Genomic DNA, 144179 nt, shown 5'->3' with positions numbered 1-144179 from the left:
AGGATGAAATAAATTAGAGCGAAAATGCAAGTATTTGATAACTGGCTTACCACTTCAACTCTTAAAGTGTTATTTATCCCTCAAAGAAGAGAGCATAAATTCAGAGGTTTAGTTTGTCAAGCGGAGCGTGCGAGGGCTGTGTGCCGCCAGCTCCCAAACCTGAAGAAATGCGCTCTGCTCCCACGTAGATCGTCCCTGTCTCGCTCTGTCGACAATGACAGAAAAGGAAGAAATGTGCGTCTCCAACAGCTAAAAATTCTGGCTTCCTGTTCATTCTCCTATGTATGGAGGAAACACTAAAAGTGCTTTCCTATTGCACACTCTGGTCCATAGTGTTTAACCTCTTTATACTCGACTGATACGTTTGGGGGCAGAATATTCTGAAAGCCACACATCACTCACAGATTCTTTCTTCCGCCTAAATGGCTGCCCCTCAGCAAACTGCATCTACTTCCGCCCGAGTGGCGGTCAAAATCATAGCCGCGCTCGTTTCTCCAGTAAAGCTGATTAGCAAACACATTCCACACAGACAGCGCTCAAGGAAGGACTCTTTCTTATTACTTTAATTTTAATAAAAGTAAATAAATAAAAGGTCTCTGGGATCAGTTCCTTTTGTGTCTGAGATGTCCCTGAAGAGCTGCTTGGTCTCACCAGTGTCCACGGGAAGAAAATAGATGCCATGTGCGAATGGGCCCACAGGCCCATGGCCTCTCTGGAGGTCTGACCTTGACCTGGGGGTGGGGGTGTGTGGCTTACCCAGTTCTCCAGAATGCCCAGATAAGATGCTGGCATAATCTGAGCCACATGTACACAGCTGTCACCCTCCCTCCCCTGAGTGATTGTTGCGTCTGGTGAGGATGTGTTGGAATTCATGAAAGGAAAGACCCAAAGTGCTTGAAAATTTTCCGGGTAAAAATCATTGCACGTAAAAGCCAGGTTAACCTGACAGTGTTCTCCGACTTAGCGTGGGAGGCTGGGACCCCACCTCGGTGGTTGCTGTCTGTTTTCCACCTCCCACCACGGACTTACGGGCTCTACACGTGGCTGCAGAGCCGTGAGTTTCCTGTTTGCTGGAAGCCCAAGGCGTTTGCGTGTGTTCCGACCTTTCCTCTACTGTGCACCGGTGTTCAAAGTTCCTCGTCTGTGCACACGAAATCGGAGGTTAAGGTAAGAAAACTGAAGCAAGACACTGAGAGGCAGCTGACTAAAATAAATGAGCTCTTTATTCTCTAAGAATATTACCTTTTGTTTGACTTTGTTTGTTTTTGTCTTGATTTTGTTATGGGAACTTGGTATTTAATTCTATTTTCAGTCTTTGAATCAGTCGAAACTGCGCTACAAACCCAGACCAGGGCAAGCAACCGCACTGGTTTTAAAAACTAATAAAATAATGATGTTTCTGGTTTAATGTCACAAGTTATGTATGATTCTATTAAATTTCCATAGGGCGTTATTGCAGCGTAAACCCAGGTCATCGAAAAGACTCATACCTGGGCCAGCCGGAGAACTCTGGTGGCCTGTCCAGGGTCCACAGGAGGCGACAAAGTGCCCGAAGGGTGTCTGGGGGCTCGGGGATGGAAGCACAATGTATCATTCAGGGCCTGACATGTAGTAGGTGTTCAATAAATACTTGCTTGAATGATTGGGGGTAGGTAACCTCACTAGGCATTTAGTTCTTCTAGTGCATCTGAAGCTCTGAGATGCCTTTGCTAAGTCTCTTTGACAAAGATATTCAAGGGAAACCACAGTGTTTTTCAATATCCCATGAGGATTTTCCTTTTACACTCTAAGTGTTTGGTCAGTGATCAATTTGGCTGAAATATGTTGGCCTCATGTCCTCTTCTTGGATGCTCTACTGTGACCCTTCCAGTTGTCCACCCGGCGGGTCCCTTCTTGCCTCCCAGCTCCCTGCTTTCTCCATCCCCTGCCCCCACTCTGCTTAAATATGCCTGTCTGAATCCCCATCCAACATGGCCCAGGCAGGGTCCGCGGTCGGTCAGAGACGTGACTGTGAATCAATGTGGGTGAACGGTAACTCCCTGTCAGACACTGGAACAGCTGGGAGCCATGCCTCCCCCCCACCAGTCAACTGAGACTGTGAAACCACATCCAGCCCGGGCCCCACCCAGGGTGGAAATGCGCCTGCCCTCTCTGCTGAGAGGCTCTGGGGACTCCCCCACCCGCCTGTGTCCATCAGATGTGCTGATGGGCATGAATGGGGTGGAGGGGGAGTCCCTTGCCTGCTTGCACCTGTCAGCAGAGCTGATGGGCAGGGAAAGGTGGGGGAGGCCCCCTCCCATGCTGTCAACCCAGCTGACAGACAAGTGTAAGTGGGCAAGGCCCCTGGCCTCTCCTAGTCAGATGGGGGAGTTGCTTGATTGGGGAGTGGATGGGGGTTCCGCTTGCCTGGCAGACTGAGGGGCTGTAAGCGTTGGAGGCAGAAGGGTCTACATACACTAGACTGAAAGGCAGGGCTGGTGCGCGTGTGTGCGCGTGTATGCGTGAACATTTCTTTTTAATGTGAAAATGTGGCCCCACATGCGCACCGTGGTGCATTCGCTGAGCCATAGCATTTGTCTTACAGCGATTGGGGCAATGGCAACCTTTTGTCCAAGGAGTATGCTATAGAGTGACTTTCACGTAAATATGCTTTCAGAAATGAAGGAGGGATGCAAAGACCACATCTGTTAAGTTTGAGCTTCAAATTTGTGAGAAAAATACTAGAATGTATTTTTTTTTCATATTTATAACCCAAACTAGTCAACTTGTCCCTTATCTCTTGTTAGGAAAAAATGTGGTTTCTAAATCCTTCACCAAGTGGCTTCAGTGTTTTTTCTTTCTTAGGTTGTAATCCCTTCACCCCAGTGACGTTCAATGCAAGGATCTGGATGCAGGTCTCAGGCATAAAAATTTGTTTTCGATGAGAAATGTTATGTAATGTTCACTTAATGGGCATTTTTTTTTATCACGTTGATAGGTTGAAACTTCCATGTGACTCCAGCTTTAGCCACATTTTCTTGGAAGCTGAGGCCTTTCAGGAAGCGAGCCCCATGGAGAAGGTTGGCAATGGAGCCACTCCCATTGGAAAAGAGCTAGCGTAGAGTGTTTTGTTTCTTAGTATCTGGTTGGCTCCCTACAACCTGCAAAAACATCAACATGTTTTAGTGATCTATTGGCAAACAAAAAATGTATTTCATAGAAACTCCAAAACAAAAAAGGGGGAGGGCAAAGAGAAATCTTCAATTTGCAGGAAGGGATTTGTGCATTTACTCCAATCCCATTTTGTTTCCGTGTAATAAACAACAAAATGCCTAATTTTGCATAGCTGGAGAGTTGGCTGTCAACAAAGTCTTACTTAAGACAAAACTCTGTTGTTCTGAAGTTTAATTTAGGGGAAGGACTCTTAAAAAAAAAAAAAAGTAAGATCACTTTCAAAATTTCCTGATTATGATCGTATGGAATAGTTCAGTAAAAACAATCGACCATCCATGGGATCACAAAATCTTGAAAATGTGTCTGGGAAGATCTTACAGTCAACCGCTTGAAGCCAAAGTCAACCCACTACTCCAGAGTAGGTACGTTCTCTCATCAAAGAGTGACACTAGGAAAAGCAGACACAAGCAGTTGAACCTGAGGGAGAGTAAATGTGTGCACTGCACATCTTGAAATACACCTGTTATTCCCACATTCATAAACCCTGATTTCATCACTTTGACTCATTAACGAATAAGGTATCAAACCAGACTTTAAAAAGACAGAGGGTTTGTTGTCCTACAGCTTCTTCTTTCTTAGTTTGAGGCATCTGTGCTTTTCTTGACTCATCGGTACGCATCCTGTTTGTATGTGCAGACCTGCTTCGGTGGCAGGGAGCATTGTCTGTGGTTCTTCGTGATCAATTTGGTCATTCATGGTTGAGTTGAAAAAAAACCAAACAACCACACACATGTCTCAACTGGACCAGGAAAGAGAGGCTTTTATTTCTGTTTTGTCTCCTTTTATTCCTGGGAAACTTGAATGTGTGATCCATACTAATGTGACAGGTATACATTGCAGGACAGCTCTGTCTTTTCATTGGGAGCCGTGGATTTATCCTTGCTCCCTAGGTTGGCCTTCGCTTCAAGCATAGAATCCAGATAGAAGTGAGAGTCGTTCTGTGAGTCTCGCGACTAGTTTCCTTTTAGGCTCCACACTGGTCACTTTTCACTTGGAGTAGCACATCCTGTTTGAGAAGCCACACTTAGAAAAGAAGGCTGAAGAGGGGAATATCCAGGGGGTGGTCTGGTAAAGGTCTTCGATGACATGCTAGGAGAATACCGAAGATTGTTAAAGCTGAAGAAATTTAAACCAGACAGTAGGACACTTAGTTGTGGCATTAAAGCATTTGTGAAATATACATGAAAGAGACATTGCAGGATGGTTTTGGTCGTGTTGAAGACCTGAGCTAGGATCTACCAAAGAGTCAAGTCACAGTGAATGAGGCATGTGGCAAATTAAACAATGGTCTGAGAGTCTTTACACACAATGTTGAATAGGTGGCTGGGAGACACATCTGAGGAATGCCGGAGAGAATATTCCTTCCTCTGAGTGGGAGTTTGAAGTGAAAGAGTCTAAATGTTTCCTCCAAGGGTGCGTGATTCAATCACAAAACTATTTAGATTACTTGGGTCAGGATGGAGCCAGGACTTCCCTCTTTATTATAGATCATTTGAGCTTTTCAGACTGAACACTATGAGGCTTTGTCTTTAAACATAATAGAATAGATTTATCAAGTTTTCTCATATTAAGTCACAAGTTGATTGCATATTCAGTTTTGGTGGTTATATGTCACCTTGCAGACAACCAGCTAATATGAGAGAAAAATGGAATGAGCTTTAAAATGGCAAATTTTGACTGCCTGATAAATAAATATACCCTAAAGATTCAATAATTCAGCACTCTGAGTTATTTATCTCTCTCAAAAGATTTCTGAAATCATTCTTTACTGTTTCGCTTGATTAATTCTTTCATCTCTACGATGAAGATCACTTTATCCATGGCCACCGCACAGACTGAGTGATTAAACAAACAGCAAGGTGATAAACAGGTTGATGTTAATCAGTAAAAACTGTAAAGGGCCTTGGCGAACAGGCTGGGACTGATGGCTTTAATACTAATCATGATTTTGAGAGCTATATAGCTGCTGGGTGTCTGTATATTCATAAAGCATAAGTGGCTAATTTGTAAGCACACTAGTCACTTGGTGCAAAGCTCTCTGCATGGCAAAGAGCACGCCTGAGTTACTTGTGTGAAGTACCTACTTGAATTTCCTTGGGGCAATTGGTTGCCAGTCTTTCTACTGTGAGAAGAAAACAGTAGCGATGGCTGGAGTTTTACCACGGCACCTACGTAAAAACCTGAGAATCACGTAGACTTCCAAAAAAATCACCAAGTGGAGAATGTAATCTCCCACTGCAGAGGGAGCGTTTGTGTATATTTGCAAGGACTGAATTAAACGTCAATGGCTTATGATTATATTATCATCAGTAGACTGTTACAGGAAACCTGGACATAAGTTATTACACCTTTTTGTTCCTGATGCACTGCAGACATTGTGAATCAGGTCAGGACCCAAAACTTTATTGTGGCTCGTTGATGATAATGAAGGTGGCCACGGGCTCGATCTGCATGAGCAAAGATCTGAGTCATAATCCACACCCCCCCAAAGCTGTCTTTTCTCATAAATGGACACAATAAGCTGCAGAAAGAATTTCTAGGTAGAAGATGGGCTTCCTTTGATAAAAAGATCAAAATGGTACATGGTTAGTATTTAAATATCTGAGCACGTGGTTAGTTCTTGAAATGGCGTAGCTGTGCAGAGTGGATCCACAGGAGGGTTGGGGGCATCCAGAACAGGCAGCAGTGAAGGGCTGAGAGTCTCCATACTGGATTATATGGAGAGGTTCATGCCCCCCTTGAACGATAAAGCAACACAAAGTACCTGAAGTAGGAGAATAGGGCTAAGAAATCAGATTTCTCTTTGACGTTCACCCTCTTCCTTCCTTTCACTGTATCTCATGTTGACTCTAAAAGTTGTACATCATGGTTGTAGATGGAACACTCAGCCTTATTTATAACAGTACTTCCCAAACTATAGTAGATTATTTTTTCTGGAAAGAAGGAAAGAGGAGTACAGGGATGTCTCCATTAGTAGTTGCTCCTGGGCAATCCTGAAATGAACCAAGTCCAGTAAGCTTCTAGGGTTTTCAGGAGACTTTGGTTCACCAATGTTGTTGGTCTCCAAGATGGACAGCACAGAGGGCTTCCTGAACTTATTTGCTCATAAAATCCTTTTTCATGGAATACCTATTAATATCTCAGAACACAGTATGGAAAACTCCAGTTTACTCTATTAATTTGCTCACTAAACCCTTTCTCCATGGATATGGAAGCGGCAAACACAGTCCTCGGTCAGGTCTGAATTTATAACAAGTTCTAAATCGGCAAAGACAAATTGGTGACATTTTACCCTTGTGACATCTCTTTTCCATTAGCAGCAGCAAAGTGTGCCGAGGTTTGCCTGTTCTGTGAGATGTCTCCAGAAAAAAGGTGTCATTTGCTGTACCTGCCACAAACTCATGTCACGGAAATTCCCCCTAGTAATTTAATGATGATGATGATGGTGATGATGATAATAATAGTAATAACTGGAGATATGATTTCATGACCTTCGTTTTAAACTGAGCTGCTATGAAGCTGTGCTTTGTAACCATTTGTTTTATGCCCCCGCTAGAGGGGTGGTCATAGCTCAGAGACAGCCGGTTCTAATTGAGCTCATTAACACTTGCCCACCTCTGTATGTAAGAAGACACTAGATATGCTATGGATAGTTCTAGAGTGTAGCTGTTCTGCTTTACAATACAAATAAATCTGATCTTGGCATATTGCAGCAAATCGACAGATAAGTAACAGCACTGCCATGGATGTATTCTGGCTTTGTTACTCTATTTAGACTTTTAGAATTATGAGTAAAATAGTAAAAATTATTTGTAATTTCATAGCAGGGTTAAGATTCCCTGAAAGTAATCTCAAAATTAACTGGACAGTGTGGCACAATCTCTCCTTGCTTTAGTATACTGTACAGGGTTTGTAGAGAACACACAAGTCAAGTCTTCCTTCAGTCTGAGATCTTTCTTTAGATCATGGCCCTGCAAGGTCCACAGCTTTGTTTTTCTTCTCTTAGAGTCAGCCTTCTATCACCTTTGATAAGATGTAATAATTCCAAATGTCAATATACTCTTCATGGTATGATTAAGTTTAATAGATAATGACAGTATGATGTATCTATCTGGCAGCTAGAATTCTTTTATGATATCAAAATTATTATTGATATCACCACCATTAGTAATAAAAAAAAGCCAATAAGGCAACAACTCAATAATTCCAACTGTATCAATGTAAATATTTTTAAACTAATTAATTACAATTAGAAACAAGCAGCTTTTCTTTAATTTATTGAAAGCTAAAGCAATTTGCAATAATTTATAATCCCCATTCATTTAATTGTGCTCCTAGAAAAAAAAAATATATATATAACTACCAAGAAAATAAGCTTTACAAAATGAACATCAAAACCAAGCACTGACCATGTATTAGGAAATGTCCAGCTGTTATTTCTAACACATATAAAGTATGAAGGTTTTTACATACGAGGAAACTGAGGCTTAGTGTATAAAGCAGCTAGTAAGCATGAAGCCAGAATTACAGATTTTACAATTCCTTTCTGTAGTATTGGGCTCCTTCATTGGAAGTCTTTCGGGTGACAAAGCTTTACATATGCCTAAAAGAATCACAATAACCAACATAGCCACGATGGGTAATATTTAAGACATTCACTTCATGATACCGTTTTATTTTGTTCACTTACAAAAAAATACTGTTATTCCTATTTGTTGTGAGTATAAAGTTGCACAGAGAATGTTTAATGTAATTATCAGGCTACCTGCTTTTGCTGGTGAACAGAAATTTGATCAGTTTTGCTAAGAAATCATTAGGTAAGACATCAGTGCACATAGACCCATGTTACAAAATCTTGTGACCAGTCATGTCGCCTCCATTGACCAATTGTCAGGCTCACAACCTAGAAACATGATTCCAGCACCAAGTGGAATATCAATATTGTCAGTATATATAGCATTTTGGTGCTGTTTATCTTGAGTATGTATCTTCTGCCTTACCTGAAACACACTTGTGTTTTCAGAGCACTGGCATGTCCATCCTATTAGGTCTCCTCCCTGCAGGTTCCTAAAGGTGACAAACAAGAGGACTATATCCATTGCCCCTAAGACCCCAGCCTTTCAAACCTGATGGACTTTTCATCTACTCAATGATTTTTCTTGTTTAAATCCTATTTACTAATTTGAAAAGCAAATATACACTTATTCTTACTAATAAAAAAGCACAGGGGCACCTGGGTGGCTCAGTCGGTTGAGCGTCCAACTTCGGCTCAGGTCATGATCTCCCGGTTTGTGGGTTCAAGCGTCAGGCTCTGTGCTGAAGGCTCGGAGCCTGGAGCCTGCTTCCGATTTTGTGCCTCCCTCTCTCTCTGCCCCTACCCCACTCGCATTGTGTCTCTGTCTCTCTCAAAAATAAATACTAAAATTTTTTTTTTAAAAAGCACAGAATGGTAATATTTGTGAGATAAGTATCTTTCCTCATCTTCTACCCATGCATTTATTTTGGAGATTAGCCTAATATTTGTGGTAGCTGTCCTTTCCTTGGTATGACCAAGAGGTGTAGGAATTCAACAGTGCACAGAAGGAGGGTTATCTTGTCATTTTAGCAGTCCTAGAGAAAAGATCATATCAAACCCAGACACTATAATTGAGTTTTCCCAGTACTGAATCATGGACTTTTCTGCCAATCAATGGCTCATTCTTGTCAATATACAACCCATTCTTGTTAATAGCTGTATAATATTTCAACATAGGGGTAGCTACAAGTTATTCCCACATTAGTGAATATTAAAGGATGTCCCTGTTGATCTTGAGTTTTTATACCATATGCAGAATAATATTTAGATATCGTTACATATTACTGATTTTCCTATTTGTGTATTTTATGTTCCCAAAAGAAAGACTGCTAGAACTGAATAAGTACATCTTGATTTAATAAATGACTCTCCAATAGACTGCAAGAATTTAAATTCCTAACAATAATTTTTGCATGTGAGTATTTTCAATACTATCATTCATACTGGCTATTATCACACTTTCACAATTTTGTTAAATCAGTGGGGTTAAAAAAAAGGGGGTTCTCACTATTGCCTTAGTTTGCATTTCTCAGACAGTGGTGCTCAGCACCTTTTCTCACGTGTATCGGTCATAGGGACAACCTTTTCTGTCAATTGGCTCACCATTCACTCTTGTTTGTCTCTTCCTTATTAATTTGTAGAATCCTGATGATATTCACCCTTTGCCATTTGCATATGTTGCAAGTATATGTCCAGTACATTGTCTTTGGCTCTGTTACCTTTCACCATTCTTTAAAAATATGATTAAATATTGGAACTGGAGAGTGTGATGCTAAGTGAAATAAGCCATACAGAGAAAGACAGATACCATATGGTTTCACTCTTATGTGGATCCTGAGAAACTTAACAGGAACCCATGGGGGAGGGGGAGGAAAAAAGAAAAAAAAAAAAAAAAGAGGTTAGAGTGGGAGAGAGCCAAAGCATAAGAGACTGTTAAAAACTGAGAACAAACTGAGGGTTGATGGGGGGTGGGAGGGAGGAGAGGGTGGGTGATGGGTATTGAGGAGGGCACCTTTTGGGATGAGCACTGGGTGTTTTATGGAAACCAATTTGACAATAAATTTCATATATTATAAAAAAAATATATGATTAAATAGGCCTATCTTTCATTTCTGGCTCTTTGTTTTTTAGTAACACAAATATCTTCCAAAGTGTTCTCAAATTTTCCATGCATTTTTAAAGGCTTTTTAAAAAATATTTTCTTTTGTGTATGGTACAAGTAGGTTTTGTTTTCCTCTAATAAATGGCTAATTATGTTTAAACCATTTATGCAGTACCCTTATATTACCCCCCTGAATTGAAATTCACTTTTGTTGTACATTGTTTCTGTATGCACTCACTTTCCATACACATTTCCTAGTATGTTCTCTCATGCCAGTGTAATATTCATTTTCATGATAATGACCTTGTGTACACTTTAAAATAGGTTAAGCAAGTGTCTACTCATTATTCTGATATTTAAAATTCTAACATCCATTCTAAATCATTTTCTGGGGGCGCCTGGGTGACTTAGTTGGTTAAGCATCTGACTTTGGCTCACATCATGATCTCATGGTTCGTGGGTTTGAGCCCTGTGTCAGGCTCTATGCTGACAGCTCAGAGCCTGGAGTCTGCTTCAGATTCTGTGTCTCCCTATCTCCCTCTTCCTCTGCCTCTTGTTCACTTGCACTCTTTCTGTCTCTCAAAAACAATAAACATTTAAAAAGTCATTAAAAAGAAAAAAATAAAATGCTTACTTTACATATTGCCTCAATCAGATTAGGCTAGGCAAAGAGGAAATAAATAATCTTGAAGTTTTAATGCACAATTCAACACAGGTGTGTCTTTTCCAAATCCCATGTGGGAATGGGTTAATGCAGCTCTGCTCCTGTTGATGACTCCGGTTGGATCCAAGTCCTTCAACTTGTGGCACCACCATCTCAAAGTGAAGCTTCTAAATTTGTCTTCACAAAAGAAAAGCTAGTAGAAAAACCACACTCACTCTCAAGTACTCCATTGGCCAGACCAGTCATGTGGTCTCAACATAAGAATAGAGCAGATTGTGCTATGCAGATAAGCATGTGGAATTTTGGTGAGCAGGATTGTCTCTGCCTCATACCTGGCCTTTTAAGCAATTTAATTCAGTTCAAAATAAAGTTTTATTCTGATTAAAATTATATCACATGTGCATATTACTTGGGAAAAAATAAAATTTTTTATGAGCTTAAGTTTTCTTATTCAAGAAAATGACATTTATAGTTAAATGTCTACCTGAGCTGTTTTATGTTCTTCAATAAAATGTATGGTACAGATCTTTTACCTTTCTTATTAATCTTTTTCCTAATTATTTTATAGTTCTGGTACATTTGGAAAAATGAAATAATGTGTTTCCATTTTTATTTCTAATGACTCATTGAAAGTATAGAGGAAAACTATGGTTTTGTATATTTAGCTTATATCTAGCCACCTTACCAAATTTTATTATATATTCTAGTAATTTTTATTAGTTTCTTTTCCTTTTTTCTGGAAATACAACATCTTCCACAGAGTTTATGTGTTTCCTGTTCTCCACTATATAAGCAAGTTATTTGACATTTCTTATTATATGATCTAGATTTTCAAAAACAATATTGTATAATAGTGACGTTCTTTTTCTTTCCGCAATATCCCCCAAACAACCATAGTAGAAAACATTGTACTCATTTCTACCTTCCTTTGAAGCTCATACATGAACTTTTGAGCTCTATTTCCTTAATATTTTCCTGTCTCTTCTTCCTCTACACTCTTACAGACACAGGTCATATTTCCGTCATGGTAACCAGATTATTAGAAAAACTTTCTCATTGTCCTCTGGCTGAAATTTAGTCCACCTCTAGAGTTGCATTTCCATACCAAAATCTAATAACGACCTGCCTTTTGTTAAAACATCCAACTGCCTACAGTCTAAAGACCAGAATTCTTAACATTTAACCTCCATTCATTTCCCTTCACAACCTGGCACTTGTCCAGTTTTTTGGTCATTATGCACTGTGAGCTCTGTTGGCGTGTTACTGTGGGCATGCTTTCTCCTCAGCATAGAAGCACCTGACTTTTCCTGTATTCATTTTAGATCATATGGGTAACTCCTTCTTTGTCATTACACTGACCTCTTTCTTGCAGAATCTTGACTTTTTAACTGAAGTTAGACTTTCAGACACCAGTACAAAACCTTCTCCTCAGATTATTAATGTTCATCTCCTTTCTGCCAACGCACCTGTTTAACCACTAGAGAACACTTTTGTGAAGCACTGAATTACTTGATGCAACAGAATAATGTTTCTACAGGTAGGAAGATATTGAAACAGCTACTCTATTGAAAAGAGTAAGAATATGACATATTACATTATAAAAGATTGTAGACTTTGTGGGAAAAGAGCAAATTAAGTTGATCTTTTCAAAATAGTTATTATTATTATTATTTATAAAGGAGATAGAAATGGAGAAAAAAAACCTCACAGGCCTAGCATTGCTAAGAACATGTATACAAAAACACATAGGCTTAACTTTTATCATTTAAAGCATTATTAACCCAGAAGCATTGGAAAATTTTACCAGTAAGTTTTATGAATTCAAATTTCTGTGTCTTTTTTACCTATGTACTGCTAAGAGCTGTCTGCCTGCCCAGAATATTGAGACAAAAATTCTCTTCTTTTTCAGCACTTTCATTTTTGGTCAGAGGAAGAAATGTCTAGTCTTAAGCCAGTTTCCAACGTAGCTACCATCCAATCAGCGTTGTTTAACTCATCCATCATCCCCTGTGCTGTGTTTCTTTCAGCCATCTGATGCTGTGCTTTGTCTGTAAGTTTTGAGTAAATATTTCAATATTGCTTTAATTCCATCTTACAACAGGGCTATGAAGTCTTGGCTACAGATCTGTATCACCCAGTTTTTCATACAAAAAGCCTCTGTGAGGATTCAAGTTCAGGGATGTCTTTCAGGAATGTGCTTAACGGGCACCACGAGATTAAAGATACTATAAACATGACCTTACCCTTATTCTTATCTTGAGAAGGAACCACCAAAACTAGTCTAGTAAGTCCCTCCTAGAGCAAACAGTGGTATAGGTTGTCAATTATCACTTACTCTTTGTTTTTAGAACTTCAAAGTCACTAGAACAACACTGATCCCTGGACAGCTGTGCTCACTGTGTTCCTCAGGAACTTGAAGTTTGGATCCTTTAGTAGCAGCTGGCTGAAAACCGGTTTTCAAGACATTCCCCTGCCTGATTTGCCTCCCCTGTCTTTCCTCTTCTGTTTTCTTTCTTTATGTCCTTGCGTTTAGTTCCCACAGAAGCCCCAAATGATGGGCCAACTCGCAAGCATGACCAAGAACGTAGTGCCTAAGTGTAAAGAGTGGGGCAGCCTAGCCAGGCCTGTGTTTCTCCAGTGCGGCTCCAGGCTCTGCATGGACAGTGAGCACCAAACCTCCAACAAGGATGATCACCTGCCTGAGTTCTGGGAGGTCCAGCCCCCCTCCCCCAGAAAATCCACTAGCTTAAATAGGATACTTTGTCGCTTTATTGCTCAATTGTATGTCTTCAGATTCCTTGATCTTCCCTCGAAGGGCAGGTCGACCGCAGTGGGAAGGTCTGACTTGGCACATATTCCATCCTTCTGACTGTGGTCAAAGTATCTAGTGTTTCCAATCAATTTCCATAGCTCCTCGCTTATGGCTACACGAACAATCAGAGACATAATGTGCTCATACTGATCTTGTTCTTATCTAAAGCGATGCTTTGTTCATCATGAATTTTTTTGTGTGTTAATCTTATTATTTTTTAAAAAATATTGCACTGCGATATTATTTATCTTGCTTACACTCTTTGGTCTCCCTCCCCTGTTCATGCTCGCTCTCTGTCTCAAAAATAAATAAACGTTAAAAATAATTTAAAAGAATAGAGTACAAATGCACTTCTTTTTGCGCAGGTAATATTTTCTTGAAATGTAATGTGGCTTGACCCAGCAATTGCACTACTAGATATTTATCCAAAGGATACAAAAATGCTGATTCGACAGGGTACATGCACCCCAATGTTTATAGCAGTGGTGTCAACAATAGCCAAATTATGGAAACAGCCCAACTGTCCATCGACTGATGAATGGATTAAGAAGATGTGGTATCTATATACAATGGAATACTACTTGGTGATGAAAAAGAATGAAATCTTGCCATTTGCAACAATGTGGGCAGAACTAGAGTGTATTATGCTAAGCAAAATAAGTCAGTCAGAGAAAGATAAATATCATGATTTCACTCATATGTGGAATTTAAGAAACCAAACGAACATAGGGGAAGGGAAGGAAAAATAAGATAAAAACAGAGAGGGAGGCAAACTATAAGAGACTCTTAAGTGTACAGAACAAACTGAGGGTTGATGGAAAGGGAGGTGGGTGGGGTATGGGCTAAATGGGTGATGGGCATTAAGGAGGGCCCTTGTTGGGATGAGCACTGATGTCATATTTAAGAGATGAATCACTGGGTTCTACTCCTGAAACCAAAACTACACTTTATGTTAACTAACTTGAATTTAAATTAAAAAAATTATATTGTACAATGACTATGAAAAAGTAATTCTAGAGCTATCTTATACAGAAAATGTTTTAATCATCTTTCATCTACTAAGAAATATTAAAGTATAGATTTTTTTGTATTGGGCAAGATTTTAGAAAGCATCTAGTGCCAATCCATAACTTTATTTTTTTATTTTATTTTATTTCTTTTTAACGTTTATTTATTTTTGAGACAGAGAGAGACAGAGCATGAACGGGGGAGGATCAGAGAGAGGGAGACACAGAATCTGAAACAGGCTCCAGGCTCGGAGCTGTCAGCACAGAGCCCGACGTGGGGCTCGAACTCACGGACTGTGAGATCATGACCTGAGCCGAAGTCGGCCGCTCAACCGACTGAGCCACCCAGGCGCCCCCCCAATCCATAACTTTAAAGATGAGGACACTGGGGCTAAAAAATGACCGTTTTTACTTCCGGAATTTTTAAAATTTCATGAAGCAATCCTAATTTATTCACAGAGTATCTAAATGTCCAGTGTTTTATGCCTTAAATAATGAAATCCTATTTAAGGATTTAATCCAGTTGAATGCTGGGAGCTACCAAATATTTTTCTTCTAATAGTAACTTTTCCCATGACAAACCATGATGCTGGTCCTTCTCCATGAATACGTGTCCCACCCACAGAAGGGAGTGCCCCCTGACTTCATTTTCCCATTCACATTAGATCCCGTCGTCTCCTAGTAATGAAGGCTTCATAACATTATGGAAACAGATGAAGGATTCCATTATGTTTTGTTGGTTTATTATTAATTTTTTTAGCGCACCAAAGTATTAGGTAATGTACCACAGTAATACATTTATAGATGAGAAATGGAGTGAGTCTAGCTCATTACCAGATATTTACATTTGATCTCTGCCTTAGCAATGTAACCAAAGAGATACAAATGAATGGACTAGAAGTAGGAAAAAGAATTCATAAGACCAGCCACCCTGAAATCCGGTGTTTCTATCACTTACTTTCTCCTTTCCCTAATGTTCTTATGGGTTGCTTGCTGATGAGTATCTTTCAAAATTCCTATTTTCTACATTTTAACACTTTCCCCCACTGGTGCAAGCAGGGGTTTGTGTGTGCAACATATTTCATGCATATTTGAAAAGAGATCTATTAATATAAATATTATTGCTCTACATTGTCTGAACAAACGGTTAGAAAAGCTGCTAAAAACATTCAGAGCTGAATCTTCTAGAGTAGTGTAGGGCTGTACAGGGGTAAGCTGCACGAAGGTAAAATCTGTCTTTTTGTAGAGACCCTCAATACAGTTGCTGGCACATGGTGAGCACTCAAGAAACATTTGATAATAAGTGAATGAATATAGAAATGAATGGATGAATGTCACTAAAATTTCTTATCTCTGTCCTTTCAAGGGAGAGCGTTAGTTATTTATAAAGTTAACAATCACTATAGATTGATAATGGATTGCCATTTTGTGTACCGTATTCCATGGACTTTAAAAGGAAGACGGTTTTAATTTGCATTTAGCTAGAGTGATGTCAGTAAAGAACAATAACATTATAATTAATGTAAGAATTGTTCTTGAAACAATGGATTCAATCAAACATTTGTCTACACACTGAACTTCATCATTTCTCCAGGGTTTATGATGGTAAAACTACCTAAACATCACAGATCTGAATAGCTCATTTTTGCTGATTTATCTTCTAGAATTCTGGAAGGATATTTTAAGGATGTTGGACATAAAGTACAAAAAGGAAGGACATGAATGTGGCGTGCTCTTCAACATCACGGGTCCAAGTTGCTTCACCAACGAGGAGGTGGCTGGACACCACGGACGTAGAGCTGGATCCTAGCCTCGTACCCAAGCCCTGGCACCAGGCCAACTTAGGCGCCTGACCAGCCCTGAGCCGTGCAAACACGTAGCCTTCCTCCCAGCTCTGCACGCTTTGCTCAGAATCAAGGAGGTGCCAACATATTCAGTCATCAAAGTAATTAATATTCCAGTGCAATATTAAACAAAAAACACCTCATTGCCAGAAAATTCCATAATAAAGCATCATGACTCTAAATAAAGACAAGATCAGCATAAAAGCATAAAAGCACTGATACCTCTGATTGCCGGTCTAGCCAGCAGCGAGGATGATGCAAACTGGTCGGAAACACTGGAAAATTTGACCAAAGAGTAAAGGGTGTGATATCCACCCAATCAGACCTCCTACTGGACTAGACTTCCTCCCTGGTTCCAATTCCCCCCACACAGCCTCGATCCCTCGTCCGATCAAAATTTTCCCAGCTGGCACCTCTCATGTGGGGCATCTGTTTATTTAAAATTAATGCACACAGTACTCGTAAGCTTAGTATGACAAATTTTAAAAATGTCATCTGTGGGAAAAGCTGTGTAAAGGGACTTTAATACTTTGGCTTAAAAATGTGGTCTTTATAATATTTACTTATAACTTGAGATACAAATATTAATTTTGTTCTACAGAAGAACTCCATCATGATGCAGCCTGTTATTATGTGACTTTTGGTTAGCCGGGAGTCTAATTAAGCAAATGAAGCCAAGTAGATACGTGTAATAAACTATACACGGCAGGCCCAGCTAGCCTGTCAGTCATGGTTTCCAACCCCGACGTAAGTATCACCACAGTGCCTTGTGGATTATTTCCAACGAATGGTGAAAACCTGGGATTGCGCCTGAGCTGTCCCGGGAGACAATGGGGCTCTGCACTGGTGCAAAGATGCAACGATGCGCGGTGTGTGTTGAGCACAGAGGTCAAGGCAAAGAAGGATGCCCAAGGAGGAAGAACTGTGTATTCATTGCCAACGTTCTGTGCACTTGTGTGCTTTAGACACTTGGTCTCGTCCAGACGTGTCAGACAAAATAAATCCCCGTGAAAATGCTCCTGGGGTTTGCCCAGCACATTTCCAGATTCTTCTGGAACATTCTGCAGTCTCTGCGGGCCTTTGCCAGCTTCACTACTGACTGCGGGGCGTCCTGGCTCCCTGGCCTTTCGGGGGGCAGCCCCAGGAGATGTCTGCATGACTCAGGGGTCTTCTGGAAGAGGTCCACACTCTGACACCACTGTGACCCAACAGGATTTGTCCCCTCCCCCCGCCGCCCGGGCAGTCTGCTCTGGAGCCTGCTCTCAACGCCTGAAGTTGGGGGCCTGGCCGACTAAGCCATTCCCTCCAGCTGTTCCAGGTCAGCGCTAAGAGTATTAAGCAAATTACAGCCCTAGGGGAGGTGAGACAGAGAGATGCACAATCAGTCCTCCTGACGACTTAGGTTAAAAAGAAAATGCTGAGGCAGAAAAGACTTGATCCAAGCAGTCATGCCTCCAGAAAGAAACCTTTTTTTTTTTTTTTTTTTTTTTAAGTCCCCAAGCCTGGGAATTGAACTTGCAAGTGAATGCGGTGTTGGGCCTCAAACACCCCCCGCCCGCCTGTGCGCCACGTGCCCCACGCCCCTTGGGCCCTGCGGTCTCCCCTCGCTGGGCCTGGATAGCAGAGCCGTGCTGGGAGGGTCTCTATCGTCCTCACTCTGCCCGTGGCCAGGAGAGGCCCCACTATGGTGGGCAGCTGCAGCCTGGCCCCACACCCCACCCCGGGCACAGGAGGGCCCTGGGCCAACACTCCTTCCTGGCTGGGCTTTTCTGCTCCCCTGCAGCTGAACGGCCCCCAACTCGGGATGAGTCCCCCATCGTGGCCCTGAGCTGCCGTGTCCTGAGGAATGCCCTCTGCGAACAATCCGGGGGTCAGCTCTTCGCCCCACTAGCCCACCCGCCCCACGTGGGCAGCTCAGGAGCTGTGTGATTCTGCGAGCACGTGGCACAAAAGCTCCACTGAGGCCCCCAGGGCTTCCCTGCAAAGGAGCCATGGCTGAGGGGCGGGCCGTGTGCAGGAGTACGTGGCTTGCTCAGTTTCCCGGCGCCACAGGTACACAAGGCCGCACACTGGGGTCTATTCTGTCAGCCTGGAGTCAGAAGTCCCACATCAAGGTGTCCCGGAGCTGAGGTCTAGGGGAGGAACCTTCCCGCGCCTTCCAGCTGCTGGCGGGTGCTGGTGTTCCCGACTTGTGATCACATCACTTCAAGCCCTGCCTCTATCTTCACGCGGCCTCCTCCTTCTGGGTCTCTGTGCCCATGTTTTCACTTGACCTTGTTACAGGGACACTAGTCACTGGATCTGGGCCTCACCTCCTTGCTCCAGCATGGGGCCCGTCTTAGCTGACCATTTCTGCCCACACACCGATTCCAAACAGGACCTCATTCGGATGCTCCACTTGGGCGTGACTTTTGGGAGGACACTGTTTACCCCAGTCCAGCGCCTCGGAGATGAGAAGGAAACGTGCAGCACACTTTTAAACCAGACCTCGGCCATCAAGAAAGCGGATTATATGTTTACCGGTGAAAATGTGCGACGTTGGCCTTTATGGGAATTGGCTACTGTATGGAGTTTTAAATTCTTACTTAGGTTTTTTTTTTTCCCCCTTTAATGATCAATTAATTAATTTTGCAAGTTCATGTTTTCACAATGCACTTAAAATATCTTGAGGTACAAGGGGCGCCTGGGTGGCTCAGTCAGCTAAGTGTCTGACTTCAGCCTAGGTCATGAGCTCACGGGTCCTGCGTTTGAGCCCCACATTGGGCTCCGTGCTGACAGCTCAGAGCCTGGAGGCTCTCTCACATTCTCTGTCTTCCTCTCTCTCTGCTCCTGCCCCACTCACACTCTGTCTCTCTCAAAACAAATGAACTATTAATTTTTTTAAATTTTTTAAATATTTTGGTGCACAAGTATTTGTTTTATACACAGCACTTTTAAAACTTTTTTTTTTTTTTTAAGAAAGCATTCAGTTGTTGTAACTGATTGGGAGAGGGAGTGGGAGTAAGGTTTCAGGCACCTTGCTTTTCCAGCCCATACATCTTCATCGAAGATGTATTTATTCTCCTTAGAATCTTGAAAACCCAAATAAAATTCCATTACTTTGAAAAGACGAAGCGGGCTTTCTGCGCCCGTCTATTCTCTTACTTCAAAGCAAATCAGAAAGCAATCAGGTGGGGAAAGACCATTAATCCCACCTGATCCCACTGTCCAGAAGCTGTCCTTTCAAAGGACTTGCTAAACCACAGTGTTTTATTTCAGTGATGTGAATCTCCTCACTCAACCAATTCTTGTTGTGTGCCTACTGTGTGCAAAGAACCAGAAGGGGTGGAGAGGCCTGGCATCCAGTGAACACAAATAGAACAGGTGTGAGCATGTGGTCCTGAGGCCGGACACACACGAGCCAGTGGCTGGAGCTGGGGAATAAACCCACTAAATCCGTCCCCTGGTCCTCGGCAATCTGGGGACTGCCAATAAAAATAATCGAAGATGTCTTACTTTTGGACACTTTATAAAACGTATGAACGTGGGCACCGTCTAGGGGGATGGTCCTTGTGCTCAGGGGAGGGCCCACGCTGGCTGGGGGCTTACTTAATTCTCAGAAAGTGTGTCTCAACGCCGGCCTTGAATTCTGACCCCGAGTTATTCTTCGGTACAGCCTCTTGACTCTGAGGTGCCACTGCATTGGCCTCACTCAAAACGCCCAGACAGCTGTCATGACCTTTCCACTAACCACAGGAGCATTCAGCTCAGCACCCCAGCCTGCCCCGTCCAGACAGCCTCTGGCCCCCAAGGTCTGGGAATTGAAGACTCTAGTTGAGGCTCCTCAAAGTGACATGTGGGGCTTTGTTTTGTTAGCAAACCAAAGTAAAAAGAGTTGACAGATGGCAGGAATTCCCTGCAGAGTAATAGAAAGCCAGAGGAGGGTGAGCAAATCTTGAATGAAAATGTGTGGAAGAGCGACTGGAGTCACGAGACGTGAGAACAAGATGGAAACACTGGGAGGGAGACGTTGAGGAGGACCGACGGCCTGGTCCAGGGGTAGGAGCAGGCTCAAAGGTTGGGGACCAGGCCTCAGAGCTGTTGTAATAACAGTCAGGGGGAAGTGAGGAAGGCAGGGCTTGGGCCGTCTTCTCTGGCCACATCCGAGTGCTGAAGATGCAGAGGAGGGTTGTGGAGACCCATGGAGGCCGAGGCCCACCCACACTCCATGCATATCTTCAGGCAGGCACGGGACTCCATTCTCTGAGGGGAGGCACAGGACCTGGCATTGTGTTGCACACAAGACAGGAATGCCCGCATGCCTTTATCTCTTCTAAGCCTGCTGTATGCTAATTGATATTCTACTCCCAGCCTCTAGCCTCTAGTTCCCTTGCAAGAAAGAGTGTTCAAATCTGCTACCCGCTGGATAATTGTTTTGAATCATTTTACGTCTCCCTGACCCAAGACTCAAGGGTATTCCCTTTACCCAATGACCAAGTTCATCTTATCCAAGGTCCACCTGGTTCCCCACCTTCCTCCCTCCCTCTTGCCTGCCTCCCTAACTCCCCTCTTCCTTCTTTGCTTCATACCACATCTTCTCACAGATATTTATTGAGTACCCACTTGGGACTGGGCTTTGTTCCAATAACTTCGAATTTCTGTCGTATGGGCCACATTCACACTCATTAATTTTATGTCCTCCGTGAGGTGAGTTCCATTGTGCCTTGACCGAATGTCCCTCAGCCTTCGTCCCCTGTAAATTGGCAGGTAAACTACACACTCCAGTGGGTTATGGCTGTAAAGTTAAACGTAAATTTCTAATGCCTGTTCTACACACCTCCTGTTCCAGTGCGTGTGATTTTAGGGGCAGAGTGTCCTGAAACCACTGAACAGACCCTCAAGTTTCCCTTTTCAGATGCCATGAACCCTTAGTGAGAGCCTCCATTTTACCTGTTGACTTGACTGGGCCATGGGACACCCAGAAATTTGGCTAAACATTATTTTGAGTGTGTCTGTGAGTAGGTCTCTGGATGAGGTTAATATTTAAATCAGTAGGCTGAGTAAGTGTAGACTATTATCCCCAATGTGGGTAGGCCTCATACCATCTGTTGGACACCTGAAAAGAACAACAAGCTGAATGAGGGAGAACGCTCTCTGCCTGATGATCTTCAAGCTGGGACATCAGTCTTCTCCTGTCTTCAGACTTGGACTCAGACTGGAACTCACACCGTGGGATCTCCTGCTTCTCAGCCCTTCAAACTTGGACTGGAACTAGGCTGCTGGCTCTCCTAGGCTTCCAGCTTACTGGCTGAAGATCTTGGAACTCTCCCATAAGCGTAGGAGCCAATTTATTGGAATAAATATTTTTATACAAGGATAGATAGGTGGATAGATAGATATATAGATAATAAATAGGCAGATAGAAATTCAGATAAATGGATAGAGACAGATGGACAGATGGATGGAAAGATGGATGGATAGATAGATGATAGATAAATAGATGATAGGTAGATAGATAGACAAGTGGATGGATAGATAGATGATAGATGATAGGCAGGTAGACAGAAGGACAGATAGATGGATGGATAGATAGATAGATAGATAGATAGATAATAGATAGATGGATAGATAGATAATAGATGATAGAAAGATAGATAGATAATAGATGGATAGATAGATAAGTGGATGGATAGATAGATGATAGATGATAGGCAGATAGAAAGACAGATAGATAGATAGATAGATAGATAGATAGATAATAGACAGATAGATAGATGATAGATAGGAAGATAGATAGGTAGATAGAACATATATCTCATTGCTTCTCTGGAGAACCCTGACTCACACACTCAAGAAGAACAGTTACCATCCTTTATCATCTTGGTTTGACAGACCCTTTTCCTTTTTTTTTAATTTGTTCATATTTTAAGCCATTTTATAAATAATGTACGATGAGAAGAATTTTCTTTTTTTTTTCAACGTTTTTTTTTATTTTTATTTATTTTTGGGACAGAGAGAGACAGAGCATGAATGGGGGAGGGGCAGAGAGAGAGGGAGACACAGAATCGGAAACAGGCTCCAGGCTCTGAGCCATCAGCCCAGAGCCTGATGCGGGGCTCGAACTCACGGACCGTGAGATCGTGACCTGGCTGAAGTCGGACGCCTAACCGACTGCGCCACCCAGGCGCCCCAAGAGAAGAATTTTCAATCACAAAGGAAGATTTCTTTATGATACACTTTTATATTTCACCTGTGATGTCTATAACCCCCTGCCCCCCCAGTGTGTTCCCAACTCCGTGCTGGCATAAAAGGACAAGACATTATCCTGGTGTGTGTTTCTACCGATTATGTTTTGAAATGTTACTTTCCCAACACAAAAGAGCTTTTTTCTCAATATAACAAAAACTGAAAATCCTATGCGTAATTGAATAGTAAATAGACATGTTTTATTTTTTGATTTGCACTTGAAGAGTTGCATTTCCTATACAAGGTTACAGATAATAGTTTTTACTTTCTTTTTCAGTATAAAAAAATGCCTTGATGGCATATTATGATGCCATGTTGATTGCTTGCAGAATAGTTAAATGTCAGTTTTGAAGCCTGATCTTTAGCTGCTGTCTTGACCATATGAGTGAGTGCTCACTGAGCACGTATTTTGTATTTTGCTGCGTTGCACACTGCAACAATAAACCAAGGAGGTGACATATATCAGATGCGTGCACTGTTTCTAAAAACCACAGACTACAAATGATAAATTATCAATATAGTCTGGTGTTTGCTAATTTCACTACACTCTTATTTATATATAGAGAAGTTGTAGGGATTATATACTCAATTTGAGTCAAGTTTAAAAGCATATACTTTATGATAAAGGACGTTTAACTTAAGATAGCCAAAGCACTGGGCAGCTAGGTGGCTCAGTGGGTTGAGCCTCCAACTTTGGCTCAGGTCATGATCTCGTGGTTTATGAGTTCGAGCCCCATTTCGGGCACTGTGCTGACAGCTCAGAGTCTGGAGCCTACTCAGGATTTTGTCTCTCTCTCTCTCTGCCCCTCCCTCATTCACGCTCTATCTCTCTCTCAAAAATAAACAAACATTAAAAAATATGGCCAAACCACTGATATTTTATATTTGCTGCAAAGAGAATATTAAGAGTTTTATTTTTCTGATATTAAAAGTTACTTAACACTTTTTTTCATTAACCAAAAAAAAAAAAAAATAATTTTCACATAACAAATTCACATTTTGATTCCATGTTTTCCGAGCTTCAAGGTCTAAGTGAGCGAAATGGGTAAAGTCTTACGAACATACTCTCTGCTCAAAGCCTTCTTGTACAAATCCGGAATGAAACCTCCCTGTAAGATCTGACTTCAGATCGTAAATACTCCCTAGATTCTCCCTCGCTTAACAGCGTTCCTTGTTCTGCCCTCTTGTTTGCATCTTGAAAGCACACTTTAAGGGGTGCTTTGATTTTTTTTTTGAAATTTTTGACTGCTCCTCACTTTCTTGGAGAGTGAGACAGCCATCTTCTTTGCCCCATAATTGTAAGTAATTTTCATTTTCAGTTTTATAATCATTAATTAACAGAATAAATCCAATGACTTTTTTTTTCATTTTTACAACATCTATTTCCTTCCAATTGTTTTGTGTGCATGCCTACCTTTCGTCCAGGTAAGAAAAATCCTAAATGAATTGTGGACAAGCATCATTTGAACTGTCACAAAGATTCCATAATGTTTTCATTTTGCAGAACAGGATGCTACAAGTTCTGGTCCCAGTTGGCTGTGCTCTCCTTTGGTGGCTAACCTGGGGAAAGCAGCAGATGTCCTCTTTGTCTGTGGACATACATGAACACACATAGACATACATGGCTCATGTATTGATTCTCAGCTTGAGAAAATGTATTTAGGACACTGAAGAATCAGAGCACGTTCTGAGATCTCAGAGAGCTGACATCTGTGTGTATATATATATGTGTGTGTGTGTGTGTGTGTGTGTGTGTGTGTGTATTGAGCTGGGGAGACAGAGAATCCTAAGCAGGCTCTGAGCCATCAGCACAGAACCCTATGCAGGGTTTGATCTTACAAACCATGAAATCGTGACCTGAGCTGAGATCAAGAGTTGGGAGCTCAACAGACTGAGTCACCCAGCGCCCCGGTGCCTTTATATTAACTCTCTAGTTTGTGTGATTATGAAACATATTCCCTTTAATTGCTTTACTGTCTACTACTTTAGGCAGAATCTGGTAAATTCTGAATCCTTAAACATGTTTAGTGAAACTAAAAACGAACTACAGAGAAAGTATCTTGAGTCAGTTTTATATCTCCTGGAAAAGTGACCCAATATTTTGGACAGCGCACACACATTCGCACACACACACACACACACACACACTCACACGCACACACATGGATGAGGTAATAGTGGTTTATTACATTGTTTTTCAACTTTTCCCAGCTGATCTCATCATTCTTCCATTCTTACTGCTTCAGGGTTTTTTAAGCAGTGTTGGAAACAGTGAAAAAAAGATGAAATTTTTCCTGGAATGTTAAAATAGTGAATTGCTTCAAGATACAGGAAAAAGGTCACTAAGGTCCCAACTGTTATTTTGGACTTCATGAAAGGGACCAAATGATCTAAATGGTACCTGCAAGGTGAAAGGAATCCTTTTCCATTAAAAAAAATAATAGTAGGGGCGCCTGGGTGGCTCAGTCCTTGAGTGTCCAACTCTTGATTTCAGCTCTGGTCATGATCCCAGGGTCCTGGGATTGGCCCTGCATTGGACTCTGTGCTCAGTGTGGAGCCTGCTTTGGATTCTCAGTCTCCCTCTCTCTCTGCCCTTCCATGACTCATACTCACTCTCTCTCTCTCTCTCTCTCTCCCCCCCCCTTAAAAAATAATTGTAAATAATATTAGCACATAACAATGAATATTGTTTTCAAATAAGCACATTTTTCTTTGTTCTTTGAAAAATCCGTAATAAGTAATGAAAGTTATGAACTATTAACCCATACAAATAAACTGCTTGCGAAAACCTGAAAACCAGAAGTGCGTCTGCTGACCGTGATGGAGCCCTGAGGGCCACAGGCTTACTTCCTGACAAGCTGCTTTATTGAGACAAACTGTGTGGGTTCCCACTTGAATTTTAAAATGTGGGAATTTAATAATTTTTTAAAACAAAAAGACTGCTACCCATGGCATGAGATGATTACCAGTGGGCTTTGTACCATGACATAGGAAACCACAATCACCATGGAAAACCTCTCCACTGACACATTGCAGAACTGGGTGCTGCGTCCAGGGGCTAAGTCTTCCACTGCCCGTTTACCTGGCGTCCAAGGGGTTTTCCTGAGACTTGACCCTGTTGTTGCCTGATCTCCAAACCCGTCCATCCACCTGTGTGGGCAAAGCAGCCACACCCTCGCAGGGAGCCGTAGATGGAGACCAGAAAGACCTAACACCTTGGGACATATGTGTTAAATTTTCCACATAATTTAAGAATCTATTTGATTCTTGGCTTAAATCTTGTATATTACTTTGTTGCCTTATTATTGAATCAAACATGAGCAATCTGATAAGAAACTTAATTCTAAGACAAACAACACCAATAACAGCAAAAACCCTTCATTCAATTTCTAAGTAAGTGCAGAAAGAAGGGCGAAAGACATTTTGCTGATGAAAAGTTCCAGGCTCCCACACACGCCCCAGAGAGCCCCACCAGGGACGTGTAAGTGAAGTGGAGCCTGGCAGGCAGGATGTTTGGGACTCTGAGCCAGACAGCGCGGCACCTGCCCTTCCAGCCCAGGGGTCCCAGGCTGCTAGGAGAGGAAGGCAGAGAGGCGACGCACAGCCTTGCGGGTCTGGTGCCTGCACACCGGGCTGCAGGTGCACACATTCGCTCCTGTATGACAAAGGTTTCACAGCTACTTTACACATAAGCGGTTCGGGGCAAGAAAATGGAGAGTTTGACCTAGATGTGCCAAGGAAATATTCTGGATGGTTCTCCTGTCGGCTACCATAGAGCTTTGAATTTTGCCCTGCCCCGTGGGAGAGACGCAGAGCTACTCCAAGCCACAGCGAATTTTGCCGGAAATGTTTTTATGAAATAAGCAGCGAAGACCCGCCCCCCAAAACGAGCTAACATGTTGCTTCTTAAAATGAGTTCAAATGAGCTTCTGTCCAAGGTGTATGTTTACCCACATCATTTGAGGCCCTGAGACCATCCTGCCAATGTGTACCACCCTTGCAAATGAGTATTCCTGGAACAGAGGACCTTAGCATCAGTACATCAGATTTTCTGGCAATGCAGTGCTATTGAGGAGTAAGGATCATTATTCTTTAGGGCAAGATGCAAAGAAAAATGAGGTGGGGCCCATGAGCATCCGCGGCCGGATTTCAAGTACACTTGTACTAATCGTCCTTGAAGCTGCATGCCTGTGCATTATAGATTACCCCAAACATCCCTGGATAATATTTATGCTAGGATAAATATTGGCTTTATGTAGAATGAAATTGTGCTAACATTTTGGGCAATTAAAAGATAAAACATGTATGGCTTACTGAAATGAAAAGAAGACTTTTTTTTTTTTTTTTTTAGAGTATTGAACACAAAAGCCAGTCCCTTCAAAACACAGAAGAATCAAGTGCGGCTCTTGGTTGAAAGATCCTTGCAGAATGTTGAGCCGTCATATTGCAACGTGAACCTTGCAGCACAGCCTTGGCAACCAGGCCCTTGGCCTGTGTGCACCCACACGCCTGACGGTAAACAAAAACTACCCACAAAAACAGTAGTTTGGTTCTGCTTCAGTGAGCAAAAATTTAATTTCAAAGAGATAAACAAGGCATACGTTTGTTTACATAAGTTACATGTAACTTTCCTCTTCTGGTAAGCACGGAACCAGTCACTTATATGTGCATTAAAATAAAATTGTTCTTTACATATGCCTTCAATTAATATTAATAGTTTTCATATCATAAACGTCAACTTAAGAGTAGAGATGCTGAACTTGTATAAAAGCAAATGGAATAGCCATTTATTTCTCTGAGGTTTGGTTGTTTACTTTTGTGTGTGTGTGAACCAGACATTGACCCAAAAAATGGATAAAACAGATCTGCATAATTAAGTCACTCATAATCTTATATAATAAAAACAATCAACAGGTATCAAATAGTTGTACTAATCTTTCATTTCTCCCTACATTTGATAATACATTTAATTTCAATAAAATAACATGAAAAGTTTGGGATTCAGAATAGTAGTATGTTTGTTTCACAAAATGAACTTTGTTTATTTGATGTCTATTTCTCTCCCCCATTCTCTGAGTGTGTATCTACAATCCTATCATATCTATACCTAGACCTCCATCACTTATATGTATAGGTATAGGTACAGGTGTACCTGCAGAGGTATGTATGTGTGTGTGTGTGTGTGTGTGTGTGTGTGTGTGAGTGTGTGTGTATTGATAGATACATATAGATAGATAGATAGATAGATAGATAGATAGATAGATGATAGATAGATAAATAGATACTAGATAGATAGATAGATAGATAGATACTAGATAGATAGATGGTAGATGATAGATAGATGATAGATAGATAGATAGATAGATACATGATAGAGAAAGAAAGAGATAGAGATAGATAGATGATAGAGAAAGAAAGAAAGAAAGAAAGAAAGAAAGAAAGAAAGAAAGAAAGAAAATAAGTAGAAATAGATTGATGATAGATAGATAAATAGATAGATAGATAGATAGATGATAGATAGATAACCTAAGCCTAGACCCATGTCTCTGTTACCATTTCTCTGAGTAGCCTGTTAAAATTTTTCAGTAGCTGCTCAGAATTACTCATTACCAAGCCCCTGCCTTCCGCTCACAGCAGCCATAAACATCCAAATATACTGTGTGTGCCTTTTCCAAGGTTTCAGAAGAGTTGAACTAGGTTCATAATGGAAATCACTGTTTGCTCAGATAAAGCAAATAACTCTGGGGCTTCCCAATGCCTGGACAGGGCCGGGTGCGGACACGCAAAGATAAAAGAAAACGTGGGGCTGTTGGCCGAGCATCTCAAGCATGATGCTATGCAAATAAGGTACCGGTTTTCTAGCAGGTCTGAAGCGAGCCGCGCATGAGGAACCGCAGCCCGCTTCACCATTACGTGCCCCGCGAGCCCCTTCTCTCCAAAGCCTCATGTGGTTGCCAGACAACGTGCTGCACTTCTGGAGAGCTGGCTGCTTTTCCAGGCCCCACAGTTGAACGTTCACCAATCACACACACACACTCAGAAAGCTCCTTCGCTGAATCAACAAAGCCTCCCCAGACCGTATGGCTTCATTTTATTTACGCGGGCTGTCCCTAGGCAGCTCATTTTGGTCCCCATCCTTCCAAGGTTTAGAGTCAGGATTTGAACCAATGAATTCCAAGAGGGACAGAGGAAGCAAGTGAATATTATGCCCAGGTCTCTGTTCCTATGTGGGTCATTGTCACAAGAGTCTATCGTCAAGGGCTCCCTGTCATAACATTCATGAGAGCGGATTCCGCATAAGGTGGCCAGATCTGCTCACATATTACTGAGGCTGCCCAGAGAAGGAATTCTGTGTCAAAACAGTAGAATCAAACTCCTGCCTCACCTTTCAGCCACCTGGCCTGCCTGCCCTATGCAGTATTAACTGTCCACTAACACCAAAATCACCCAACGGAGAAATGTGGTATATACGCATGGCTGCAAATCAAGTCACAACCGGATAATTTACATACAAGGAGACACAATAAAAGTACTGACGTCCAAAAAATAGAAAAAGATCCGTAGACCTACCCTGTGGATTTCAGACGTGCCGGCCCCGTAATCGTGACAGCCATTTTTTTTTTTTAATAAACTTGTGTTTTTAATAAGATGACGCATGGATATACACCATGGACACTGACCGCATATTTTGTATCAAGCAGAGGCCTGTGAGATGAAAAGTGCAAGTGAAACACCAGGTGTTCAGCCTCACAGCCAACCAGGATGGTGCCTGCGGACGCCCCTCCCTCCTGAGTTGGGAAGCATTAGAGATGCCTTCTCGCGGCATAAACTTAGGGTTGACCAAAGGCCGGCTGTCCTCCATCAGGTGTGCTCGCCTGGGCTGCCTCACGACTCCCGGAAAGATGAGTCTTGTGTGAGCCCCGGCGTGGACCTTCCCATGTACTTGGGCCACCCAAGTCAAACGTGTCTGCCATCTCAAGCCTGAGCTGCTTTTATTTCACGCAACTGAGAGGAACCACAAAGACATGGGCGAGCCGTTCATTAAGATCAAAAAAGCCATAGTGGCTCTATTTTCTGTGGCTGCTACAACAAATCAGCACAACCCGAGAGGCTTAAAAGAACGGGAAGTGTATGCTCTCCCAGTTCTGGAGCCTAGCAGTTGGAAATGAAGATGTTGTCAGGGCCATGCTTCATCTGGAGGCTCCAGAGAAGAATCCCTCCTCCCTCCAGCTGCTGGTGGCTGCTGGCCATCCTTGGAACTCCTTGGCTTGTGGACACATCATCCCAATCTCTGCCTGCATCAGCACATGTCTGTCTTTTCCCTGTGTGTCTGTCTCTTCTCATAAGGACAACAGCTCTGGGACGAGGGCCACCCTAATGCAGCACAACATCATCCTAACTGGTTGTATCGGCAAAGACTCTGTTTGTAAATAATGGGACCTTCTAAGTTCCAGGTTGACATGAATTTGAGGGGGCACTGTTCACCGCGGCCCGGTGAGCCACAGGCAAGTTCTTTAATCACTGCAGTGGATGTGTGGCCCAGAAGGAAACATGAGCACTGCGTTTCCCGCTCCATCAGAGTCCTTCTCATTAAGGGAGGGATGAGGGGCAGGTCGGCCTGGTCTACCAGTAGTGAGGGGTTCCCAGAGCAGAGACTTTCAGTGTTAACCCTACAACAGCACTGCAAATCCAGTCACCTTCAAGGCCCTTGCTAAGCACATGGGCCACAGACGAAGTCTCCATCCGGTCCAGCCCGGTTCTGTCGTGTGTGTGCCTCTCAGACCTCTCTGTACACTTCTTGGGTCTCGGCTTTCCTCAGCCTTGGGTTTGCGTCTACTGCCCGAGTCTCTGCCACGCTTTGGTTGTGGGCTTTAGCACCTGATTTCCTCCCCCATGAAATTCTCCACTGCTGCTGGGTTTTCTCTGCCCTTCTATCATCATCCTTCCCTGACATTCTTTTTCTTCACATTTTTTTTATTTCCTACAGGAAACCTAGACCGTAGAGTTTATGAACACAGGGAGCTCAAAGAGAAGCTGGTCTCTCAAATTCTATACTCAGGTTTTTGCCTGTTCTTGTGTAGAGAAAGCTAAGCGAATGTTCCGCAAATTTTGGAGGGAAATCTTTACCTCTGCATCTAATGTTAGGTAACTCTAGCATGGACAGTGATCAAGACACCATCTCACAAGTTCTGGTCTTGGCCTGGAACACGGAAACCTCAATGCGCCCTTCTCATTTGCCAGAAGGCCTTTGGACGTGTCCTAATTTCTGACAGGTACCACTTTCTTATGGAAGGGAGCTCCTACCTACCCCACTCACTATTCCCTGGGGAGTCATTGCTCTGTTTTCTAGACCTAGCAACCATGCATGGCAATTTAGGACACATCCCCTACACTCTGGTCGCCTGACGTGTGCCTGTGACCCCATGGGACTGCAGGGTTCGTACGATGAAATTACAAATTCTGAGCAACTTAATGGGATCTTTGGGTGGTCCGCAGCTTAGTTAGAAGAAGTTCTTGTTGGTTCTTTGACTTCAGCGGGGTCCCACTGAAGGTTAATGTAGTAGCCTCATGGGTCTACGTCAACATCCCCGAGCAGACTCACGAGCTCCAGTCACGTGGAAATCTAGCTTTACATTGTAGGACGTCAATGGCAAGGTGAGGACCTGCTTAGAAAGGCTGTAGCCTGTTCAGAGAAGTCTTTTCAGCTCTAGGGAAATTAAGTATCTGCAATCTGCATAACATGAAGCCAAGAAGCACGAGCAGTGGGATCTTTTTGTCAATGGTGTGCCACCCAGGCAAAACACCTGACTCATCAGGTGTTTCCCACCAGTGAGTCCTAACCCCCACCCCAGTGTCCAGAGGGATGATCTCTCTCCTGTGGGGCCCAGAAGGAGCAGCACGTTGGACAGCTCTCCTACAGGAAGACGGACTCACTTTCCCAAGGAAGTCAGACCTATCAGAAACGAGGTGCCTTCAAACTGCCTTCCAAGCTCCTGGCAAGGGCTGCTGCAACCCATGAAAATTGAGCACAGCTGTCCAAGGATCGAGGTCACCGTTTGGGACTGTTGACTCCCTCCATGTAGTCCCTCTATTGCATCTTGAACATTTATACTTTTTGTCTTTGTGTTTTCATCATTCCTACTAAGATTCTCAGGAGAATTTAGGGTTTGTACAGCTCTTTTATAGGCATTGCTGTCCTTGATTCTCCCGATGGTCCTGTTGTTAGTGACCAAGTCAAGCACGAAGCAGATAACTGGTGTCTGAGACAGGTGATCAGATGGAAGGAGAGCCACTGAGGAAGTCTCTTTGATGGCAGGAGAATGGCAGCCAGGCCCATGAGAACCCACCAGCGACCGCTGTGCAGAATTGGGTAGACACAGCATCCATCCACACTCCCAGGGGTGGACCCGGAAATACTTCAGAGCCAGAGAGGCCTGGGTACCAACTGCTGGGGACAGAGGCCAGCCATAAGCCACCGTGTGGCCAGGCTGCTGTGGACAGCATCAGCTGTGCAGAGCCCTAGGCCCGGCACCTCTCTTCAAACCTCCCGTGGAAGTGCCGACCCAAGCATGGACTATAGCACTGTGGGGGGACACTTGAAGGGAAGAAGCTCAGGAAACCTGCATCAGACCCAGGTTAACTGACGTCCCAGCTGCCAGGCTCCTGGGTGCCTCCACTCTGCTCATGAGCAGTATCCCGGTTCTCCAGGAGGAGGATGGGTGCCATATGCTCTCCAAACACCTGGGCCGATCTCTGCTCCACGGAATGTCCCCAAGGCCAGGGAATCCTGCTGAGGGAGAGACTGTGCCCCAGCTCACAGGAACTTTGGAAAGGACGCTACGGGGGGCAGTGTGAACAAGTATGTACAGAGGCTGGGGGACACAGGGGACAGGGGGACAAGGCTCCAGGGGCTCCCTGAAGAGGGCGTGCCTACCCCCAGACCTCAGTTTACCACATTTTAAAGGGCTACGATTTCCATCTTTCTGCACAAACCACGTTTGAGTGCGATCCATTGTTTTCTGTCTGAATGCGTGTCGGTTTGAGTGTGTGTGCACAACTGTGTGTGCATAGAAACCAAAAGCTGACGCTCAACATAACACAAGACTGACCCTTGAACGTCAAAAAAAATAGTGACAAGAAAGTAGAAATGACAAGGAAATGGTGAGGTTCTTGGCTAACCCCCGCCCCCCCCCCCCACCCCGCACACTTCAGTACAGAAAGTTGGTGGGTATTTTACACTTGACCCCTTGGTCTAAAGGTGGGAGGTTGGCCCTGCCCAGTCTCTGTGCTGGCAGAACTTTCCCCAATTCTGGGGTTTCAGGATCCTAATACTGTCAAAAGAGTTGGCCAAATATATATTTTGTGCCTACTTTTCTGCATATAACTGCATTTTCTAAATTTAGACCAGCCTTCTGAGATTTAAAGACAGCTTTGACATTTTTATCTTACTTTTGTCTCACTTCTACTAAGTTGCGTAAAATATTACAGTGAAACACTGAGTGTAGCCGTTGAAGGGTAGGGTTGAATTGACAGTCATATAAATGAGTTTGTCCTTTTGGGGAAAGTCTAATTATTGAGGATTAAATGCTCTGCTACTTTCTAAAAATACGAAGCTAGAATTCAGAAGGAAGATTCCCAGAATATTGTGACAATAGCTGACAGCAAAGTACAGTTCTCCCTGTTTTCTTCAAGGTGTCTTCTCATTACAGTGGGGACTCACCATTAACCAGGGTGCAGACGCCCCGGAACAGTAATAGATATAACTCAGCAGATCCTAATGAAAACAGAATATTCTATGGAGTTAAAAATCAATAGATTTTAGCCAGTCTTATGCTAATGAACTACTCAGATTTCTTTATCAGTCTCTTGGGGGCTTGAGAAAATTATAACAGCGAACCTCTCCCCGAAGTCTGGGGTCAGCACTTTTCCTCGTGGGTTCTTTCTAATGCCCCCTTTCAAACATATGCTACGGTTGGGTAAAGCTTGAATGCTCGGTTATGCAGTATTGATTTAAAGACATATTTGTTCTCGTCTGTTCAGAAAGAATACCGAATCCAAACTGCGGGATTTCTCATAATTGGATTCAGCATGTTTTGTATTAACTAATTAGGAGTTTTGCCTTTTTGGGCTCGCTCCTTTTTGTCCGCTCAGCTGTTTTAATCCTCTTTAGTCCATGAAGCTACAATGTAAGATTCATTATTTTCTTTTTAAATATTTGACGATGCACTTTCAGCCGGATCGGGGTGACTGGGGAGACGTTGAAAGAAATTCTGATCTAATTCCTTCTACCCTTTTGAGTGTTCTTTCTGTAAACTTTCCTGTAACGTTCCTGCCCCCTCCCTTGCCTGAAACACGCACGTGTGCACACCCACACGTAGCTCCTAGTGACCTCGGGGCTCACGTTTGTGTGTCTACTGGCTCTGATCAGATCTTCAGCGGACCATCTTGTATGCCGTGAATAGTACACCCTGGTTTGCAAGGGAAATGGTGGCTGGAGGTTGGTGCGACGTGCGTGCCACGTCCCTCTGAAATTAAAGCCAGTTACTGGACTTAGCATTCCAGAGGCATTTGATCTGAGAGAAGCAAATCTTCTGCAACTGAGAAATCTTGAGTCTCTCTCTGCAGTTCCTTTGTCCTGGCCGGGCTCCCCGAGCCCAGAGCTTCTATTGAAATCCATGGGAGCCCTGAGCCTGGGCCAGCTCCACAGAGACAGGCGGGGAGGGGGCGAGGCAGGCCTTGGTGGGGGCCACGGCAGAGGAGAAGGACGCGCGGAACGGGCCGACAAGCCCCGGCCAGGGGAGCCATGTGGGGGAAACCAGGCGGAGGCAAAGAGAATAGATGTGAGTGGGGACAGTGGCGGAGGTCAGCGAGCAGTTACCAGCTACTGAATTTTACTCTGCATTTAGGAAAATAAGTCTGAAAACAGGAAAGTTACAAAAGCGTGGCTCCGCGTAGATGCTATCCCTAGGTACTTCCTTATAGTTTTGATACCACGTATTCCTTTCAATTGAACTCTGATGGAATGTTTCACTAGAATTAATATTTAGGTGCCCCCTCAGCCAAGAGCCAAGGCGAGGCTCCTTGGTGGTCCACGGCCGTTCTCCCTCCCGCATCCGGAAGCTGCTTCTTTCCTGGTGGGCTCTATGTTGACAGCATGGCTGAGCCCTTATTTTGGAAGCTCAGGATAATGCGCCTTTGAAAATCCGACAGCTTCAGGGGCACCTGGGCGGCTCCATCGGTTGAGCGTCCGACTTTGGCTCAGGTCACGATCTCGCGGTCCGTGAGTTTGAGACCCGCGTCGGGCTCTGTGCGGACAGCTCGGAACCTGGAGCCTGCTTCGGACCCTGTGTCTCCCTCTCTCTCTGCCCCTCCCCTGCTTAGGCTCTGTCTCTCTCTGTCTCAAAAATAAGTAAAACATTAAAAAAAAAAAAAAAAAGGAAATCCGACAGCTTCAATCGCTGCCCCTCTGCAGATAACAGAGGACGGGGTGGGGGGGGCTGTGGCCAGTCCTGTGGTCCTGGGACATCAGGAGCAGGTTAGGGTTAGGCTCCTGCAGCCCAGGCACCCAGCAGGGACATGCCAGCCAAAAGGAGAAACAGAATGCTGCCTGCACAGGAGTGGTATGAATTGTGGTCACCAAGGCATCACGGCCACCAGGCTTCTCCTCAGCTCATCAGAGGCTTGTATTCAAAACCCTTAGGACCCAACTGAAGCTTCCCAGCTCATCTGGCTGTAAGACACGATGCTGTCCTCTGTCATCTGAGAAAGTGCCCCACCCCCACCCCCCGGTCAGAAGCCCGCATGCCTGGGAGCCTGGACCCACATCTGTGCCCTACTGTCCTCCTCCTCGGATAATAGAAGCTTTAGATATTTCTCTCACACGCCCTCAAATCCACGACCTGAGCATTTAAACGAGTCGAGCGGTGTTTTCTTCGGTACGTGCAAGTGAAATCTCTTAGGTGCGAAACGGGTGCAATCTGCTGACCGTGCTCATCCCTGGGCTTTGACTCCCAGGGATCCATAGATTTTTTCTCTCAGCACAAGGTCAGAAATGGATTCACTCCCACTCCTGTGTGTTGGCCCAGCTTCCCTCCTGGGGTGGAGCTGCTTCGTCTTCCAGAAACGGCCGTGCCGCTCCCCTCCCAGCCCATGCGTGTGGTTCACACCACCCGCCCCGAACCCCGTTCGTCTGGGACCAGCCAGGGTGCCCCTTCAGGAGTTCTGTTCACCCCGAGTCTAAGCAACATGACCCATGGCCCTCCGCGATGTCCCCGAGGTGGGGCTGCTTGAAATCCCGGTGGTGGGAGGAGTTATGTCCGCCTGGATGCAGGTGGCGTCCCGGCGAGGCCGGCTTTGTCTGTCTGTCCGTCTGTATGCGAGGACGTCTGTGGGGCGCTGTGGGCGGGTGTTGGCGATAGCGATGTGGATCCTGGCAGCCCTCTTCAGCCTCTGGTCCTGACAGTGGAGGCCTGGGAAGCATGCCGGCTTTCCTTGTCCCTCCACGCCGCACCCAGAGGCAGGGCACCGAGACCTAGGGATGCGAATTCGAGAAGTCAGCTGCCCGGGCCCCAGGGCGAGAACGAACTCAGGCTGAGTTGCGCAAATTCCTTGTTCTTCCTTGTCCTGAGTCCCCACATGGAGACCACAGTCGCATCTTGTTTACCAGAACCGCTGTGAAGGGTCCGCACGATGACGCGTAGACAAAGCTTCGTGCGGAGTCTCGCTCAGAGCCAACGCTCAGTGTGCTTGGGCTGCTATTGCCACTGTGGCAGAAGCTTCCCTGCTTCCCTCTGCTGTACGGGGGACTTTCTGGGAGGGGACGGGGAGACAGGTGCTACACTGGCCTCCTGTAACTGTTTTCAGTGACACCTCTTTCTTTCATCCGGATCTTCTCTCTTTGTCCTTCAGTGGCCTTGGGAACATATCATAAAGTGTGTACAAAATACAATCACAATTCAGCTTTAAAAAAGAGGAAGTCCCGTCCTTTGCAATAACACGGATCAGCATAGAAGACAGTGCCAAGTGAAATGAGGGAAACAGACAAAGACTGAACGGTCCCACTGATGCGTGGGGTCTGCAGAGGCTGGACTGGGAGGCATGGAGTAGATGGGCTTTCCTGGGGCGGAGGATGGGGACGCGGGCAGGGGTCGGTCAAGGGCACAAGGTTCCGGGCGCGAGATGAGTCAGAGCTCAGGATTGAATGTGCATCGCGGGGAGTGCAGTTAATAAGACTGCTGCATGCTTGAAATTTGCAAAGACAGTGAACCTTTATTATTATTATTATTATTATTATTATTAGAGGGGCAGAGGGAGAAGACAGAGAGAGAGAGAGAGACAGAGATTTCCAGGCAGGCTCACACTCAGGGCAGAGCCTGACACGGGGTTCGATGCCATGACCCTGGGATCATGACCTGAGCCAAAATCAAAAGTCAGACAGTTAACCGACTGAGCCACCCGGGCGCCGCCTAAGAGAGTGAATCTTGAGTGTTCTCACCACACACACACACACACACACACTCTCACACACACCTTAACTAAAGGAGGCAATGGATGTGTCAATCATCTCAATTATGGTAATTATTTCATTATATATATGTGTGTATAAATATACACAAACACGCAAATCATCACATTGTACACGGTAAATATATACAATCTTATTAAAAAAGAAAACAGGGGCTTCTGGGTGGCTTAATCCGTCGAGCAAACGCCTCTTGATTTCGGCTCAGGTCGTGACCTCACAGCTCCCGATTTCAAGCCTCGTGCGGGCTCCACGCTGACAGCACAGAGCCTGCCTGGGATTCTTTCTTTCCCTCTCTCTCTCTGGCCTCCCCTGCTGTGCTCATGCTCTCTCTCTCTCTCTCACCCACAAAGTAAATAAATAAACTTAAAATTTTAAAATAGATAACTAAAAAGAGCCAACCTCATTCCTTATGAAAATCCGGCGTTTCAGCCTCTTTAACAAAATCACAGGCAGGAGGAGAGAAGGAAGGAGCCGGCGGGCGCAGGCGGCTACGCACGGGGCTCCTGCAGGGGGCAAGGGGCATTTGCTCTCCGGGGTCCTTCACTCGAGCGCACCGGCTTTGCCCGTGGAGCCGGATCGCCCGGGCCGGGCCTGGAAAGGTGGCCTGTCTACCCTGCTGTTCAGCTTTGCCTTTGGGAGGTCAGTGGCCGGAGGCAGAACCAGAATCTTTTTATGTACTTGACACGGGGCCGGAAACAGGAGAGAATCAAAACGGAAACAAAAGTACAGGGACGAGGCCAGCCTCCCCACGTAGCTCGTCTGTCTGTCAAGGAGAAAGACACCTGCAAAGCCTCCCGGACGGTCGCGCAGCTGCCCCCCTCAGAGCCCTTCCTGCCCCCATCCTTGGAGGCCCTATGAACCCTCCCTGCATCCCGTAGCCCCCAAGGGGTCACGTGGCCAGGGGTCAGGGCCTTCGTATCCCCCTGCTGCCCTCCTCCTCCTGCTCGTAAACGCCCAGAAGCCAACTCTGGGTACATGGACACCTTTGGTCCCCGCCTCTGAGCCCCCCTCTCCCCGTCTGGTAAGGCCACCGACACAGACCTGTGTTCTCAGGAGGCCGCAGCCTCCAGGTGACCATCCAGATGTGGGCCACGGGAACAGAGGACAGAGATATCAGGGGTGGAAGTTTCCCCAGGTCGCCACAGCGAAGGGCTTCTGACATGACTGCAAAGACTGAACAGAAGTGTGATGCCGGGAGCGCTGGGGAAGGCGTGCGAAACGCCGACGGTGAGCTGGCATGATGCGCCTACGTGTACGTGTGACGAGGGTGTGCGTCTGATACACACAGGAGAGGTGAGCCGGCCACGCGTGCAGAGAAGACAGGGGAAAATGCAGGAAAGGCCCACTTTCTTTCCAACCATTTGACATCCCGAGACATCTCTCCAGGGAAGACCAGTCTGATGCTGTGCGTGGGCTGGCGCGTGCACAAGTGGAAATCTCCATGCCTCTCTGCCGAGAATACGCCTGCCTGAGACCACCCCAGGCAACCTGGCCGCACCTCACAGAGTGAAGGGGCTCGCCCACCAATTTCTCACTGGCGGGTGCATCTCGGAGACTCCAGCGCCAGTGCTCGCCAGGTCACGCAAGGAGGCCGCAGGACTGCGTGAGGGCTGATCCAGGTAAGGGCGTGCAGTTCCAGGAGGCCGGGGAGGTCTTACGACTTGACCCACTACCTTGTCTGGCATAGCTGGCGGTTTTTCGGTGGGGGACGGCCCGGCCGCGTTGTGTTTTAGGAAGACCTACCAGTCAGGTTGTGCTGAGTTCAGGCGTGGTGACAAACATCCCCCAAGTCTCAGAGCTGGGCGGGATGGTGGGGAGCATGGGAACCTGTAAACTTCTTCCAGTAGAGCTTCAGGCCCCCCTGCTTAGCCACGCCACACACCCTGGTCTCTCCTTCTCCTCTGGCGTTCACCCCTCCCTCCCCTCGCCACACAGCCTGTCATGCCCAGAGGCAAAGCCCTTCCCAGGGAATTAACGGAATCCCGGGATTTGGGAGTATGCAAGTACAGGAAAGAGGATGATAAGGATGTCGGGGGCACAGGAGTCACTTAAACCTTCTTGATCCTCACCAGTGAGATCCAGATTCTACTCAAGGTCTGGATAAAATACATCCATTTACTTTTTAACTATAACCGAAGGAGTAATTTCCCGGGGCTTTGAACCCAACCAATATTTCATAATGATGTCCTCTTAGAGCGCGTGCTGCTCTGGGGAGAATCTTTCACATTTGGTAGATGTGTCTGTGATGTAGCTGATGCTGGGGGTAAGCCTCAGTGCAGGTGTGGGAGGGCTGAGATCTGATGCCAGGAAGGGACTACGACACACGTACCTGGAAGACGGGGTGATTCTAACGTGGATCGGAGATCTTGCTTTTGTGAGAAAAAAAAAAAAAAGAGTTCACATTAACGTACATCGAATTAGTATCAGGCAGCAACACAAAGGCATTCCTGCAAAACCAAACAGACCTCTCAAAGGCTCAAGAAAGCGCACACGGTTTAAGCTAAATCGGGATCTGACCTTGTCCTGGGATGTGGCCCGGCGGGGGGGGTGGGGGGGGGTGCGGGGGTGTTTCAAGAGCGCTCTCGGCTGCCATGTGCAACTTGTCACCTGCCGTCTAGGAATTGCTCTTCTCGTGTGTCTGCTCCTTGCTCGCTCATTTCTGGCCTCTTTCTTCACCCAGAGTGTTTATCTGCAAGGTTTATCACGTCCACACCCAAGAGGGGATGTGTGCTGAAACTCCTCGGGTGAGCTGGGAAGGACCGGGTCTGGCAGGAGACGGAACTAATTATGCGACGGGAAGACAGCACTACCAGGTGGAGTATGAAACAGGTGTGTCCGCTGACGTACAGCCAAGATACTTATGCAAATTATTAAAAGGTATGAGATGCGTATCACTTCTAATCCACCAAATGAATCATTCAAATAAGCTCTTCAGCACCTCCGAGAAAGAAATGGCTCAAATGACAGCCAAGATTGAGTAAATTCAACAGATTTCCTCACAGTCAATCAGCCAGAAGGAGAACAATGCATTTTCTCTGATGGAAAGTCGGGAACGGGCTTCTGACCGCGGCGGCTTCCGGCTCCACACTTTTCACACAACGTTCGCGTGGAGGCCTCGATGCTCAGAGAAATCACTATTTCCCCCATTTCGTCAAAAGTGACTATCGACTAGCATCCAGCACAATTCACGAATTTAAAGGCGGCCGCATGTATATGTATTAGCTTCTGTGAATTTAAGTTCAGTTGTACTAAATATGTGTGCACGTACGTAAGCATTAAGCCTCACCATCTTATCATAATAAGGCCGAACAACCTGCATTGTCGTGAAATCCGAGTTAGAGAAGGATTTGGTGAAGACTTTTGTTGCTTTGTTCATAAAAGAAAGTGTTTCTTGGGGACTTTGTTTTCATGCATATGCAAGAACGATTAAGAATGTACAAATTAAGGTGAATGAATTAATATTTCTAAATTAAGGCACTCTAAATTATTTATTTTTACTAAATGCTTCAGAAACTCCCTCTGATCTGATGTGTTTTAATAATTTGTCAAGTAAATCCCTCCCTTCTTGTTGTTGTTGAGTACAGAACACCCGACCCCAGACTGAACTGTGCTTTGGTGGGCTTGCGGGAAGAGGGGAGGCCCGGCAAGCCGGTGGGCCCGTGGGAAGAGGGGAGGCTTGGCGAGCCAGCGGGCCCACGGGAAGAGAGGAGGCTTGTGAGCCGGACTGCCCGGCGGGCACATCCCTGGTGAGTTCCCCAGTGGCCGGCCCCAGTCCTGGGGTAAGGGCACTGCCTGGTGCCCAAAGTCTCAGCTCCCAGGACCGCAAGCCAAGGTCACCGTGCAAGTTCACCTCATCTGTCTACCACAGAATCCGATCGCTTTCCGCCTCAAGTTTCCATTTAACTTCCTAAGGGAAATGGATGCCTATTCAACTCAGGGCAAACTTCTTCAATTTAGTTCTGGATTCCCCTCCTGCCTTCCTTCTCTAGGTGAAGGATCACAGTCCCAAGGCATCTGGGACGCACCTGGTGGTCACCAGTCCTGCATCCTGGCTCCCTCTCGGGGCATGCTCCTGTGTCCCCCCAAGCCCGCCTTCTCGTGCAGGTAAAGGACAACACTCAACACCTCACCACCAGTTGGCCACCACTCAATGTTCAGTGTCCCACCTGGGGCTTCTGTCCTGCCCCTCCGCCCACTCGATCGGGGAGATGCTCAGAGCTCCCCACATCCCCCTTGGCCTGGACCTTCCAGTCTGGGAAGGAGCAACCCGTCTCATCTCCCTTTCTCCTAGTGCACCAGCCCAACCCAGTTTTTGAGGGTTTAGGCTGATAAACTCACAAAGCTCCAGGGACCTAGAGAGCTTTATCTCTCACAGCTGCTATCTCTGTCAGGAATCTCAAAAGCTTAGTTTGGAACTCAACAGCCACAGCTGCGTTATCCCTTTTCCAAAGCAAATGTCTCCCTGTCCATGACTGTTTCTAATGGGGAAAAGAGCCCAGAGGTAAAATAAATTAGAGGGTGTGGAACATCTTAATTCATATACTTATCTCTCACTTAATTTAACAACTTTGGTTTATTTCCGAAAATTCTGTTCTTCAGAGAAGCAATGCATGGGAAGAAAAAAAAAGTTTCATTAATTTCAGGTAGGTGAGTGACAGCGTGTCCCAGCTCAGCCCCAAAGACTCAAACAACAGTCACAAAGAGAAAAAATAATCAGTCGAACAATAAGAGAAAACTTATATAAATGTAAGCGACAATTCCAAAGTAAGTGCATGCAGTTTGCACATAAAGTATAATAAAGTAATTGGACACATTGATTCCTCTCTCTGCCCACCATTCTTCACCAATTTCAAAATCTTCTTGGGCTTATGGTTATCTTGCATTGAAACTGCAGTGAAAGCAAGGTAATAGTGCAAAAAACCACTTTTATGGGGAGAAAAAGGCTCAACCCAAGAGCGCTCAGACGTCCGTGGACGTAGGCAGGTGAGGCATGACCCGTGAACCCAAGAGTGTTCCAGAAAGGCTCATCTCCATCCCTCCCCCTTAAGCAGAGCAGAGGTCCCCGACAGGAGCCGGAAGACTCCCCCAGCACATCTCCATTATGTAGCCACAGCTGGAGAACAGGGCACGCTACGGAACACTTGCTTCTGCAGAACCTCGATGCTTGGGTCACCTTCCACAGTGAGAAATCATCCGGTGCCAAGATTCACCAGCTTTGGATGTCCTGGGCAAGAACACCTATGTCCACCCCATAAAGACAAGCATCTGCTTCCTGAACAAGACAGCCTTTGACTGTCTGGGTGGGGTTCTCTCCTTGCACTTAGTCAATAAAGCCCAGCACGCTTATTTATGCAGTGAGAGCATCTTCACTTCCGGAGAGCTCTCCACAGTTCTGAAAGATATTCTGATTTTTCTTAGGATGTCAAGCAAATTGGTGAGAATTTCTATCTGAAAACATAATGTGAGATGTCACTTTTCATAGAGCACCTATCTTCTGTGTTTTCTGTGGAAGGTGTCACCACGCAAGAGTCATTATCCAGAGCCCCTGTTGTGAAAAGTTGCTCCCTAAACCTCCCTTATGGCAGGGACGTGTGTATGCAGAGGCTCGGGGACTGCCCTGGCAAAGCAGTATCTGTCTATAGCCCAGCTTTTCCTGCTCTAAAACATATCCTTGCCATCCTACTTAGATCAGGCAAAGACCTAGTCTGGCCATCTTCCCCACATATACCATTCTATTAAGTCACAAAAATTAAACTGGGATACAAACGAAGACGCCTCAAATAAATTAATTGACATCATTGCTATTGCTTGAGTATCGAAACCAATATTTCATGAAGTCGATTTTCAGAGCACATCTTCCTGGTCAAGAGATGTCTTCTGAAGGACCAACACTGTAGACACGTCTGCTCACATGGCGGGTGTGGCTACATCAGCCACACCACGTGCTACAGGTGGGCTCTCTCCCCACATAGACACTCTTCTTTTCCAAGCAGGACTGGACACCTTGGAAGGGACAAGGTGCTTTATGCTGAGATGGACACCTCAGGTGGCCACTTAGTCCTAAACTATTCCTAAAGGCACACCTTAGCGACTGAGATATCCATAGACACAGGACAAACTCAATTTGATAATATTATCTAGAAAAACCTCGGACCCCAGGGTCGGATCCGGCCTGTTCCCACCTGATTTCCCAAGAAGGGTCCTCCAGCCTCTCCAATGACATCGTGGGGCAGCTCAGCTCAATCCGAATAGCTTTGGGTGTTTGATTTTAGCTCAGTGTAAAGGAAAACGTCCTGTCTTATCACCTCCTCCCCCTGGAGCTGTCCCACGTGGGGCACATGAAGCAGAATCCCAAGGGACTGTTGGCAGTCTGTGTCAGACCCCCTCCTCCAGCCCAAACACCCAGGGGTAGCTCCGGCTGTAATGGGGAAGGGGTTCTGCACGAGACCCCCGTTCCAGGCCCTCCAGGGAGGACCTGGATTGCCGGGCTTTCTCCTGAAACATGGGCCCTGGGCTCTGGGGGCTTAGCCACAGCCCCGTGGCCAGCAGCCCCCTTGCCCAGATGCAGAAGTTCACCTCATTCTCGAACACACACCTGCCAGAAATGGAGGCAGCAAGCTAAGCTATGAGGAAGCGTCACATTAGAAGCTCCTTTCCGATCGATGTCCTGTGAGTCACAGCCTCCTCTCTCCACACGGGAAGAGGCTAACACACTGGGGACAACAAGGGACTCACGATGGAGAGAGTCTCAGAGCGAGGATGGAACATCTCAGCCCCTTGAGGCCGCTCAACTTACATGGCAGCAATTGGGGGATAAATTTGCTCGTGGCAGACCTAGCTAATCTTGGAATAAAGACCTGCCAACACAGGGAGGAACCTGGGCATCTCCAAGAGATTGGGTTAACTCATCGCAATGCAGAGCTTGGCCTTTATGGAGCGACTCTTCTGAAAAGTTGGAAACGACCCACGGAGACACATGTGATCTCACTCCGGACAGAGCTAGAGAGGGAGGAGGAGGCTGGCATCGTCACCTCTTTGTAATCACAGGGTGGTAGTGAGACAAAACTTCACTAGGAGCCCACACCTTGGCTAAGTCGAAATTGATTGGATCCTGTGAGCAAAATACATGCCCTTTAACTTGCTTGGCTTATCTGATCACGTCATTACAAATAAACTATTTTAAATGATAAATGAATTTTTAAAAATTAGTGTCATACTAGCCTGGAAACGTGATTGGTGATGGTGTTCAGCTGAGTTTCCAGAATGTACCTTGTTGAGGGTGGAATGCAGCTAGGCCCTATGTGATGGCAAGGCTTGAGTGTCCTAATTCCAGGGGCCCATCCTGAGATCTGAAAATAGAAGATGGGCTCATAGGTGCTGAGGGTGAAAAGTTCTGGAGGCTTGGAACATGCTGGGGTGTTGAGATCCGTTCTAGGAACAGGAGAAGTGGGGGAGGGAAGACAAGATGAACATTGTTTCCGGGTGACTCATCGAATTGGGAATTTTAATGACACAAGGGGACCTTCCAGATAGCTCTCTTTGGAGACTCTCAATTTGTGTTTCTGAATCAAAACACAGTGATGGGCCCTCAAGCTGGCTGCTGAGAAGAAAACAATGGATAGATGTGGTTAAGCTCGTTTTAATCTTTGTTAAGCTTGGAGAGGTTGTGGGCAATTAACAATGGTCTCAGGGGCGCCTGGGAGGCTCAGTCAGTTGAGCGTCCGACTTCGGCTCAGGTCATGATCTCGTGGTCTGTGAGTTCGAGCTCCGAGTCGGGCTCTGTGCTGACAGCTCAGAGCCTGGAGCCTGCTTCGGATTCTGTGTCTCCCCCTCTCTCTGCCCCTATTCCACTCACGCTCTCTCTCCCCCTCTCTCTCTCTCACAACAATAAATAAACATTAAACAATGGTTGCAGAGAGAGCTCGAGAGAGCAAGCAGCTTCTCCCCCGGGACCTGAGCACTTCATTCCACATGGACAAGCATGATCTCCCTCCCAAGCCCTTGGCTCTTTGGCCAGGAGCACACAAATTCACTCCGTTTCTGAGCTGTCACATACACGCCGCTGTAGATGGTTTGTGTATTGATTTGTTTTCATCTCTGCTGTTTTTTCAAAGCAGACTAGAAGCCCCTCCAGGACACACACGTCTCTCACTTTTGTGCTCTGGATGGCAGTGAGAGCGGTGATCGACTGGGTCCATGAAGGGAGACGAGGGAAGGAGGCAGTGAACACAAGGCCTGGGGCATGGGGACATTTGGAATTCAGAGGCCTGCGTGCTCACTGGGCCTGGTGGTGGAGCGGGCCCCTGGGCACCAGTTGGCCTCGTGTTAATCTGGTGGGGAACTCCCATCGCCTCTTGCCTTAGTCTTCACATCTGGAAAATGGGAAATAGATGGTCCCTACCTCAGAGGAGTGTAGCCATGGGGCTAACGCGATCGGGCTATGATATGGTAAGGTGACACGTGGCCCCCCAAAGCATGGCCCACTAATCCCAGAGCCTGTGACTATATTGTTCCATGGCTAAGGGGGCTCCACAGATTCATTCAAGGGTGCAGGTTTCACAACAGGGAAATTATCCTGGATTATTCAGGTGGGCCCAGTAAAGCTGCCACAACAGAGCACAACCCCCTGGGCGGCTTTAACACCAGAAATGTATTCCCCCTCAGCCCCGGAGGCTAGCAGGCCGCGATCAAGGGGTCCATGGGCTTCTCCTTCTGAGGCTCTGAGGGAGCACCCCTCCCGCCTCTCTCCAGCCTCTGGTGGGGGCTGGCCCTCTCTGGAGTCCTCTGGCCGGTAGATGCCCCACCCCGGTCTCTGCCTCCATGTTCGCATGGTGTCCGTCTGTGTCCAGATCCCTCCTTCTCGTAAGGACTCCCGTCCCAACGAATCAGAGCCCGCCCTCACGACCACATCTTAACTTGATCACCTGCAGAAACCCGCCTTTTAAATAAGGTCACATCCAAATAAGGTACGGGGGTTAGGGCGTCAACGTCTTTTGTTGAAAATGGGACACAGTTCTGCCCTTTTCAAGCCCCCGCAGCGGAGAATTTTCTCTGGCCGTCGTCACGGGGCTGCGGCAGAGGGGATGTAAGAGGCCGAAGCCCGAGAAGGGCCTGGAGGTAAAAGACAAGTAACGCAGGTGACAGGCAGGCGCTGAGGGCTGGGGGACTCGGGCCTCCGGCTCTATGAGCCCGAGAACTGACCACTTCCAACACCCGGAGGGCGTGGGGACAGACACTGCAGGGCCACCACCCAGGTTCGGGCCTGTACAACCTGGCAGAGAAAGTGCGGAGCCCCCTGGACCTCTGGCCTGTGGACTTGTGGGGAGGGCTCATCTGTGTTGTTTTAAGATACCGTTTGTGGTCACTTGGTACGGAGACCAATGTCATGTAAAGGTTATGCCCGGCCCCTGACGTCAGCTCATCTCACCTGTCTAAAACACACACACGTTCGTACCTGCGTAAATTCCCCGGCTCTTCTTTGGGATGAAGGCTGCTACGTGTACCACAAACACACCCTCAGGTGCACACGCACACGCTCACCGTTCCACATCCCAATCTAGATTTATGTCCTGCTGTATGTATATGATAACCTGGTCCATCACAATAGGTCTTGTCCGCCTACAGAAGACATTAAGTAAATTAATTACGTACGTCGCCAAAATGATTCTTTGTTGATGACGTGGCCCTAGTGTGTCGAAACTATGATTTTGTTAGACACGATCAACATAAAAAGCGGGTCACCGCCCTTCAAATGCCGTCCCTTTTCCCAGGGAAACCCGCTGGCCTGAGGGTCCTGCGCGCTTGCTGGGTGAACCACAGCCATCAACAGAGCCTCGTCCCCAGCCCCGCATCTCGGGCCTGGGTCCTCTGGGCGGCACCGGGCTCCAGGCGAGGAAAGGGCTCAGCGGTTTGTAAGGAAGGAGGGACCCATAACAATGCTTTCTGGGCAGCAGAGTCACAATAATTATGATGAGACTAAGAAATCTATTCCATTTGTGGCAGTAAAGCCAGAGTGCTTTATTCACGGAAACGCGGGCTTCATGACGGCACGTCAACCCCTTTCGCGCTCCCCAGACTCAGCCGCAGGTACGCCCCGGGCTTAGGGCCACGGTGAGCCACTCTGAGTCAGCCTTGTTGCTGACGATGTAGGTAACTACATTTATTGGGCACCTGCCATGTCCCAGGAGTTGAGCTCAGAGCGTTTTCACATTATTTGATTTACTCCTTCAAGAACACGCTCTCTGTTTTAGGAGCCACACAATTTTCTTCTTCTGTGCGAACCCTGGGACCCGACAAGAACGCCTCAGCTGTTCATTCTAGGAAACACTTGCTTCTGGGAGATAAGACCTTCAACCAACTAAAATAGCTTACTTATCACAGCTTAGCAAGACGTTTGTTCCTCAAGACCCTCCCCTGGGATCACCCCCAAACTATCACGTGACTTTCTACCTGTTCCTCAGTGTCTTAAGGAACATTGATGGCAGACACCTAATCTCACTGAGAGGTGATGTCATGGCCCCACTTCCCAGAGCTGGAAACTGAGGCAAAGACAAGACAGTTGTTTACAAAGGCGGAGCTTCTACTCTCCCAGAACTTGTACCTCGGATTCCGTCACTGGGTTCTTGTTATCTTGAGTTCCTCCTCAAGGGACAGGTCCTGGTGTGGATTCCTGGGTCTGGGTCTCTGCTGCAGACCTCAGCAGTTGTCCCCAGGACCTGAGTTTCTCTCTGAAGTCCAGAGAGGCTGGCCAAGGACTGCACCCTCTGTGCCTGCAGCCGGCCTCCAGAGCCACCACCCTGACTCCTCAGCACGTTTGCTGGGACTGACCCCATCACCTTGTCCTTGCTATTGGGTATGTCTGCACCCAGCCGACAGCCCCTCGCAGTCTGACCCATCCTGTCCCAGACCAAGCCTTGGTCTTGACATTCTGAACCTCTGGCGCCCCATGTTTCAACGCTTGAAACTGCTTACTCTCCGGGTTTCAGAATCAGATTACTCCATGTTACCGACGATAAGAAAGTTCAAAAATTGTAATATCCCTCAGTATTTCGTGCCAGTTCCTGTACTGTGGTGATTTTGATCAATGGTTTACTTTTGTTTTGCTGCTAAACAAATCACACAAACTCAGAGGTTTGAAATAATGTGTGTAGGGGCGCCTGGGGGGCTCAGTCAGATAAGTGACTGACCTCAGCTCAGGTGAGGCTGATCTCATGGTTCGTGAGTTCAAGCCCCACAGCCAGATCAGGCTCTCTGCTGTGAGCACGGGACCTACTTCAGATGCTCTGTCCCCTACTCTCTCTGCCCCTTCCCCGCTCATTCTCTCTCCCTCTCTCTGTCACAAAGAAAGAAATATTAAATAAATAAATACATACATACATACATACATAAAATAACATGTTTATCATCTCTCAGTTTCTGGGGATGAGGACAAGGTGTGACTTACCAGGATCCTCTGCTCAGGGCCTCACACCTGTGCATCACCCAGGATAGGTTCCCATCAGAGGCCCGACTGGGGAAGATTTGCTTCCAAAATCCCCATGCACTGGTACAATTCATTTCCTTGAAGCTATGGGATTGTCCTGACTGTGTTTTCTTAAAATATGTTTGTCCACTGGGGCGCCGGGGTGGCTCAGTCGGTTGAGTGCCCGACTTGATTTCGGCTCAACTCATGATCTCATGGTTCATGGGGTTGAGCTCTGTGTCTGTGCTGACAGTGCAGAGCCTGCTTGGGCTTCTCCCTCTCTCTCTGCCCCTCCCCTGCTTGCAGTCTCTCTCTTTCTCTGAAAATAAATAAATAAACCTTTTTAAGTGTATTTTTCCACTGGGCCTCCATTCATCACAGGGACAATTATGTTGATTCTATTTTCTATATTCTCAATACCTTCCAGACCTGGAGAGGGGCTGACTCTCCAGGGGTTAATTCCTGGAGATAATAATGCCCTGCCCCTCTTCCCTAGGAAAGTCTATGCGATGAAAACTTTTTTTAATGTTTGTTTATTTTTGAGAGAGAGAGAGACAGAGCGCAAATGGCGGAAGGGCAGAGAGAGAGGGAGACGCGGACTCCGAAACAGGCGCGGGGCTCCGAGCCATCAGCACAGAGCCCGACGCAGGGCTCGAACCCACGAACCGCGAGATCGTGACCCAACCCGGAGCCGGACGCCCAACCGACTGAGCCACCCAGGCTCACCCCTATGTGATGAAAATTTAAAGGCCTCAGCCTCTCCGCGTCATCAGCCGGCCACACGTCTATAAATTAAATCGCAAGTATAATGCTGCTGGCACATGGGAGGCTTACAGAGAAGCAGTCTGCCACCGCGGGAGCGCCACCCCTCACCTTTGCCACGTTCTGTTGGTTAGAAGCAAGCCGCAGGTCCCCCTCACACGCAAAGGAGGGTCGTCACCCCCAGGGCTGGCCGCACAGGACCACCTTAAAGTGGTTTTAGAAAGACCTGGTGAATTGAGCTGAAAGGTAAGTCATAGCCGATGTGTGCATTTTACTAGCCAGCACACTCCCTTTGTAGTGACCATGGCTCAGTAAATAGGAGCTCTCATATACTGTGCATTCCTAATTTGATAGACAGTCGTAGCAGCTGCATGACCCCTTGTAGCTGCGCGCGATGTGCCTGGCCCAGTGGGGGTGTTCACGCTGATTTAGTAGCTTAGGTGTCTGATTCAGCAGAAAATTCATAGTGTGTCAACAGGTTACGATGTATGTGGCTCAACTGGTGATCTATTCCTTTTTAGTTGGTGTTTGTTTTTCCTATGAATGATTTATCTGTTCTAGAATGAACTGTGTCAACTATCACACATGGTATATTAATTTCAGTGTGTTATGCAAACATTTCCTCGGCAATATACCTTATTCTATCTTTATTTGCTCTCACTGGCAACATCATATCCTTTCTTTATTTGAATTAAATAGCTTTTTCTAAGTGCGCTATTCTCCTTGGGGATGTGAAATGCACAGCACGTGGAAAGGAAGCTTTCATTTAAAAAAAATATAACAACCTTTTTTTTTTTATTAACTCTTGCATGAGAGTGCTTACCACGTTCAGTATTTTGCTCCAAATATTCCAAAATATGCTGTCGTTTAATTACATAACGCTGGAATGCCTCCTTTTCAGCAGTTGTAATAAAAGATACCATTATTGGAACATTAAAGGAGTTGTAAACTATTTAAAAATAACCTCATAACATCGCACGTGGCTTAATAAAGTCTGGGGAGGGTTGATACGATTATTCATGTTTCATAGAGACAAGTGAGCACAGGGGTCTTACGGGGTTTCCCAGAGGAGGGAGCAGCCGTGGAGAAAAATGGCGGGCGGGTTTGTCAGAGCGCTGGTTCTCCTCCATTGGAGGGAAGCTCTCTGGTTTGTTTCCCAATGCTAGCACGTGTTTTCCTGATCCGTACCCCAACGTCCATAATCATACCGTGGCTTGACTCAGAACCATCACTGTGTACCAGGCTAGTCTGTGGTCTGGAACCATCACCATATATCAGGTGAGTGCCTTGTTTGGAGCCATCATGGTACACGAGGCTAGTGCCTGGTCGGGCTGCATTTACGAAACACTAAAGGAGCTTTAAACTGTTTAAAAACAGCCTCGACGGGAGGTACCTCACCTTACAACCGATAGGCTGACATATATGATGAAATGTAATATAACAAGAATAGAATAGCACCAGACCCAAAACATCAGTCCACACAAGGCGATACCTGGTCCAGACAATAACGGTATACTAGGGTAATGTTTGGTGGGAGACCATGACCATTCAGGCTAGTGCACATACGTGTGCATGCGTGTGTGTGTGTGTGTGTGCAGTTTTGTAGTATAATGTGCATACAGTGAAATGCTCAACTTTAAACGCACCATTTACTCAGTTTTTACAAATGTGTTTCAAGACACAGAACCTATTCATCACCGCAGAAAGTCCTTCCCTCTCCCTTCCTGGTCAATGCTGTTTCCCCTGGAGAAACTCACTATATGACTTCTACCACCATCTATTAATTTTCTTCTTCTAGGCATGTCGGCGCAGTCATGGGGGATTGGCCTTTCTATGTTCAGTTTCTTTCATTGAGCTAGGGGTTTTGGTGCTCATGTATGCTGTTGCACATATCAGAATTGCATTCTTCTTTATCCTGTCGTCTGAATAAGCCACAGGTGGTGGGTCTGTTCTCTGGTAAATGCTCTGACGTTGATCGTTACGGATCAAGTAGCAATGGACATTCTTGTACAAGACTTGCTGTGGATATAATTTCATCGTGTCTGTAGAAGTAGAACCACTGGCTCATAGGACAGATGGGTGCTTAAAACTTTTAGAACCTACCGAAAAGTTTCTAAACGTTGCTTTAACACTTTATACTCCTACCACCAATAAATGAGAGTCCTGGTGGTTCCGTATATTCTTTGACATTTGGTGTTGCTAAACTATTTTTTTAAGTTTATTTATTTATGATTTGAGAGGGACAGAGACAGCATGAGCAGGAGAGGGGTAGAGAGAGAGGGAGACAGAGAATCCCAAGCAGGCTCAGAGTCGCGAACTGGGAGATCACGACCTGAGCTGAATCCAAGAGTTGGGTGTTTAACTGACTCAGCCACCCAGCCGCCCCTGGTATTTCTGAACTTTTTAGATTTTAGCCTTTCTACTATACGTATAGCCGTCTTTCATGATGGTTTCAATTTGAATTTCCCTAAGAATGATGTTAAGCAGTTTTTCATTTGCTATTTTTAAGCGGTTTTTTCCTGACCTTCCTTCCTGTCCTAGGATCCTGTGTATTTTTATTGGAGTGTCGGTCTTGTATTTCTGTTAAGCTGCAGGAGTTTTTTTACATACCTAGATGCAAGTCTTTTTCAACTATATCATTGCTAATACTTTCCTCCAGTTAGGGACCGTATTCATGATGGTGTTTTTTGATGAGAAGACATTTTTAACTACAAAGAATTTTCATTTACCAATGTTTTACTTTATAATTCAAGCTTTTGTTTCATTTTGATTTTTAAGGAAATCTTTACTTGCCCCACGATGTGGAAGAAATTCTTCCAGATCAATCATTTGCCCTTTACATTCAGGTATGTTCTGTCTTCAGTTGGTCTGGGGTACGGTGCAGGATAGGGACCGAGGGGGTTTTGGGTGTGTGGGTATTCCCTTGTTCCCGCACCATTCGTTGAAGAAATTTTCCCTTTCCATTGAGTTTCTTTGACACTTTCATTGAAATAATTTTATCTTATAAGTGTGGATCAATTTCTGGATTTCTTGTATTGCTTCAAGGATGTAGTTTTAATCATTATTTGATATCACACTGTTTTAGTTACTATCCCTGCCTATAATCATCTCTGGGGGTGCTAGTTTTCTCCTGTGTCTTTTAAACTAATTTCAAATAATCTTGTTAATTTCTTTAACAAATCTGTTGAAATTTTAATTAGCATTGCATTGATTTAAGTGCACTTGGGTGGCTCAGGGAGTTGACCCTCTGACTTTGGCTCAGGTCATGATCCCACAGTTTGGGGGATGGAGACCCGTGTTGGGCTCTGTGCTGACAGCTCAGAGCCTGGAACCTGCTTTGGATTCTGTGTCTCCCTCTCCTTCTGCCCCTCCACTGCTCGTGCTCTGTCTCTGTTTCTGTCTCTCTGTCTCTCCCTGTCAAAAATAAATAAAAAAAAGAAAAATTTAAAAAATTAAAAATAAATGTTGTTTAAATTGTTTATCGCATAAAGCTGTTTTTATATATCCCTCTCACGATCATTTTTATCTGTACAATCTCCAGTGATGTCACCTATTTCACTTCTCCTATTAGTAACTTGTATTTCTGCCTTTCTTCTTTGACCAATCTTGCTAGAAGTTTATCCATTTTATTTATATTTTTGAAGAAATAACTTCTGGCTTAGTTGAGTTTCTCTATTGTGTTGCTGTTTGTTTTTACTTCATTGGTTCCCACTTTTATTTGTAATATAGCCTCTCTTCCTATGTAAGGTATAAGTCATTCTTTTCCCAACTTATGTTAGGTAGAAATAGAAGACATAGACCACACACTTTCTTACATTCTAGTATATGCGTCTGAAGCTATCAGTGTCCCTCTCATGACTGATTTAGCTGCATCCCCCAAATTTTAACATGCTGTGATTTCATCATTAATCAATTAAAACTATTTTCGATTCCCTTTGTAATTTCTTCTTTGATTCAAGGGTCGTTTTATTGTTTCACTTTAATTTTTAAATATTTGGAAATCCTCTAGAAAGCTCGTTGCTATTGATTCCTTTGATTCAAGGGTTGTTTAATTTTCTTCGGTTTAATTCTTAAATATTTGGAAATCCTCCAGAAATCTTATTGATATTGATTTCTACGCTCTTGTCAAAGAACATGCTTTGTATCATCTCTGCCCCAGAAGGCTCTATCTAGTCAAAGGTTCATATGACTTAAGAAGACTGTATACTCTCAGTGAGTAGAAGAATGGGCGTAGGGTTCTATCGATGATAGCAAAAGTTGATTGCTTCTGGGGTGCCTGGGTGGCTCAGTTGGTTAAGCGCCCTACTTCGGCTCAGGTCATGATCTCACGGTCTGTGAGTTCAAGCCCTGGGTCGGGCTCTGTGCTGTCAGTTCGGAGCCTGGAGCCTGCTTCAGATTCTGTGTCTCCCTCTCTCTGTCTCTCCCACACTCACGCTCTGTCTCTCTCTATCAAAAAATGAATAAACACTGTCCCAAAAATAAATAAACGTTGAAAAAAAAAATTAAAAAAAAAAAAAAAAAAAGAAAGGGGGCGCCTGGGTGGCGCAGTCGGTTAAGCGTCCGACTTCAGCCAGGTCACGATCTCGCGGTCTGTGAGTTTGAGCCCCGCGTCAGGCTCTGGGCTGATGGCTCAGAACCTGGAGCCTGTTTCTGATTCTGTGTCTCCCTCTCTCTCTGCCCCTCCCCCGCTCATGCTCTGTCTCTCTCTGTCCCAAAAATAAATAAACGTTGAAAAAAAAAAAAAAAAAAAAAAAAAAAAGAATAAACGTTAATAAATAAATAAATAAATAAATAAACAAACAGTTGATTGGTACTGCACCTGTTTAAACTTATGGGAATTTTATTATATGAGCAATGTTATATTTTTGTACTGAGTGTGACACAAACAACTAAAGACAAGTTTTGTAAAAGAGAGGGCATCCTACTATGGTGAAGACATTACCAATGAAACAGAGTGGGTGGTGAAGGACGAATCCTTGTTGGGGAGACTGGGCCCTGGAGTGACCGCCTGTCCCAGGGAGAGACAGGCCCCCTCTGTGGGACACAGGTGACCTCATCTCCCTCCTCAGCCGAGCCTAGGGGTCGGTCGTCTTTTTTCTTAAATGGTCAGGTAGTAAATATTTTAGGTTTTGTGGACCAGGAGGAAGAATCATGGCTATTATTCAGGTACTGACGTAACACACAAAAATGTAAAAGCCCTTCTTCAATTGTAGGCTGTCACAAGGCAGGCAACTCACAGGCCTTAGTTCGCCAACTCCCGCGTCATGTCCTGAGCGCACTCCGTCGAGCACTAGGTGGAAAAGGCTATTGTGGGTGGTAATGAAACGAGGTCCTTGGTCACACTGAGGACTCTCTGGATGAAACACGCTTGAACAGACGGTTTTACCACTGGAAGTCACAGAGGCTTCAGCGTGCAATGTACATTGAGAACTTCGGTGAGAGTCCCGTAAAAGGAGATATTTCCCAGAGACATCTGACCACAGAGCGGTTTTATTGTGCTGGTTTCCTGAGGGTCTGCAGCACCTTCAAACACCCTTTAGCAAACGTTAGTCCGACGTGGTTTTCCAAAGCCAGCTTCTCCTTTTCACCCCTGGTATTTTTGAAAATGGAAATTGCACTGGTCCATTGTGTTTTGCAAATGTTAGAAATTCTTCCCTGGTCTTGCTTATATTTAAGTTGAAACGGGCAGAGGTGAAGGGACCAGAGGGAACGCTGACCACAGGCTGCCTTTCCACCTGGGCAGATTCGGAACCCTGGGCAGAGCTGGCATATCCGTGTGGTGTCTGCCCCCCTCACACCAGGATGCGGACTTCTTTTTTTTTTTTTTTTTTTTTTTTTTTAATTTTTTTTTTCAACGTTTATTTATTTTTGGGACAGAGAGAGACAGAGCATGAACGGGGGAGGGGCAGAGAGAGAGGGAGACACAGAATCGGAAACAGGCTCCAGGCTCTGAGCCATCAGCCCAGAGCCTGACGCGGGGCCCGAACTCACGGACCGCGAGATCGTGACCGGGCTGAAGTCGGACGCTTAACCGACTGCGCCACCCAGGCGCCCCAGGATGCGGACTTCTTGAGGGCAGCGCCTTCCGTCTGTTGTGATCATGGTGGCTCCCTGGAAGCCCTGAATAGTTTCCAACACAAGAGAATGTGCTCAACGAACCGTGTCCAGTGAACAGATGAGGTGTCGTGACCTCCAAGAAACTGGTAGAACCATCATCAAGCCCCTCCGAGAGCAGTAGATTAACAGTTACCTGCGTGGATTAGCTCCCGGAGTGCCACATGAGTTCCCACAGACCGGGAGCTTCAAACAACACACCTGAATTCTCTTTCAGTTCTGCAGCTTATGTGCACAGGTGGGCGGTCCCTCGGGAGGCTGGGGGAGGACCCGCTCCCGGCTCCTCCCACTTGGGCTGGCTCCTCCCACTTGGGCTGGTTGCACATCTTCCTTGGCTTGTGGCCCCGTCCTTCTCTGCTCCGTCTCTGTGGGCCTTCCTCCTGGTTGTGTCTGTCTTGTCTGCCTCTGCCTCTGCCCCCCAAAAATACTTGTGACGTCATCGAGGTCACCACTGGATAATCCAGGACAAGCCCCTCATCTCCAAATCCTTAACTTAATCACATCTTTTGGGGCTTCAGAAGCAAAACCTCTGAGATCTCCATCACTCAGCCCACTACACCTGATTCTTTGGAAAGACCGGAACCTTTCTTTTGATCTTTGCTTCTAACAGGAACCGACGTTGAGGTAGAGACAGTCCGCTCTAAGGAAATCTCACTTTGTGCTGCTTGTGATAGAGCCCATGTGTAACAAAGAAGTCTGGCTTTTCAAAATTACCAGTCGGTGATGACAGAACAGCATGTTTCTCCGTTATCAGCTCCAAATTTGTTTTACATTCTTTTCGATAGAATACCTTATGCAGCAAAATGTAAGTTATTACTGGATATGTTAGTAACAGAAAAAAAAAAAAAGCCACTTCTGAATCATTTAAGTTGGTGGTATAAAATACAGAGGAAATGGTAAATCCTTGCAAAGTGGGTTATATAAAGACAATGCCAGCAGTCTCTAATGTTTCCATCAGTTCTCATCGTGTATATATCACTTGGGGTTTTAAGTTTTGGAGCAGGTTTTAAGGTAAACAGAGACTGAATTCCAAACGGCTTCTGTACTCATGATGACCCTGACTTGATTAGTAATGAGATCTAATGACATCATCTTTGACAATCATGCTCTTTAACCTGGTTTGATCTAAACCAGACTCCTCAGGAATGATATCATGAAGGTAAATCCCTGAAAAGAGACCCAGCCACTTTGGTATAAACCGTCGAGAGGGATTGGGTTACTGAGAATGACTTCACCCACCACTCGGTTCTTACTTGGGCGACACAGACCATATCGAAACTGCCGAGAAGGGCAGCGGATTAGCGATGTTGTTTTTAGTAACCACCCTCAAAATCGTGCGCCAGTTCTAATTATGCACGTGGGCAGGCTTATTTAAATATGGTTCCTACCCTTTTTCGTTAGACACATTTTAATTCTGAGAGCCCACACTTCCCTCCATGTGTGAAAAGAATGTCTGGCATTTATGCGACGGTGAGTTTAAATCTCCCGTCTGCTGTACAGGACAAGGTAAAGGCGTCTGGGTTAATATGCTTCCTAGCTGTAGGAACTGGTTGTGAAAATAATCTACAAATAACATTTGCATGAGGCAAGGGCTGTGTATGCAAATGAGGCTTGCCTCTATCTACATCTGTCCACCTCCAGCCACACTGCCCCCAGTCCTTAGCCATGACACCTGTCTCCTGCCCTGTGATGGCCTCCTTCCTCGTCTCCTGGCACCCTCCTAAAAAGCATTTCTCGGTGGATCCACAGAGTACTGACCTTGTTGTGCCTGGGCGGAAGAACATAGCCACCCACACACAGCCACGGCAGCCAGTCTCACGATACGCGTCAATCAATGGTTATAGAAATAGGTAGACGACCACAATACTAACCGTCGGTGTCAGTGACTAACTTGATATGCTATTTCCAGAAAGAACTGACATTATTTTCTTGACCTGACCTGGTTCATGCATGTGATTCCCCCCCCAAAACACCAGTAAACTCCTCAGAGGCAAAGCGCAGTCGATCTTAAGTCACTAGAAGAACTATTTAATACTCAGGACTTGGTTGTGCTGCAAAGATAAGTCTGAACCCACAGTAGATTGTCATGTCTGTCTTTGCAAAGCCACTGAGTGATTTAACGTGCCAGGTGGACAAAACTCTGAACCATTTGGCTTATGCAGAAATGGGTTGAAGAGCTCACCATAGGCCTGACTTCGGCACACATGATTGTTCTGAGTAGGAGGAGAGGAAGCACTCAGGTCGACCCACCCCGGGGTGCTCTGCATTTCCCCCACCTCAGCTCTGAGGTTTGGGAAGATGGCAAGGCATCTTCAACCACTGGGTCAAAGTCGGGGAAGTGGCCGGAGCCCCCAGGGCCCTGGGTGAGTTCTCCTTCCGCCCACAGGTTCTGATCCAGTCCTGGCGCATTTCTACGCAATCGGCCGGTGCCTCCGGGAACGACCCCAGGCTTGTTCCTGCAGGGAACTGCACGGGGAGTGGGCTGTCCCCAGGGACCGGGAGGGAGGCAGACTGGACACCAAGGACAGTGGTGGGTGCCGTGCACTGTAATGAGCAGCTCCATCAGGCGTTCCACTGGCAGCAAAGGCTCACCTGCCCTGAGCTGGGGAGAGGCAGCAGGCAGTGGTTCGCTGACTCCAGGGGAAGAGCCCTGGAGTCCGGGGCCGCGTCTCCCCGTTCCCGGTGAGGCGAGGTGGTGGCAAAGTCCCCAGCTTCTCCTGGCTCAGTTTCCTCCTCTGTGCAATGGGACTAAGGGCAAGGATCCCTCCTAGGGATCCAGCTAGGGATCCACAGCTAGGAGTTGTGGCGCTCATGCCCACGAATCACACTTGTACCCATGAGGCGATCGCGGCTGTAGCCTCTCTTTGATAACCGAAGCAGAGCCCGCGGGCAGAACGGGGTGATGTCTGTGCGGGAGGTTTCATCTACCCCCGGACCCCAAGCGGGCCTGTGTTCCTAGGAGCACCCCCACCTTCCCTTTTAAAGCCAGGAGTTCCCGACACTTTAAAATAGTGTAATGGGAGGCAACTTAACACCGTGTGATTTATGGAGCCATCAGGAGGCACATCAACGTCTCCGTCCTGGACACAAATCAAAGGCCAGACAAGGGTGCAAACACTAATTACTTTTAACAAGTGCGAGCGGAAGGTGACGGAGGGCAGGGCTGCGCTGGGCCCGGCCTGAGGGGCCGCCGATCGCTGCCTGGACAACGCCGGCCGGCTCGGAGGGCGGCCTGAGCTCCCCGCGGCCACCCTTTGAAGTCTCCTCCCGGAGCAGGCAAGTGACGAGCGTCCGTCCTCAGAGAGAGCCCAGTCCCCAGAGCTGCTTTGGGTTAGCGAAGGAATGTGCGCTTTTTTGAAACCTGACCCCGGGGGCCCCCAAAAAGGTGGGCTTAGGCGGGGCCGGGAGTGACCTTGTAAACTTAGACAGCTGCGGGGCCACCGCTCCGAGCAAGTGATCACGGAGGCGCTGATTTTCTGGACTCGAGAAATCCAAGGGCGCCCCTTTAAGCCCCGCGGGGTCAGGGCCCACCTCAGAGGCCGGTGTGAGAACCGGGCGTCCAGAGGCCTGGCCGCTCTGGGGACAACGCCGAGGCTCTGCGGGCCGGGCAGGCGAGGGGGCCGCAGGCAGGCAGACCCCGAGCCCCCGCCACACGCGTGCCGGTCACCCCGTCCGGGGACGGCCTCCTGTCTGCCATCACCGCGCGCAAATGCAACTCTGAGAGCCGCTCGTTAGGGCCGACTTTGGGCCCGACGGTCTGGTCGCTCCCTTTAGAAAATGGTGCCTGGGCTGGCCATGGCCTTCAAGACCCCGCCCTTGTGGCTGCAGCTGGTGCAGCGGCCACCCCCGTGCGCCTTCTCCGCGAGGACCCTCAGACGGCTATGAGCACAGTGTTTGCCTTGAGTTAGGGTTAGAGGAGGAGGAACAAGGACGATTTTACAGAGACACTTTAAAGATCTAAAGTTTAGAAAGGAAGGAAGTCAGGTTTCCCAAGGGAGCCCCAAACGAAGCAAACGCTCACCGGGGAGTTGGGTGTCTCTCAGGGTGGTGAGAAAACGGCGGCCGCGGAGCCGGGTTGGAGCTCCCGGCCTGGCCACGCGTGCCCGGGAAGCCCCGAGCCTCCAGAGGGTCCTCACTCCCGCCCCTTCCCACCTGCACCCCTGCGGACGCAGGCTGGGTCTCGTGGGGCTGGAGCTGCCCGGCCCAGGCTTCGTGGCACGTGGGCACCACGGAGACGTGGCCTCCACCATCTGCGACAGTAAGGAGCCCACACGTGCCATGGGAAGCTAGAGGGGAAAACAAAATAGCAAACTGCTATGCAAACAGATCCCTCCCGCGTCGTGCCCAGTTGCCCCCCTGAGTCTTACGCGGTGTCTCAGCCCAGAGCTCCTGGGTCGGTGGAGGGGCGTGACACCCATCCCAGGGTCGGACCCACCTTCCCTGGAGCCTCCTATTCGCTATTTCCATCCCCCAAACAGTTTGGGGGGTAGATAGGGACTGGGGCGGGGGAGGCGATGTGTCCTTCAGAAGCCACGTCTTCGTGGGGAGCCAAAGGGCCACCCAGGAGACACCTGTTGGGGAGGAGGAGAGAGAATCGGGGCCCTTGCTCGGCCGGGCACCTGGCCACCCCCTGGTCACGTACGCAACGCCCTGACTTGCGTCACCGGAGCTCACTGTGGCCTGTTCCAAAGCTCCAAGCAGGGGGTGACTGACGGTGCCCCCCCGTGTCCGACTGCCCTCCCGACACACGGTGTCCGTGGGGGGCACGTGGCCTCGTGGAGCACAGCTTGCTTGTGGTTTACCACCTCGGCATCCACGGTGTAGACGGCCAGCCTGTCTGTCCCTCCTCCTTGGCCGGATGTTTGGACTGTCTCTTGTGCCAGAGTTTTGGTCGCTGTGTTTTGTGTCACATCTACCTTCTGTGACGCCCAGCACGTGGGCTTTTGGGTGACCGAGAGTCCTCGGGGACACCGGGAAGGCGCCCGCAGGGGGCACGCCCACAGGCCCACGGGGGAGTCGAAGAGAGGGACCCGGCTGGGCCGCGTGGTGCTGCTGGAGGGCGTGACCGCAGGGCGCGTGGGGCAGTCGCCGGCTTTCTCCTGGCAGATGCCCTGTGGGCCCCCGGCTGCATGTGGAGTCAGGGCACAATTACGGACGCCGTGAGCCTGCGCGTGGACGGAGAGCGGGAGCTCAGCGTGCGTTCCTACCTCCTTGTCACGCGTGTTTTCCTGCAGCCACCCGATGCCTTCAGGTCCTCGTGACAAATGGAGTTTGGGGCAAAGCTGGCTCAATCGAATCCAAGTCCCCGCTGGCCCAGGATTCCCCACGTGCGGCTTCAGCGTGCACAGAGTGGGTTTTCAGGAGCTCACGGAGAGTGCCACGTTTCCCAGTCCTCGGTCCCGCGTGCAACGTTCTAGCTTATGCCCCTCAAACCGGGTGTCTGTGGGACCAGCATCCAGGACCAGACTCTGGCAGGTGTGGGCCAGGTGCGCTTTCCGGGAGCTGTGTGTGAAGGTTGTTTCCCGAGGAGAACCATTTTCTCGACTACGAAGTGCGGTTTCCATCGCGGAAGGCCAGTCTTCCTCGCTGGCATCTCTCAGCCGATTGTGCAGGAGACGCGTGGAGCTTCCGTGAGGAGATTTGCTCTGGAGGGTGTGGCAGAGACATGTGTCTCCCTGGCCGTTGGGACCCTTGAAGACGGGCAGGGGTCGCTCAGAACCTCCTTGTGACACAAGACTCCTGCCAAGGGGGACGCTGGACGGCTGGCCAGGACCGCCAGTCTAAAGGACTTGGGCAGCTGGCTGTGCCACACACGGGGTGGCCGAAGATGTGGGGCTGAGAGGCATTTCTTCGACAGAGAAGGGCCCCGAAGTCCTTTTCCACATGCAGAACTGTAGGTTGCCTCCCCCAAACTGGGACTCCTTCGAGTGAAAATTTCTGAGGGTTATTTAACAGAGCCTTCAAATCCTGCCCGATCTGTCCCTTGACTCTGCTGGGCGAATGGCTGGGAAAGCCACGTTTAAAAAAATTTTTTTTTACATTTATTTGTCTTTGAGAGACAGGGAGAGACAAAGCGTAAGCAGGGGCAGGGGCAGAGAGAGCGGGACGCAGAATCCGAAGCGGGCTCCAGGCTCCGAGCTGTCAGCACAGAGCGCGACGCGGGGCTCGAACTCTCGGACCGCGAGATCCTGACCTGAGCCGAAGTCGGTTACCTAACAGACTGAACCACCCAGGCGCCCCTTGGAAAAGACACGTTTAAATGTCTGCGGACCAGTGTCTCTGGCCTAGCACCACACAGCCTCTCCGACGGCCCGTTACCCCCAGCTCATGCCCGGGCCAGAGCGGGAAGGCCCCAGCAGCCTGTCGCACAGGACAGGCATGTGCCAGAAGGTCGCTCGTGTGGGGCTTCTGCTGGCATACGGAAGGTTCTGGGTCCAACACCCGGATGTTTGGTACTAGCAGGGTTCTGCTCTGCGCCCCCCCCACCCCCGCTTCTCATCCGAAGACATTTCCACTGCAGACTTGGGAGGTGACACTGAGCGACGTGCGTCCCCATCTGCCACCCCGCCTGGCACCTCACCCGGGGCCTCTTCTCTGAAGTGTGAGCGGGGCTCCCGTTATGGCGCTCCAAAGGAAGATAAGCGCCAGCCCTGGAAAAATGTCCCTGAAGTGGCAGTCAGCGAGTGAGTGACATCAGACATGAGTCCTTCCTTATCTGTCAGGGCTGGTGTAAGGCAGGGGATTGGAAAACAGGCCCCCCCAAATGTCACCCACACCTGTTCCCCGGGCAGGGCCAGCCTCACGCGTGCTGGGGGTGATGAGCTGCCCTGGCCCAGACTGGACGCCATCCGGTGGGTGTCCTGAAGCATGACACAAGCCTTTGAGTTTGGGACAGCAGTTTGGGGGAAACGAAAGGGACTTTGTGTTTCTCCAGCAGGCACATTCCCACGTCCGTCTCCAGAAGGAGGGAAATGCGGGACACAGAGCATTGTCCCCGCGCTGCATAGCAATGCTCTGTGCCTTTTTAAGTGGCCACCAGCCACTCCCGCGTCAGCCGGGCCACCTGTGGAGTGCTGTGACGACTGCTGAACGGGGCTGCCCTCCCCGTGCTCCCGTGAGACTCCTGGCCTCTCTGGGTGTCCCTTTTAGCGGGTCTGTCCGTGAGGCTGGGGGAAGGGATGGGGGGACACCCGGGGCCGCATCCTGGGACACGTGCCTTGTCCCCGGAGAGAGCTTTAATCCCAGATGAGGCACAGGTTCGCTGTGGCTCCAGGCAGACCCCAGCGATGGCTGGGCTTCAGATCCCGGGCCCGTCCCTCCAGCAGGACACCCTCTGTCAGCCCCTGTGTGCCTCAGCCTCCTCAGCTGTAGAGTGGGACAGTGACAGCACCTGCCGCATGGGCTGGCGGCAGTGGTTGGTGATGGGACACTAGGTAGAGCCAGATGCAGAGGGAGCCGGGCCGGACAGGGGAGGAGGAGAGAGGGGCGGTGGGGGGTCTTAAACACGGGATGTCACCGCCGGGGAAGCCCGGTCACACCTGGGCAGCGGGAGGGTCTTTCTGGGAAGCCCAGACTTCCACGCCGGTGGTCAGGGGACAGAGCCCCACTCGGGAGACGACCTCAGGCCGCGGACTCTGGTCCACGCTCTGGGTTTTATTTTCCGGTAGGACTTTGTGGAATTCATCGCCGTCCCGTGGTCTGTATCTCGCGACAAGTGGGGCGCGTGCCTGGCCGCACCACGGAGCTGACAAAGTGGACGAGAGACCAGAAGGGGAGCTCGAAGACGGAAGACGCGTTTCCGCTGTGAATGCCATCAATCTACACCCGAAAATCAGCACTTCAAGCAAAAACATAGTGATCCACGTGGCTAAGCCCCAGGCGCTCCTGGCGGGGACGGGGTCTTCCTTCCGCTGGGGAAGTCCTGTCTCACAGGCACCGGAGGGGCCCCTGCTGGGTCAGCCCTTGGCTTCTGTGCCCCCAGAGGCTCCTCACGGGGAGCTGGTGCTTCTAGCGGTGGCCTTGACCCCTGAGCCGTGTCAGCACAGGACCATGTGGGGGCGCGAGGTCCCCTTCCCTCTGGGGATCTCCCCGGCCAGCGGTCAGTTCCCTCCCACCCTTAGCACGAGGGGAGGCAGACACTTCTCGGGGAAGCTGGGGCTCGGGGCGGCCAAGGGGGACACAGGGCAGCGGGTATGACTGTTGTGGGCTGGGGGAACGGGGCTCTGTCTGCGCATAGTGTGGGTGAGGGTTTCAGGCCTTGACGCTGGGGAGCCCAGAGGCCTGGGGTCTGTGATGAGCCCTGAGCGTCGACTGCGGCACACAGAGGAGGCCCGGGGCCGGGGTGAGGGGGTGTGGGGAGGGGACAGGGCAGTCTCTTCTTTGCGGAGGTTACAGAGCCGCAGAGGAGCTCCGGGAAGGAGTCCAAACCCCGACTCCAAGGACGAGGCCGCCAGTTCCGTGAGACGTTGTTTTCTGAAATTCCACCGCCTGCTGGAGGGGACACGAGGTGACGAAGCCGCTGCTGAGGACGGCTGGGTGGTTTCGGCACACTCCCACCACCGGAGCCGGTCCTGGGACTCCCAAGTTTATTGACAACTTACGGCCTGCACACAGGAGATTACAGCAGCTGTATTCCTAATTGTCAAAACCGGGAGGCAACTGGGTGACGCATAGATAAACTGGGGTCCGTCCAGACCATGGGGTGCTATCCCGCACTGGAAGGGAATGAGCTTTCCGGCCATGAAAAGACGTGGGGCAAAGTAAATGCACGTTGCAAAGGGGAGGAAGCCAGCGTGAGGTCCGTGTCCTGTGTGGTTCCAACCCTGACGGTGGAGGTGACGTGTCAACTTGGCTGGAGCACGGGGCGCCCAGACATACGGCTCAACAAATTCTCGGCTGCATGCATAACACACGGGCTCACTTGGATGAGTTTCACATTTGAAGCAGAGGACGAAATAAGACAAAATGGCCTTCTCCGTGTGGGTGGGCCCCGTCTAATCAGGTGAAGGCCTGGCTGGAACAGAAAGGCCACGTGCGAGGGAGCTGCTCCTGCCTGATGGCCTCGACCTTTACAGGTCTTTGGACTCAAACTGAAACCTCGGATCCCCCCGGGGCAGGCCTGCTGCCGTTGGGGCTGCAACTATACCATCGGCCCTCCTGGGTCTCCAGCAGTTGACGGCAGATCTCAGGACTCCTAGGTCCCCGTGATCGCACGAGCCATTTCCTTGTAACACTCCTCGTGCTACGTGTACACAGCCTATTGATGCGGCTTGTCTGGAGAGCCCTGCCTAGTTCACCCCTCCATGAAGTTCTAGAAGAGGCAAGCTCCAAAGATAGTGAAAGAGCCTCGGTCGGTCCCCAGGAGTTAGGTGGGAGGGAAGGGAGGGTGGGCGGACCCCAGCGGACGTGTGGGGCGGGGAAAACACGCCGTCTGAGACCACGATGGTTGGTTCATGCCTTTATCCATTTGCCGCAAGCCACAGGATGACCCTGAACTAAAGGACGGTCTCTGGGTAACAAGGGCCAATCATTGTAGGCTCGTTGGTCTTAACAAAGATTTTACCCTGGGAGGCGATGTCGATATGGGCCGGCTGTGCATTTGTGGGGGCAGGAGGTATGTGGGAAATGTCTGTACTTGTCACTCAATTTTACTGCGGACCTAAAACTGCTTGGAAAAAGGTCTGTTTTGTTTGTTTGTTTTGTTTTCGTGCTGCCGCCTCCAGCATTGGGACGCTGGACGTTCCCACAGAGTCACCCCTGGAGGAGGGAACAGGCCAACCCCTCCGATGACTTTCCTGTGCAGGTGGAGACAGCGGAACGTCTCGACTTCTCCTAGCAGAAGTCGGAATGCTCCGGACCTTCCACGAGACCTGTGAACTTTGGAGAAAGTCTGGAACGCATTTTCACACTGATCTGGACGCAGTGAGTCATTTCATCCTGGAAGTACGTTTTTGTCACCTACATCTTCCTCATGTCTGTGACAAGTGGCCATACAGGGCGTGGAGCTCAGCTTCCAGAGATTCGTGCGAATGATTTTACTCACGCGGATCTGGCTTATTTTCTTTCTAGGCAGTCGAGGCCCCGATTTTGCATTTGAACTCACCTTGGCCCCCAGGTCCCCGGGCTGTTAATCGTCCCCTGTCAGCGTAGAGGAGTGTCCCCGCGCGGTGTGACGGGGACACCTCACCCCCTTCAGCTGGGCACGTGGGGCCAGCCCGACGCCAGGAGAATTTCCCGCTGATTTACCTGGACACGGCGGAGCTCAGACCCGATCGACCCCGTTTGGGCGCGTGTATTTTAACCTTTCGGAGGCAAACTACGCGTGCGCCTGTGTCCATCAATTAGCGGTCCTTGCAACCGGCCGTGCGACGCGGTTTCTGTCCCCCGCCACCCCCGCCGAGGCTGCGGGGACGTGCTCCCCACACAGGTGGCAGCGGCCGGTCCCCGCCGCAGCCGGGGCCCGTCCGCGTGGGGACAAGGCGTCAGGCTCGTCACAGCGTGCCCGGCCGGCACGGGGCCGCTGGGGACCCTTTCCGCCTCCTGGGGGCTGGCCCTGGGCTCGGCCAGAGTTGGGCGCTGGGGCGTTTCTTCACGGGCCGCGGTGTCTCACAGCCTCTTCGGTGCCCTGCGCTTTGACCGCTGGGTTAGGCAGCACCCGCCTCCGCCGCGCCCTGGAAGAAAGAACCCGCTCCGCTGGTCCCCGCTCCCTCTGCCCCGAGGCCTGCCTCTCCGGGCTCATCTCAGAGGCAGGGAGGCCCCGAGCTTCCGTTCACTTCTCAAAGCCCCCTGGGACGTGCACGGGGGGGGGGTTTCCTCCCAGGGCCACACCCCTGCCTGCTGACCAAGGGACAGGTAGCCGTGTCCCTGTGGCGTCGTGTCACAGGCCAGCGCACGTCCGCCAGAGGGGTCAAAGCGACGCTCGAGAAATACGCCCAACCGCTGAGAATCCAGAAGGAGTGACAACCGCGCGGGGCCGCCCGCCGCAGCGTGATGGAGACGCAGGGACCCAGAGGGGTGGGGCTGCGCCACCTTTGACCCCTCAGAGAGGCTGTGGCTTTGGCCGGGCTCCCGGCTCCAGCTGAGAACCCCTGCCCTGGCCTGGCCGCAGCGGTTTGGCGAGTGGGGACACCAGGGGGGGCCGAGGGGGCTGGTGTCACGTTTCACAGTAAAAGCCTTCCTTAAGGTTGGGGACCCCGGCCCAACACCTCTGGGCCAGTGACGCTGTATAATCTCACAAACTCACCGTTTGTCTGGCCGTAGGCCGCGCCCTCCAAAACGCAGCTTCCAAAGTTGGTGACGCACTGGTGTGAAATCCACAACCCTGTTCTGGAATAAACCTGTTGAGCCGCATTCCGTGGCTCAGGATGCTTCCCGCCACCCGGAAAGCCAGGCTTCAGCGCCCCCCTCTGTGGGACCTTTACCAAAGCTCTGGATCTTTCAGGCTCTGCATTTCTTGCAGCGAATCTTATTCCCGAATAACCGTCAGCAGTGCTTATAATATTATTTCGGCACTCAGCTTTCCCACAGATCCCAGCGGGGGTGGGACGCCCTCGCTGGGCCTGGCTTCCATCCCTGCGCAGGTGGGGCCGTCCCTGCGTGGGGTCAGGTCCTATGATGGGGGGGGGGGGCTGTCCCTGAGTGGGGCCCTCGCTGCCTGTGGTCAGTTTTACAATTAAAGTTGGGACCTGCCCACCTTGCCAGCTCTCACCACCTGCCCGGGGGGACCTGGACAAACCTTTCATCCTTCCTGCCCCTCTGTTTCTAAGTTCTCGGTGAGGAGATGCTTGTGTCCCTGGTGTGTGTCACGTGGGGATGTGTCCACAATACGTGGCTCCTTGGGCGATCTTTCCGTCTGTGCTGCAAGAACGTCGCCTCCGACTCGAGCACATTCTGAGACCTTGAGGCCAGTTTAGGGTCGGTGCTCTGCTCTTTCTTGACCTGAACTTGGAAGTTTTGTACAGAAAAGCACACAGCCGGAAGGTGAATGATTTCTTACAAACAGAGGACACGCAGGTAGCCGTCACTGATGAGGGCGGATGTCCCTTCCTGGGGCCACCATCCGTCCCTCTGGCCACCACTGCAGCACTTTCCAGAGCTGTGTGGTTTGGGGCGGGCGTCAGGGACACCTTTGTGGCAGTGGCTTTACTGCTGGAGGTCCTGTCTCCTGCTTGGCCTCGGTCGGGGGTGGTTCCACCCTGTGGATAGGTGAGCTCCGGTGTGGAAATAAACCCGCTGTGTTTCTCAGGCTCTGTCTTCCTCCCTGACCTCTCGGTTGGCCTCACCATCGCTTCTTCCTGCCCTTGGGTGTCCCCCTGCCCTCCCCTCCTCCCCGCTGTCCCTCCGTCCTGGGCCCAGGCCGTGCACAGCCAGCTACCCCTGCAGCTGTGAGCACCCGGCCCCACTGGAGAGGTGCACCCACCCAGCGACGGGGCGGGAGAGGATCCAGAGTTGTCACCCGTGTGGAGCCCCTGTGGGCCATCCCAGACACCTGCCCTTGGCTTCCCTCCCTGCCAGGCTGGGGCGGGGGGCCACGGTCATTTCACAAATTTCAGACAATTAGGAAGACACGCCCGTGTCCCTCAACTTACTACCTCCCATGATGATCGCTTTGGGCGTCATCTTGGCCAAGCTCATTCAACCAGACACCAAGCCAGGTCTGGCTGGAAAGCCACTCGAGAGGTACTAACACCCACGGTCAGGGGACTCGGGGTAAAGCCGAGAGCCTTGACGGTGCGGGTGGGTCTCGTCCAACCAGTCGCAAGGCCTTTAGTGCAGAACTGAGGTTTCCCCGAGGAAGAAAAACTTCTACCTGAAGACTGTAACATCAGCCCCCGCTCAAGAGTCTCCAGCCTGTCCTTCCTGCTGGCCTGTTCTTGGGTTCTGGACATGCCACCCCACAACTGCAGAGGTGAATTCTTGAAATAAATCTCCAATAAAAGATATACATATATAGAGGCGCCTGGGTGGCTCAGTCGGTTAAGCAACTGACTTCGGCTCAGGTCGTGATCTCGAGGTCCGTGAGTTCGAGCCCCGCGTCGGGCTCTGTGCCGACGGCTCGGGGCCTGCAGCCCGCTTCGGATTCTGTGTCTCCCTCGCTCTCTGCCCCTCCCCCGCTCGCACTCAGTCTCTCTCTGTCTCTCAAAAATAAACATTAAAAAAAAAATCAAAAATACATATATCCATGTGTATATGCGTGCATACGGGTATGTGCAGATGGACCATATGTATAAACACAAATATAAATGCATGTGAATACACATACACGTGTGGGTCTGGAGCACCCCAGGAACACACAGCGGCTAAGCAAAGGTGTGCATACACCTTGGGCACTGATCACAACGCACCTTTGCTTCATTGTTTCCCTGTCCAGCCCGAGGTCCCGGCTCGCGCCCCCTTAAGGGAAAGCGTGGGCTCTGCCCTCCACCAGCCTGCACCTTCCCTGCAGAGGCACCGTGGGTCCGTGGACGTTCTCTGCCCGAGGAAACGAGGTCGTCTGGGACGGGATCGTGCCTCTGGCGTGAAGGCCTCCGCTTCCGTAGGTTTGTGTCGAAGTAAAGTGTGCGGCCGGCCGTCTGTCCACAGTGGAGGCTGTTATGTGCCCTGAAAAGAGGCTTTTGGCAGCTTAGTGTTTTGCTAACCAGAGGCCAGGTAATAAAAGAAAGATTTAGGAAATAATGAAAGCTTCAGCGGAGTTCCCACAGTTTTATCACCAAGCTCAAGCTGTTTGTACGGCGGCCTCGGAGAAACTTGTCGGACGGCTTTGATGTTGTCTCCCGACGTGGGGAAACGTGTCCGTGGGATGTGTTTTGAAACGTGGAGAAAAGATCCGCGCGGAGGCTCGTGCAGCGTGAGGGTTGCTGTTTCACGACTGTTCTGCTCTTCACCCTTTCATCTGCGCCGTGGATCAACATTTCTGCTTTTATTGCCCACATATGGCCAAGCCCCTGCTCCCCGCAGGGGAACCACAACACTTAAAAGCAAGAACCGGGCGCCATTTCGGCAGGACACTGGTTCTGGCTCAGGGGCTCTGCAAACACTGGAAGGCCCGCCTCAGAGTGAGGAGCTTTCAAACAGCGGGATGTCGATTTAAATGCGGTGAAGAGTTGCCACAAAGGTCGGTGGAGGACAGCTCCCTTCTGCCAGAGCGGAAGAGATGGTCGAGGTCAGGGCTCCTGGCCACCGGCGGGACTCCCCGAAATAGGCAGACTCAGCCAAAGGTTGGGAGCGTCGCGTGTCTGGGTGGCTCAGTGGGTTAAGTGTCCAGCTCTTGATTGCGGCTCAGGTCAGGATCTCGCAGTGCGTGAGTTCAAGCCCCGTGTCGGGCTCTGTGCTGACAGTGCGGAGCCTGCTTGGGGTTCTCCCCCTCTCTCTGCCCCTGCCCCCTCCCCCAAGAATAAATCAATAAACTTAAAAGAAGTAAGGGATGGGAGTGTCTAATGCCTGCATTTTGCCTCCCTAATTTGAAAAAAAGAACGGCACGCTGCGTGTAAATCGACCATCTGGGGAGGGGCTAACAAACAGTTACTGTTATTGCTCTCTGACCTCATGGTGGGGACAGAGGTAGGAGTTTCCCTTTATTATTCCTTTTTTTTTAAGATTTTTTTTAAGTTTATTCCTTTATCTTTGAAAGAGAGAGAGAGAGAGCGCACGAGCAAGGGAGGGGCAGAGAGAGAGAACCCCAAGCTGTGAGCACAGAGCCCGACGTGGGGCTTGAACTCATGAACTGAGAGATCATGACCCGAACCGAAATCAAGAGTCAGATGCCAAACTGACTGAGCCCCTCAGATGCCCCTCTTTATTGCTCTGAAGCCTGAGGACACACATCTGTCACCTGTCACTTGTCCTCACGCAATTCTTTCACTTGGACGTCCCCCAGGGGACTTGACTTGGGAGACGCCGTGTATGTTGGCTCCTAGGAGCCCACAGTCACATTCCAGGAGATCCGCTGCTTCCCAGGACTCCGGAACCCTCTCGCGACCCTGGAGGAAGCCCCCTTCCAGGACTGCAGGAAATGAAACTTTCAGAGTAAGGGGAGCTAGGTCCAAATTCAGTCACATTTTTCCTGTTGTATTTGAGCAATGACCACGTGTCGGCCATTTGTTCTCAAGATGGGCACACGGGTCCCGGGCAGGTGAGAAATGGGGACACCGCAATGCAGGGGCACCCAGTGCTGTGGGCCACCTTGCTGTGCTCAGAAAAGCCTCGTGAGGGGCGCCTGGGTGGCGCGGTCGGTTGGGCGTCCGACTTCAGCCAGGTCACGATCTCGCGGTTCATGAGTTCGGGCCCCGCGTCGGGCTCTGGGCTGATGGCTCAGAGCCTGGAGCCTGTTTCCGATTCTGTGTCTCCCTCTCTCTCTGCCCCTCCCCCGTTCATGCTCTGTCTCTCTCTGTCCCAAAAATAAATAAACGTTGGAAAAAAAAAAAAAAAAATTTAGAAAAGCCTCGTGATAGTTGAGGCCACAGCTGGAGGACAAGGAGGCAGATGGGAAACATTCTACGCCAAGGGAAGGCAGTGTATTCGTCTGAAGTGGGTAACTCACTGGAAAAGAATCTGAAGTAACACCACCATCAGGGACGTTTCCATCCAGAACAAGTCCAGGCAGCAGCTGCTGCAGAGCTGACCCGTGGTTCCTGGACTCTGGAGTAGGTGCTGGGCGGGGGGAGCACTAGCCATGCGCTTTGGGGATCACTGTAGACCGATGGCACTGGGAGGGGACTTGGTTGCTCGCGTTCACAGAGCGATAGGCAGGGCCCAAGACGGTGCTCACAGGAGCGTCCAGACGGAAGAGATGGAACCAGACTCGGAGGAGAGGATCCTGGGAGAATCGTAACCCAGGAGCCACACGGGAACTTAGCCCAGCGAGAAATGAGGACTCATATGCACGGCAAAATAATGGTGAAATGACTCAGCAAATGTCCAAAAATATAATGGGTTCTGCTTCTGGGTGTGTTCATTAGTATTATTTATCATTAGTGTTCCCGAGTTCTTATAATGCTTTCATATAAATCGCCTCATTTAAATATTTCTATAACGTTATGAGATGCATTGAGAGAGCATTTTTCCAGAATTACTGATGAGCAAACAGAGACACAGGAGTTGAATAAAAGAAAGGGACTTCACTTTAACTCTATTACTACAGGAGCAGCAGTGTCTCCATTGCTGAGGTCTGAGAGGGGTGGGCTGGACAGGACAGAGAGCGTTCTGGCCTGGGGACCCTCAGCGCAGGGGCTCAGGGACACCAACACCTGGCCCCAGAGAGACCGTGCCAGGTGCTCTGCAAGCAGAAGGCAGGAAGTCCAGCCATGTCCCAGGAGGCGGGACAGGAAGTCCAGCCATGTCCCGGGAGGCAGGAAATGCCACCACAGAAGACTGTGGATCAGCAGAGATTCAACAAAATGCATCCACATTTGCCAGGCAAGGGCAAGCGGGGGAGAAGTGTCCCAACAGAGAGAGGGCAGACAGGTGTGATTATGGCAGGTCTAGAGGAAGGCTGATCGTGCACTCGGAGGAGTGGAAGTGGATTGGCGAAATCTTTGGTTGGTTAGACGTAGGGTTCCTCATTGCCTGCTCACGGTGCTGCTTATACTTCTTCTCTGGTCCCCTGTGGTCTATTTGTCGATCATCTATCTCTCCACATCGATCTCGCCACACCTATCTATCTATCCATCTGTCCATCACGACTTAGCCATCTATCATCCATGCATGTATTTATGTAAGTACCTCAATCTCTTCATCTATCTATACCTATCACCTATGTATCTACTTCAATTTTTGGAACTTAAGGTTTTTTTTTTTTTTTAATTTTTTAACATTTATTCATGTTTTGAGAGACAGAGAGAGACAGAGCGTGAGTGGGGGAGGGGCAGAGAGAGAGGGAGACGCGGAATCCAAAGCAGGCTCCAGGCTCTGAACTGAGAGCACAGAGCCCGCGACGCGGGGCTCGAACCCACGGACCGCCAAGATCAGGACCTGAGCGGAAGTCAGAGGCTTAACCGCCTGCACCACCCAGGCGCCCCCTGAAACTTAAGCTTCTAACGTCAAATGCTGATGTGCCGTGTGGGCTAACAAGCACTATGAAACACCATCAAGAGCATAAACTGGTTCAGCCCTTTTGGAAAACTTTTTTTCTTTTTGAGCAAACGCACCTCTATACAACGACCCAGCAATTCCACTCCGAGGCATTTACTAGAGAGAAACAGCGGTAACTTGCGTTAAGAGTGTTCACAGAAGGCTCATCGCCATAGCCAGTGAGCAGTAACCCCACCAGCACTCGTCACGGGGGAGGAATGGACACTGTGGTTTATCCGCACAAGGGGACACTGCTTCGCAACAACAGAGCAGCTGCTGAGACGCCACTGTGTGTCGCCCTGAGGGACAGAAGCCAGCGTCCCGCAGAATAGACCGTGCTCTCGTCCTGGCAGAACAAGCCTGCGGTGAGGAAAGCCAGAGAGCAGGAGTTGGGGCGGGAGCAGTGCTGGCCAGACGGGCAAGAGGGGGCTGTCCCCAGGGGGACAGCATCTGCCCACACCCCGGGCTGCGGTTACAGGGCAGCCGCAGTTGTCCACGCGCCTCCAACTGGACATCCTCTGGTCTGTAAACTACACCTCGAAGCAAAAGAAGCTGGATTGTGTTCTGGATGTTAGAACCCGGACGGGAGGGCGGCTCTGGCATGTTCTCTAAACAGGAGTCTCCTGGTGGGGTGGTGGGGGGGGAGCGGCGAGGACACGTCGATCAGATGGAATATGTTTGGGGTTAAACCTGACTCCTGTGCTCTCCCCTCCCTGCTCAGAACCTCAGCTTCTGGGCGCCGGGGGTCCCCTCTCTCCGGCCTTTCCTTCTGGGGGTTTTGCCCCTGGACTCCTCCACGTCCTCGCGGGACAGCTTCCAGCGGGCAACGTGCTTCTGGGTGTGAGCTGCCCAGAACCACCGGCCCGGGACAGGAAGGGAGCAGGGACACGCAGGGCAGACAAGGCTTTCAGCAACTATTAGTTGTTCTCTCTTTTTTAATGTTTTCTCAATATCAGAAAAGTTCCCAAAACATCATTTGCAGGAAGGAGCCAAGTTCTCAGATTAGGTGAGAGTTTCGGGTGGTTTCTTTGACAGCTTCTGTGCGTGACAGAAGGGCGTGGGGCATTAATGTCCTGCCCTCCCCCCACCCCGTGGCACCTGCCACGAGGGCAAGGCTCCCTGCTCTCTGCACATACGCTATTTCGGAAGCCCCAGGAGTGAGGCGGGGCAGGGCCACGCCCCGGGCCCCGCGCAGGTGTCCAACACTGTTAACCCCAAGAAGAGGCGATTTATTAAGGGAAATGGGAACAGACACTTGAAAAGTTTTTTTTGAGTATTGGGGAATCTTAGATGTAAGTCTCAAGACTCGTTAAGTTTAAAAGTGATGGTATTTCAGCCTTAAATAGAAAGAAGTCAAACACTTTCTCCCAAGGAAGCTGTGGGTCACACTAGGGCACGTTCTCCAAGAAGCAGTTCACCGTTCGTGTTATTTTGGGAAAGGCACCTGTCGAAGGGGTGTGTGTATAAAATGTGCTGGGGTGGGTGTGAATGTCTAGCATCTCGCGTGACAAAGTCGCGCATGATGTCTGCACAGACTCACCCCTGCAGAATTGTAGACACAGGGACGCTGAGGCTTGAGACTCTGAGTTGTAACAATTAGCGACTGTCCCTCACGGGCCACAGAGCCACCGGACCCAGTGTGCTGGACGGAGAGGGGCCAGCAGGTCCCAAGGGAGCAGACTGCCTGTGCCCTGGTCCGGCTCACTGGCTGCTGTGCCCAGGACAGCCAGGGGACCTCCGATGAAGGACTATGCGTCTGCGCAGAAGGCCCAGCACGAAGGTGGCCGTCGGCAAACGGAGAAGCACGTTTCGCGCGGCGGCCTGAGCTGAGCGAGACGGCGGCTTTTAATCATGGTGCAGCTGGTACCGTGGAATCACAGAGACTCAAACAGCATTTGCAATCAGGATTCTGGGGATCAGGATGGTCGCAGTGTGCGCGCGTGTGTGCGTGCGCGTGTGCGTGCGTGCGTGTGTGCGTGTGCACACCTCCTTGCGTCTGTGGCTCCGCTGATCTGCCTTTCTCCACCAAGGAATCTCGAAAGCACTATCTCTGGCCCCCACAACAATGGCCCGGCTGGCTGTTTTTACATTTCTCTCATCCTTGCCTGATGAACATGGCAAATGTTATTGGTTTTGAGAAATTAGGCCAAACCTTGGAGCATCTTACCATTCCCCAGGGCATCACGGCTGCTTCTTAGAAGGGCCCCTCTAAGGGGGCCGTTAGATGGGCTCGCTGGACAGCCTCCACATGTGGGCGGGGCCTCTGCACAGACCCGCCCACTAGGGTTCCACCTGAACATCCTGAGTAGGGGCGGGGGCGGGGTGGCTCTTGCGGGCAGGTGGTCTCACACTTGGATAGTTTCTGGCCTTTTAGAAGCTGGGATCAGAAATCAAAACGATCCCGTCACACCATAAAAACAGCCTAAAATAAGCTAAGGAGGAAGAATTCAGAAGACACAGTCATCCCTGCACAAGTGGACACCTGCAAACCATAAACCCATCAGCAACACCCAGAAGACGTGGATTTAACATGTGATGTGATAGCTTATTAAAAGGTCATAGGACACAAGGAAGGTTTAGAAAGACACCTCAGGTCCAGCCACACATCTGTCCCCAATTAGCCACCAACTCAGTGATATGGGAGCCTAAATGATGATGCTAATCAGAGACGCAGGCTAGAAAGGAATCTCCACGGTCAAAGAGATTCTGTTTTATAAGGGGAGCCAGGGGAACGCGTTACAAAATCATCAGGAAAATGCTACAGGTATGGGGCTAGTCAGAAGCTGGGTTGATAGATTGGCAACAAATGGGCCAGGGCCACCAAGTCACGGACAGGGACGGGACGCAGGAGGCCTCGAAAGCGGAGGGACAGGTGAGGCATCCAAGGTGGGAGGCCTGCCAGAGCGGATGGGCACATGGGAGCATGCACGGGGACGGTGGTGGGGAGGGGCGGCTCTGGCCGACCGTTGCCAAGGGCGGGAGGGGGGTCAGGGCAACGGATGGTAGGCTCATCTTGCAGGTCAGCCCCTTTCGGGCCACGTGGGGTACAATGAAAGCCTGGTACGCGGTGGGTTCCCTGGACCGAGCCACATCCTGAGCGTGGAGGGGAGAGGAGCATGGAGCTCCTGGGCGCGGCAGAGACTCCGGACGTGGCCCCCACAGAGGCGTGGACGATGGATACCCACACCGGACTCTTCCTTTCCCCTAAGGGACTCGTTGGGGGGGCAGATTGTGACCCACTGTGCGGCAGGCAGCTGCTTGTATGGAAGGGAGTCCGTGGACGACGGAGACACTGTAGTGTAGATGCCAGAACATGAAATGGATTTCCCAGAGGGGCAAGAGTTTGGGGGCCAAGCTTCTTTCACCTTTTCTCGTCCTGGTCTTTGTCCCTCTCCCTTCTTCCTCGTGCGTTCCTTCTTCCTCCTCCCTTCCTCCCTTCTTCCTCAATTTTCCGTAACAACCTGTACTAATTGTCTACAATTTTGGAAAGGGTGTTTATTATACTCTGATGAGCTCTTCATAATTCAAGAATAAGGAATAGAATCAAACTTGGACAGATTCTGAAGGTTTTATTCTGGAGGGGCCGAACAAACCAGGAAGGGTGGCCCGCTGGTGAAGGCGATGGTGCTCCGGACGTTGTCAGGACGGATTGTAGACCCACCAGTCGTCTCTGCTCCTGAACCCGGGAGCAGACACTTCCTGTCCATCACTCTGCTTTCAGGGGCAGCGACGTCTAAACGCCGCCACGTGCTGGGGAGCTCAGAGTGACCAAGAGCCAGTCGGGTGGCAGAACGGGCCAGGGGCGAAAGAATCATAAGCAAGCTTTGTCGGACCTGACCGAGACCTGAGTCAGGATTATAGAAGGACAAAGAGAGAGAGAGAGAGAGAGAAAACTGATTTTGCTGCGTCCTAAGAGGTCGTCTTCCTCGGATGACCCATCGCTAGAGTATCTGTCTCACGTAGCGCCATATTGGCCGACAGATATTTCTGAGCATCTTGGAAAATGCTGAGGCATCAGGAAACACCCCATCGCATCGGTAGGGATACCGCGTGCCGAAAATGACTCAAATGTGTCTGGTGATGTTAATTAAAGATGGAACCACTTGGAAGAAGTCACTCACTGAAGCAAAAATATGTGTTCCCACGCGAGGTAATTTCCCTGCAACGCTCTTTATTTTTTATTTGCTGATAGGAAGAGACTGTTGATGAATACTTATGGGCACTTCAGGCTTGAGTAGGGTTAATCTCTTTAGTTCAGGTGAGTTCATTTTAGCCGTGATTCACTTCATTGGCTATCTGTAATGATTATTAACAAGCTTAAAGACCTCTGGGAGATTGTGGATAAACCTGCGGCACCAGGGAAGAAGGCTATCATTATGCTAATAGGGTTGGCATAATAATTACCAGGCAGGCACAGTTTCCACAGGAATCCTTGGGACTGGAATGGGTCACCAGGTTAGACAATCTCTCACACCCCGGTGGATACACCCTCCCCGCACACGCACGCGCACGTGCTCCTATGGAAAGGGATACGAAATACGTATTTATGTGTGCTGCCTTGTCACTGCACTTAAACGAATTCACAGCGAGGCGAAGGATGGCGTAAAGAAATAACATTTGTGTTTTTCACGCATCAGTGACACGTTTTAATAGCCTTAAGTATGGATTCGGTTAAAATATTTGAAACCTTTTTTTCCCCCAGAGCTATCGCTTGTATTACCCTTGCTTATTTTGTGACGCTGCCCGAATGCATTCTTACAAACGCGGAAATGGAACGCACCCCAACCTTTGCTCTGATGGTGGTGGAGCCTCGTGCCCGCTTATTTTTCTCTCCTGTCTCTTTCACGCGCACCAACACTTCGTGTCCTGTTCACACCCCCAGCGCCGGGCGCACCTCCTCCGGCAGGCTGCTGTGCTCCTGACCACGCCTTTGGCTGGGGGCTCTCCAGTGCAGAAATGATGCCTCAGTCATCACGGTGCCTTTGATTCCTGGCACAACGCATCACGCAGATATTTAGTGTGAAGGCTCATTTTTATTCATCGTTTTTTTTTTTAATGTTTATTTATTGAGTTTAAAGAGAGAGAGAGAGGGAGAGAGAGAGAGAGAGAGGATCCCAAGCAGGCTCCGTGCTGTCAGCAGCACAGAGCCCGATGTGGGCCTCGATCCCAAGAACAGGGCGATCGTGACCTGAGCCGAAATCAAGAATCAGACGCTTGGGGCACCTGGGTGGCTCAGTCGGTTGAGCCTCCAACTTTGGCTCAGGTCATGATCTCAGGGCTCATGGGTTCGGTGCCGTGTCGGGCTCTGTGCCGACAGCTCAGAGCCTGGATCTCGTTTTGGATCCTGTGTCTCCCTCTCTCTCTGCCCCTCCCCTGCTCATGCTCTCTCTCTCTCAAAAATAAAGAAAGACATTTAAAATTTTTTGTTTAACATTTATTTATTTTTTTGAGACAGAGAGAGACAGAGCATGAATGGGGGAGGGTCAGAGAGCCAGGGAGACACAGAATCCGAAACACGCTCCGGGCTCCGAGCGGTCAGCACAGACCCCGACGCGGGGCTCGAACTCACGGACCGCGAGATCGTGACCTGGCTGAAGTCGGACGCTTAACCGACTGCGCCACCCAGGCGCCCCAGAAGACATATTTTTGAGTGCATGGGTACGTGGGCTGGACATTCGTCCCACACTGCTTCCATGATGCTTCTCAGAGCAAGCCAATCCCTCATCCTCAGGGTAGGTGAGGAGCTGACCTTCCTGGAGGGTCTACGAGGCCCCTGGGGGGAGGACACCGGACTTCTCGCACACGTGCTCTCTGCTAGTTTGGCAGGTGCCCTCAGTGCGGTGTGGCCTCCCCTGTGCACGACGCCTGCGGAGGTGCGACGGGTGTTGGGAACACTAGAAGCCACCTCCTCCCTACCGGACACAGGTGCTCCAGGGGGGCTGTGGCCGGTCCTCACTTTAGGGAGGAAGGAGGAGGCGAGAGCCTCCAGCCCCGACGGGCTCAGTGAGCGGCTGAGCAGTTTGCTCCTCAGACGTGGTGATGGAAAGGACTGTCCTCACCCGGAAGGGGGTCGCTGCAGAGATGCTGGGGCGACGGCCCTGGAGCACTGGTGGTGACATCACGGTGCTCCGGCTTTACAGAGGCTCTGGGTTTTGGGGTCTTAAAGCCCACTTATTTTGGGTTACGGTTAGAAAGGAGAGAAAGAAAGAAAGAAAGGAAGAAAGGAAGAAAGAAAAAGAAAGAAAGAAAGAAAGAAAGAAAGAAAGAAAGAAAGAAAGGAAGGAAGGAAGAAAGAAAGAAAGACGGCGCCCTCCTGTTTGGTGACACTGTGTCTGATTTTACCCACCTAACTTGTTGGTAGGCCTGGGACAGCCGTCGGGGCAGCCCCCCACCCCCGGACTCTGGATTCTTCTCAGGGAAACTCTGCAGGGTCTGCAGAGGGCACACAGCCCGGGGCCAGGCCCATGTCCACCCAAGCCGGTGGCCACTTGGGGAAAGTGCAGGAGAAATGCCCGGGCCTCCACCTGAGCTCTCTCTTTCTCTCTGAACATCCCTCCATCTCTGGGCACAGTCAGCAAAGGGGGCTGGACACGTTCCCTACCAACTGCTTCCCCCAGAGAGGGAGGCATCAGCCAGGGAGCCCACGGCTCAGGTGCTTTCTGCTGGAGCACTTTACCTCCATGATGTCTGGGAAGATGGCAATGACCTCGAGGGCAAAGGTCCTGGGGCACGACGTCACCAAGAGGCGGTATTGCTCTTGGATGAGAGACTGTGTTCTGGGCACAGTTGGTCCTCATGTGGCAGTGGTGGGAGGTCTGCAAGGAGACAGTTGGGGGCAGGGGGTGTTCGGGAGGGGGCAGGCCCTGGCAGGTGCCCACGTGCAGTGGCTAATGTGGCAGAGCATCTGACGGCACTGGACTGGAGGCGGTGACAGTGTGGCTGAGTCAGTTGTGTGGCTGTTGTGATAGCGATTTGTGGTGTCATCAACAGAGGATTTGACTCTGATCCTAAAACCTAGGTAAGTTGAGAAGCGAAGAGACTGTCTTCCAAGGCCTGATTTTGATACTTGATTAATTAAGACTTTTAAATCTCAGTGTTGGTGATATTAGCAATCAGTTTCACTGATGTCCAAAAAAAATGCCCAGCAAATGTAACACACCCAGATTATTGGCCGGCTGTTTTTTCAATCCCAGTACGTTATTTCCACACATAACGAGCTCCCTTGATTCATGTATGTCAACCTATTAAGGATGAAGGGTTATTGTTGCCCATGTTTAGCCTGGGATCTCGAGTCTGACGGCTGCTACTTACAAAGGCAATTGGTCCCACATTCCCGAATCTGAGGTTTTCTTTAAAACACCTGGAAGGAGAGTGGAATGGAATGAATTTCTTGCCTAATTTTGATTTGAATACTCTAAATTAGCATTCTAAGCGAATATCATTCCCATTTCTCTAGCAATGCCAAACTGTGAAAATTGCTGATTTCTGACTCAGGAGTCAAAAGCCACTGACGAGTAGACAGTAGGCACCGGGGACAGCCCGTGGAGGTCAACGGGACGTCCCTGGAAGCTGCCACCCGGCACGTGTGTGTCTACACCAGCGGAGGTGGCTCTATTTTTAGCGCATTCTAAAATGCAGCATTTTCAACACGCTCAAAGCATGGGCATTGATCCTCACAGGGGCTCTTTGCAGAGCTGGGGGACGTGCACATCAGCAGTGTGCATCGTGCCAGAAAAATGCACACAACTGGCAAATTGCTTGTGTTTTCTCAGTGTGACAGGGAAGTGGAAGCATGAATTTGTTATTACAGCAGGCTCATCAGATTCCACTGCTCTGGACCCATACTTTGTCCCCCAAACATGAATTCTAAACTTACTCCTTGTTAGTGTTGAGATAAATTCTTCATGAGAGATGCTTCGATACCAATTTAGAAGTTTTACTTAAAAGCTTTCATTGAAAAATTAACATATTTGGGGGCGCCTGGCTGGCTCAGTCGGTTAATCGTCCAACTTCGGCTCAGGTCACGATCTCTTGGTTTGTGAGTTCGAGCCCCCCGTCGGGCTCTGTGCTGACAGCTTGGAGCCTAGAGCCTGCTTCAGATTCTGTGTCTCCCTCTCTCTCTGCCCCTCCCCTGCTCAAGCTCTCTCTCTCTCTCTCTCTCTCTCAAAAATCAAAAGATAGGGGCGCCTGGGTGGCGCAGTTGGTTAAGCGTCCGACTTCAGCCAGGTCGCGATCTCGCGGTCCGTGAGTTCGAGCCCCGCGTCGGGCTCTGTGCTGGCAGCTCAGAGCCTGGAGCCTGCTTCCGATTCTGTGTCTCCCTCTCTCTGACCCTCCCCCGTTCATGCTCTGTCTCTCTCTGTCCCAAAAATAAATAAACGTTGAAAAAAAAAATTAAAAAAAAAATCAAAAGATAAAATAAAACAAATAACAAATAATGTATTTGATTAGAAGGTCATGAAGTTTCTCTGAATTAAGTTTACACATTACCAGCGAGGGCACATGTAAATACGTAGTATTCCATTTAGGTCTACAGGGTACAAAGGCATCTACATCGACCTTCATCTTTCTCTCCAGACACGAGTAGTTCCAGTGTGGGGTAGAAACTTTAAAAACGTTTTTTTCAGGTGTATTTTCCGTATCATCAGGTCCATCTCAGAGACTCGCTTTAGACTCAGCCAGAAGGCCAAGAGAAGAAAGGGTCGTGTGTGGGGCCGGGCTGGCCAGGTTGAAAAAATGTGGGCAAGAAATTTTCAAAACCTGTCTCTCCCTTTTCTCCATATCTGAGTACTAAACAGATCAATCGGTGAATATTTTCCATAAATTTGTTCCTTATGTGTTTTATTACTCCCCGGTAGAAGCGAGTCCTTTTGACTGAGTGACAAGAGTCTTAAATTGCACGCCGGTGGGCTGGCATCTCCCAAGAAGTAAGCTCCTTCCCTTAGAAGCCCTCCCCACATCACAGCCATGATAAATTTCTCCCCTAATCAGAGTTGCAGGGAAAAGTTGAACAAGATAAAGAGGATTTTGAGTGGGTATTTGCTATATTCGCACGGTGCCGTTCCCCATCTGGCAACCATCTTTCGTGAAGATCAAAAAGCTTTCAACACGGGGCCCGTTCATCCTCACGGGTCGTTCCTGTGAGATGGGCTTGCTCCCGGGCTGGGTGCGGCCCCCCGTCTCAGCGTCGGCCGCCAGTGTGTGTGAAATGGGAAATCGAGTCCCCACCGACCTGGCGGCCCTGCTGGGCGTCAGCCTCGGGCGTTGCCTGCGTCCTGAGAGCCAGCTCTCTCCTGCCGCTCGGTTTCCTGACCCTTCCCTCTGGTGTGTTTGTCCACGGGTGGTGAGGAGACTAGAAAACCAGACCACGAAGACCCCCGGTGCACCCGTGTTCCAGAGACAGATGGGGGCCCGCCTCACCCCGGCCGGCTGGCTTCAGCCGTGGCCCAGGTCCCCGCGGGCCGGCCCCCGGCAACCCCCCTGCTCTGGGGTCTACAACGGGAGGATGACAGATCCGGGGTCAATGCTAAGCCACAGGAGGCTAGTTTGATACTAAACACTTTGACCAAGTTATGAGCAAAACGTGTGTTCGCGGCATCGGTTATCACGAATGGTCGCTGCCGTTGGAAAGCACTGTATTGGTTCTTAGGTGCTTTCGCGTATACTCCGCTGCCTTGTCTTGAGAAATATGCCCCTCTGATGTCTTGAAGCATAAACACACACATACACGTGCACGCAGGCTGGTTTCGAATGCTTGGTGGGTTCGTGTAGGGTCCTCAGAGGGGCCCCCTGTCACCAGGCCCGTTGCTGGATTCGGGAGGAGAGGGCAGGCCTGTCCAGAGGCCTCTGGGCGCTCCTGGAGCATAAAGGAGCCTTGAGTCTCAGCACCGCTGCGGAAGACAGGACCGACCCTGTGGGCATCACAGCAGGAACGCCGGCGGCCGTGCGATGGAGGCCACGGACGCAGCTTGAGTCACACCCCTGAGAAGAGTGAGGGGGCCCTCCCCCGGGGACATCTGGGAAACGGGCCTCCTGGGAGCTGCGACCCGTCCACACGCAGGGTGTGGTCTACACCGTGCATGGTCCCTTTGCAGGTTACACGTTGGCACACTTTGTGCCTTCTCCATTTTCGAGCCACCCGAGAGTGAACATTCTGTGACTACGATGGACGGTATTCTTTCACTGATGAGCAGCTACCTGCCGTTCATATTTTCAGAAGGGAGAGAGTCCTCGCCCATTAACTGGGTTCAAAATTTAAAGGTAAAGTGAAATTATCTTCCACGTCTGGCCATGTTTAAGAGAGAGTGCTTTTCATCTGTGGTGGGAAATGCTTGGCGCGCTTGGGGAAGCGATCGATCCTAATGATCAATCATGAGCGGGCTCACAGACAAGTGCCCTGTGATTACCCCATTCGTCCGTGATTGCACGTTTAGTACCTGTCCGAGCGGCCGCCTAGCAACTTTGTGAACTGCAGCTGGGAACCTTGCGAGTCCTTGGTGCCAGGGTAAAAGCCCCAGAATTATACCATCACATTCAATTATGGTGTTCACGTGTCAGACTCAGAAAACTCGCTTTGTTCTGGCTGTGCATTCTGGGTTTGCAGGAGACTGGGGGGGAGGCCTGGGCTTTGCCATGGAGGGGGGGGCGGCCAGCACTCTGCGTGGGGCGCTGGGGTGCGCTCCAGCCTGGCCCTCTGAGTGACTGCGTAAGTGAGCCGGGGGTGCTTAGCTCCAGTGGCACCCACACTTGTCCCCAGGACTGGGGTCTGCCTGTGTCAGCCCTCTTCAGACGCCCGCTTGGCTTTCCCCCCGATCCTCAAATGTTTTCCTGAGTACAGCCACGGGGAGCCCCCACACCTCCCAGAGAGCCTTCCTGAGCCGCCAACACAGCGACCCTGCTGTGGGGGGGTGTCCTTGGTTTACAATGATAAAATGTCCGGACAGGGGTTAAAGCCTTTCTCCCAAGGCCACCACCGGTAGGGGACCGTGTTGCCTGGAGATGCCCTGGCCACTGGGAGTCGGGGAGCCGGGCGAGCCCCAGGCAGCTCGGGGCGATGTCACAGCTCCGATGGCCAGCAGAGTGTCAGGGCATCGACCTGGGGCCTCCGGTCCGTCAGGCCCGGGTGTGAGCTCGATGCTCCAGCCCCTCGTGCTCATCTGGTGGGTGGGACTAGCAGGGTACTTGGCCCGCTGGCTGCACGGGGAGCCCCTAGTCCCGGCAGACCCCACCCTCAGGGCTCCGGCTGTCTCTGGACCCCAGAACAAAACAGCCCGGCTCTTGGTTTCTACACCGCCTCCCTCCAGAGCACGAGACCCCGTGCCAAGCAGCCAGGAAGTTACGATGCTCTTAATAATGATGACAGCAAAACAAAATCTTCTCTTTTCCTTAACTTCTGAAATTTATTTTGATTTTTGTTTGTTTGTTTTTTATTTTATTGAAATCCAAGTTAGTTAACATAGGGTGTAATGACGTTTTCAGGAGTAGAACTCAGGGAGTCGTCACTTGTGTATGACAGCCAGTGCCCCTCAAGCCCCCTTGAGGCCCAGATGCCCGTCACCTGTTTAGCCCACCTCCTCACCCCCCTCCAGCAGCCCTCAGTTCGTTCTCTGTGTTTAAGAGTCTCTTATGGTTTCTCTCCCTCTCTGCTTTATATCTTCCTTCCCTTCCCCTATGTTCGTCTGGTGTGTTTCTTCAATTCCACATCTGAGTGAAATCGTATACGTGTCTTTCTCTGACTTCTTGCGCTCAGCATAATACCCTCTAGTTCCATCCACGTTGTCGCAAATGGCCAGATTTTGTTGTTTTTTGTCGCCGGGTACTATGGCATTGTCTATGTCTATGCCACACCTTCTTGATCTATTCATCAGTCAGTGGACATTTGGGCCCTTTCCGCGATGTAAAAGCTTCTCTTGATAGAACACCGGAGAGGGGAATTGTCGAGACCCTGGAGAAAACCGTCTCCCCGCACTTCACGTGAAAGTTGAGCGAAGGTGGCTGCACCAGATCAAGAGCTGTGGGAACAGCACAGAAGCAAACCAGCAGCCACCAGAACCACGTTTCTGACAGTTTCTGGAAGCCACGGGACACTTGCGGGATCGGGGGAGGGACTAGCTCGGGAGCGGCCGTGCCAATCGCCCGCTTGGGTCTCAGACACTCTGTACAGGAGGGGGTCCGGGGCTGCGTGTCCTGCCTCCGTGTCTGTGTCGTGCTGTCCCTCTGGCTCACGGAGGGAGTGCCCACCCAACCTGCCCCCCGACACAGAGCTGCCATGACACTGACTCAGGGGACCCATGTCTCCCCGGGGACCTGCTCCTCAGAGCCTGGAGAGCAGGGAGACCCGCAGCTCCCAGGACATCCGCCTGCATGCCAGCCACGGCCCCTCCAGGACCAGGGTCCCCAAACTCTCCGCACACAGTCCCTGAGGCCACCATGTCACCACTGTGTGTCACCCCCCACATCTCTGCATTGACACTTAGATTTTTCCATCCTATTTAAATAGTTGCAGGATATGTCATTTTTGGTGAATTATAAATGTTACCATCTTAAAATAAAATTGTCACATTGCTCTTTCCGCTGATTGGATGTCCATTATCATCACTTTAAAAGCTCATGAGCAATCTTGAAATTCAAGCGTGATGTCGAAGAGGCACCTAGCCTCATGTGTCTCGAGTGAACGATCTCGGACCCCAAACATGTCACTGCTCTGACACCCTTCCTCTAACAACACACGGTCTTTTATGTTTTTAACCCTTGGGAAAGGTTGCTTATCTTCCTTTTGTTTGACTGCCGTTTTCGTTATATTTACAGCCCTAATTTCATCTCTCTCAGTCCGAGAAGGTGCCTGCCGTCCAGGAGAGCGGGGTTCATGCGTCACCAGCAGCAAGAATATGCGAGCAGGGACCCTCCGCAGGCGTGGTTTCGGCGATGCTGACTCAGCCTTGGAGAAGAGCACTCTTCTTATCTCGCGCTTTAAACTTACCCATTTGGGGGTAACTTTAGGTTCACAGAAAAGTTGCAAAGATAGCTCAGGGAGTTCCCACACACCCCTTGCCCAGCTGGCCCTGCAGGTCACATCTGACATTGCTAGGATACGTTTGCCAAAAGCAAGAAGTCACCGCCGTGGACACCCTGTTGGCTAAGCGCAGACTTCATGTGGATTTCAGACGTTTCCGCCAACGTCCTTTCTCTGTTCTAGAACACCCTTCACATTTAGCCCCTGCGTCTCCTTAGGCTCCGCTAACCCAAGACCGCTTCTCCGACTTTGTTTTCCATGACTTCGGCAACCTCAGGAGTATCGGTCAGATATTTTGTAGAATGTCCCTCAGTTTGACTTTGGTTGAGGTTTTGCCATGATGAGCCTGGGGTTGCGGGTTTGAGGGGAAAGGCCGTGGCGGTGAGGTGACCGCAGTGCGCACACCCGGGCCTCCGTGACGTCCCCATGACAACCAGATGGCGTCGGCCTCGCTCGCCTGGCTCAGGTGTATCTCCAGCTGACCCCACTGTAGAGACCCCCTCCTGGACTCCCTTTCTGGGGGATAGTCACCAAGTCCTGGGCACCTTCAAGGGGGAGCATTGTGGCAGGGAAGGGTATTTACGTACATTATTTGGAATTACTCTGCAAAGATCTGCCCCTCCTTTTTTTCTCCAATTATGAAATGTGTTCTAGCTAAGAAAGTCCCTGTATTTCATGGGTTCATGAAGACAACGAACCTCCTCTAACCACGTACTTAGAAAAAGTCAGAAAAGCCTAGCTCTTGAGGGTGGCTGACTAGGCTATTGACTTGTCACACGGCGGGCTCCCGCTGGCACGCCTCCTTCCCCGTGCCCGCCGCGAGCTCACGGCCACACACACGGCATTCACGCGCCCTCTTCCTGACGGAAAAGACGCACCGGCATCGCTTCGAGCGGACGTGACTCGTTTTGCATTTCCGGCGGGCCTTTTGGTCTCGGTTTCCCGTTTTCTTTTTGGCCCAGCCCCGCTTGCTTTAACTCGCGACCCCGGCACGGACACGCGGCAACCTGCTCGCTTCCGGCGAAGTCTCGGCCAGGGCCGAGGCCCGCCGCCGGCTTGTCAGCTTGCGGTGCGAGGAAGGTCGTTGGGGTTTTATTTCACACCTCCAGGGTTTGGCTAAACGTTCACGTTCTGTTTAGAGGTTGACACAGCCGCACAGCCTCCCGGCCAAGCCGCGCATTTTGCAGGGGGTTCTCGGGGAGGTGTAAACGAAGCGTGAGTGTTAGGAACGTGGATCCTGGTACGGGTGATATTTTAAACAATTACAGATGGTGTGGGGCTGACTGTAATTGACAGGGGTATCAGCGCTAGAAAGGCCCTTGACAGGTTTCCTCGTCCGATGATTAATTACCGCGAGCTGTCTCTGGGCACTCCAATTTCCTCTCGTGCAGCTCATAGCTCGAGTAAAACCTGTAACTCTTATTACACCACACAACACAGGAAATGTCTTTTCATTGCCCGACCCAAGGACCACTCAGGGCCGGCGGGGGTGGGGGGCGGCTGCTCCAACAGGCCTCCCCCTGACAGGTCGGATCTGGAGAGGATTTGGCACGGGGAAGCCAGGAGGGAGGCACGCACCGGGGGCGCCCCCCTTGATTGCTTTCTAGGTTGACAGGGACTTACCGGTTAAGCAGGACAGTGGCCACCAGACGGACTAGCTCTACCTCCCAAGTGCCCCCCACCGCGGCGATGTCTCCGAGGAGAACACGGGGTCCGTTTCAGCTGGTGGCGCTGGTGCGGAGCCGGGGGTGACCCAGAGCACGCGGACTCCTACCGCAGGGCCGCGGAGATCTTGCTTTCGGTCCTACACCAATTGCCGTTTTCTCCCCTTTGCCACGAGAGCCGGGCACGTCTCCGGCCTGTTGGCAAGGGGGGCGTTGGGTCGGGGCCCCAGCGGGGTCTCCAGGAGCCACGGCTGCAGAGGGGCCAGCAGGCTTCTCGGCCTTGTGACAACTGACGTGATGGATGGGACCTTGGCCTTCGGGCAGACGCTCTTTACATCTTTACAACTCTGAACGTTTCGATGAGTGTAGCTTCCGAGGCAAGTGGCTTTACCAGATACGACCAGACGCCGCCCGAGTGATGGGGATGCACGGGGGGAAGGGCAGCACCCGAGGTGAGCGGGAGCGCTGCGAATAGAGCCCTTCCAAGGGCCTGGCTCGCTGGCGATGTGAGGACTGGGGACAGCCAACAAACCGACTTTGCTGTAAGAATGGAGACGGGCGATCCCTGGGGCCAGTGGACGCAAAGTGGAAAGAGACAAAGCTCGTCTCTGGACCCTGTGCAGGATCTGGGATACCATGTGTGGGGGGCTTTCTCCCACTCCCTTCCCTCTGTACCAGGCAGCGTCCTGGGTGCCCCACACTCCTCACCCCATGGCCTCACCCCATGAGCTTCCTCACCCCATGGCCAGGCAGAGACTTGTAAGGAGGCTGCTCCGGGGGCTCTACGCTGACCGGCCCAGCGCGCAGCCTGTCTAAATCTGGCATCTCCCGACATTGCCGGCCTGTGCCAAGATCCGGCCACGTGCATCGGGCGAAGACTCGGCCACAGGGTCTCCATCCAGGACCATCTGTAAGGGAGGGTCAGCGGGACAGCTGATCAGATCTCCAGGACACGAGGCTCAGCACACCCAGACTGATGGGAAGGAGTACTATCCTAGCAGATCAGTGCCCTCACGTGTCAATAAGGACATTCAACCAAAGAAACGTGGCCAACGATGTCCTTCCAGTAGCCAAAAATAGAGAATAAAGGTATTCAACTTCACTTACCGGGGAAACACAAATTATCATCTCAGATTTACAAAAATGCAGAAGCCCTGAGCAGTGCGGATGTTGGGGCACCGTAGGAGAAGAACGGGGGGTCGAGGGCGGGGCCGGCACACGGCTGGACCCCCAGGGAAGGCGCGAGGGACTGAGGGCACAGAGGTCCCGCCAAGCCAGCCCGGGAGGGCCAGGGCCTCCGGCTCCCGCTCGGTCTCAGAGCAAGGACTTGGGCTCATCCGTAGGGTTGGAGCAGTGATGCAAGGTGACAGGTATGCGCAGGCCACGGTGATATCCAGAGGACACAGCCTCCCTCAGTCTAGACTGCCGGAGACACTGGGGAGTCTACACTTTTATTATTTTGAGGAAACACACTCCGTCGTGAAGAAAGTCTTTTTTGATCAAATTCTCACGTCAAATTCTCCATGGCTCTTTGGTTTTGAACAGCGAGGGCCCTGTTTCCTTTCCCTGACAATTAGCATGCAGACTTTTACATCAGGGCCCCGAGTGTCCCCCGGCAGCTGCTGGACGCCACTGCGGGCAGGAAACGTACAGCTGTGGGTCTGTCGGAGCCCGGGGCCCGGCCCGTGCGGCGGCTCGAGACACGGCTCCTCCCGCCACCTCCCGTCTCGGAGACGCGCCTGTGTCCCCGAGACTCTCTCTGGGATGAAGGTCATGTCAGGCCCCCTGGGCCACCTCGTCAGGAAGCTGACATGAACGCCGGCCCCCCTGGGCCCCTGGCAAGAAGCATTCCACAGCACTGAAAAGAAAACAGGCACTTTCTTGGCCCGCCTCCCGCTACCACACCGTGCAGGATGACCGGATTTGACCGAATCTTGCGATTTTCATCTGGTTTTTGCAGCTTACTTTTATTGTCCTTCAGTGAGGTGGGGAAAGGAAACTCACGTTAATGGGTTGCAGATTGCAGACCCCCAGTCCCATTCAGTAGCCCCCGTGTGCGGGAGGGGACCACTCGGCCACTACTGCGTGTGTGTGAGGGAAGCTGAGAGCAGGGAAGCTGAATTACACACTCAGGGCCATCATCTGCTCCCCATACGTGAGAAAGGGCCATCCCAAGCCAGCTTGGAAACCTGGGTCCTGGGCCTGTTCGACCACAGGGCCCTGGCCCACACGCGTCCCTTCTGCTCTGGACGCTCCATGGTGCAGGAACCACTGTCTAGCTGACCACGTACTCTCAGCAAGGGCTGCTGGAACTAAAGAGAACTCTCGCTCGCACGAACTAGACATGTTTGACTGACTCAGGCCACTCAACCAACTGGGGAAACAATGAACACGTAAACCATCTGACCCCCTAAGAGTTACCCTCAATACAGAGCAGACATCCTAATGGAAGAGACAAACCACGTACGCGCAGAACCCACAAGAAGAGACACCAGCCTCCACGGAACACATAAAGGAATTGCTCTCCACTGGAACCCGAACTGAAATTCTTGTACATGGAGAGCATTTTCTGCCTATTGGTTTAGCAAAGGTTGAAGAAACGACCTTCTCTGCTACGGTGGGAAGACCGGAGAGGGAGCGTGTGCACACACGTGGCAAGAACACGAACTGGTACAAAGTCTCTGGAGAGAACTCTGGCGCCATTTCTTCCAAAGCCTTAACATTTGCAAACCCACCAATAACTCCATTTCTAAGAACTTATCCCCCCGCATCGCTGGACAAATGTGCAAAGGCTCTTACTTAAGGAGTCATCTCAGCAATGTTTGTAAGAGTGACAACTTCGAAATAACCGTGATATCCAGAAATAGGTATTTGGTTAAAGAAAGTATGCTATGGCATGATAACAGAATCCCGTATCTTCAAAAATAAAGACGAAGATCGTTATTTAGTGACGTGGAGATCTGCTCACGGCATATTGTTATATTAAAAGCTGCGGAACAGTCTGATGTCATTTTAATAAAATGCGTAAGTATAGGCAGAAGCAGAACAAAAAGTCTGAAGGAAATGGGGTGTGATTGAGGGCTTACCGAGAGAATCTGTAGGTTTTAGGATCCAGGGTATTTCTCTTTGTAAATGTTTCTGTGTTTGCTCGGGTTTTTCATTTATAATGGATATTAATTACTTTCATAATTAGGAAAAGTAGTTACTTCAACTTTGCAAAACATGGGTTGCCCATCTGTAGTTTATGAGCACGTGACAACGACCGGGAACTGTGTCTCCTGGTTAATGCAGAGACTTCTTTCTACTTTTCTAGAGAGCGATTTGCAATAATTCTCTGGCATCTCTTCCTTTCATTTGGAAGCGTTTTTAAGCATCCATGCTATTTGCATTCCCATAACCTTATGCAATATCTAGCTTTGGGCAACTATTTATGGATACAAACCATTTTTTCCTCTGCCTTTCTTCATGTTTTTGCTTTTTTCTACAAGGTGGAACGTGGAATGTATTTTATCTTTCTTTTAACTAGTAATAATATATTCTATTTTATGGTAATAAATCCTTTTTGAGTGGTGCATTCTTAAAAAGCCACCAAATGTTTCTATAAATGTTTTCAATCACTAGTCGTTTTAAGCTTTATAAGGTCAGCATGTATAAAATGTTACCTGACTCTAATATATTAGCTTCCTTCTCCCTCATTAATATGTTTTTCCAAGAAACACACAGGGACAGTGTCCAAGTGTTACTGACTTTAACAAATAAAAATTTGCATTTCACCAGTGTTTCAACTGATGTCCTTCCTGTGTCACAGAACCCAGGCTAGGGTTCTATATTGTATTCAGTGCTCACACCTGTTATGGGTTGAACTGTGTCCCTTCAAATTTTATGTGCTGAAATCCTATCTCCCAGAACCTCAGAAGGTGACCTTGTTTGGAGATGGAGTGTTTACAAAGGTCATCATGTTGAGGTGAGGCCGTCGGGACATGCCTGGTCCAACTGGATGAGGTCTATCAGAAGAGGGAACAGATAAAGAGACACCAGAGTTGTGAGTGCACGGAGGAAGGGCCATGTGGGGTCACAGTGAGAAGGTGGCTGTGTGCACGCCCGGGAGGGAGGCCTCCAAAGAAACCTATCCTGTCAACACCTTAATCTTGGACTTCTGGCCTTCAGAACTTTGAGAACAGAAACTTCTGTCGTTTGAGCCTCCAGCTGGCGGCCCTTTGTTACGGTGATCCGAGCAGAAAATACGCTGGCCTTTCACGTTCTTGAAGTCTCTGCAGCATTCTAGTTAATTATTTGTAGAATAATTTGGGTTATCTACTGTTTTCCCAGAGTTGGGATGGCGTTGTGAACTTTCGGCAAGAGCACCATGGAAACGAGGCCTTGTGGTCAGGCCGCATCACCCCCGTGACGTCTGCCAGGCGCCTCTCTGCTTCAGTGGGTAGAGTGGCCCCACTGATACCATCCTGGCTTCGATACGAAGGTCCTGTCAGGTGTTCACACCAGAGGAAGCCAGTCGAGAGGCCAACAGGACTCTGTGGACTATTCGTGTAATTTTCTGTACGTCTAATATTAGTTCAAAATAACAAGTAAAAAGAAAAAAAACAAAAACAGTAGAATTTTATTTTTCAGAGAGCTCATCAGTTCGTGGAAATTCTCTGGAAAACTCGGCAATTCTTTCAAAAATGCTACTCAAAGCAGACATCTCCAAATCCAGGCACTAAGATGGTTGGATGGGTAGGGTGAGAGGGCATTCTAGAACAGAGAAGGGGCCAGTGAGCAAGCCGTCAGTAGATGCAAGGACGGGAAACACTTAGGACGATTGGTCTCTGCTCCTCTGCGGTCAGGGACCTGAGACCAAACAGTCACAAAGCGAATGGAGCCGCGGAACAGAGATGCCACGGAGTTAACGACTTGGTGTTGGGTCAGGTGAAGGGGCTGCACACACCTGCATCTAGAATGCCTCCTGGGTGTGTGTGACCTCCACGTCGATCCGGCACGAGGGACTGAGCTGGACTTTCATTTCCCTTTTGCTATTTAACTCTCAGGAGCAGAAGAGAAAACAGAGCGGAACCCAAAACAAAACAAAGGCCGAAGCAGCGGTAACCATGTTCCTGAGCCGTGGCCTCAGGCCCCATGTCCATTGGGGGGTCCCCACCCCCCACAAAGACAGGAAATGGTGCTCCCTGGAGCGTGCACCATGGTGATGAAGCATAGTTCAGCCGTTTCTGTCCTTTGACCATTGCATTGAGGAGGGAGGGAGGCAGAGGTCAGAGACGCTGATTGTGGACGGACACTGGGACCCGGTGTTGTTAGAGGTCCAGAGCCGGACGGCAGTAAAGCGATACAGGAAACACTGAAACAGGGAAGGACGGACCTCGGGGATAGCACGGGGCTCCGTTCTGCGCGCAGCGAGGACAGCAGGGTGTAGAGCCGAGGAGCGGGGCAATGGTCAGTAGATGGAAAACCCCCCCAGGAGACATCAAGAGTAGGGGGAGTCTCGCTAAACGGACTGGGCAGGATTCCTGCTAGACAGAGCTCTGCAGGCACAGAGCCAAGGCCCCGGGAGCCCGTCTGAAGTTTGCTGCAGGAGAGATCTCTGTCAGGGCTGGGATCCAGAGCGTGGAAAAAAGCAGGTACCACTTCCTGAGATCTCACCTCCGTCCGTTGAGGGGCTCAGGCTGCTGAGTGAGGCTGGGAGGGGCTGGCCCCACCCACAGGACCCAAGGCTCCCCGAATGACCGGAGGGGCAGAGGTGGCCTGGCCGGTGCAGGTTCGAACACTGACAGAGGTGACACTTTGGTCTCCGTCCCCCTCCCCAGATCGAGCATTTGACCGGGGTAGATTGCCCTTGAGAGGCAGAGATCCAAGGCTCCAAGAAGACGTCCAGTCCTGTCCGCATCTCTGCCTCGAGATTGAGCTTTTTAAAAGTAGGGAACACGTTACCCCCGCAATGGCAATCGGCCAATTTCAAGTTTTGTTTAACTACTTTGTTATTCAATTATTTTCTTTGCTTTTCTAATGAAGGAGAAGAGAAGTTCATATCTCTCCAACGATCTTGACCGCAGAAAGGCATTAAATATATATGGGAAGCCGGGGGCAGAAGAAAAGGACACTGACAGCCGTTGTCGGTGGCCAATGCGGGGCACTCTGTTGACTCGGGCGGAGGGGAACAGCAGCAGCCTCCTTGTCCCTGAGCTCTCCACATTGTCATCTCTTACTTACAGATTTTCCTCTTTAATTATTCATAATCGTGTCCATGACTTATCCAAAGTTGTTCTCATAATCCAGGGACCATGAGAATATACATAAGGCTTATGGCAGAGGCTTATCCATTTGGGGACAGAGTGCAAAGTATTCTCCAGGAGGCCTCCATTTGGCCCCAGCCAACATACCTTTGACATTCCCCCTTTGGGTACCCTACTTTTCCTGATCCCCAAATACCCTAAGCCTTGACTAAACAATAGCTACACTTGGGCTGGAATTAAGAAGCAGACCGGTCCCACCTCGGTCACGTGTAAGAAACATAATGATAAAAATTACCAAAAATCAAATAACAAATGACTAGCAGTCACAGGTCTGGGAGGGAGAGAAAAAACGACATATGCAGACTATAAAAGGTATTATTTGATTAGAAGTTTTCCTGACAAGACTCAACCTGCAGTGTTTCTGGCTATTAGCTGCCCTTCTGGGCAAATTTGATTTCCCGAGGATTATGCAGAAAGTGAGACCGGGTTCTAAATATGTACTCAAACAATGACATCATATGTTGTCTTAAATTTTCAGCTCCCTCTCAAATCACCGTTTACAATATTACTGTGTCATGTTTATTTAATTTCCACAAATCCCAACCCTGGTAACGATGGACAAATAGACAATATGGTGACGATTTAGCATTATCAGCAACACGCTGAAACCAGTGGAACAGCAGAAACACGGCAACATGGAATTGTCCAAGATGCTTACGGTGACACCTTGGTAGCTCATAGCTTGTCCGCACTTCGTGTGTTTCAGGCACTTTGCTAGACAATTTTTATGTACTAGATCACCCCTTTGAATCTTTACAACGGCTCTGAAATTTATTATTTCCATCTGCAAAGCTCATGCTCTTAAAGGCAGGTAAAGTGCGAATTCCGTCTCCCTGGTGGTTGTTGCCCCAAGAGTGTGATTCTCTGTTCCTTCTCCCTACCCGGGATTTGCTCATCCTCAGGGGAGGGAGAACTAATCGACCGAGGGATTTCAGAGGGGGCCCAGCCGTGTTCGGCTAAGTGCCTTCCCTTCTCCTCCTCTCGGAACTGCAGGGTAATGGGATGTTCCATCTCTGCCACGTGGTCTGGAACCCACTCCACACGTAGGGTTCATGGCGGGTTTGTCTACTTTCAGGAAGAAGCCTTGGTCAACCCCTTCGGTTGTCTATCCAGCACCCCTTGTCTAATCACCTCCATCAGAAACACAAGCGGCATTTCTTTTGCTGGCATCCTCTTTCTTCTTACCTGGTTTGCGAATGGGAGAGAAAAGGGTGGGTGTTCATGCATCAGCCCATTTGGACTCCCACAGACAGCTGTCCTACATTCCAGACCAGTGAAGGGGCTGGAGCGGCCGACAGCAACTGCTCCCCGAAAGGTCAGAGTATTGAGGCTCAGGGCTGATGTAATCTACTCATGATTCCCTGATTACATCCCTCAAGAGGTCTCCAGAAATCTGATCGAATTATCCTCGCCATCTTTGATTATTCCGGAATGTCTGTTCTCCATAAATTCCAAAGTCTGGGAGTGTGTAGGGTGACCTACTCAATTTTCTGCCTTCACTCAGGACCACTCCTAAATCAGACGAGCAGATATATCTGTGGAGGCCTCAGACAGGGGTGCCCGGGCTCTCCCACGTAATCTATCCAGTGTCTCCCCCTGAGTCCACAGAACAGGAAAACTTCCTGGCCTCCCAGTTTCCTCAGGTGCCACTGAGTCTTAGGAGGGAAGCTGGTTGTCTTTCCAGGGCTCCCGCTGAGCGAGTCCTGGCGTAGGGCTCTCCTTACTAGCGCGGAGCTCGGCTCCGCAGACGTGGAATCACAGGGCAAGGGCTGCGGAACACATTTCCGGACCTCAAGGTGAGTTTGTAGCCACGGGGAGCTGGTATCAGCCCTTCCCTGGTAATGGCCCATCTCGATTGATGTCCACACACCCCAGCCTGCAACCTTCTTTTTGTCACAGCTCTGCCACGAGCCTTAAGAAACCTAATGCTATGTCTTCATCACCCACCAATTCGATGTCCAACCGGGTTTGTCACTCCCAGGAAAAAAACCTGTCTTCCAGGCCTGTGGTGTCCCATTTGGCCCCGATCAAACTAGCCTCTCCTGTGTCCCATTCTGACCACTACGCTTACGGGGTTCCCCGTCAACTGTAAAACTTTGGCCTATGAGTGAGGATCTTTGCTGAGCCCACTGTTTGCCCTAATTTCAGAAAGCCCACACGAGTCTGAAGTGATCCCATGTTCACTCATCCTTGTTTTAATACCCTCAGCAATCTTGGCATTGTCTCCATCAACAAAACCTAAAAGATCACGTTATTCTAAGATACAACTTGGTCACTGCTGGGAAAGGAGCTCTTGAAGGCCCTGCTCACACCTCTGTCTCAGACCCCCAAGGAGTTCTGCCCCCTGCCCCTTGAAACTCACATTTCTGTGTTCTGTTTGGCTAGCATGGGGCACACTCATTCCATAAGCACACGGTTGTTAAGGCTGGGTCAGTGCGGGGTTATTTTGTATTCTCTATCCTTACTTGGCCAGTAACCAATGTAGGATCTCGACTTCCTTCCACAGCTAACCCCTCCAGCCCACATCTTGTTCTTCCATAGCCTTAACACCCTGATAGAGTTTCCACGACCTTCCAGTTTCCAATCTGTGCTCAGCTAGGTTGCCGAGGAGAGGCATCTGGTTACCACAAGTCTCTTGGTGTCGTGACTCAACATCTAAGTTACATCATACACAAAATGTACATAACACAGTTTCCGGTGGAAGTTTCGTCCTTCTCAGCCAATCCTGCTTATTAAAGGATTTTCAAAAGTGTCTGTAACAATAATCTTCCAAGGAATGTTTGTCTTTTTCCTGTGGAACACATTTCTTTCCTTTTGCCTGGAATTCTCCACTATGCATGGCGGTAATGGACACGGTGCCACATGCCTTCCATAATGGAAACCAATGGGTATGTCTCCCCTCCCCCTGCTCCCTGGAACCCAGCAATTTGGCATGTGGCCCTCCCGCCCAAGATCTACCATTTTTTTTTTTAACGTTTATTTATTTTTGGGACAGAGAGAGACAGAGCATGAACGGGGGAGGGGCAGAGAGAGAGGGAGACACAGAATCGGAAACAGGCTCCAGGCTCTGAGCCATCAGCCCAGAGCCCGACGCGGGGCTCGAACTCACGGACCGCGAGATCGTAACCTGGCTGAAGTCGGACGCTTAACCGACTGCGCCACCCAGGCGCCCCAAGATCTACCATTTTTAAGGAAGAGCTCAAACACCGCTTGGCACCTTGGGACTTCTCCACTGAGACCGAGGAAAGGCCAGCCTCAAGGTTTCGTGTCTGTAGCTCCTGTTCCTCAGCCCCTCTGTCCTTCTCATGTTTCTCTGCAGCCTGACACTGACTGAGCCACCCGTCTCCTCCTTCCTTGCCTGAGCTAGCAAGAGTTGAACACATCCTGGGTGAGAGTCACGTGAGCACGTTGAAGTAAATGGAGTCCCAGTCTGGCTCTCTATTTCCCAGTGATTCCACGTCTCACCACATAGGGTGGGATTACCCGGGGTGGGAAAGCCCATTAGTCCAAATAGACCATAACTCTATATATTTTATTGCAAGTATTATATAAAATCAGCATGGCAGACTTTATAGGACTGACCATGTCACTTTTGTCGTGTTTATTATCACTTACCAACAAATAAACAAATAACAAACTAAACAAACAAATAACTTACTAACAAGTAAAAAGTTCTACCTTACATTATTTTTCATAAATGTCTACTTGAATGTTGTTCCTTCTATCTTGATGTAGGATGGACATTTTCATTTTTAAACTCAAAGGCATCTAGGGGCGCCTGGGTGGCTCAGTCGGCGAAGTGTCCGACTTCGGCTCAGGTCATGATGTCACAGTCCATGAGTTCGAGCCCCATGCCGGGCTCTGTGCTGACGGCTGGGAGCCTGGAGCCTGCTTCGGATTCTGTGTCTCCCTCTTTCTGACCTTCCCCTGTTCATGCTCTGTCTTTCTCTGTCTCAAAAATAAATAAAAATTTAAAAAAAAATTAAACTCAAAGCCATCTTGTTGAACGACATTGTCCTCATTTTCCAATGACAATTTGTTTTGACCCAATGTCTTCCCCTTCTGTGGCTTTGGATCAGCAAATTCACTATATATATATATATATATATATATATATATATATATATATATGGCTCAGATGCTCCCACTCGGAAACTTTAGAATTTTTCCCTACATTTGTGTAGGAGGGCTATGCCACCTTTTGTCTTAAAATTGTTTTAAAGCCTTCCTAGTTCACAACGATACTGAACACAAGTGACTATTACCTGGGGAGCTGTTGACCACCTGCTGTTTACCTTACTCGTCCAATGAGATGCTGATGCCTGATGCCCGCTGCCTGGGGCCTTATAACTTCCTTCCTCTTTTCAGGTCAGGACCGGGAGCCACTTGTCTGCAGGAGATGGGGCATTTCCAATGCTGGGCTCTGAGCCCGCCGTCGAAGGAAGGATGACTCCTGTGTTCCGGAGTCCGACCCCCAGGTCTGCCGTGGAGCATTCAGACACCAGGACAGGAGCTCTGTTTCAAGCAGTCTGCCCACAGGAATTTGGAATAGATTTCCCGGTGGTGTCTTTCTTCGTGGAGGGCCCCTGTGGGAGCCCGCTGTAAAGGATCCCATCAAGCTAATAGGTGCTGGGATGTTTAGATTGAAGGCCCTTGTTGTAAGGAAAATATGCATGAGTGACCTCAAGCGCTTATACTGCGGAGCAAACGTGCAGAGAGCCTGAGAGAAGCCTGGTGATGGCAAAAAAGCAACCAAGGGCTTTTCATCTCATGACCCATGTGGTGCATTTCAAGAAGCCTGTGTCTGATTTTTAAGTCTCAAAGAAATGCACATGCTCAGCGACACATACTTTCAACTTTCTACCTAGGTATATGGAAGATTAATTGCTAAATTTACTTGGAAACCAAATCTTTGGCAAGTGGAGTGAATGTGGGAGACATTTCCTGAGGATGTTCATCCTTGAGTAGCAGCTGAGAGGTTATCACTGGCTCTCACCTCTGTCCCAGCAGGGATGATGCCCCCACAACAGATCTAGCAGAGTTTTAAGGAGAGGGAACCTTCCTGCAGAGGCTGACCACAGCCCCGTGCTCAGCCCCCCACTGGGAATCACTGAATTATAATTACTCTCCCACCATCCTTTAAATTGGCTTATCACATCAAGCCTTGGAATGTCTACCTGAGATCCCAAATAGACCCATGGCTGAACAGTTCAGAGACACAAATAGAAGATGAAATTCTGTATAATTGTTTATCGTTGACTACCAATGACTTTCAGGAAACTGCATTCTAGGCTTCTGAAAGGAGGACTTTTTACTCTAACTGATGCATGGCTGACCAGACAATACAGAGGTACCTGCCCGGTGTTCCTGCCAGGATGGGGTCCCCTGTCCATCGTTGATGGTGGGGATCCTTTCTCCAGAAGATCACACCCCTAGTGGGAAGTTTGGGTAACTGCAACTCTCTGTCCCCTCCAATTGCACACTCACCTCCCCTACCCTCCCTCAAAGGGGGATCACATACAAGTCGTGCTGTTATTCTGTCTTTAACTACGTACGGCTTCATGAACTTCACCTCCACCAAATTCCTTACCCGCTATTCCCTGGCTCGCTATTTGCTCCCGTGCTTGTTAGGCACCTAGAGCCCTTTCCCTACCATCTTAGCGATGGAGAAGAGCAGGGGAGAGCGTCTAGTAGCCGCATCCCCCGTGTGGGTGGGAGCCCTCCCTTAGAAGTGTGTAAGGATTGGATGAGAAAAGGCATCCAATGAGCCTAGACTGGACCCCATCTCAGCGTGAAGATGTGGAGAGAGACAAAGAAATGGAGGTCCAACAGATAGGAGATGCTGAGCAGCAGCAGAAGTCCCCTGAGCTGGAAAACGTGGGATTATAATGATCCGATGACGTGGGGAGGTACTCCAGATTCTAGGGTCATGGCTTCTCAGCGCTGGGGGGCTCAGGAACCATCCGGGCCAAACTGTTCTGTAGTCCAGTTGAAGAACAAGTCATTTACAAGATGAGGGGACTCTACGCGGAATGGCCTGAGACCTTCGCGAAGTTGACTTGGAGGTGATGTGCTTCCCAGGTCAAGTTGATGGCTGGAGCTGCTCAGACACTGCCTCCCGGTGATGTGGGTCGTTCGCTTTCCGGGGGAAGGGGAGAACCCAGTGTAGACACGGTGCTCTGTGTCCCGGGCAGGGGACGTCATAAATCCCGCGTAGAATCCCCGTAGTGCTCAGTCACTCTCCGTCCGCTTCCCCACCAGCCCTTTCCTCATCACCGAGCCCTCGGAACTGCAAAGGGCAGACACGTTTAGGTGCATGGTGATTCGCCTGAACGTTTTGTATGACCGAGTCGGAAAAGGAACTCCGCTCCACGCCTCTGTGACTTGAGGCCCTGCCTCCATCAAGGGCCCCTTTCCCTTTGACCAGGTCTCCCACAGCCTCTCCCCGACCTTTCGCAGATTGGCAGTTATAGGTGATATCCGTCTAGATTTAGCGCAGGTGGAATCACAGAGGTGGTGATGGTTATGACCGGGGGGCCATCACATCGCTTCTGAGGTTAGAAAAGAGATCACTGCAGACATTTCTCTGAATCCTCCGGAGAAATCCCGTGGGCACCATCTAGAGAGCGCGTCCCGAGATGACTGAATTCCGATGAGGTTGATGGGGTTCAGAACCTGCTGCCCCAAAATATGGTGCCTCAGTATATTGAACATTTTGACAGAAAGCATCTGGGGAGCACAGCAGGGCGGGAAGGATTGTCTGCCCTTCCCTGCTCTCCTGCCTTAAAGCAGGTGACCTCCCTTTGTGGGCGGTGCCCCAGTCCCTGGAGGAAGGGGGTCCTGACCTCCAAGATAGAGGGACCCCGAGAGAGGAACCTGAACACGCCGGCCCTGCCAAGTTCCCCCCAGTTTATTTCTTTTAGCTCATACCCTCCACATCTGCTCACATTTACCATGACTGTCCTTCATCAAACCTAATATGAAAAGGCTCAGGTCTTCCTGTTTCATGAAGGCTCCTGCATCATGTAAAACTGATATTAGATAAATCTGTATGCTTTTCTTCTGTTAATCTGCCTTCGTTGGTTTAATTTTCCGACCCAGCCGGGACCCTCAGAAGATCACGGGAAACTTCTTCCTCCCCCTAAGGGTGATGGACAGCAACTTGCCTTGACTTGGGGCAACCACGTTCGCTGACTGTCTGCTGTAATTTCTTAAAAAAAATTATTCATAAAAGCGTCATTAATTAACATCATCGCCAACAATCTAAGTACTGAGTAGGACAAGAGTCAGATTTACAGAATCTGCCCTCTGCGGCGTGCGCTCCGACCCCCCACCCAGCGGCCGAGGCTGTCCCGTGGTCCCTGTGGCGTCCCCGTGGCCCGTCTCCCTCTGTCGGAGGGCCTCGTGGACGCAGCATTTCGTGGGGCGGGGAGGGGCAGGCAGGCCTTTGTGAGCGGGCACGTGCAGGAGAGCGGGCTTGAGGAGGCCGGGAGAGGAGAGGGCACGGTGGGACCTGTGCCAAGTGCAGAGAACCACCCCATGGAAACAGCCGCCGCTACCCCCCTCCCTACTCTTCCTGTTTCTCAGACGGGGTCCCCTTGGTGGCTCTTTTCAAGGCAGCCTGGAACCTACATTTTAGTTTTAAAATTTCTCATTAAAAAAAGCGGCATAGGGACTCCTGGGGGGCTCAGTCGGTCGAGCGTCTGTCTGGTTCTTGACCTCCGCTCAGGTCGTGATCTCATGGTTCATGAGATCAAGCCCCAAGCTGGGCTCTGTGCTGACAGCGTGGAGCCTGCTTGGGATTCTCCCTCCCTGCCCTTCCCCTACTCATAGGCACATGCTGTCTCTCTCTCTCTCTCTCTGTCTCTCTCCCTCTCTCTTTCAAGATAGATAAGCATACAAAGCAGCTTCTTGATTTTTGAAGCGCTGTGTGGACTCCCAGAGCCAGTCTGAGAACTCTGCTAAATTTTAACCTGGAAAAACCTAAAATGGGCCATTCTTTGGGAGACTTGGAGTCCCTAAGCAGAAAACCCTGATAAACTAATAAACCGCTCAAAGGGAATCTCTCCCCACCTTTGAAAGGAGCTGGAAGGCCCACTGTGGCCCCCCGTGATTTGTGGTTCACGGAAAGGCCCTCCTCATTCACCGTCTGACTCCGTTGTTGGGACTCCTCACGACTGCGGCTTCTCTTGTCAAAGTTGGAGCCACAGTTGAGGCCGCAGATGAGTCCCGCCGACAGGGCAGGAGAGAAGGTCTGTGGTTCGGCACGAGGGAGAAGGAAACAATTTTAGCAATAAGGGTTCAAGGAGAAACACAAGTTCCACCTACATCATGACTTCAAGGCTCTAGGGTAGCTGAGTGTTCAGAGAGCTGTTCTCCAAAGGCTTCTTCTCTGAGGGGACCCTGTCGTCGTGCAGCTGTGTCCCTGCTTCTTAGGGGTCACCCTGCTCTTGGGGGCCTGCGCCCTGCTCAAACAGCATGAGGACTGTCCCCAAGCAAACACTGTCGTGGAGATATCCGGCCAGGGGGGTGGGGACCCTTTCACGGACAGACGCCTCACACGACTTCAGTTATTCTGTGCCATCAGCCCCCTGCTTTAAAGAGCCATGAAAGCCCGGGAACGTTCCAGAACAGGAGGTGGAGAAGAGCAGGGCACATCTGCACGGCTGGCTTGTGCCCACAGGTGGTCAGCGGTGGGACAGGGGACAGAGGAGAGTCCTACCAAGTACCAGCAGCAGGAGCCCCTGGAGGGGACAGCCCGGTGGCGGAGGCTGAGGGGAGCAGCGTGCTCGCGGGGTCTGGGGAGGGAGGTTGTCTGGGCGTCACGGTGAGGGCCCCCCTCTACAGAAACATGCACCAACCGGGGGAACTGAGGCTGTGCAGACAGACAGGTCCGACCCCTGAGCAAGGGACGTGTGGGGCCACTTGTTCGTGTGACCTCCCCCAGTCAGGGTCTCCCTGCCACAAGTCACGGCAGGCTTGATGGCATGATCATGGGAGTCCGTGCTGCCACGGAAAGGACTGCAAACACATGGTTAATTTCAACTTCCTCCTGAAATGTGTTCAAACTCTCGCCACGGGCCTGCGGGGATGGACGGGGTATCGTGGTGGCCTGAGTTTCCGTCATAGCGGTTTTCCTGGCCCAGACACCCTGGAATACAGTGCTGAGGTTACACCTCGGGCAGGCAGCTTGGTGAGTGTGGGCACAGGGCAGGACCCAGAAAGGGGGACGGGTGCAGAGGTCGGGAGGAGGGAGGTTCTCTGAGCGGGCCCCCTCCTCACAAGGAAAAGCCCGCTGCCCCGTCCCGAGGAGCATCTCTGGGCAGGCGGGGTGAAACCACCACGCGGAGAGCAGTCTGTGCTGAGGACGAGGGAGAGGAATCCAGCTGCGGGGTCCCCGGCTCCGGCTGTCGCTGGCCAGCACTGCCTGGCCTTCCTCCCGCACACTTCCAGGCTGCGTCAGCTGCCCCCTCCAGTGGCTGGTCCCGGGCCACGGGGGCCAGAGAGAGGCAGGCCTTCTATCTCCTGCTTTACGGACGAGTCGAGTACGTACCCGCATCTGAATCATACTGACATCTCTCATCTAACGTCTATCAGTCTCTCTCTGTCGACCTTCCTAACTATCACCCATTTATCTAGAACTCTACCTACCCACCTACCCACCTAGTCCTGTCTTACAGATAAGAAACTTGCTGCTCAGCGAGGCTGTCACCTGCCGAGACCCTCCTCCGGGGAAGGACAGAGCCCGCGTGCAGCCGGTGTGCCCCGTCTGCTACCCCAGCTGCACTACAGGGAACACTGGCCTTGCCTACATCAGCCAGGAAACAGATATTTTAGGGGAAACAGATTGCTTCTGCCGCACGGGCCTTAGTGCTTCTTTGCAGTCTCCAGGATGGGCACACTTGGGGAAAACATAACTTCCAGACTCGGCTACCCATGTAAAGAAGAAGGGCTTCTTCCGTCAGGTCTGGCAGGTGTCTGATTTCGATCACATGCCGTTAACGTATGGCTCTGCACCCCTGGGCCGCTGTTATGAATTATCCCTTCACACGTCTCCAGCACCTGGAAAGATGGTTTACTACATAGAATGAAATAATAATTCAGTTATGTATTGACAGCCCAAGCAATATATACTTACTCCAAGTGAAGGGATCTGAATATGGCTCGGCATTATTTAACTAATAGGTATCTCAATAGACGTACAAATCTAAGCGGACTTAACCCATGTCGCTGTGACTGACGAGCACGGTATCCAGGCAGTGTGGCCTCCATTGACCACAGAACAATTGATTCAGTGTTTTTGAATGGCGGATCAATGACTCTGCCATCGATGGAGTCAGCTGAGTGGTGACGACCTGACACCTGAACGCCATGCCTACGTAGCTCAGCTTAAAATACACATAGTGACCACTCCGTCGTAGGTCTGTGAATCCTTCCTTAAGAATGTAGCCTAAGCCCGGGGCACCTGAGTAGTTCAATCTGCTAAGCAAGCACCTGACCTCAGCTCTGGTCATGATCTCAAGGTTCCTGGGTTCCAGCCCCGCGTCGGCTGTGCTGTCGGCTGTCGGGGGTGCTGACAGCTCCGAGTCCGGAGCCTGCTTCAGATTCTGTGTCTCCCTCTCTCTCTGCCCCTCCCCCACTTGTGCTCTGTCTCCCTCTCTCTCTCTCTCTCTCTCTCTCTCTCAAAAGTAAATAAACATTTTACAAAAAATTTTAAAAAAGGAAAAAAAGAATGTAACCTAAGCCCTAAAGCCCTGTCCTCCCTGCAGCTTTGGTGATCATTCGAAAACAATGCAATTGTATCAGGAATGAATCAATCGGGTTTAAAATTCCAGACATTTTAGGAAAACAATAGCATATAACAAGCAAGAGTTCAGAAATAGGTTTGTAAGTACGTGTGAGGTGAAGACCTATAGGGTTTATTGTCTTTTCCGTTTCACCTGGTGAAATAGCGCCCGGGAGCCATATTATAAATTTTCCACAAAATGGAAATCTGTCGCTTAAAGAACACCCAGTGAGACGTCTTCTCTGAGACAGCAGATCGCAGGAGAATTTTAGGCTGGTATTCCTACCTGGTTGGCCAATAACCAATGCCACTGGTTGGACGTTCTCCATCAGACACCCTCTGGTAGGGCAGAGCTCCCGCAGGGCCAGGGCGTGGGGCGCTGCAGAGGTGGGGTTCCGAGCTGAGGGATGCTCTTGCTGGCACAGCTGTGTCCAGAGTGGAGACTCCGTTTTCAAATCCCACAGATGAGGGGGGCCCGGCTGGCTCAGTGGGAAGAGCAGGCAACTCTTGACCTCGGGGTCATGAGTTCAAGCCCCACATTGGGTATAGAGATTTCTTAAAATAAATAAAATAAAAATAATTCAACAGATGACCAAAGAGAATATGGCACAGACTGAAAAATTAGGTATTATGTTTTGTAAAAAGCTTTCATGTACACACACACACACAACTTTGCAAAACAACACCATCAATACGATAGTAACCTAACTCGTGCACTCTTTTTCCTTTTCTTTTGTATTTGTACCTGTTACCCACTCATTTCCCTCCTCACCTTTCTCCCAAATCAGCGCAGGCTCACGATCATAGGCTGTCACTGTGATCACCTGATCGTCAGAGGGGCGGAGATTGTGGTCTGTACTGCTCTTTGCCAATATTTCTCTTTCTCCTGTTGAGATCAGGGGAAGACTGCACATTCCTCTCCTCTGAAAGTCGGGCATAGGCGTGTGGTTTGTTTGGCCAATGAAATCTGAGCAGACATCATCTGTGTCACTTTGACATACTCTTTAAAAGGTCTTGAAAAGCCAGTAAGTGGTTTGTCATGTTTGCTTCCCGTGCACAATGACCAATGTCGCAGGTGGGAACACGCCCGGCAACGTCGGTGAGCATGTACCGTAAGTGGGAAATAAACCTTCGTTGCTTGAAACCACTGGGATGTGGAGGTTTGTGGCCGCTGCAGCATGGTCCAAATGGTTTTGGCCGCTGCATCAGGACCGAAAGCACTGCTGAACTTGTTTATGGTGACTTCTGCTATACAAAAGCTTTTAATTACTTTCTCGGAGTTAATTATGTCCATCTTTTCATTTATCACATCTGGGCCTCCAGTCTTGTCTGGAAAGACCTTTCACATGCCAAATTAGACATGTTCATAGCCCTGGTCCTTGGAGTTAACCCCGATTTTAATGACTCAATCCAGCCCTTTCCCTGGAACGTTCTCCAAGCCTCTCGCCTACTCTTCCCCACTATCTTGTACGGAAAATTAACAGGATTGGTCTTTTTTAGTGCAAAACCGAGTTGATTCAATGTAATAAGCTTTTCACTTCATAAATGGGTCTAAAAGAATATGTCTAGGAAAAAGGCAGAGTCCCCAGTGACTCCCGTGACTGCCCAACTCGTGTCCGGTCTACCTACTCAGAGTGCCGGATGTCCATAAATTGGATTTTCTTATCTTCACTTCCTAAAATTCACCATTTATTGTTCATTTTTCAGAAAGATCTTTGTAGCCACGCAGCTTAATTCGAGAAGATCATTCTTCTCGGGAAAGAACCATTCTCGGAAGTAATTTGTCACAGTCTCCTGCTGCCGGGGATATTGACACCACATTAGGTTGCTGACCATTTCTGGGCCCCCCTCCCTCCCCGACTCCATCAGCAAGGATCAAGCATGCATTTGAAGAGATATATTACAATTATATAGCGGATCTTTCAAAGCTATAAAATAATCACAGTCTAGAGATTCGCTTTTCCTAGTCACCTGTTTATAAATGGATGTGAGACCCTGATCTCAACGTTACTGGAGGAGGGGAAAACCTGACGTGGGCTGGAGGAATGAAAATCAATATTCCATTCCGTGTTCATAAGTAAAAAAACAACATTCCGTTCATAGAACTTGCGGGGATAAAGATGTGCTGAAGTGTGTTCTGATGGGACCAAAGTGGCTCATAGTGTGGGACCTGTCACTGTCCTTATTTACACCCCAGTTTATAAAGGAGACTCTTCAACAGGATAAGAAACTAGGCTTGTCTGGATTCTGTTTGGCAAGAAGGGAGCTAAGTGAAGGGGGTTCCTCAATGGCTTTCAGAAACAGCATTTGATAATAAAGAGAATCTTGCAGTTAATTCTTGCAAATGTGCTTTCAATGATTTGTCCTTTCTTGCCAGAAGGCAGTGCAGGTGCACTTACATTGAAAAGGTGACACTCTGGGGAGCAGTCGAATTACTGCGTTTGCGGGGCTGTTCGCAAACCTTGCGAAAGTCGGTTCTCCTTGCACGGCACACAAGATGTGGGGCCATCGTCTTTGGGTTTCCAGAATCTGCAGACTTTGTTGAGAGAGAGAGGACCTTCCAGAAGACACGAATGGTCGAGATTTGCTTTGTGCCTTTGGTCTGAGATGAGCTGTCTGTGGCCTTGCCAGCAGGTTGATAGGGTCTTGAAGTGAAATTTCAGAACCAGAGTCTGTGAGAAAAGCCAAGTGGGGTCAGACCCTCCCACCCCCTCCAGGACACAGGTGGCAGACAACTTCCCACAGCAAATAACACACACCCACGTGTCAGGGCTTGTTTTTGTGGAAATCTAACCTCAGAGTCCCTTGGTTTTCTTGTTCCCGGCGACCGACTGTCCCGTGGACATCTTCAGCTGAGTGGCATTTCGGGAGCAAGCGGGCTCAGCTTTCACAATAATCTTTGACAGGTTGGGTGGCGAGAGAGATTACCCACTTTTGCGCCGGGTTTTGTCTGAAGTGATGCTCTGGTTGAGGGCTCAGGAGTCTGTCCTATTTTAGGAAGGCTCATGGCTTCCTCTGGTTATCAGCGCTCACACCATCACACTCGGGTTATCTAGAAGAAGCCAGCTGGGGGCAAAGTGTGAAGTGAGGAAGTGTCGTCCCCAGCTGTAGACGGCGACCCGTGGCGGTTAGTCGCTCGCGGGGGGTGGGCTTCCTGTCAGAGCAGGAAGAGGTCGTCATGATAGCCCAGGGTGGGGAGGGACAGAGTTTCCATCCGGGAAGAGCCGCCTGGGACACGCGGGTCCCTTGAAAGGCTACGAATTTCACAACACCTTCAAGGACATCCTTGCCATTGGGAGAACCGGTGTTGAGGGTTGACATATTCGGGAGGCTTTGGATTCTCAGAACGTGGACAACTCTGTGGAAATAAAATACTGAATTCCGAATACATACTGTGGAAGAGAACTTTTTCTCCAGTTTGTAAAATTATAGTTTGTTGCTGACAGAGCCTGAGGGTACAAGTACAAATGAAATGACATTAATTAAAATACAGAAAAACAGCAGAAGGGATCATTTTATAATGTGGGTTCAAAAGAACGGGAAAAAAAAATGGAAGTCTCTGTCTTTCCACCACTGGGGAGCATGAGTTTGCGAAGGCCGGGTGCCGGGCCCTCCGGCTCATTTGAAGCCAGCACGGTGTACGTGCCCCGGCCTCCCATGAAAGACACCCTGACTTCCTTTGCCAAGACGCTATTGAGGAGCCGAGAGCGGGTTTTGCTCCCCGACCTCAAATGTCATAAGGAAGCAGAGGCAATGAGCTTCCTCCTGGGATCTGTGGGCTCCTACTCAGAGCGTGGCTCCTACCCTGTCGGTCGGCTCCTGTAGCCGCACGTAGGAGACGATGTCGGCCATGAAGACGCGCGGAATGTGCCATCTCCTTCTCCCCCAGGTGGGCGTGACAGCGAGGGGGCCCCGGGACTGGCCCGTGGCCTCTGGTGCTGCCCCTGTGGGAGGCTCCAGGCGATCTCCTGATGGAGGGCGCCTCAGCTTGACCGCCGGTCAGCCCCGATGTCCTTGAGACGAGCACCCTGGTGGTCTTGGCACGTGGGCAGTCCTCACGGGGAGTCTGGCAGAGGGGAAGAAGAAGGCGAGCCAAAACCTGTCCGTGGGGAAACCCCTCTGCTGCAGGGCTGGCGGCGAGAAGCCACGGGGGCGCCGCGTTGCCAGAACTGGACAGAGCGTGGGCCCCTGAAGCCCCCAACCCGGAGAGGGAGGCAGGTAAGTAGGAGAGAAGACGCTGGAACTGGCCACCAGGACGGAGATTCAGTTCAGTATTCGGGACTCAGCGTGAGGACTTTCATACCAAATCAAGAAGAAAATGAGAAAGCAGGAAAGGAAAGGCGAGGCCTACCTTTAGGCAACTGTCGAGGCAGTCTAAGTGGGAGTTACACACACACACCTGTGTAGATACGAAGCCACCGCTGGTCTTGTTTTTATTGGTTTCATCCCGTGAGAATTCCAACGTGTGGTACTTGTACAGAGGAAAGTCTCCACCCCAAACACTGGGGGAGCCACTGCCCCCGTAGAGGAACCAGGGGGTCCAGGGCTGGGCTGCATGGACGCGGCCGGGGTGTCTTCTCCCTGGAGAGATCGCCGTTGAAAGCTGACCCGTGGCAAGGTGACCCCTGCCTGGAGGAAGGCTTTCTCCAAAGTGGGGCCCAACCCCTCCCCGAAGCCCCTCAAGGCACTGTGCTGGCCTTCGGCCTTGCGTATGAGCACGTCCATCACTGATGTGAATATCACAGGACCACGAGCGTGCATTTCACCTCTGAACTCTCAAGTTTGATGGGGACACTTAGGAGAACAGCTGCCTCAGGCAAGAGCAGGAATCCCAGGGCCAGCTCACCTCGGTCCAGCTCCACGGTGACCAGGGACCCTTCTTGTTCACGCCCCTTCCCATCTCTGTCTCTATTTCACGTCCTGTTTAAGATTGCATGCGTGTCTGTCCCACGGTACCCACACCCACGGCCTGGTACCCATCTCTGCGCCCGCACCCATGCCGCCACCCACACCGAACTCCAAAGCCGTCATCGTGAGTGCAATTTGGAAAAACAGAAGAAAGTAAAAGTTGGCCTTCTCATCTCACATCCACAGATTCGCACTAACTGGTTCTGGATTTCCCATAATTAGAGTAATACTCCATTCTATTGTCAAGCCTGGTTTGTTTTCCTTTTAAGTTGCTACCTTGCAAGCGTTTTCCAACATCACGAAACCTTACTGCCTGCCAACGTCTGCTCACATAACTCTACCGAAATAGGCGAAGGCGTTCGCCGATGGTTCGACACTGAAAAGGCGGCAGTGACGTGGAATGTTTCAGGAACATCTTTGCGCAAGAAGGCGTTCCGGATTTAGAGTCTAGGATTTCGACCCATGGCCGACGTACTAAGTCAAGATGCGTAAGTGCGTGAAGCCCCCATACCGATTGCGTCCAGAAAGGTTCCACCGTGCACCAGCCTCACTGCGTGCGAGGGGGCAGAGAAGGCCGTGCAGGCCTCGGGTGCTGGTCACTGCATGGGCACTCGGCCCGCTCTCCGGGCACGCCGCTCACACACATGGCCTTCAGTGCTGTTAGCAAGGCAGGGTGCTGTCCACGTACTGGACGTGCTTGATTATTTCGCTCGATTCTGATGCCCCTGGGGAATTCACACAAGTCATAAAAATTTTCACAGAAACTGTTGACTACAGGTGTGTTGAACAGTCCATGAACAACAGAGAATCCCTACAATAACGTCCCTCAATACAGGTTTCTCTTTAGGCTCAACTGGGAACTATCAAATTCCTCCCGAGTGATTGATGCTTTAATAACAATTTTGCTGTCGCATAAAATTAACCTTGGATTATCTAGCCCAACATGCATAATTCTGCAACTGCAGCAGCTTTTCTTCTGCTCAATCCTTAGAAGAACTCATTCACATTTTGAGAACTGCCTTTTGCATAAAACTGGCAAAGCCCAGGTGTGAAGAGCTTTGGGTTAAAGACACAGTTCTGGGGCGCCTGGGTGGCTCAGTCGGTTGAGCGTCCGACTTCAGCTCAGGTCATGATCTCACGGTCCGTGAGTTCGAGCCCCGCGTCGGGCTCTGTGCTGACGGCTCAGAGCCTGGAGCCTGCTTCCGATTCTGTGTCTCCCTTTCTCTCTGTCCCTCTCCCACTCAAGCTCCGTCTCTTTCTCTCAAAAATAAATAAACATTAAAAAAAATCAGAAAAATACAAATAAAAATAAAATAAAATAAAATAAAATAAAGGCACAGTATTAAAGCAGACACCACAAATTGGCGATGGCGAGCGCCACATCGGACCTCGGACAGCTCACAACAGAGCCCACGGGGCTGGCGCACAGGCCTCCGAAGCTTAGGCCTAGGCAGGAGGGACAAGGGACTCCCACACGGGGAGTCTACAGAGGGTTTAGCAGAACTTCTCAGACACGGGAAAACTGCCCCAAGGCCCCTGGCAGGGCAGCAGGTGCCAGATCTTGTGACAAAGTCTTGTTAAGGAGCCAAGGATGCAGGAAGGCAGCCGATGGCTGCGAAGACAGAGGTTTCCATCGCTCTGCCCTCTGGGCCTAACTAGTGTTGGGGCCTGCGGAGGCCACAGGCGGACGTGTCCAGAACCCTCACACCGGGGTCTGCTGCCATGACAACCCAGCATCCTCAATCGTGCCTGCAGCCAGCAAGCCCAGAGCTCCCAGGAGCGCAGTGAGATGGACGGCCCCCTAGCAGCCTGTGGGCCAGCAGCGCCTGAGGACCAGGCACCAGCCCCGATGCCAGCTCCCTGCTCAGCCTTCTCTCCTTCCGCGGAGGAGGTCTGCTGACCCGAGGCTCCCACTGCCCCACTCTATCTCCCGCTCTCCTGGGATCCAGACACCTCCCCCAGGCGCCATGATGGGGCTCCAATCGCCAGCAGGTTTCAGGCCTTCGCCTTTTCCTTGGGAAGGAAGGAGCTGGGACATCTGACACGGCCCCTCACTCCAGTCCTTGAGTAAGAGGCTCGTGGGCGGGGCGCCTGGGTTGCTCAATGGTTGAGCGTCTCTGACTCTTGGTTTTGGCTCAGGTCATGATCTCACGGAGGGTTTGGGAGTCCAAGCCCCGTGTCAGGTTCTGTGCTGACAGTGCGGAGCCTGCTTGGAATTCTCCCTGGCTCTCGCTCTCGTGCTCCCTCTCTCTCTCAAAATAAATAAACGTTTAAAAATTGATTCTCGCTGGAGACGCACTGAGGCAGAGCTCCTGCGGGCCCGACGGTGCTCACACAGCCAAGTGCTTCCCAGAGTTCTTTGCTTCCCCTAACGGTGTGTGCTCTGTTCCTGAATTTCAGCCTCAAGGAGACTACTTCTGCTACCTTCAGGGGCATGTGGGGAGGCCGCCATTTACAGGGAAATGTTTGGAGTTGATAATATTTGGTGGGATGAACAAAATGAGGAGTAAGATTCACGTGGGCCTCCAGGAGGCAGCCCGACTCTGGAGCCCAGAGCCTCGCACAGCCTGTGCCCTCAGCCCCAGTTACACACAGGTTATCACCTCCAGTGAGATGTGACTCCTGCCTGGAAGAGGGGAGCTGCCAGACGTCCACCCAACGGGATGGGAGAGAGTGGGTTCAGGTAGGGAGGAGCGTCTCGGGGTGGGGGGCCTCCTCTGCCCCATGGAGGGGGTCAGCCTGCTTCTTTTTCCGTGGCCAAGCTCCGAGCAGTGACAGACGGCCCGTGTGGGGCTCGGGGGACATACAAGGCCGTCTGTCCCTCTGCTCCCTTCTGACAGCATCTGACTCCCACGCCCTCCTTCCACCCTGTGGAAGGGGGCCCTGTGCTCGTTTCCCATCGCGGGTAACTCCTCATGGTTCTGCTTGACTTGGCTCTAATAAGGGTTATTTGGCGTAGGTATATCTTTTTTTTTTTTAATTATGGACTGATACTCAAGTATTTTCATTAGGAGAATGCATGAAAATCAAGCCTCATGTTTCTGAAAGCTCAGAAGACAAAGGCATGCTCAGCCACTGATATGAGGCAACATTTGTCAGAAGGCCGAGAGCTGGACGTGGCCTTCAGTTATGGGAACCTGGCTTGGTTTTATTTGTGATGCTTCTGACGATAACAGAAACTTTTCAAACGGTGCTTGCGTTTCATCCTGCTTATTTTCATTGTTATAGGTGAGCAGAACGCCAGTTGGCTCCTCTCCGTACCGGCGTATTCCTGGCTTCCGTCCCTCCCGGCTCCCAGGAGCCAACGGGGGTCCTCTCTCTCCACCCAAGGCCTCCTCGTCCCGCCTCGCCCTCTCCCTGACCCTCAGCTGAGCACCTTCCTTGCAACTGCGATCTCCTGTTGCACCCACCCAGCCACCCGGACAGGTGGCTTACGTAGCCCGGACGGCGGTGCCCTCGAAACCCTGGGGCCAGGGCCTCATCCTGTCCCGGCCCCAGCGAACAGAAGTCACGTTCTTACTGTAGGACAACGAACGTGATCACCTACGGAGGGATAGGTCCTGTGTGTTTGTCTAATGAGACCTTTGTCATTGGCCTTCTTCATTTATTTTCTCTGGAATTACTCAGTTTAATGCTTGTGATATTTATGCGTGTGTCCTCCAAATATAGTCACCTAGCCTGACGGGACTTGCCTGGAATTTCTTTCAAATTACTGTAAGTATTTCTGAAGCGTAAAGACATACTCCTGCTGCACCTCCCAGGTGCTAGGCTCCGGGCTGTTGTATTTTTCAGGCAAGACCAGGTAAGCTTTTCTAGAACGGGTGCCAGTTGGGTTGGCCTCATGTAAAACCTACATTCTGTTGTGACAATTCCTCCGTGACCGCGTATCAAGAGGTATGTGTTCAAGTATTCACGTCCAGAAATTCAGAATAAACGTATTCCCTCAACTAAAAAAAAAAAAAAAAAAAGTATTTGAAAAAGCATGCAAGTAACATGCGGGTTAACTGCTATGTCCACAGTTAGTAGGCAACTGCCATTCATCTTCACCTTATGCTAACAATTAATCAAAGGGACCGTAAGACACAGCCATCAGTCTCGTAGAAAATCTAATAAAAGTTATTAGATTAAACACACAAAGTCAAAACACATACTTCTTGTCTCGAGCGATCCTGGTTAATAAGGGCCCGTGCGGAGTCCCACAGGTGTGCTCCGGGCCGGCACCCCCAACCCGCCCTTGCGGCGCCGTGCTCCCTTGGCATCTGGTTGAGGACAGCAACACCGCGTCAGATCTGAGCGTCGAGGGTGGGAAGTCTTCCCAGACGGAGCCTGATCGCCACTCTGTTTGCCCGAGCATTTGCGGCCCTCGCTTCAGGTTCACCTTTGGTGATGGCCCCACAGGTGCCCCCTTGTTTACAAGATCTAGAAACGGCGTCCGAGCAGGAGAAACCGTTCTTTGGGTCGCACCTCCGCTGGCGTGGACACAGAGGCCCTGCTGTGGAAGTTGTCTCTGGGGGCAGTTGGGGGCGAGACGGGGGAAGACCCCATCACTCTCCACCCAAAGGCAGGAAGGAGAGATCGATTTAAAGTAGAGCTTGGACGATCGAAAGTTGGGTAATTGTCCAGTGCTGAAGGGAATCGCTTCAGAAAGGGCGATCTTGGTGATGCCGAGTGATGTCTTGGACAAGGTAGACCATTCACCTTGGTGCCTCTCTCTCTCTTCCTCCCTCCCTCTCCCCCCCGCCCCTCCGATCCCTCTGGTAGATAGAGATGGAAAGTCGATGGCTAATACCTGTGGACAGCAGGGGCCCTGTCTCTGGGGCTCTGAGGGGTACAGAGTGGAAAGGGTACCAGCATTGGTCCTACTTTACCTGCGTGAAATCACAGCTTCAGAATTCTGAAGAAAACTGGCAAAATATTACGAAATGCTGGGGCACCTGGGTGGCTCAGTTGGTTAAGTGTCTGTCTCTTGCTTTCAGCTCAGGTCATGATCTCACAACTCGCGGGTTCAAGCCCGACATTGGGCTCTGCACTGACATCTGGGACCCTGCTTGTGGTTCTCTCTCCCTCTCTCTCTCTGCCCCTCCCCTGCTCCCGTGTGTGCCCTCTCTTTCTCTCTCAAAAATAAATAAACATTCTAAAAATATTATGAAATACCTAATACCTTATTTTGCATCACATAAAGTGAATTCATAAGGTTTATTATTTGAGAGAGAGAGAGCACAAGCCGGGGAGAGGGGCTGAAGGGGGGAGAGAGACAGAGAGACAGAGAATCTTCAGCTAGCTCCGCACTCATCCAGGAGCCTGATGCAGAGCCCGATGTGGACCCACGCATGACCCTGGGATCCCAGCCTGAGCTGAAATCCAGACCCAGACACTCAGCCCATTGAGCCACCGAGGCGCGCCCCCCTCCTTTTAATTCGTATTGGCTCTTTTTCTTTCCACTATCTGTGATTTTTTCTGCATGCCACTCACTGGCCACTGGGTGAGGAGGGCCCAGGCTTTCCGCAGGGTAAGGGACAGAGGCCCTGCTGGCCGGCCAGCCGGTCCAGGAGGAGGGAGCCCCGGGTTGTAGTCGCACTGCTCTGATATTGCGGCCACCAGTCCCGCTGACTGTCCTCTTACTGGGCGAGGCCCACCAGGGGAGGTGTGGCTGGGCCTTCTGCCCTCCAGCCTGGGAGCTGGGGACGCACGGACGGACGCCTGGACAGACTACTTTTGCAGAGCAAGGAGACAACCAAATGCCTCGGCCAATGAGAGCTCCAGGCTTTCTACCTGGCTCCTTCTGCTCACCACGCATGGCGTTATGAGTCACGTATGAGAAAGGATCGGCCCTCTAGGACTTCTGGGCTCATACTTGGAGGGTAAAATTCATAAAGTCTCTGGCCCCGGCACACGAACGGCCTGGCGGTGCTGAGCTGGGAAGGGAGGGGTGCAGCTGTGCACACACGGGTCCCTTTCCCAGGGAACAGAGAAGGGAGAAGACAGCGGGATGAGATGGGGACAGGGCCCGTCCCGGTGAGTATGGAAGCCTGGGGATGCTGGCTGAGCCTCCCCGAGGGGAGAATCTTCTAGAACTCTAGGCCCCTACTGGGTAGCTTAGCTGGGCCAGGTAAGGAAGCAGCTCATTAACATGGCTGCTGTGAAAACACAGCGTGCTTCTAATAAGTGTCCGGGACAAGGGGAAACAGTGTCTGGGTTCCTGTTTAAGGGATGCCTAGCAACAGCTGAATTTTCTTTGACACAACAAAGTTTTAAAGCCTGGTTCCTGATGGGCAGGTAGCTGACGGCGTCTAGTCGGTCATGCTACGCGGTAAGAGCGAGCGAGCCCCACAGGGGCCCCCGCCTGCCCGAGCCGGCCCCCTGGAGGGTGTCAGGGACCAGGGGAGAGAAAGGGTCGTGGCCCCGGGTGACGCAGAACCTGACACGTCGTCTTCCCACTTCCCTCTGCTTTCACAGGAGCCCAGCTCCCTCGTTCAGCCCACAGTCTGGGCCCAGACCCACCTTTGCCTGTCTCTGTGCCTGGCAACTTAGAGCCCCTGTGCCACCGCGACACCCTACCCAGGCCCGGTGTCTCCCCCACGGGGCCCACGGCCCGTGCCCGGGCCAGAGGCAGAGGGGCCAGGACCACCAGGCTCTAGGGAACTTGGGGTCTGCAGAGCGGGCAGGTGCAGGGGGCTGGACACAGTGAGGGGGCACACTGGCTACTGCCCGCCCCCCTAGCACCAGCCCTCTCCAGTGCCACCACCTGCCCCTGCAGACCGTTCCCACTCCCGGCTGGGAGGCTTTCCTGTTTCACTCTGTGCCTCCTGCCTGGAAAGACCCCTCAAGGCCTGGCCCAAGGACTCCCGGGTCCCAGGAGGGGCCTCTCCCACTCTGCCTTCCTCCTTTCCCTCCTCTCCCACTCTGCTGCTCCCCTTTGGATCTGGAAGAGTGAGGGACAAACTCAGAGAAGGATCCGGAAGTGTCCGGAACAAGGGGAAACAATGTTTGGGTACCAGGCAGGGTAAGGATGGGGAGGGGCAGGGGGAGAGCCCCGGGGGAGCGCAGTGGCCACCTGGCACCTCTTACACTGGACGGGGGCAGGGAGGCCAAGTTCCAGTGAGGCAGGGGTGGAGGGGGCAGAGGATGGGAAGGGGCTGCAGCGGTAGCTGCCCTGCCGCTTAAGTGTCACTGAATAGTCGCCCAGGGCAGAGCTGCCCTGAGAATCTGCAGGTGGGTCCCAGTCCCTGAGCATCCTCCTCACTCAGCCCTGTGTCCTGAGCTCAGGGCCCCACCGGCCGCCCTGCCCCCGGGGCACAACGCAGAACCCGATGGGACCCTGCTGCCGGCCCACAAGGGAGTAGTTCCTCCAGAGGCTTAACAAGTCGGGGAAAAGAAGAGACAGACCTACAGGGAGCAGACGCCGCTGGCCCTGGGTGCTGCCGGTTTTCCCCGACGTGACCCAGCCGCGGGCTGCAGAGTGCGCCCGAGGGTCTCGGCCCAGGCGGGGCGGCCCGACGAGGCCCGTGCGCTGTGCTGCCTCTGGGCCGGAGCCAAATACAAACAGAAAAGGCGACTGATACAGAAGAGCCCAGTCAGCTGGAACATGCCTGTCCTTTATCCGGCGTCCAGAACCGCCCGGGGCGGGGGGGGGGGGGAGGGTGGGGGCCCACCCTGCCCCCGAGATCCGTGACGGGAATGCGCCTTAAAACCCTCAGCGCCTGGATCACCAGTGGCGAGGACCGGAGGAACCCTGCAGTCCCACAGCGGCCCCGCGCCACGGTCGGCTGTGCAGTAAGCGGACAGGGGTCCCCGGGACAGCCAGGCTCGCTCCCGCTCCCGGATGGAAACCCTCTCCCTGCACTTCTGCAAAGGTAATGAGGAAGTAATGAGGCTTGACCTGAGTGTGCTCAGCCCCATCCCTCCTCCCCTCGGGCTCCCGTAGGAGGCTTCTGGAGGAGCTGAGCCACCCGGCTGGCCGAGTGAGAAGTTCAGATAAACCAGCCTCCCCCCACCACCAACCCCCCCCCCACCCCGGGCTGGCCGTGGAGCCCGAATAAGACAATCTGACGCTGTGCAGGCCCCGTCAAGCCGAGGACTGTTTGTTTTGTCACTTGATGGATACGGAGCCCTGACCTTTCCAGGCTACCTTGTCTCCAGCACCCCCTCCCCCGGGGGCCTGTCCCCCACCCCCACCCCCATCTCCTTTCCAGGTTTGCCACAGTCAGCCTCGCAGTCAAACCAAAAAAGGTAGGCACAGGGTTGTTTGCGATCATTAGCTTAATTTGAGCTGAAAGGTCTTTGTTGTAAGTTGGGGAGGGGAGGGACCTCGGGGCCTCTGCAAAGTGTTTTGCTGGCAAGCTTGTTGAGATAGGGTTGCCTTTGTTGTGATAATCTGAAATTAATCTGTGCTTGAACCTATCTCTCTTCTGGGCTCCCTTTAAACGCGGTTGTAATTACGCGCCCCGCGCGGAACGGAGCCCGGCCCGCGACGACGGAGCCCAATTCCCCGGGCGCGGGAGGCTTTCTTCCCTCACCTCGGAGGCCCGGAAACAAAACGTCCCCCCGCACGTGCTCGGAGCCAGGTACTTGCCGGAGGGGAACAGGGATAATCAGTGTTCTGCCGCACAGTTTGCTGTCTGCTTTCTCAGGGGGTCAGTCTCGCTCTTTTCAAGCCGCCTTAAACTTCCGCGGCTCCTAGTTGACGCGAACCTGGGGCGTTTTCAGCACGCGGCAAGGGGTGTGGTTCCCCGTGTCAGCCGCTCCCCATCTGAGGCCGGGTCTCCCACACCCGCCGTCTCGGGTTTGGTCCCGGGTTTGGTGGGGACACGACAAAGGCCACCCCCCCCCCCTCCCACGCACGACTGATCTGAGCCCAGCCCAGTCCTGCTCCCAGCGGGAGCGTAATATCCTTATCGGGCCCTCTGCCTTCCAGCCCCCAGGACTGGCTTTGGGGAGGAATCTCATTAACCGAGTGGGGGGGGGGGGCATCCCCTCCCTGTCGCCTCCCGAATCGCCAGGGCCTGGAGGGCCTGCAAGGGACCTGTCCCTGAGGCAAGGGTTCTCCAGACCAGCCTGGAGCTCCGAGTAACTGTACCCCCGCCCCCCCAAGAGGGGTCCTTCTAGACGTGCCCACTGCACCTCTGAAGCCTGCAGGCCTGAACCCGGGCCACTGGGGCCCCAGGTCCCCTCCTGCCCTTCCCCTCCTCTGCTCCCTCCCAACTCTCCCCTGCGTCCACCCCTGCCCAACCCCCTCCCCTGCTCCCTCCTGCCTCTCTCCTGCCCCCCACCCCTCCTCTACTCCTGGCCCCCTCCCCTCCCAATCCACTCCTCTCCACCTGCCCCTTCCCTGCCCCTGCACCCCTCCTCTTCCCCTGCTGCCCCCCTCCCCAAGCCCCTTACCCCTGCCTCTCCCCTGCCCTCCACCCCTCCCCCATCCCCTACCCCTCCCCAAGCCCTTTCCTGCCCTCCTCCCCACTCCCCAGCCCTCTCCTGTACCCTTCCTTCCCCTGATCCCTCCCACCTCTCCTCTGCCACCACCCCTCCCCTCCTCCTGTCCCCTACCCCATCCCAGCCCCTCCATCATCCTCTCCACCTAACCTTCCTCCCTGCCCTTCCCCTCCCCTGCTCCCTCCTGCCTCTCTCCTGCCCCCCACCCCTCCTCTACTCCTGGCCCCCTCCCCTCCCAATCCACTCCTCTCCACCTGCCCCTTCCCTGCCCCTGCACCCCTCCTTTTCCCCTGCTGCCCCCCTCCCCAAGCCCCTTACCCCTGCCTCTCCCCTGCCCTCCACCCCCTTCCCCATCCCCTACCCCTCCCCAAGCCCTTTCCTGCCCTCCTCCCCACTCCCCAGCCCTCTCCTGTACCCTTCCTTCCCCTGATCCCTCCCACCTCTCCTCTGCCACCACCCCCCCCTCCTCCTGTCCCCTACCCCATCCCAGCCCCTCCATCATCCTCTCCACCTAACCTCCCTCCCTGCCCTTCCCCTCCCCTGCTCCCGCCTGCCTCTCCCCTGCCCTCACTCTTCCCCAAGCCCCCTCCTGCCCTCCTCCCCCAGTCCCCCACCCCTCCCCTGTCCTTCCCCTCCCCTGCTCCCTCCTGCCCCTACCCCCCCACTCTTCCCCCTGCCCCCTCCTGTTTGCCCTACTCCCCAGCCACATCTGCTTCAGGGACTCCTCTGGAAAACAGCCTTTAAATTGCCCCCATCTTATCCTAGTGCTAAGAAGAAGGCGCAGTGTCTTTGTCCCAGGAGGCAAAGAACCCTTTGCCCACCTGGAGCCACAGGAGAGGCAGAGAAGGTGGTGCTAAGGGGAGCCCCGCCTCCATTAAAACGGAAGCTCATTACCTCCCAATACCCTTCACCTGCTCTGTACGTGAGCAACACGGGACACCTACCTACCCACCGTATTTTAGGCATAAAACCTTCAGGAGTCAAAATTCGTGTTTTTTTTGAAAAGTGGGATGTCGTCCCGACATCGGTTTGCTTCTGCACGTGGGGTTACATGCCGATGGCAAACTTAGGTGACTGCTACTTTGGCAAAATGCAGGCGGGCACACGTTTTAACAAAAAGCCATGCATTTCTGCAGCGGCTGGTAATCGTCTTGTGTGCTCTCCAGGTGTGTTTCGGGGAAAAGCACAGCATTTCGTGTTGAGGTTGGCTGTGGAGGTGACAGGGCCCGTCGGCTTCCTGTTGCCCAAGGCCTGGGAAGATAGGGGCGTCCTGCTCTCCGCTTTTTACCACGTGATGTTGGAAAAAGCCGTGGGGAACGCTTCAGCCTCCTTCCCTCCTTCGAAGGCCGCGGGATGTGTCCACACCCGGTTTTGAGGAGGGGAGACGGGGGCCCCCACCACCGCACGGACGAGGCCGGGTGCCCATTTTCCTACGGACTCATGCGTGAGCCCCCAGCGGCCCTAACAGCCGTGGAAGGGGAGCAGGTGAGGAGCATCCCCTGGCAGGCTTCCTGTCCTGCAGGGGACCCGCTGAGGTGGGGGGTCACCTCTCAGAGGGACGGTGCCTCACCTCACCACGAGAGGCGGGCACAAGCGCACGTCCCCGGGGCCGCCCAGAGGGGGTGTGGGCTCCCCACGCCTCACGGAACACCTGAGGCTGGGTCATCCAACAGCAGACGCGTGGCCGTGCACCCCGTCCCCCAGAGGAGGGGTGTGGACCGCTGTCCTGCAGAGGCCGTGTGTCCCCATCAGAGCACAGGCACGTGTGGACGCCGCCCGTCTGCGGAAGAGGAGCCTACGTCTCCAACGCCCACCCTGCGCGGAGAAGGCGTGGGTGAATTCACCCCAAGACCCCACGGCCCTCCCGCCCACCGGCGCCCCCCGACTCGCCCCCCAGCGTCTGGAACTGCCAACAGAGGGTCCCAGTCAGGACCCCTGAGACACTCACTGGCTCGGAGGGGCTCTTCCTGGTGCCGTGGCAGGGCGGGGGTGGGGGGCGAGCTGGCGGCGGCCGCATCCCCCCCACGTGCCTCCCACCTCCCCGCACCTCTCCTCCGGCCTTATCTGCACACACCCACTCACGCTGTGCCCATCACCCTTGCCCACTGACAGGCGGGCCAAACGGCCTTCCCTGGACAAAGCAGGCAGGCCTGTTTCTCTTATGATAACATCTCCTGATCTCATTATTGATTATCTGCTTTCCTGGGTCTCGTTTCCTGAAAGTTTGATATGGGGCAACGGAGGTGACAAAAGATAGGCCAGGGGCCCTGGGAATTGAGGGGCCGCCCTTTACGCCAGCGTCCTCGGCGGAGGCCGGAGTGTTTGGCAGAAGCATTAGATGCTGTCTTGACTTAATCTCTCCCTCCTTTATCTTGAATCTGTCCTGAACCCTCCCAGGCAATTTACCAGCCTTGTCATTGATTTTTATCGCCTAAGTGCGCCCCTGCCCCCTGCGAAGCACTCCTTTTTGAATGATGAATCTGCTCCTCATCGAAACAATTGTGAGCTTCACCTTAATGGGAAAATAGTTATCTAAACACCAGCAGAAATACCGTAAATACCCTATTTACACCCGTCTTTGGCCTGCCCTGCTGTGGTGCTGAAGGCTCAGCCTGCGGTTCTTACTGTTGGTGGCCCGGTAAGGCCAAGGGCACCCGGCCGCTGAACTCGCTGCCCGAAGCACCTGCGCACAACTCGCAACCGTGCAGAATAGCGGGGGCGCCCACAAGCGCTGCCCAAAGAGGCATCTCGTCCTCGGCCTCTCTTGCCCCAAGGCGGGCTGTGGTGCCTGTCCCGCTGTGCGTGTCTGGCTAACACAGGGCCTGGTTTTGCTACTTAAGACTTACTTATTTTCAGAGCAAAGTTCTTGAAACTGAGGGCCCCTGGCCACAAAACTCTGATGAAAAGCGTCGTGTTCAAAGTGCAGTTTCTTGGGGCGCCTGGGTGGCTCAGTCGGTTGAGCATCTGACTTGGGCTCAGGTCATGATCTTACAGTTGGTGAGTTCGAGCCCCATGTCGGGCTCGGTGCCGACAGCTCGGAGCCTGGAGCCTGCTTCGGGTTCTGTGTCTCCCTCTCTCTCTGCTCCTCCCCGACTCACACTCTGTCTCTCTTTCTCAAAAAATGAATTAACAAGAAAAGAACACAAAGTGCAGTTTCTTTTCTCCAACTGCCTGGTCCATCCCTCCCACTCCCTGTCTCTGAACCCATGTTAGTTCTGCTTCCATGAGTTCAGCTGGCGCCCAGGGGAGACCACAGCTCAGGCAGATGACAAGGGCACCGCTGGGCCCTCTGTTTAGCAGGGGGAGGGTCCTAGGTGAGCCGGAATGGGCCCTACGGATGCTCCTGCAAGTTCTCGGCACAGTTGGTGGAGCACCAGACCTGGCAGGAGGCAGCGCCTGGTCCCTGGTCAGGATTTCTGCCACCTGGGCCGTCCCTTTCCTGCAGTCACGCTGCCGGTTAAAACTGCCACAGCTCGGAGGAATCTGGGCATGTGGCTGGGGTCCTCACGGGTCCGACGGGTATGATGGTCTTGGAGGTTTGTCTTCCTGGACGAGACCCTGACGTCTGCTTCCCCCTCCGTGCCGTGGGAATTTTAGGGACACGGCTTTTGGTGCCCTGGGCGTCTTTGAACTCAGGTACAACTGATGTACAAGAATCTCCAGGGCTTTGATCCGCAGAGCAGGTGCAAAGAAGGGCTCCTGTCCATATTCCCTTTCCCTTGTTGATACAGGTGCTCTGAAATGTAGCTGCAGGCTGAGGACTGCACCTGTCCACCCCTCGGCCAGAGGTATGCGGGGAGTGCCACACCGGTCCAGGGGTGCCGAGGGACAGTGGGAAGCCGATTTTCTAGTTCTGCTGTTCATTTTCGCTTTGCAAAAGCCACCTTCCTCACACTGGCCTCGTTTCTTTCCCTTCAAATAGAAATTGAGAAGGTGTCTCTCCCTGGGAGACTGGCCTTGATCCGCTGTGCCAAGTATCATTACGATTAACTTATCGAGGTTGTTCGCCTTGGAGTCCTTGGCCGAAGAACACAACTGTGTCCCAAAGGGTCCATCCAGGCCCCAGATTTAGGCGTTGGCCTCAACGCCCTGCCTGCCTCTCTGTCTGCTTACCCCCATCCCGTCCACTCCAGGGGTCCTGCTGGACCCCTTCAGATGTTCTCCCGAACCCAAGTCATCTAGGAGCTCTGCTGGCACCCTCCCCGCCCCTACACCCCCAGCTCCCCACAGCTGTTCCCACCCCCATGAGTCGTCTACACCACCGCCAGGAATCCTCCAGAAGCACTGCCCACATGGAGTCTCTCTCCCGCTCCTGGAAGTCCTCCGCAGCTCCCAGAGCACTGGATGCAAATTTCCAGTGTGGCCGCAGGCCCCTGGGATGTGTCCCTGCTCTCTCCCACGTCTCCTGCACCAGCCACGCGGGCCTCTTGGTTCTTCTCCAACACTCTACCCTCAGCTGGTTCGCGCCCGAGACCTTTACACTGGTGGCGAGATCTTCTCCCAAACCCAGACGCCCCCTCCATCACTTCCCTGAAGAGAAACCCCTTCCCCGCAACCCCCACCCCTTCTCTGCACGCCCCCCCCCCCGGTCACACACTGACTAGGTAACTTCAGCAGACAGAATCACCTCACTTTGCATCTATTGGGTTTTTTTTTTTTTTGCAGACTGTCTCTACCTCAACAGCCTACACTCTGAGTGAACGAACAATCGTCATAGATACAGAAGAATGAAGCGTGACGTTGTGTAAACCTGGGCTGGGCTCCTGCTTCCTGGATGATCCTCCCTGTTTCTTATTTCGCCCACATCTCCGTTTTCAGATCTTTAAATCAAGAACAGCACTAGGCACTTGGAGGAGCCACACATTTTTGGCAAAACCTGGCTGCTGAGGAGTTGCGTTTCCGGGGAAGTTCTGCAACATAAGGTGGTCACAGGGGAGTGAAATGCCTGGACGCGGGCTCCCCGCGCCGGCCTGAGCAAGAGCGAGCTAGAGAGCCCCGTCCTTGCACGCGGGCCGCCCCCTCAGGGTCTCACCCGGCCACTGACTTTTTGGTCCCATGTTTTCTTCTGCGACTTGTGTCTGTGGCCTCGTGAGACAGGCGACGATGGGCACCCTCTATAAGAGGAGGTCACGTCCACAGCTGGGACGGAAGGGCCACTCGAAGGGGCTCCCGGATGGATCACGGATGAATGGGAGCTGCTGGGGCGGCACCTGAGGTCGGGGAAGAGGGAAGAATTACACACACGCGTAGAATATGCACGTGGGATCCGGGCAAGGGCTCAGGGAGAGGCTCCCCGGGCAGGGAGGCAGGGTCTGGACACAGCTGGGCGGCTGCTGAGTGCAGACAAGGCCCTGAGGACGCTCCTCAGGAAATGAAATGGTCTGGACGCTAACGGAGCAACCTTGTCCACCGCTGGAAGAGTTCTCAAATCTCGGAGCATAGACGCTGCCCGGAGCACCAGAGTGCCTCGCTCCTGACCGTGCCCGTTCAGAGAGGATCACGGACCGCACAAGCCAAGTACTTTCTCCAAGCTCGGCTGGCAGAGAGGAAATGCAGCCCCACCCGGGAGCGACACCCTGCTCGCCCCCCACCCTGCGCCCCGGAGACGTCTTCCTGCCAGCACCGTCCCCCGTGGGGCCCCGGTGACGGCACGCACGGGCTGCCCAGCTCACCCTGCTCTGGCAGAACTTTCCAGGTATTTTTGCAAGCACTCCACGGCGATCGATCAGACAAGGCACCGACTTTGGAGATCAGAACCAAACCTTTCAGGATGCACGCTGACGAGATCTGTGCATGAGATGACATCTCTTCACTCGGGCTCCTGCTGGCCAGGTCGTGTCATTACATACATTCGGGACAGGCTCCAGAGGCGCCCTCCCGATGGCTCTGTTGCCTCCACTCTGCTCCTTCCTGCCCACCAGCGGTCCCACACACAGAGCCCCCACAGGGCAAGACCCTGCTTTCATCTTTAAGGGCCCCAGAGGCCTTCAGCATCTCCGTGACCAGGGGTGGCCCACGTCAGGCGCCGGGACACCGGCACCCTCCCGGGGCTGGCCACACCCAGGTCACACCCTCCACATCTGTCCTCTTCTGCTGTCAGAAACGCACCTGTGTGTCTCCCTTTCAGTGTTGCCGTCTGTTCTCTCCACAAGTCAAAATGTGTCCAAAGCCCCACGGTAAGCCCTTCCCAACCAGTAGTTCTCCTCAAGGACAGAGGGCCAAGCCCTACCTTCGGGGCAAATTTTAAATGATGGAATGCTTATTAAGGGTACAGCGCAAGGCCCGACACGCAGCAGGTGTCCAACAGATGGGGATAGAAGCTGTTATTTGTAGTGCTAACATTATCCTTATAATTATAACTTACTGTCATTAACCCTTGGTTCCCTGTGTCTCAGGGGCATTTCCTCATCTCAGCTGAGGCTGTCCATCCTGTTATTTAGCACATACCGTCAAAGACGACATTCCCTCTGTCCCTCTGCCTCTCTCTGCGCGCACACAAGCACGCACGCACACATCCTGACTCCACTTCTGGAATTAGAAGCATCCGGAGGGAGGGGGGCCTGGGTGGCTGAGTCGGTTAAGCGTCCGGCTTCAGCTCGGGTCACGGTCTCACGGTTTGTGACTTCTCATGAGTTCAAGCCCCGCGTGGAGCTCTCTCTGCTGTCAGCACAGAGCTCACTTCAGATCCTCTGTCCTCTCTCTCTGCCCCTCCCTGGCTCATGCTCTCTCTCAAAATACATAAGCATTAAAAAAAATAAAGAAGCATCTTGAGGGGGAGCACCCCCTGAGAACACAGTGTCTACAATAAGCCAGACAAAGCTTTTCCTACTGGAGTTTTTGAATTAAAACTATGAAGAAGTGTTTATTGGTTGTGACAACCTGTTGATGAAGGCGGTTAAAATAGGTCGTGCCACAGACCCAGTGATGGACCAAACCAAAAGAGCTCACCGCGAAAGGAGAAGGTCGTAAGTAGCATTTGAATTGATCGTAAAACATTCTGGGCAAGCGTTGGAGGCTGAGGCTTCGGATGAGACACGGAGATTAGTAAATTATGGTCTGGGGGCAAAATGCGGCCCCCCACCTGTTTTTGTAAATAAAGTTTTATTGGCACACAGCCATGCTAACGGGTTTGTGTACCGCCCATAGATGTTCTCACACTGCAGTGACAGAGCCCAGTCTTGGCTTCCAGGACGATAGGTGGTCCTCAAAGCTGAAAAGATTTGCGGTCTGGTCCTTCACGGGAAAAGTCTGCCAACCTGCCCTAGGCCCACATGCAGACGCCCTAAAACAATTCCGGACTCTTCTGAAGGAGAGGACAGATTCAGTGCCCAGGGACTCAGTGAGCACTGAAGCCCAAGGACCCTCGTGTTCACTGCTTGAGGATTTGCCTAAAGCAACCATACAGGACGGGACCCCCTCAGGAAAACTTTTTCCACCTCTGAAATGTAGGGTCTGCTCCTGACTTCTCAGACCTGCCACCTGCTCCTGAGGCTGGAGCTTCAACTATTTCCTAGTCAAACTTTGAGAAGCCCCATTTTGAGATAAAGACAGGGATTATGTCCAAACACTGATACCATATCCGGTTTTTGTCCCAAACCAATGAGTCCCAGTTGCAATCCCATATGTCTATGGTCAGACTCTGCTTTTTTTTTTTTTTAATTAAAAAATTAAGTTGATTTATTTTGAGAGAGAGAGAGCATGAGCTGGGAAGGGACAGAGAGAGGGGGACAAAGGATCTGAAGCAGGCTCCGTGTTGTCAGCGCAGAGCTCGATGCAAGGCTCGATCTCGTGAACCTCAAGATCACGACCTGAGCCAAAATCAAGCATCGGACATTCAACCGACCTAGCCCTCCAGGCGCCCCAAACTTTTTGAAATAAACTGCACTCATCATGTTTGGGAAGAGGCTTGTGTGGATCACTTAAGTGAATATACGCACGTTTGTAAAGCTCAACCTGCTTTTCTAAACAGGGACAGTGCTGGTCAAACCAAATAAACAGTTGTCTCTTCCTACAGGTCTTTGAGCATTTTTGCTCCAACCTTTTGCCCTAAAACACAGCCAACTGGGGCGCCTGGGTGGCTCAGTCGGATGAGCCTCCGACTTCGGCTCAGGTCACCATCTCACGGTCTGTGGGTTTGAGCCCCGCGTCGGGCTCTGTGCTGACAGCTCGGAGCCTGGGGCCTGCTTGGGATTCTGTGTCTCCCTCTCTCTCTGCCCCTCCCCGGCTCACGCTCTGTCTCTGTCTGTCTCAAACATAGATAAACATTAAAAAAAATTAAAAAAAGAAAACAGCCAACAGCCCCCATTTCATGGTCAAGGGCTCCATGTCGTGTTTTCAGGTGCCCCTCAGAGAGCGAGCTCAGCCGGTAATGTGAGGGGAAGGAAGGGCTGGGTCGGAAGAGGGCACACAGAAAGACGTCCGCCCACACCCAGTTATTCAAGAAGGACCCCCGTGCGAGTTGGTCTGGCGTACATCCTGAAATGACGTTCAGGAGTGTGTTGATGTGGAACAGACGTCTATCCGGGAGACTGTTGTGAAAGAAGATGTTGGGACTCCGGGGGCGGGGGGGGGCTACTAAGAGTCTGTCACGAAAACCCGAGCAAACAGGTGCACAAGGGGCTCTGCCAGTGGCCCAGGCCTAGCCGCCAGCTCACCCTGCGGTCGAGACTCGGGAGCAAACTGATGATGTGACTGCATTCTGATACTCACATTTACCTGAGACTCAAAATTATTCCCAATCCCACAGGAGAGTGACACATTTAAAAAAAGCCCTTCAAGTGTGTCTCTGAATTAACCTTTAAATTAATTTTCCATGCCATGAGATATCCATGCAGAGAACTCATCAATCTGCTTCTGCACCAAACGGCTCTACAGGCAACTAACGGGGGGGGGGTGGAAACAAGTTTCCGCGATCCCACTGGGAGCCCATGTACACAGGAAAACAGTTTCTGTTTTCATTTGGCCCCGAGTTTTCCATTTTTGAGACAACTTTCTCGCGAAGAAGACTTCAGCCATCCTGCCGTGTTCACATGTTTGGGACGGAGCCTTAGCATCTGGTGAAATAAAATCACGCCTCTAGACCCCGATGTTTCCTGGGGACACAGCCCTGAGTGTGCAGGCAGCTCTTGGTATTTTTAGCCAGTCACTGGCGGTTCATTAGCATTTAAATATATGCTAATTTCATCAAGGTGTGAAAAGATCTTTTTCTTGCATATACATGAAGTGACCATATTACTATTCAACTAGATTTTTTTTCTCTCTTTTTAAGCCAAGAAAAGCTTAGGGTGACTTAACAAAAAGGAAGGAAGAAAGGAAACACACACACACACGCAGGCACACACACATCATCTAGAAAAACTGACAAGGGAAACTTGTTTACTTCCTATTGCAAACGTTACACGTAGACATTATGCACAGTGACCAGAGAAAGGTCATCCTGTGTGTCGCTGGGGATCACAACCGGGCACTTGAAATCGTACAAGTTCACAACAGCATCCCCGATCGTGACTCAGGTGTTCGAGTTGATGTGGCAAAGTTCCATGTGGGGTCTGATGGCATCTCCCGGCCCTGGTGTCTCCCCATTATGTGTTATGGATAAAACAAAAACACAAATAAAAACAAACGAAACTGAACTGAACCGCAAAATCGCTCCACGTTCCTAGAACTCACTAGAGCATTTACATACCTTCGCTGACATGTTTCTGTAGCACGCGTGCCCTGCAGACTTTCCGAGGGCAGGCACCCTGTGAGCCAGATGCTGGTTTAAAAATCAGAGTCCTCCGACTGAGCCAAAACCGCAAAAATAAATAAAAGTCCGAATCTCTCGTGCGCGCCCGCCGCCCCGCAAGGCCCAGGCCAGGTGCACGGGGCCTTGGCCGCCCTGCCTCCACGGGGCCACAGTCCTGCCGAGGACTTCTCAGGGGCTCCACAAGGCACGTAACGAAGGCCTTGTCTTACATTGCCATCATGATACCGTTTGATAGTGTTGTAGGGAGGCCCGGGGTGCGCTTGTCACGACAGTCGGCTGTAGGTCATAGAGATGTACTGTCATTCCACAGGCACCTCGGCCATGACAGCGTGGTTGGGGGGCACAGCAGGGACTCGGGCTCACAGGGGTTAAGTGTCCCTGCCTGGGGGCTGCTTCCTGGAGCTGGAGGAGCCGCGGGCCCCTCGCTGTGCTGATGACAAGACGGATTGCCCGTGTCACCCTCGGCCCACTCAGCGTCACTCTGCCACCGATAAGAGGGCTGCCCTCCCCCGGGCGGAGAAGGCAGCCGCTTTTCTCCCGGTTTTAGGGGAAGGGCTCTTACAGGTGTCCTTTCCGGTGGGTTTGGGAAGCTGTCGTACTTGGAGAGTCTCAAAGGAGTCCTCTGGATGAACTCCTCCTAGTCCCCTGGGTTGGAAATAGACCACCTGCCCATTTTAATGGGAAATGGCCACATGTGCAACTTTGCCCCACGCGGGGAGACACCTAGGGTGGAGCCTTTTCACAGAATCTTAACGAGGTCCCCACCCCCACCCCTTTTCCGGACAGGCGCCTGCAGGGGCCTCTTGTGTTCTGCCTCCGAGCACGAGGGTCAGGTGCTGGTTTCGGATGCACGGTCCTCCTGTGTCTCCCAGAAGCTCGCAGGCAAACCCTGCATCCGCGGTAGGAAGCCGCTCAAGGAAGAAACAGGGGCGTTGTTTCTGCGAAGGGGCGTGGTGGGGACTTTTCATCCTCCCTGGAGGAGGTGGTGGGTCCCCCGGCTTCTCACCCCTTCTGCTGCTGGCTTCGTGGCAGGAGCCTTTGTGGGCAAGATGTGGGCGCCCCGCAGGGGTGCGGGGGAGACGTCCTCGTGGAGAGGGAAGCCCCCCCCCCCAGGACGTCCATGAGCACACGTTGCGGGTGCTGGTTAAGAACACGCGGTGTATCTACCTCCCAGACCTCACTGCGCTTCCAGAAGAGACGCTGTTCTGCGTCTGTTTATACTTCCTTTAAAATCGTACCCAGTTTTGAGACTCAGCTGGAAGGAGGTCTTCCTGGCTGCTGAGCTGTCTGAGCGAGGGGGTCCCCGTTCAGCTCGCCCCGTCACTTGATGACGGCGACAGAAGTCATTCTGCTGATGTTGCCAATGAGCTTGGGTTTGAAGTTTTAATCAGCTCTAAACGGAAAGTTATTGAGGAGAACGGCGTGGTCTGCATTTTAATCCCTGGCCCCTCCCCCTCCCCCACCCCCTCCACCCCCAGTCTCTGCCTTTATTGCGTGCGGTGTGGCCTTGGATTGCAGTGTTTCTAACATACATAATGAGCTCAATGTCAGACTGTTGGGGCTTTTGTCTTTAACAATAAGCATTTAGCTCAACTAAATGAATAGAAATTGCTTTAGTGAATTACAAAAGCCAAGGTCTTTTCAATGCAGGAACGCCGACATTAATTATTTTCAACTTTGTGTTATTTTTTTTTGCAACTGTCTTAACTTCAAATTTGACTTAGAATGCGATAAATTCACGTAGTGTTTAAACTGAAATAAATTATTAGTAAATCAAAGTATCTGCTGATGGGTGGTGAAAATTCCCTTCAGGTTAAGGAAAAATACACACACACTCTGAGTACATTGTTGCATTCCTTTTGACTGCGGAGTCTGAAGGACCTTCCGCAGCATCTACCCCTCTCTCCATTAGTTGGCTGAGTTTTAAGGCGTCTTCCCTGAGGCGGGACAGGTTCTCCAACCTCAGCAAACAAGGGGCGATGGCCCTCCATGGAAACTGGGGCCAGCTTTCCCAAAGGGCCAGTGAGCAGCCTTCCTTCTAGAAATCCCTCCGCCCTCGGCCTGCAGTTGCCGAGAGAGATCTGAATGCTTTTCCTAAACCTCTGTAATCCAATAAGCTTTTGTGTTTAGCATCTTGTTTTGAAACTTGTATAGCACCCCAGCCTGTGTCTCCTATGGTCGCTTGCAGGCAGGTGAGCGCCCGAGGGCCCGATCATTATTCAAGGCAAGAGGCCTGCTCAGCCCCAACCAGAATGTAATTTGTAATTAACTGTCATTTACTTCTGTCTGCATTGACTTGTTGTTCAAAAGACAATGTAACTGGGCTGGTCACTGGCTTTCCTTTGTTGTGGATATTATGTCTCTCAGATCTGGTTGTTTTCATAATATTTAGAAACCCGGGGCTTACTCTCTTGAAACCAGAAGGAGAAGGGGAATTCACTGAAATAAATCCAACCCAGATAATTTGTTATGCCCGGGCACATCAAACATTCTATTTGATGCGATGGGATAAGCCATCTTACAGAAGAGACGCATCCAGTTTAAGCCAGATAATTTAAATGGCCACAGTAAGTACTCTCCTGGAGCACATCTTTTCAAATGCAGTCTTCAAAAGGCGATCTGTTCTGTGACTGCAGACGCTAATTTATGCCCACTTTTTCAGTTTAATTATTTGCTTGTCACACTTTTCATTAGGAGAAAAACAAACAGAATGTGTGGATGGGCCCCGGATTGGGTCTGTGTTTCCGAGATTGGCAAGTAATTTCAAGTTTGAAGACTCGGAAATTAACAACGCTTACAGTCCATTTGGACAGAGAAGCCTATGAAAGTGTTAAGAGGTTTTAGAAGGAAAACATCAGTCATTTTTGCAGTGAGAGCCCTAACAATCATGCTCCTAATTCCTGCATGTTTGGGGGAGGGTGTGGTCTACAAAGGTCTGGAGGGAGAGTAAATAGAGCATCTTAAATGTTTAAATTTTCCCCTTAGAAATCTCAAATCCGCCTGCAAACAGGACCGTCTGAGTTCTAAAGCGATCCGTGACACTTTTTGTTTTCCCTCTCAAGGTGCCACACAGTGGGTTCTAGCAGCAGGCCGGTGATGACGGAGAGTGTCATTGTGTGTCTATGAATGGAATCTACCCCTGAGCCCTCTTCCCCTGAAAGCGAGGCTCTTGACCGGAGCTTCTTCTCCTCACAAGGCCGAGATGCACAGGGACGGAATTGCCTGCTTATCTTGGAAAGCATGGAGCCATTTCAATTCAGTGTCACGGGTCCCCGTAACATCATTTTCAAATGCATCACGCAAATGAGGTCTGTGCACAAAAACAGCTCAGACTCTGGTGACTGGCAGAGCAGAGCATTCCATCCATTTCAGCCCCCGGCCCAGAAAGGTAGGTCGGTCACCACGGCACTTGGAATCCTGGAGCTGTGACACCCACAGATGCAAAAGATCCCCCGCGTGTACAGAGATCTCCCCAGAGATGTACCTTGTGTCTGGGTTGGGGGGGGGAGGGAGGGAGAGCAAAAGCTTCTGTTTGGACCGAAGCGATGAAGCGTCAGCCCCGAGGGGCCGCCCGGGGAGGGTCCCTGGCGGTCAGGTTGGTGGGGGCTGGGGGCGGAGGGGGGGCTGTGCGCCTCCCCGGGAGTCCCCCCAGCTTGTGGGAAATGCAGCAGGAACCTCAGCAGGGCGGCTCAGTGGCTCAGTGCCGGCCACATCGGAGAATTAGAATGCATTTCACGCTCGGCTTCCTCAAAACTGCAGAGCTCAAATTTACACCCTATTTGATGCTCTCTCCCCGCTGTTAAGGTAAAGGAGCAGTGACCCTTTTGATCTGGGCTACAAGCCTCTAAATGCCCAGGTCCGCTAAACTGTTTAGCAGGACAGCCCGCGGTGGCCCTGGACGACCAAGCTTCTCTTCTTCTCTAGTCTTCTTTTTTTTTTTTTTTTTCTTGGCTTTCTTGCCTTTGGTTTACATCCAAGTCGCACAGAAATAAGAGATGACAGTTGTTATAGATATGCTGGTTTAATTACTTGTCAGCTTATGGCGGGTATCTGGGCCAGCCGACGCAGGGGCTTAACTTTCTTCCAGTAGCTTCAAACCTGACCAACTGCTACAGCCTTCATATTTAGCCCTCCAACTCTGGATACATTTAAGATAAAAAAATAAAATAGAACAGCAGTCTTTCTGACTGGCTAGCGGAAGCCATCGGCCTCCTGCGTCCCTGCTGTCCCCCGCAGATGTCCGGTGAGGGGACATTTGGCCACACGGCTCTCTCGGGGAGCACGAGGCGCGGGCTCTCAGTCCACCTTATAATTTCCCTGCGACGACACGAAGTGTAACCGCCCCCCCGCCTGCCGCACAGAGCCGGTGAGCAGGCCCGGGCTGGGTTCATGATGAGCTGGAAGGAGGGTCAGGAGGAGATCCACGATACAAAGGGTCGGCCCTGCCCTGGCTCCAGCCCTCCCCGGGTCCAACACGGGGATGCCCTGGCACTTAGTTTCCAGCCTGGATACTCCCCTGGTGCTGTGCATCTAATCTCATATCTCCTGTTTAGTGTTGGATTAATTACCAAGCATCTATCTGTGCATCTATCAGGCCCGCAACCATTGCTCCTGGCTTCTGTGCGTTAAGACCCCACCCCCACCTCCAGAGCAATGTGGAGGTGAGAGGGGCTCGGTTGCTCAGCACCCCCGGGACTTCAGGCAGAGCCCTGCTGGCCCCTCCCCCCACTGAGAGCCTCCAGCAGGTTTTAGGGTTTTTCTTTTTTTAGCCCTGGCTTTGTTACCCACCGAGATACATAGTTTCCATTGACTTGAAGCCGATTATCCGTTACTATAGTTTCCCTGTTGCTCAATTCAGTGCGTGAAAGCCAAGCTCGGTGGGCTGCAAAGTCCAGTTAGCACGCAGAGACCCAGGGACCCTCCACCTGGCCTTTGGGCATGTCCTCAGCTTGGTCAGGGGCACAGTGCAGGGCTGGGCCATCGTTGTCACTGAAACCCAGGGTCTCCGGTTTCCCTTAGCAGGAAGGCGTGAGGCCCTGGGACCCACCATCCCCTGCAGAGCCCTGTCCCAGGAGGTCAGGGGCTGCCCTTTGAGGACCTGGGGCTCCGGCCTGGGGCGCGTGCTGTCCTCCGCCTGCCTGGGTCCTGGCTCTTGCCTGCGCTCTTTGGAACCGGGCAGAAAAGTGCGCCCTGCCTTTGCAAGCATTTGCAAACACACGTTCCAGGTTCCTATCCCCTGATGAAATTGCTGGACCCAGAACGTGGACGGGAAGCTGCGGGGAAGCGTGCGTGAAGGTAGCTGGCAACGTTGTCTCTCACAAAAGCAGACCAAGGAGCAGCGCCCCGAGAGCGGTGGCACAAGTAATGTATTCAGGGCCGCGGACGCACAAACGCAGGGAGGCCCGGGCGTGGCCCTGCGGATTAGCAAGGGGCCCTTTGTGCCTCTGCAAAGCGATGTTCACATTCAACCACGGATGACTAGGAAAAAAGTTAATTTGGTTTGAGAGCCGAAAAGGTCACATGTTTTGTTGAGTTCTCTGCCGGGCTCCCGCCGGACAGGCCACCCCTCCCCCGGCCCATCGCCCCATCGCCCCACTGCGGGCAGTTGTGAGGGTGTCTTCTTTGCAGGGGCCTTGGCTGCGGGAAGCTGGGCCCAGCGCCCGGGCCGCCCTTGCCCGGCCTTCGTGCCTCGTCCCAAGAGCCACCGCGGCCTGGCCGCACCGCCCTTCCCTGGGCTCGCCCGGTGCCTCTGAGCCTTCCCTCCTGTGCCTCGCGTTTCCCAACCAAATAACGCAGGACAAAAGGCAGACTCCAAAAAACACTCGTCAGCCAGCAAAACGAAGAGGGAGGAGAGACCCCATGGAAGGTGAAATGTGACCGTCCCCAGTAAAAGTGCAACCTTGCTCTCAACTGCTATTTGACATTGCTGAAGGTTTCGTCTTGATTACTTTCAATAAAATTCAAAGTAAGGATGGCTGTCTTGGCTCACTAAGCAACAAGGTTTTATCACTAATTACAATCCTTTATTACCAGCAGTTTAATAGGCTTATGATAGGTCATAAAACAATTCGGCACGGGAGTACATAAAAGGATTGGCTTATACAGCTGTGACATCTTAATATCTATTCATTGTAATCATTTTATGATCTTTAATGGTAGTATTTTTTATTAAAATATGTACATATGCCTTTACATGGGCTGGGTTGCCACCAGAGCCGGGAGGCGGAGCGAAGGCCACATAAATATGCACTAAAATACTTAATGAGGCATTCCGCAAACTTCCATTGTCAGAAGCATCGACTACATCACATGTGTGGAGTCTCATTATGGGTAATTATAATAAAATTATAAGAGCTGTAATAATTCTAACCTTGAAGGCACAATAAAGGGTGGCTCTATTTGCCTTCCTAGCCCACACATCTGAGGCGTTTTCTTCATTAATTATATTTCACATAAGAATAATTATGTTGTGTGAGACTGGAATTCGAAGGCATGTGCTACCGTCTCTGAACTCCAGCCCCTGTCTAAGAGCTAATTACATTACCACCTCAACTTACACCGGGAGACACGCAGTGTGTGATTTACATGGCTTGAAAGAGGGTATTTGTTGTTGATCTTAATTTTGTTTTGTAACCCAATTAGTCAAGTAAATAAATTGGGAAAAGGCGAGCTTATCAGTTGACTTTGCTTCAGGGCCGCGTCTCCACGGCACAGCTGGCCCGTCTGAGGGCCTCGCTCGTCCCACGCCCGCTGCCTCGCAGAACACGGGGGGGCTTGTCATGGTCAGTTTGCGGGCAGGGCAGTGGGACAGGCAGAGGGGACCTCCACCCTGTCGCTCAGGCTCCACTCGGAAAGTCTGTTTGTGCAGCGATGACCTCAACGTTTTATTCCACTTTTCCGGCACAGGCACCATCAGAGTCCTGGATCCGAGGGAGAAATCCTTGATGTGCAAGTGGGTCGTGATCTCAGATGGTAAATGATTTGGGATTTTAAAACAAGCGCCCCGGGTGGCAAGTGTCTTACCTGTATAACATACACATGATATTTATCAAGTTTAGTATTTATCAAGTTTATTGGGTTTCATCCCTTTAGAGATGGGGGTCACTCTCCCCTAAGCACTTTCTTAGGAACAGCAACCTCTGTCCTCCAACACACACACACACACACCCCTACACGGAGAACATGCTTCTAGAATCTACTTCCAGTCCTAGGATGATGACAGGAGCCCAGGAATCTAAACGCACCTCCCCCGGCCCCCTGCCCTAGCTTGCTCAAGTGAGTCCCACCGCCTCTGTTAAGAATTCTGCTTTAGGAAGAACCACCTCGGAAGCATTTTAGAATCACACGAGAATACAGGAGAAAAAGGAAAATTGGCAAGAGCTGCAGTGAAATTTCACTAATTTAAGTTAATTAGACAAAGTCCATGTAAACTAGACAGCATGTTGGCCATACACATCTTGTAAGTTTCAAGTATAAGAGTAACTTAACTGAGGCAAAAAAAAAAAAAAAAAAAAAAAAAAAACTAAAACAGAGAAAGAAAGAAAAAGAAAAAGCCCAGCTGAGGTTCTCAAGGGAATTACTTTAGTGAATAGACCGGAATGATTTGTAATTAGCATATAAATTGTATGCATGTAAATGATGCTTCTAAAAGGTATTTGAAAAGTTTATTTTCTTAAGTATTTCAGATCAGACCCCCTGCACCCTTGTTTACAGTGCTGATTTGCACTTTCATGAAAGAGATTTGCAGAGTAAAGAGGAACTTCGGTCTGGCTTCTCCCTGCCCCCACGGTGCTTTATCACAAATTACAAATTAGTGGCATACAAATTAATGAGGTTTTTACAGTATTCAGTCAAATCGTGCAATAAAAAGCTTTAATTCAAACACTGGAGCTTGATTATTATAATTTATTTAAATGCAATGCACTGTTTGCTAAATTTCATAGGGCTGGAGTCAACATGTAATTTAAAGTTAATTTTAACGTAGAGGGAGCAGAAGTGCCTGGCCCTCGGGTTGGCTGGCCGTGGGCTCCACCCTTCTCCAGAAAACAGCAATTAGATACATTATAGAAACAGAATGGCTGAGCACAGAGAGCACAGAAGTAGGGTCAGATCCGCCGGACCCAAGGCGTGGACTAGACCACTCAGACCCTCGGCAGGCAGGCGTTTATTTGCTTAGGTCCACACCGCCAAATGGGGGTACAGGTGTCGGGCTTGCAGAGATGAGCAGCCAGAACGCTGTTCTGTTGCTAAGCTGTGCACCCTGCCAAGGAGAAGCACACGCACTGGGCAATCTTTCTTCAAGTCTGTGGGCGGCCTTGCATCCGGGCATTTGCTGGGAGTGGGGAAGGAACACGCATCCTTAATGCAAGGCGCGCTACCCTCAGGGTGAGGTCCCTTTGCTCAGGATGGAGGGCGCCCACCCTTTCTTGGCCGGGGGAGGGGGTGGGGGAGTGGGGGAGTGGGGGGTGGGGGGCAGGCTCAGCACAGCTGCCTTTTCCTCTGGCGCACCCTTTGCCTGCACAGTTGGTGTTCCGTGAGGAACCACTTTGGGAAATACCCAGGTGAGGCTGTCTTCATCCATCAGGCAGTCCTCCCATCCTCTTTGCTGTTTAGCTGGTTTGGTTCGCCTTTAATTAAACTCGTTTTAAAAGTAAAAGGAAGAAATCGAGATGATCAAATTACAATAGTTCAGGAAACCGCGTTTTTTTGTATGACTTCAGGGCAAATTTCTAATAGAATTACTGCCACCGAGTAGGGAGAATTAAATTGTGAGAGCTGCTGGCTAACCCCCTGCCGGAGACCCCGAGTCACATGCACCTGCCACCAGCCATGCAGAAAAGGGCCCGTTTCTTTATCTACTCCGGTTGACGATGGAGGTTTTACAGCTTTTTCTTCCTTTTCTGTTTTATTGCTTTTCCTTTTCTTTTTTTCTCAAACAGAGAGTGGGTGTCTGGATGTTATCGTGACGTAGGTGGCTGTGATTGTGAGTAGAGTTCAGCTCCTTATTTAGATATTTGTTGACTTTTTTTTTTTGTATTTTTGAGAAGTCTAAGTTCACATCTTGTGCTCTCTTTCTCCTGGTTAATTGTTCCAGAAAACAGCCCCTTGGCCCTGATATCGGTAAACGGGTAAAGCGGGAGTGGACCCTGGGCTGGTGCGGAGCCCGACTCAGGAGGGGTCGCCTGCTGTCCTCTGGGCTTCTTTGTCCCTGTGGTCTCCCTGTCTCCCCGATGGCATCTGGGTGAGGTGTCCTTCGAGCATCTGACCTTCTGTGACACAATATACATTCCGTTACGTCCACTTAGCGTTCGCCTGGACCTGTACATGGGGTACATTCTTTCTCTCACACCGACGATTGCCTTGCAGTGTGCCATTGAGGGCCCCCCTGTTCAGTGACAAGTCAGTCTAAGGCTTGAGTGAGTTTGCTGCTTCCTGGTAGGAAGAACACGAGAGAGCCACCAGTACACAAATGGTTATCTATCCTTCACGTCGACGAAATGGGCAAATGACACCTGTTCCCTTCCGATGTAGAAATCAGAAATTGGGAGCCTTCCTTTGCTTAGGCTTTGCTTAGGACCACAGAACAGAGAGCATCGGCTGCCTCTAACGTCCCTGGGGAAGGGAGAGGCTCCAATCTCTTACCCAACCAGATGGTCACACATGGGATGAATGCAGAGGGGTGGTCTTCTGGGACGTGTGGTTCTCAACTGGGGTGATTTTGCCACCCATGGACACTCGACAAGGTCTGGAGTCACAGCTGGGGCAGGGGGCTGTTCCCCGTGCAGCGTGGGAGACCAGGGACAGCCTCCCACATTTGTCAAAGTGCGGGACAGCTCCACAGCAGCCCCAAAGGTCAGTAGTGAGGGGGCTGAGAAGTGCTGTCCCGGATGAGAGGCCCCAGCCCTGGGGGACCCCCCCCCCCCCACCAACCCTGTCTCCCAGGGGCGGGGGCTTCTCACCCAGAGAAGCACACTGGGGTCTGCCGGCCACGGGTTCTTCATCACCCCCACCCCACCGTCTCCAGCCCCTGTGCTGAACATGTGACAAACTCCGGCCACACTGTCTACCATTGCCCCCCGGGTCTCCCCAAGACCCGAACCAGGCACATGGGGATTGCTCCCAACGTTAATGAATCCCACTGACCAACCGTTGTCTTAAGAGCTTGAACGCCTCGGATGGGCTTTACTGTTTGTCTCCCTTTAGTATTAAAATGGGTTTAAATCTTTTAATTACATTTTAAATATTAATATTTTAAATATATGTGTAAATATGCATTAAAACTCTCAAACAGAAAGCTTTCAGAAACACAGAGGGTGTGCCTGCCATGTTCCTGGTATCTGGGCTGGCATGGGGCGAATTCCCCTTGGTGCAGGGAGGGACCACGTCGGTCAGCCTAGAATGCACTTTGCCTTCTTGGGGACTGGCACCAAGGCCCTGGAGAGGCTGCACTAGCCAGGTGTGGTGGCGGGGCCGGGAGCAGGGTCACGGGGGCTACATTACAGCTTTATCAGGGCAAGAGCCCCCTGGGGAGACCTCCCTGTCCGTCTACACCGACCTCGTTCAAACTGGAGGAATGACTTTCTGTCCTGGGGAGGCGGTGTGGACGCCTCGCTGGGCTCCAGACCAGTTGTGTGAGGCCCTCGTGACATGTTCCTCTGTGCAACCGGGAAACAGCACGTCCGGGCCAGGCGTCACCCCACAGCCTCTGAATTGTGGTCCAAGACCCGGGAGGTTTTGAAAAGCACTTCTGGGCGACGCTGATATCAGACAGGGTGAAGAACCGCCGACCTGGCCAACGTCAATCCTGCTTCCATCAGACATGCATGTAAGGGGAGCAACAGACAGACGAGGTCATTTCCAAGTTAGGAACTGTGGGCAAGAGAATAAACCTGCTTTTCACTTTTTAAAATATGCTTATTTATTTATTTTGAGAGAGAGAGAGAGCGAGAGGGAGCGCGAGGGAAAGCAGGGGAGGGGCAGAGGGATGGAGAGAGAGAATCCCAAGCAGGCCCTGCACTGACAGCGGGACTCAGGGCTCCGTCCTATGACCCTGACCCCGACCTGATCCTGATCCGAGCTGAAATCAAGACTCAGACTCTTAACCGACTGAGCCACCCTTTTCCCTTTGCATTTGCTGCCTGGGTGACTTTTTGTGGCCAGGCAGAGGACGCGGCACCCCAACGCTCTGGGTAGCCACACCCCTCATTGCCCCGTCTCCTAGCTGGTGGACCCCCATGCAGAGCACAGGCTGTTGGTGGAACCACTCTTAGGCGCTTTGGCCTAGAACGTTCTAGATCGTGGCTCCCTCGGTCCAGCCAGCCCGAGCGTGATAGGAGTGTGTCTCCCTCAGCTACAGACTCAGGTGCGTGTTCTACAGATAGGCGGCCCGTGACAGAGGGAGAAGCAGTCCCCACATCTCAGCGACATCTCAGCCACCGACAGACGCTGTGGGAAGATGAAAATCTCCACATTTTTTCTCCCTGACATCTCGCAAATGAATCACCTCCCGCTTCTCAAATTAAAGATAACTGTGTCCTGGGCGCCTGGGTGGCTCAGTCGGTTGAGCATGAGACTTCGGCTCAGGTGCCTGATCTCCCGGGTTCGAGAGTTCGAGCCCTGCGTCGGGCTCTGTGTGGACAGCTCAGAGCCTGGAGCTGCTTCCGATTCTGTGTCTCCCACTCTCTCTGCCCCTCCCCCACTCCTGCTCTTTGTCTCTTGAAAATAAACAAATGTTTACAAAAACTTTTTTTAAAAAAGACAAGTATGTCCTGATTCATGCCATGACTTTTTTTTCTTTTTTTGGGGGAAACGTCAGGTGTCCTGATGGACAGAAGAGTCGGTGACGCCATGGGTTCTGTTGGGTGAGAAGTTCAGACTTACTTAGCAAAACTGCTACTTTGATGTGAAGGCTAATGATTTGGCAACTTGGTGGTCTGGTTTCTCGTGGAAACTCTTGGTTCTCTGCCTCTAGAGAAAGCCACGGAATAAAAACAAAGTAGGAAGAAGCCGCAAGAGGCACACCGGACGCAGAGGGGGGACACGGGACAGTGAAAACCGGGCAAGGCGTGTGACTCATGGATCTTCAGGCGTCCAGGCATCCCCATCTGGGGGCAGAGGACAGGAGCAGAGTTCGGGGACATCCTGAGTCCCGGGGCAAACGGCAAGCAACATGTTGTTTACTCCACACACGGACACAGGGGACCGTGGCGGACCTTTCAGAAGTGGTTCCGTCAAAATAGGTGAGCGAAAAGGAAAATTGTTTCTTAAAACAATACACCGTAGGGATGTCGACTCACTCAGGATACAGTGTCTGACGTCCAGAGCGAACACCAGTCGGTGGGACGCCACAGGGGTCCGGGGCCAGGGTGACAGCGTGACGTTGCCCTGCGAACACTCTCACTACAAGCCAGCGGGGCATTTCCAGGACCTCATGTGCGCTGGGGGTTGGTGCTGTCCCTCCCGTCCCCCGCCGTGCCAGAAAGTCCCCGAGTGGAAGCCACGTGGGGCAGAGAGCACTTCTATTCAGGTGGAGGGAGCACGTGTGTTCTTTGCATCACCCCGGGAGTGTCAAACGGTGTAGGGAATGTTTTTGTGCATCTCCCTTTTCTAAAATATTCCAAACAGGCTTTCTTATTTCCCATACAAGCACCGTGTGCCTCATCGCATCGGTTATTCTGGGAGAGTAAGGTAGAATCCTAACAAGGCAGCAAATGCTTTGGGGGATGGAAAAGGGGGGATGGAAGGGTCAGCGACGCCCGGTGAGGACCTGTCTTGGTTATTTCTAGTCACATGGCTCACCATTTCCGGCAGGTGAGTATTTCACTATCCTTGTTTATGCCTTTATCTTTACCACAAATGTTTCCCTAGGCCATGGTCTTATAAATTAGGTCTTATAGGGGTGCCTGGGTGGCTCAGTCGGTTAAGCGTCCGACTTCAGCCAGGTCACGATCTCGCGGTCCGTGAGTTCGAGCCCCGCGTCGGGCTCTGGGCTGATGGCTCAGAGCCTGGAGCCTGTTTCCGATTCTGTGTCTCCCTCTCTCTCTGCCTCTCCCCCATTCATGCTCTGTCTCTCTCTGTCCCAAAAATAAATAAACGTTGAAAAAAAATTAAAAAAAAAAAATTAGGTCTTATAAGAATAAACAAGCCATTAGTACAGTGTTAGGAAATACTTTGGTAATGGAAGTTACTTTCAAAGGAACAAAATCTTACTTTGAAACGAGACCTGCTTAGAATAAGTTATAAATCAGTAGATTAGCTCTTGGATTAGAAGTCAACAATTCTAGGGGCGCCTGGGTGGCCCAGTCGCTGAAGCGTCCGACTCTTGGTTTCAGCTCATGCCATGATCTCACGGTTTCATGAGTTCGAGCCCCACGTTGGACTCTGTGCTGACACTGTGGAGCCTGCTTGGGATTCCCTCTCCCTCTCTCTCCCAGCCCCTCCCCTGCTCACGCTGTCTCTGTGTCTCTCAAAAATGAATAAACTTTAAAATGCATTTCCCTAAAAAAAAAAAAGAAAAAGAACTCAACAATTCTACCTTCTCTGCTTCTCCAGTGTACAAATACGTAAATATAACACCAGTGGGTACTTCCATATAATGTGGACGTGGACGTTTATATACATAATGATAATACAGTAATTGTAAAAATTTATGCGTGAATTGAGATTCTGACCATACATCCTTCTGGAAATAAGTTTCAGCATAAGTGGTATTCCTTGTCATATGCACAAATTGAAGATTGAAAACTGTTGATTGAGGCACAGCTCCCTTGGATAGTAGAATAATATAAGGCAAAGGCAACATAATGAAACGGTTTTAGGACATTATTGTCTTGGGGGAACCACAAGTAAAACCTCCTTGTATGTGTGCCTGTAGATATGATGTATCAGTAGATGTAATGTGTTTTCTTTTAATGTATATTTCTTGGTAAATGTACATTTATACTAATAATGCAATCACTTATTTCCTGTTTTAATATTCACATTTTAGGTACCGTTTTCCATACTCATCCATTCGACAGCCCCTTTGTGTCTTTTCCCCGAGGCCGAGAGGAGTTTTCAGCCTCACATTTGTGGTGTTAATTATGCTTTCTGAGCGCGCATGAGACATTCCCTGTGGGTTGCACCATGGGATCCACACTGTGGCACCGGTTTCCCTGGTGAAGGTGGAGTGAAGTCTGACCAGAAGTCTGCTCAGGGGCAGGGTGGAGCCCTCCTCGGCTGAGAGCCGCTGGGGTCTCTGTCCCGGCACTGGAATTTGACACCGACACCTGTACCGACGTCCTCAAATCACCTAATTACTTTTAGCCGCAGTTCGTGTCCCTAAAACACAATGGAATCTTTCTGGGTTTTGCTCTAGAGGCTCTGAGGGGTGGGACTCAGGGATGCGTTTGCCGTGGACCCTCGATGAGATGTACGACCCCCGGGGCCTGGACGCTCCAGAAGGACTTTAGGGAACTGACGCGTAGGCTCATAATTAATGTTGCTACTCAGCCAAAACGAACTTGGGAAAATTCTGTTTGTGTATTTAAAATACTGGTGATTTCTTGTAGTTAATTCGGTGCCTGAAACTATGTCTCATCCAGTCATTAGCGTGACCAACGCATGTTACACGCCAGAAAATGTGTCAAGTACCACAGGGGCAAACACATGCAGGGTGTCACTGCCGTGGCCCTGGGGCTTTCAGGCTTATTGGGAAAGGGCAGTGTGTCGGTTCGTTGACTGTGTGAATTTGGCTTGGCCGTGAAACCACTTGTTTGGTCAAACACCAGACTAGATGTCACTGGGAAGGTATTTCTAGATGCGATTCACATTTAACCGCTAAACCGGCAGACTTTGAGTAGAGTGGATGACCCCTGGAGTGTGGGTGGGCCTCGCCCAATCAGGTGAAGCTACAGGAGCAAAGATTGCGCTTTCCCAAAGGAGAAGCAATTCTGCATCGAGACTGCAACCCAGAGGCCAACAGACACATGAAAAGAGGCTCAGCCTCAGGGGGTGCAAATGAAAACCACGAGGAGATGCCACCTCACAGCTGTCAGAAGGGCTCAAGTCAACAGCACCAGAAACAACAAACACTGGCCGGATGTGGAGAAAGGGGGAACCCTCCTGCACCGTCGGTGGGCATGCAAACTGGTGCAGCCGATCCCATAAATAGTATGGAGGTCCCTCAAAAAGTGAAAGACAGAACTCCATTATAATCCAGCAATGCCTACGGGGTCCATAGCCAGAGATGACAAGAACACTAATTCAAGGGGGCACACGCACCCCAAAGTTCATAGCGCCATTATTCACAATAGCCAAGGTATCGAAGCTGTCCGAGCGTCCGATGAGAGATGAATGGATAAAGAAGATGTGCTGTGTATATGTGCAACAGAACATTACTCAACCACAAGAAAGAATGAAATCTTGTCACGTGCAACGACCTGGGTGGAGGTGGAGAGTATGATGCTAAGTCAGACAAAGACAAAGACTGTATGATTTCACTCCTATGTGGAATTTTAGAAGCAAAACAAACAAGCAAAGGGAGAAAAGTAGGAGGGGGAGAGAGAGAGACATCAAGAAACAGACTTTGAACACGAGAGAACAAACTGATGGTTGGTGGAGGGGAAGCGGGGGGCGGGATTAAAGAACACACTTGTGATAAGCACCGGGTGCAGGGCACACGTGTTGAATCACGATGTTCTACCCGAAATTAATATTATGCTGTATGTTAACCAACAGGAATTAAAACAAAAGCTTAGGCGCCTGCGGGTGGCTCCGTCGGTGGAGCGTCCGACCTCAGCTCAGGTCATGATCCCACAGTTTGTGGGTTCGAGCCCCGCGTCGGGCTCTGGGCTGACGGCTCGGAGCCTGGAGCCTGCTTCGGATTCCGTGTCTCCCCCTCTCTCGGCCGCTCCCCCACTCCTGCTCTGTCTCTCAAAAATAAATAAAAATGTTAAAAAAAATTTAAAATAAAAATTTAAA

Source organism: Leopardus geoffroyi, chromosome A1 (assembly GCF_018350155.1).
Source record: "Leopardus geoffroyi isolate Oge1 chromosome A1, O.geoffroyi_Oge1_pat1.0, whole genome shotgun sequence".
NCBI classification, from domain to species: Eukaryota; Metazoa; Chordata; class Mammalia; order Carnivora; family Felidae; genus Leopardus; species Leopardus geoffroyi.
This window is presented reverse-complemented; position numbering follows the sequence as displayed.